This window comes from Salvelinus alpinus, chromosome 2, assembly GCF_045679555.1.
Source record: "Salvelinus alpinus chromosome 2, SLU_Salpinus.1, whole genome shotgun sequence".
In the NCBI taxonomy this organism is placed as follows: Eukaryota; Metazoa; Chordata; class Actinopteri; order Salmoniformes; family Salmonidae; genus Salvelinus; species Salvelinus alpinus.
The window spans coordinates 59,073,307-59,217,485 of NC_092087.1; the positions used below are offsets into that span (position 1 = coordinate 59,073,307).

The 144,179-nt window shown below is 42.1% G+C and overlaps 1 protein-coding gene and 1 long non-coding RNA gene across 4 annotated transcripts; one reads left to right on the forward strand and one right to left on the reverse strand.

Moving 5' to 3' along the window:
• Positions 1 to 15,094: 15,094 nt before the first annotated feature.
• pmepa1 (prostate transmembrane protein, androgen induced 1) lies at positions 15,095 to 115,152 on the reverse strand. Of its 3 annotated transcripts, none has more exons than XM_071386368.1 (4): positions 114,771 to 115,152; positions 47,800 to 47,954; positions 24,804 to 24,857; positions 15,095 to 24,352 (listed from the first exon to the last, which is right to left on the reverse strand). In XM_071386368.1, the coding sequence occupies exons 1-4, from the start codon at positions 114,874 to 114,876 to the stop codon at positions 23,765 to 23,767; spliced, it is 903 nt and encodes a 300-aa protein (XP_071242469.1). In that variant the 5' UTR covers positions 114,877 to 115,152; the 3' UTR covers positions 15,095 to 23,764. The 3 variants fall into 3 exon arrangements, with proteins under 3 accessions (XP_071242469.1, XP_071242460.1, XP_071242478.1); XM_071386359.1 differs by having other exon boundaries at positions 15,095 to 24,355; positions 114,771 to 115,150; XM_071386377.1 differs by lacking the exon at positions 114,771 to 115,152 and adding an exon at positions 54,838 to 54,993 and having other exon boundaries at positions 15,095 to 24,355.
• Positions 115,153 to 124,331: 9,179 nt separating this feature from the next.
• LOC139565739 (uncharacterized) lies at positions 124,332 to 130,332 on the forward strand. The gene is made up of 2 exons (XR_011672970.1): positions 124,332 to 129,088; positions 129,206 to 130,332. It is a non-coding gene; the product is annotated as an uncharacterized lncRNA (long non-coding RNA).
• The last annotated feature ends 13,847 nt before the right edge of the window (positions 130,333 to 144,179 follow it).

Genomic DNA, 144,179 nt, shown 5'->3' on the forward strand with positions numbered 1-144,179 from the left:
AGAGCCCAAACAAGCCAAAGAGATATCCGCAATGTTGTGGAGTCAACAAAGTCAGAAATAGCATTATAAATATTAATTTACCTTTGATGATCTTCATCGGAATGCACTCCCAGGAATCCTAGTTCCACAATAAATGCTTGATTTGTTCGATAAAGTCCATCATTTATGTCCAAACTCTTCCTTTTGTTCGCGCGTTTAGTACACAATCCAAACTGACGACGCGCTTGCAGGTCCAGGCGAAAGTTCAGACGAAAAGTCATGTTACAGTTTGTAGAAACATGTCAAACTAAGTATAGAATCAATCTTTAGGATGTTTTTATCATAAATCTTCAATAATGTTCCAACTGGAGAATTCCTTTGTCTTCAGAAATGCAATGGAACGCAAGCTACCTCTCATGTGAATGCGAGTGACCAGCTCGTGGCACTCTGCCAGACCTCTGACTCAATCCCCTCTCATTCCCCCCTCCTTTATAGTAGAAGCATCAAACAAGGTTCTAAAGACTGTTGACATCTAGTGGAAGCCTTAGGGAGTGCAATATGACCTCATTTCCACTGTATCTTGGATAGGCAAAGAGTTAAAACACTACAAACCTCAGATTTCCCACTTCTTGGTTGGATTTTTTCTCAGGTTTTACCTGCCATATGAGTTCTGTTATACTCACAGACATCATTCAAACAGTTTTAGAAACTTCAGAGTGTTTTCTATCCAAATCTACTAATTATATGCATATTCTAGCTTTTAGGACAGAGTAGCAGGCAGTTTACTCTGGACACCTTTTTATCCAAGCTACTCAATACTGCCCCCCTGTCACAAAGAAGTTTTAAGAAGAAATATCTTCTTAACTGCCAATTTTTCCTTAAAAGAAAGTTAAGCAAAGTTGCTATTCCTCAAACTTCTTATGGCTGCAGGGGCAGTATTGAGTAGCTTGGATGAAAAGGTGCCCAGAGGTGCCCAGAGTAAACTGCCTGCTCCTCAGTCCCAGTTGCTAATATATGCATATTATTAGTAGTATTGGATAGAAAACACTCTGAAGTTTCTAAAAAAAATCCAACCAGGAAGTGGGAAATCTGAGCTTTGTAGGTTTTCAACTCATCGCCTATCGAATACACAGTGGGATATGGGTCAATTTGCACTTCCTATGGCTTCCACTAGATGTCAACAGTCTTTAAAACCTTGTCTGATGCTTCTACTGGGAAGTGGGGCTGAAGGAGAGGGGAATGAGTAAGGTCTGCCATGACCTGAACATGCACTGACCATGCGCGTTCAGTTGAGAGCGAGGTCTGTTCCATCGCACTTCTGAAGACAATGGAATTCTCCGGTTGGAACATTATTGAAGATTTATGTTAAAAACATCCTAAAGATTGATTCAATACATCGTTTGACATGTTTCTACTGACTGTTACGGAACTTTTTGACATTTCGTCTGCTTTTAGTGAACTCGCTTCGTGACTTTGGATTTGTTTACCAAACGCGCTAACAAAAGTAGCTATTTGGACATAAATGATGGACATTACCGAACAAAACGAAAATGTATTGTGGAAGTGGGAGTCCTGGGAGTGCATTCCGACGAAGATCAGCAAAGGTAAGTGAAGATTTATAATGCTATTTATGACTTTTGTTAACTCCACAATTTGGCGGGTAACTGTATGGCTTGCTTTTGTGGCTGAACGCTGTTCTCAGCTGTAGCAATTCCGCGGATTCCCTACTAGGCAGAGGACCACACCAGTAATCCCCCAGACTCTCAGCAACCCCGCCACCAGCGGCGTTTCTTCCCATCCTACCCCAGTGTTCCAAGAACCCTGCTAACTTCCTCCGGAGCGCAACGCTGGAGATTCTGAAACCTGACGGGCCTTTTTCTCCCAGTGCTCTCTCATCTTCGAGCTGCAGCCTTCTTCGTTCCCCTCGGACTGCTCGAAGATAGCGTACCTCATAACGCTGACATCCAGGAGGGCACTCGCTGGTACTACGGCGGTCTGGGAGCAACAGTCCGCCGCCTGCCTCAGTCTGGAGGAGTTTGTGGCTAAAGGACAGAAGGTGTTTGATTCTCCGTTGTCCGGGAGAGAGGCTGCTCGTAAGCTGCTCCAGCTACGTCAAGACTCCTGTAGTGTGGCAGACTACGCAGTGGATTTTCGCACGTTGGTGACTGAGAGAGCCTGGAACCCGGAAGCATTTTTCGACATGTTCCTTCACGGATTATCAGAGGTGATCAAAGATGAGCTTGCAGCCCGGGAGCTGCCCATGGACCTTGACTCCGTCATAGCTTGAACATCCGGATCGATGGGCGGCTACGAGAACGTAGGAGGGAGAGGGAATCTGTGCCCTGTTGTCCTCGCTCGCCCTCGATTCCCACCTCGCCTCCGAGGAATCCCAGAGACCCCCGAAGTCTACATGTCCGAGTGAACCCGATGTCACCCGAGTTCTCACGGGAATCACCGAGGGCTGCCGACTCGCCTTATTCTCTCACCCATTAAACTGGGCAGGGCTAGATTGTCTCCGGCTGAGAGCTTGCACAGACTTAACACCCAGAGCTGTCTAAATTGTGGAGCTACAGGACATTTCTTAGCTACCTGCCCATTAAAAACTCCGGCTCATCAAGTAGGTATGAGTATGCTGGAGAGCCGTACGGGGAGTTTCCCATCCTCCATTGCTTGTACCCCTCTCTATGCTACTCTGTTGTGGGGTGACCGGTCCAAATCTCTCCAGGTGCTCATTGACTGGGGCCAACGAGAGCCCTGGTGTCGGAGCTGGGAATCCCCACACAACCCCTCTCCATTCCCATGGACATCAGAGCGTTGGCTGGGCGCTCTATTGGCAGAGTCACCCATACTACGTTTCCCATTAACCTGAGAGTGTCGGGTAATCACAGTGAGAGTGTGCAGTTCCTGCCCATTGAATCCCCTCATGTACCCGTGGTTTTGGGGTTCTCCTGGCTCCAGAGGCAATCCTCTGATCGACTGGGCTACTGGTTCTATCCTGGGTTGGAGCCCGTTTTGCCATGCGCATTGCCTGAAGTCGGTGCTGCCTTCCCCCGGGACATCTTCCTGCGGGCTTGGGAGAGGTTTCACCTGTCTTTGTGCTTGTTTCCACCCCCCTCCAGGTGTCGCCCATCTCCCCCATTATCCCCGGTGCATTTATACCTGCGTTCTCTGTTTGTCTGTTGCCAGTTCGTCTTGTCTTACCAGTGTGCTTTCCCATCTTCCTTTTTCTCAAGTTCTTTTTCCTAGTTTTCCCGGTTCTGACTATTCTGCCTGCCTGCCATCCTGTACCTGCCTGACTCTGACCTGATTACGAACCTCTGCCTGCCCTGACCCCAAACCTGCCTGCCTGTCCTGTACCTGCCTGACTCTGACCTGATCACAAACCCCTGCCTGTCCTCGACCTGCCCTTTGCCTGCCCTGTGTTTACAATAAATCATCTGAGAACTGTACTATCCGCCACCTGTGTCTGCATCTGGGTCATATCCTGAGTCATGATAGTACCAAAACAAGTGATCTAAGAATTCTGTCTATTCGCAGAAAATCTGCAGAGCTGGGATGGTTGTATCCTCATATATTTAACATTCTATTGGTTGCAAGAATTTTGTATAATAATTTAAATGGAAAAATTCTACATTTTGAATCCAACGTCGTTTTGTGTGTCAGTTCATACACCATGTGCCATGGAATCGGTACATTGAAAATCATTGAAAATCTCCTCCCAGCTATTTTGCGACCTATATGCGCATCTGTCATTTTTTTAAATCTTTAAGTGAAACTGGTATACTTTTTTATCACAAATGTATTTAGCCAATTATGGTATTTAATGCAACAGATAAGTTCCTTACCTTCTCACCTTTCCATTTGCCTCCTCCATTTTTGTGGTAATGCTGCAATCAGTTGGTAATTTTGGTTAGAGCAGACATTTCCATAATTTTTTTGTTAACTGCATGTGTGCTATAACTCTATCAGTCCTATTTATGATATCATTAACAAAGATTATACCAATATATTTTTTTTATCAATTAGTATATTTCAGTATTTGTTGCAATATTTGTTCTGTCTTTTCTGGTTTATTAAACTAAAATTGCAACCAGCTTTCTATGGCTTGTTTTAAAAATAGCAATATGTTGGAAAGGATTTCATTTTAAAATAATCAATCATCTGGAGTAGGCAATGCCATTAGTAAGTAAGTAAGTAAACTGTGATAGGACCAAAGAGTATGTACCTCTCCATGGTTCAAAATCGTATCTATTTTTGCTAACTTTCTATTGAAATTAATTGTGGTAAGTTAATTAATATTTTTTGAGATGTGAATACCAAATATGTCTACTTCACCATCCAGCCATTTTATTGGTAAACTACAAGGTAGTGTAAACAGTGTATTTTTTAACAATCCAATACATAATATGGTACACTTGTCATAATTAGGTTTTTATCTAGAGAGGCTAGAAAAGTGATCAAGATCTTCAATGAGACTTTGGAGGGATCCAGATTGCGGACTTAAGAAAAAACTAGAGTCACCAGCATACATTGATACTTTTGTTTTAGCCACTGGATTTCTAACCCCTTGGTGTTCTTGTTGGTGTGACAATGTTGTGTGAAGGAGTCAGGCGCAGGAGAGCAGAGATGTCTGAGATGCGTACTTTTAATAAGCAAGTCCACCAAATACAGGTATGGCACAATACAAAAGTCAAACGCTCTCGACAACAGAGACACCCGTTACTCACGCAAGGAGGAACAAACAAAGCTCCTAAATAACACACTCTTATTGTCACGATTCCTACAGAAGTTGGCTCCCCTGCCTGTTCGGGCGGTGCTCGGCGGTCGTCGTCACCGGCCTACTAGCTGCCACTGATCATTTTTTCCCCTTTTCTGTTTATTGGTTTCACCTGTTTTGTGTTTGGTTGATTAGTCGGGCTATATTTCCCAGTAGGCCCGCCTGCTATTTGTGCGGGATTGTTTGTGTAACTAGGGTGCACGTTTGAGGTATATGTGTTTCTTATTACGTCTATTTTTATTTACATTTGATTGAGTTGTCAACTAGCGTGTATTCAAAGTGAAATCTACAAAAAAATTCACCATGTCATTGGATTTAAGTTAAAAGTGGATTGAAAAACATACAAAATTCCCTTACATTGATGACTTTTTGCAAATCCAATCAGTTTTCTACGTTGTTTCAACATCATCACATAGATTTTTTTTGTTGAAATGACGTGGAAAAAACGCTGATTCAACCAGTTTTTGCTTAATTTAATCTCTTATCAGGTACCAAGGTAAGACCCAAGTGCAGACTGTGTGAAGTAACAAGGTTTATTGTAACAACAGGAAAGGGGGAAAAACGGGTCAAGGTAGGCAGGGGTCGATAATCCAGAGTAGTGGGGCCAAGGTACAGGACGGTAGGCAGGCCCAGGGTCAGATCAGGCAGAGGTCGGTAATCCAGAGTAGGGGCAAAGGCACAGGACGGCAGGCAGGCTCAGAGTCAGGACAGGCAAGGGTCAAAAACAGGAGCACGAGAAAAAGAGAGACTGTGGAAAAGCAGGCACTGAGACAAAACACTGGTTGACTTGAACAACAAGACGAACTGGCACAGACAGACAGAAAACACAGGTATAAATACACACGGGATAATGGGGGAGATGGGCGACACCTGGAGGGGGTGGAGACAATCACAAAGACAGGTGAAACAGATCAGGGCGTGACACCTCTTGAGATGAGAAAACATGTTTGTTATGCTCTTTATGACAGAATGATACAATTATGTGAAAAAAATTGTTATGATAGAAAAGATTACACTACTCAAAAGGCACTCTATTCATGGAATAAATGTAAATGAGTCTAGCCAGCCTATCTGAAACTTGTAGTAATCATGAACAAATTGCCGACCGGCACGCAGAGCACGTGCCCAGGGGCCCTAACCTCCACGGGGCCCCCATTCATTTTGTTAGTCACTTTCACTCATATGAACATGGCATAAGTCATGTCAAAATGTGTAGAATTGCAGGAATGAAGGGAATGAATTGTAAGGGTTACTTAACTTTACAATGTACGATTGACTGGAATGATTTGTCTGGATGCTACAATGCTTATTGACTGATTTAAAGTAACAGTGCAAAGTTTATTTTATGGACGGAATGAAAATAGGACATCCTTTTGTGTCAATCTTCTCAAAATTATATACAGTTGAAGTCGGAAGTTTACATACACCTTAGCCAAATACATTTAAACTCAGTTTTTCCCAATTCCTGACATTTAACTCTGTTTTAGGTCAGTTAGGATCACCACTTTATTTTAAGAATGTGAAATGACAGAATAATAGTAGAACATTATTTATTTCAGCTTTTATTTATTTCATCACATTCCAGGTGGGTCAGAAGTTTACATACACTCAATTACTATTCGATAGCATTTCCTTTAAATTGTTTAACTTGGGTCAAACGTTTCATCTAGCCTTCCACAAGCTTCCCACAATAAGTTGGGTGAATTTTGGCCCATTCCTCCTGACAGAGCTCGTGTAACTGAGGCAGGTTTGTAGGCCTCCTGGCTCACACATGCTTATTCAGTTCTTCCCACACATTTTCTATGGGATTGAGGTCAGGGCTTTGTGATGGCCACTCCAATACCGTGACTTTGTTGTCCTTAAGCCATTTTGCCACAACTTTGGAATTATGCTTGGGGTCATTGTCCAAGCATAATTCCAAAGTTGTGGCAAAATGGCTTAAGGACAACAAAGTCAAGGTATTGGAGTGGCCATCACAAAGCCTTGACCTCCATCCTATAGAAGACCCATTTGCAACCACTGGTCCGTCAATTTAAGTAACATATTAGAATGATTTGGCTGGATGCTTCAAACCTTATTGACAGATTTAAAGTAACAGTGCAAAGTTTATTTTCTGAAGGGAATGAAAATAGTACATCCTTTTGTGCAAATATCGTCAAAATTATAGAAGTAAATTTAGCACCTAAAAAAAAAAAACACGCTTATCAATTGTGTACAATTGACTTCTTCATTACAGGTATAAACTATTTTACACACAGCCCTATCATTCACTATCACCCAATATGTAAATATACTTTATAATATAACCTAAATGACCTTTGGGTCTAATCCAGGGCAATATTCAGCCTACTTTTTATTCATAGGAGAAGTTTATTACTTTGCAACCCTGTCAACACAATGTTTCTTATGCAAAGTGAGCAATTAAATGATGTAAGAGCCTGTGGGATCCCAAATAATATTTGCTCAGGGGAGATAGCGTGGCGATAGCGTCAGCCTGCGCACAGCTGAATTGCTCAATGCTAAAAACATACAATGTACGCACCAAAGTTGAGAGCTTATCTAAAAGGTTTGAATGGTTTGTATTGTAACTGATATGGCTTATCGATTGAATCATTCTTTAGCAGAGGTTTTGCAAGACACATTTCAGTTTATGACTCTTCGGTACCCTTTAACTTCTGCATAAGATATGGCTGAACTACGGAACATGAGGACAGGTTGCCATAAAAGGAAAACCATGGTTGTATTAATTAGGCACCAAACTGAAATGGATGGAAAATGGACTGAAAAAGGGAGGGAGCCTGGTTTTCCATTATAAAACATTTTCCTTTGCATGTCCTAATGTATATGATCCAAGTCTCATATTCTCTTTTCTTTTCTAGTCCCAATGTATTTCAAGTTTTGAAAGCATTTGTTAAAAGAAAAGAAAGACCTGCAAACTGATCTTGCCAATATAATTTTGTTTATTAAGCTTTGAAGGAGCACATTTTGGGACTTTTAAATGCACGTTTTAAAGGCAATGTACCGCGGAGACCATCATTCACGGTAAACGCTGCATAATATGGCTCAATTGGAATTAGTTTTAAGTGGCACATTGTCTAATTCAGCGATCGGATTGAAATCCCGGCCCATGTTTTGAGGCTACAGTGTTGTTTACAATTACATTGTTTATAAACAACGGAGTAAAACAATCTTATATTTGGGGTTCTGATGGGGTATGAAAGTTTAACTAAACTCATGAGGCATTTATAAGTTATATTTGTCAAGAATCAATCAGTATACACAGAATAGAGGTCGACCGATTAGGATTTTTCAGCGCCGATACCGACACCGATTATTGGAGGACCAAAAAAAGCCGATATCGATTAATCGGCCGATTTTTAAAATGTATTTGTAATAATGACAATTACAACAATACTGAATGAACACTTATTTTAACTTAATATAATACATCAATAAAATCAATTTAGCCTCAAATAAATAATGAAACATGTTCAATTTGGTTTAAATAATGCAAAAACAAAGTGTTGGAGAAGAAAGTAAAAGTGCAATATGTGCCATGTAAGAAAGCTAACGTTTAAGTTCCTTGCTCAGAACATGAGAACATATGAAAGCTGGTGGTTCCTTTTAACATGAGTCTTCAATATTCCCAGGTAAGAAGTTTTAGGTTGTAGTTATTATAGGAATTATATTATATATATTTCTCTCTATACGATTTGTATTTCATATACCTTTGACTATTGGATGTTCTTATAGGCACTTTAGTATTGCCAGTGTAACAGTATAGCTTCCATCCCTCTCCTCGCCGCTACCTGGGCTCGAACCAGGAACACATCGACAACAGCCACCCTCGAAGCAGCGTTACCCATGCAGAGCAAGGGGAACAACTACTCCAAGTCTCAGAGTGAGTGACGTTTGAAACGCTATTAGCGCGCACCCCGCTAACTAGCTAGCCCTTTCACATCGGTTACACCAGCCTAATCTCGGGAGTTGATAGGCTTGAAGTCATGAACAGCGCAATGCTTGAGGCATTGCGAAGAGCTGCTGGCAAAACGCACGAAAGTGCTGTTTGAATGAATGCTTACGAGCTTGCTGGTGCCTACCCTCGCTCAGTCAGACTGCTCTATCAAATCATAGACTTAATTATAACATAATAACACACAGAAATACGAGCCTTAGGTCATTAATATGGTCGAATCCGGAAACTATCATCTCGAAAACAAAACGTTTATTCTTTCAGTGAAATACGGAACGGTTCCGTATTTTATCTAATGGGTGGCATCCATAAATCTAAATATTCCTGTTACATTGCACAACCTTCAATGTTATGTCATAATTAGGTAAAATTCTGGCAAATTAGTTCGCAATGAGCCAGGCGGCCCAAACTGTTGCATATACTCGTGTGCAATGAACGCAAGAGAAGTGACACAATTTCACCTGGTTAATATTGCCTGCTAACCTGGATTTCTTTTAGCTAAATATGCAGGTTTAAAAATATATACTTCTGTGTATTGATTTTAAGAAAGGCATTGATGTTTATGGTTAGGTACACGTTGGGGCAACGACAGTCCTTTTTCGCGAATGCGCACTGCATCGATTATATGCAACGCAGGACACGCTAGATAAACTTACATTTACATTACATTTAAGTCATTTAGCAGACGCTCTTATCCAGAGCGACTTACAAATTGGTGCATTCACCTTATGATATCCAGTGGAACAACCACTTTACAATAGTGCATCTAACTCTTTTAAGGGGGGGGGGGGGGGTTAGAAGGATTACTTTATCCTATCCTAGGTATTCCTTAAAGAGGTGGGGTTTCAGGTGTCTCCGGAAGGTGGTGATTGACTCCGCTGACCTGGCGTCGTGAGGGAGTTTGTTCCACCATTGGGGTGCCAGAGCAGCGAACAGTTTTGACTGGGCTGAGCGGGAACTGTACTTCCTCAGAGGTAGGGAGGCGAGCAGGCCAGAGGTGGATGAACGCAGTGCCCTTGTTTGGGTGTAGGGCCTGATCAGAGCCTGAAGGTACGGAGGTGCCGTTCCCCTCACAGCTCCGTAGGCAAGCACCATGGTCTTGTAGCGGATGCGAGCTTCAACTGGAAGCCAGTGGAGAGAGCGGAGGAGCGGGGTGACGTGAGAGAACTTGGGAAAGTTGAACACCAGACGGGCTGCGGCGTTCTGGATGAGTTGTAGGGGTTTAATGGCACAGGCAGGGAGCCCAGCCAACAGCGAGTTGCAGTAATCCAGACGGGAGATGACAAGTGCCTGGATTAGGACCTGCGCCGCTTCCTGCGTGAGGCAGGGTCGTACTCTGCGAATGTTGTAGAGCATGAACCTACAGGAACAGGTCACCGCCTTGATGTTAGTTGAGAACGACAGGGTGTTGTCCAGGATCACGCCAAGGTTCTTAGCACTCTGTGAGGAGGACACAATGGAGTTATCAACCGTGATGGCGAGATCATGGAACGGGCAGTCCTTCCCCGGGAGGAAGAGCAGCTCCGTCTTACCGAGGTTCAGCTTGAGGTGGTGATCCGTCATCCACACTGATATGTCTGCCAGACATGCAGAGATGCGATTCACCACCTGGTTATCAGAGGGGGGAAAGGAGAAGATTAATTGTGTGTCGTCTGCATAGCAATGATAGGAGAGACCATGTGAGGATATGACAGAGCCAAGTGACTTGGTGTATAGCGAGAATAGGAGAGGGCCTAGAACAGAGCCCTGGGGGACACCAGTGGTGAGAGCACGTGGTGCGGAGACAGATTCTCGCCACGCCACCTGGTAGGAGCGACCTGTCAGGTAGGACGCAATCCAAGCGTGGACCTTGCCGGAGATGCCCAGCTCGGAGAGGGTGGAGAGGAGGATCTGATGGTTCACAGTATCAAAGGCAGCCGATAGGTCTAGAAGGATGAGAGCAGAGGAGAGAGAGTTAGCTTTAGCAGTGCGGAGCGCCTCCGTGACACAGAGAAGAGCAGTCTCAGTTGAATGACTAGTCTTGAAACCTGACTGATTTGGATCAAGAAGGTCATTCTGAGAGAGATAGCAGGAGAGCTGGCCAAGGACGGCACGTTCAAGAGTTTTGGAGAGAAAAGAAAGAAGGGATACTGGTCTGTAGTTATTGACATCGGAGGGATCGAGTGTAGGTTTTTTCAGAAGGGGTGCAACTCTCGCTCTCTTGAAGACGGAAGGGACGTAGCCAGCGGTCAAGGATGAGTTGATGAGCGAAGTGAGGTAAGGGAGAAGGTCTCCGGAAATGGTCTGGAGAAGAGAGGAGGGGATAGGGTCAAGCGGGCAGGTTGTTGGGCGGCCGGCCGTCACAAGACGCGAGATTTCATCTGGAGAGAGAGGGGAGAAAGAGGTCAAAGCACAGGGTAGGGCAGTGTGAGCAGAACCAGCGGTGTCGTTTGACTTAGCAAACGAGGATCGGATGTCGTCGACCTTCTTTTCAAAATGGTTGACGAAGTCATCCGCAGAGAGGGAGGAGGGGGGAGGAGGATTCAGGAGGGAGGAGAAGGTGGCAAAGAGCTTCCTAGGGTTAGAGGCAGATGCTTGGAATTTAGAGTGGTAGAAATTAAACTTGTAATATCATCAACCATGTGTAGTTATAACTAGTGATTATGATTGATTGATTGTTTTTTATAAGATAAGTTTAATGCTAGCTAGCAACTTACCTTGGCTTCTTACTGCATTCGCGTAACAGGCAGGCTCCTTGTGAGGCAGGTGGTTAGAGGGTGGTTGGACTAGTTAACCGTAAGGTTGCAAGATTGAATCCCTGAACTGACAAGGTAAAAATCATTCGTTCTGCCCCTGAACAAGGCAGTTAACTCACCGTTCCTAGGCCGTCATTGAAAATAAGAAGGCGTTCTTAACTGACTTACCTAGTTAAATAAAGGTGTAAAAAAAAAAAAACGATTTCCGATTGTTATGAAAACTTGAAATCGGCTCTAATTAATCGGCCATTCCGATTAATCGGTCGATCTCTAACACAGAGAGGTGCAAAAGTATTTGGACAGACACATTTTTGTTGTTGTTTTGGCTCTGTAGTATAGCACTTTAGATTTGAAATGATACAATGACTATGAGGTTAAAGTGCAGCTTTAATTGGAGGGTATTTTCATCTTTATCGGGTCAACCGTTTAGTAATTACAGCACTTTTTGTACATAGTCCCCCATTTTAGGGAACCAAAAGTGTACACTTATATGTGTATTAAAGTAGCCAAAAGTGTAGAATTTGGGTCCATGTTCTTAACTTCTCACGAGTCACCAACCCTGATCCGGTAGCACCCCCCCCCCCCCACTGAGTAGCATAGCTAGCATAGCGTCACAAGTAACTTGTAGCATCTAAATATCATTAAATCACAAGTCCAAGACACCAGATGAAAGATACAGGTCTTGTGAATAAAGCCACCATTTCAGATTTTTAAAATGTTTTACAGGGAAGACACAATATGTAAATCTATTAGCTAACCACGTTAGCAAAGGACACGATTTTTTTACTCCCAACAGTTTTTTCCTGCGTCAGTAGCTATCACTAATTCGACTAAATAAAAATATATATAGCCACTAACCAAGAAACAACTTCATAAGATGACAGTCTGATAACATATTTATGGTATAGCATAGTTTTTTTGTTGAAAAATTTGCATTTTTCAGGTATAAATCACAGTTCTACATTGCAGCTGCAATCTGAAATAGTGCTTACCCAGCCAGAACAATTACAGAGACCAACGTCATATAACGAATTACTCATCTTAAAACATTTCAGAAAAATACACAGCGTACAGATATTGAAAGCCCAACATCTGGTGAATCCAAACAATATTTCAGATTTATTAAATGTTTTATAACGAAAACAAAATGTAGCGCTAAATTAGCATAGCTATACCAGGCAGATTCGGCTGGGCGCCCACGGCCAGTTCACATGCACAACAGATATGATATAACATCGTAAATTGGGTCTTACTATGGCTGATCTTTCATCAGAATGTTGATCAAAGTGTCCTTTGTCAAGATGAGTCGTTGGTTCCGTTCAGAATTGTTCCTTTCCCACTCCATTTAGCACAGGTACTGGTCGAGTGGCACGGATCTCTCAAACGTAAATAAAATCAGACAACGGAACACCGCAAAACTCCCGAAAAAATTCAAATAATCTGATTAAACTATATTGAAAAAACATACATTACGATGATATGGTCACATGTATCAAACAAAATTCGACACGGAGATAGTTTTCATCCATAACGCCAGCAAAACAGTACACAATCGCAGCTCCAACTCGTGCGAATCAGAAAACCGGAAGTTGTCGGTCACGCCAAAGAAATAGGTCTTATTTCACGTCAGTACCAGATAAACAAAGAATTTCTCCTCTGACGTCCTCTTGACACCCAGAGGAAGGCGAATGAAGTGTGTTTCTGGTCATAGGGGTCATGACCATATATAGGCAGAGCGTTGAAGCGAGCATAGACTTCTTGCATTCTACTTCTTGGTCAGGGAAAGTGCTGTCAAATGACTTGTGTATCACTCAGAGACAAAATTGAAACGGTTTTAGAAACTAGGGGTTGTTTTCTATCCAATGGTATTAATTATATGCATATAGTAAGAGCAATAATTGAATAAGAGGCAGTTTAATCTGTAGAGCAAATTATGCTAATGCGAAAACAGCACCCCCTGTATTCTCAAGATTAACATGCATTGACTACATCAAGCTTGTGACTCTACAAACTTGTTGGATGCATTTGCAGTTTGTTTTTGTTGTGTTTCAGATTATGTTGTGCCCAATTGAAATTAATCTTAGATAATGTAGTGTCATTTTGCAGTCACTTTTATTGCAAATAAGAATATAATATGTTTCTGAACATTTCTACATTAGTATGGATGCTACCATGATTACGGATTATCCTGAATGAATCTTGAAAAATGATGAGGGTAAAATTTACAGAGGCACAAAGATCATACCGCCAACACATGCTAACCTTTCATCATTACCAATAACAGGGGAGGTATGTTTGGGGGAGGAATGCTATTTATACCTCTGTAACTGTACAACTAATGTAGAAATCACAGATTTTCCCTTTAAAATAGTTAAAAATAATTTATTTGAACCTTATTTTCACAGACTGAAATGTGAACTATTATTTGGATTCAGAGTTCTATGGTAAGCAAGGACTTGCTTCAAAAAACAAATTAATACCATTGCATTTGTTGGTACCACAACATAATTATTTTTGCCAATGTCATACAACATGACAAGAATACACCATCACCAGACAAAAAGGGAGAGCTGCTTCTAACAGACTATATTGTCGGAGGAATTGAATGCTTGATTCCTCCGATGAGTTATATTATTTAAGAATCAATGGTATATTGTCAATTGAAATGACCATTAACAACTGGAAATCTTGTGTAATGTGAATTTGAATATGCTGTAGGGCAGGGGTATTCAACTCTTACCCTACGAGGTCCGGAGCCTGCTGGTTTTCTGTTCTACCTGATACTTAATTGCACACACCTGGTGTCCCAGGTCTAAATCAGTCCCTAACTAGAGGGGAACAATGAAAAAAAGCAGTGGAACTGGCTGCAATGTCCAGAGTTGAGTTTGAGGGCTGTAGGGGGTCAGTTGGGGGAATTCAAAACTTAACCTGTACTGCGGCTTAGTAAAATAAATCATATGCTTCTGTGTAACTGTAACTGCAAGAGTTTCACATTAAAAGGTATAGTTCAGTGCAATTACATATTTAGATATTTGTTTGGTTGGCTAGGGAGTAGGGGCTAGGGGTCGATTTGGAATCTAGCATTAGTATAGAACTAGTACTCGTATACTGTGTGTGGTCTAGTAATAAGAATAAACTATAAAAGCCTACCTCCTGCTGGATACTGAGTGTCACTGCCTACAACTGGTGTACACTAGCATGGGGGAAAGCTGCAGCAAAGCTTTGCTCAAACAATTGTGTACAACTGCCATCTTGTGGTAGTAACCAATATCACTGTCAAATAAGCAAGACTGATTAAACTGGTAAAGTATCAGTGAATGACCATATACAATGTTAGGACTTTACTTATATTGTACATCCTCAGAGCAGTGAAACCTGTGAAATTGTCAGTTATACACTTACAATATGCATCATAAGAAATTGTGTAGTTTCAAGTTTTATTTGTCATTATGTACATGATACATGTGGTATACATCGTCCAACTAAATGCTTACTTGCAGGCTCTTGTCGTATTCGACAATGCAACAAGAAATAATAAACTAAATACGTTGTGTTTTAATGTCTATGTTTTATTCTTCAGGGTCAGTGACGTGAAAATGAGTGAGTAAAAAGACCAAAAAAAGCAGACAGTTTTTATAAAATGTTTTTACTTGTTTAATTGGGGGCTAATTGAAATGTATCAGATTCATAGCATGTTCTGTTATAGACATTGTCTCCTGTTCTTATCAAATAGAGATACAAACCCAGTAACACTTTAAGGATCCAATATAAATTTAAATAAACAATGTTGATACACGTAAGCAATTATTGTCGACAACAGTAGGCATCTATATATTTACTGCAATACATCTCGGCATAGAACATGTTATAGAATAGAACTGATTTTATATAGACAGTACAACATTACCTCTTCATCAGTACACAAAGCGTCATAACAAAATAAGCACCAGGATAGTCGGTTTTTCTGTACAGTTAATAAATTGCTTAAGAGTTTGATAAATATGCTTATACTGCAACCATATATATATTTTTTTATCATCGCTCATTTATTTATTTCAAAAAAGAAAAGACTCAAAGCAATGCTAATTTGAAGGGCAAAACAAGCAAAGCAACAGAACAGTCAAAAAAAACTGTCAAAACAAAGGAAAATAACAAAGTTCAAGTCATTTTGACTCTTGACAGTCTAAAAGAGTCTGGTTAGGATGATTCCTTCTTTGGAAATGCTTTTTTCCCCCCACACTGAAACCCTCAACAGCAACTTATTGAAGGAAATATCGGAATCTAAAGCAGATGATGATCACAATGGAGCAAAGTACGAACCCTTGTTTTATAATGCAGTAGTGGGACATGTACTGCATAATAGGACAGGTTATGTTTGCTATGTTCTATATTCATAGAGCTGGGCCCTTAGAAACCTCTCCATCCCATGCTTCACCCATTTGGTTTACTTTAGTGCTTCAAGGTTGATATTTACTCTTATCGGTATGCATGCAGCGAAGTTGGAAATGATCATCGTATGATAGAACATGGGAGTCAATTCTCTATTGTATTTTTGGGAATTGTAAATAACAAGGGCGATTTGTTTCATGTGAAAAAGGCAACAGAATCCAGAGGAAGAAAATTGCGCTATAACACATTACAAAAAAAGTCTCAACCACTAAATCCTCAAAGGCACACATCTAGAAACTGAGCATGTGGTGGTGAAGGGAATCTATAGTGATTTGGGTATATAGACCAATAGGTAATATGGCAGAATTTAACCCATCCAGGTCCACTCTATGGTGTCCATATTAGGATGGCTTTAATCTCAGCTGTCCTAATATGGACTCCGTAAGGTTCACACTGGTCAAGGAGGCTGTAGTTGGGAGGGTGGACGAAGGTAAAGAAGGTTCTTGCCCAGGGTGATGCCTTTGAGCCTGTCCCCATCTGGTTGTTCCTTGTACTTGTCTTCAAAATGGTGCCGCCAAAAGCTAGAGGCATATATTCCACACTAAGTACTATAGCGCATGTTGAAGACGACTAAAGGGTTCTCTAATAGCGAATAGGAGCAAAGGCATTGTTCTGGCACTTGGTCACCTAAAAGTACTTCCCATCAACTCTACCAGTTTAAATAAAGTGCAGAAACCTGTGGTACTGGCTGCATTGAAACAAAGTGATGCCCAACCTGGTTTGGGCTATTGTCTCCAAAGCCTGACTATGGTAGACAATATCGTTAGTGAAGACACCTGGTGGTCAAACCATGGAATAAATGTTATGTTATTCATACAGCAAAACCCTTACATGCGTGTACAATGAATTGGAGCAAAAATATATTTTTAAAAGAAAAAACTGAAGAAAAAAAACAACCATTACATTTCTCTAAGTTAAACAATTACTACATTATCAAAAGGCAAATAGTAGGTATATTGCAACACTCTCCGCGACACCTCTGTCAACATTATCATCCATACGTCTGTCATTTTGTGAGTCAGTCTAGGGCAAGTCTAGGCAGACTGACAGCACAGACGGAGCCTAATCTATCATCACAGGCAGGCGCACATCAACACTGAACATTTCCAAGGGGACCGACACCCAGCCAATGGCAGCACGCGGAAGGTCTATGTGGGACTCCATCATTGGACACAGGCATCTCTCTGGAACTGTAGGAGCTCATTTCAGATGGGGACAGGGGGTGATATAAGGATATAAGGGAACACCATTTGGAATATTCAGTATTATTTGTTTTGTCTGAGTGGTTCTGTTTGCTTTCATCTGAGCACCCAGTCTAGACGGTAAGAAGTCCTTAGATGGGTAAGGTAGTGTACAAAAACAATGCACCCAAATATGTTAGGGGTTATTGGAGCTTGCAATGCCTTCATTATGAATGAGAATTATTGGAGCTGGCAATGCCTTCAATTTATGTACGAAGTGCATTGTATTAACAGAAATGTTGAAAGGTTTAGAGTTCAGAGGAAAATATAGCTCTTTACTTCATGCAAATTGACAGGATACCCACATTATGTAGTTGTCATTAGCATGTCTGTCGTCATTATACGTGACATTTAATTTCAAGTACTGATATTGTTTTATTGTAATGAATAGTCATAGAATGTTACGACAGGCATAACGCCATGAAAGTGTTATGTCAAGGTTAAACAGCAGTATGGTTTAGTACGGTATGCCAATAGTGGTTCCTTTTTTTTGGTTTGTAATGTGTCACTTCCCCACCCTGCCTGCATTGTAATCAGTCAGCACTGGTTTCCCTGAAGCAAAGACTGAAATCGAACCAGGAAACCTGCCCAAGCTCCCCTCTGAGGTCATCAAACTGCATCATGAGATGTCACTAGGGGTCAGAGGTCAAATGGCCACACCCCTTAGATCAATCCTTTGGCTGCTTGCTCATGAAGGGTCAGACATTTTTATTTTAATTCAGGTATTTGTCCTAAAATGAAATTTAAACATAAGAAATAAATAAAGTGGGGCCAACGGGAAGAAAGCGCAAGGGGCGAGCAGACATCCTTGTCTGGTGTCTTAGACATACACTACATTGACCAAAAGTATGTGGACAACTGCTTTTCGAACATCTCATTCCAAAGTCATGTCCATTAATATGGAGTTGGTCCCCCTTTTGCTGCATTAACAGCCTCCACTCTTCTGGGAAGGCTTTCCACTAAATGTTGGAACATGGCTGCGGGGACTTGCTTCCATTCAGCCACAAGAGCATTAGTGAGGTCGGGCACTGATTTTGGACGATTAGGCCTGGCTCACAGTCAGCGTTACAATTCATCCCAAAGGTTTTCGATGGGGTTGAGGTGAGGGCTCTGTGCAGGCCAGTCAAGTTCTTCCACACCGATCTCAACAAACTATTTCTGTATGGAGCTCGCTTTTTGCATGGAGGCATTGGCATGCTGAAACAGGAAAATGCTTTCCCCAAACTGTTGCCACAAAGTTGGAAGCACAGAATTGTCTAGAATGTAATTGTATGCAGTAGCGTTATGATTTCCCTTCACTGGAACTAAGGGGCCTAGCCCGACTACGAAAAACAGCCCCAGACCATTATTCCTCCATCAAACTTTACAGTTGGCACTATGCATTAGAGCAGATAGCGTTGTCCTGGCATCCGCCAAACCCAGATTCACCAAATGGTTAAGCGTGATTCATCATGCCAGAGAACGTGTTTCAACTGCTCCAGAGTCCAATGAAGTCCAACACTTGGCATTGCGCATGGTGATCTTAGGCTTGTGTGCGGCTGCTCGGCCATGGAAACCCATTTAATGAAGCTCCCAAAGAACAGTTATTGTGCTGACGTTGCTTCCAGAGGCAGTTTGGAGCTCGGTAGTGAGTGTTGCAAATGAGGACAGACAATTTTTACGTACTATGCGCTTCAGCACTCGGCAGTCTCGTTCTGTGAGCTTGTGTGGCCTACCACTTCAGGGCTGAGCTGTTGTTGCTCCTAGACGTTTCCACTTCACAATAACAGCACATACAGTAAAACGGGGCAGGTCTAGCAGTGCAGAAATTTGATGAACTGACTTGTTGGAAAGGTGGCATCCTATGACAGTGCCACATTGAAAGTCACTGAGCTCTTCAGTAAGGCCATTCTACTTCCAATGTTTGCCTATAGAGATTGCATGGCTGTGTGCTCGATTTTATAGACTTGTCAGCAATAGGTGTGGCTGAAATAGCCTAATCCACTCATTTGAAAGGGTGTCCACACACGTTTGTACATATATACAGTAGCAGTCAAAAGTTTGGACACACCAACTCATTCCAGGGTTTTTCTTTATTTTTTACATTGTAGAATAATAGTGAAGACATCAAAACTATGAAATAACACATATGGAATCATGTAGGAACCAAAAAAGTGCTAAACAAATCAAAATACATTTTATATTTGAGATTCTTCAAAGTAGCCACCCCTTGCCTTGATGACAGCTTTGCACGCTCTTAGCATTCTCTCAACCAGGTTCATGTGGTATTCACCTGGAATGCATTTCAATTAACAGGTGTGCCTTGCTAAAAGTTAATTTGTGGAAATTCTTTCCTTCTTAATTCATTTGAGCCAATCAGTTGTGTTGTGACAAGGTATGGGTGGTATACAGAAAATCACCCTATTTGGTAAAAGACCAAGTCCATATTATGGCAGGAACAGCTCAAATAAGCAAAGAGAAATGACAGTCCATCATTACTTTAAGACATGACGGTCAGTCAATATAGAACATTTCAAGAACTTTGAAAGTTTCTTCAAGTGCAGTCGCAAAAACCATCAAGCGCTATGATGAAACTGGCTCTCATGAGGACCACCACAGGAAAGGAAGACCCAGATTTACCTCTGCTGCAGAAGATAGGTTCATTAGAGTTACCAGACTCAGAAATTGCAGCCCAAATAAATGCTTCACAGAGTTCAAGTAATAGACACATCTCAACATCAACTGTTCAGATGAGACTGCGTGAATCAGGCCTTCATGGTCAAATTGCTGAAAAGAAACCACTACCAAAGGACACCAATAAGAAGATACTTGCTTGGTCTGATGAGTCCAAATTTGAGATGTTTGGTTCCAATCTCTTTGTGAGACGCAGAGTGTGTGAACGGATGATCTCCGCATGTGTGGTTCCCACAGTGAAGCATGGAGGAGGTGGTGTGATGGTGCCATGCTGGTGAAACTATCAGTAATTTATTTAGAATTCAAGGCACACTTAACCAGCATGGCTACCACAGCATTCTGTAGCGATACGCCATCCTATCTGGTTTGTGCTTAGTGGGACTATCATTTGCTTTTCAATAGGTCAATGACCCAACACACCTCCAGGCTGTGTAAGGGCGATTTGACCAAGCAGGTGAGTGTTGGAGTGCTGCATCTGATGACCTGGCCTCCACAATCACCAGACCTTAACCCAATTGAGATGGTTTGGGATGAGTTGGACCGCAGAGTGAAGAAAAAACAGCCAACAAGTGCTCAGCATGTGGGAACTCCTTCAAGACTGTTGGAAAAGAATTCCAGGTGAAGCTGGTTAAGAGAATGCCAAGAGTGTGGAAAGCTATCAAGGCAAAGGGTGGCTTCTTTGAAGAATCTAAAATACACTTTTTTGGTTACTACATGATTCCATGTGTTTTGATGTCTTGACTATTATTTTACAATGTAGAAAATAGTAAACATAAAGAAAAACCCTTGACTGAGTAGATGTGTCCAGACTTTTTACTGGTCCTGTATATGTGAGCTCCAAAAGTATTGGAACTGTGACACATTTTTGTTGTTGTTTTAGCTCTGTACTCCAGCACTTTGGATTTGAAATTATACAATGACTATGAGGTTAAAGTGCAGACTGTCAGCTTTAAATATATATATATTTTTTATCCATATGGGGTGAACGCCAAAATGACACAATACATAATTTACTATTCATTTCTATTGGGCACAAAATAATCTGAAATACAACCAAAACAAAAGGAAAATGATAATTGGTAGAATCACAAGCTTGATGTAGTCATTGCGTGCTATGAATATGGTACCAAATACTTAACTTTTGACTACTTTAATACACATAAGTGAATTTGTCCCAATACTTTTGGTCCCCTAAATTGAAGGGACTACGTACAAAACATGCTGTAATTTATAAACAGTTCACTCGGTATGGATGAAATTACCCTCAAATTAAAGATGACAATCTGCACTTAAACCTCATAGTCATTATATAAATTCAAATCCAAATTGCTGGAGTACAGAGCCAAAACAACCAAAAATGTGTCACTGTACCAATTTTTGGAGCTCACTGTGTGTGTGTGCACACGTGTATGTATATAAATATATATATATATAAATATATATATATATATTATTTGTATTTTATTATTGTCACATACACATCTCTCTTCTTTGCTGTGATACCATCTTAAGTTGGGCGCCCTTGCAGTTTGAGTCTCACCTCAGAGGGAGCAGTTGCATAATATCAATATTGAAGTGAGACCAATGCTGACTGAGGGAGATTGCATCTCTCTCCTTCTTCATTAAAGTGCTAAGAGATGCCTGTTGGAGAAAAGCCCAGACGGTAGGAGGATGTGTGCAGCGTACAGTTGCCTGCTAAACGCTCAGTCATGCTCTCTATTGACAAAGCACTCGCTCTCACCTGGCCGCTTCAAAGGCCTGACATTCAGATACAAAGCTTAGAGGAAAGTGGTGAAGGTCACCACTCCAACTTCAGTTTCCTGATTAATCTTTTTCTGTTCCAAACCTACACATGGTGGAGGCTTGCATTAAAAACAAAAAATCCATGAGTTGAAATTCATTATGGGCACTAATCATGAAAATATCTGAAGGTATGTGAGACTGCGTGCTTCACGTGTTGCTTGTTGAGGTAGTTTGTCAAAATAAATGATTTGACAAATACATCTTGAGTGATAATAGGTAATTGAGGTTAATGGAGTTGTGTTGATTTTGAATTTCTAAAGGCCTAGAAAGGTGAAAGAGTTAAGCATATGGAATAGGGCCTACTAGCAGAATCCTGAATAAAAATCTGCAACTTTAACTCGTTAACGTTAACGTTTGCCTAAAATCAATAGGAGATCAATTTGAAAGTCACGCACGAAATGTTTTAAGTCAGATTTTGGCCTTACAGTACTGCTGTTTTGTGTAGTAGGCTACTGTACGCTGCAGTCCTATGAAATGGTGGTCAGATGCAGTTTCGCCTAGGTACAGATCTAGGATCAGCTTCTCTTCCCCTATCCTTACCTTAACCATTAGTAGGGAAAAAGCTAAACTGACCCAACATCAGCGTCTAGGAGCAACTTCACCCTACTTCTGGTCAGAAATCTGGGGGCTCTGCAGATAATAAACTTGAACTGGAGTTCAAAGTTGGGGGTTCAAAGGTTGAGGGCTCTGTCACTCATGATCACACATGCACGCAAAACTCCAGGTCTCTTTTTTCCTCATTCCATTTCGTTATATAAAAAAATAGTGCAATTATTTTCAACAATTATATAAATAACTCTAAAATCGTGCTTTTTAACTTTGTTTTTCCGTGTGTATATATGTTTACACACATACATTGATACATATACATACGGATGTATATGTATAGATAGCACAATGTTAAACACATTTGAGTTGGCACCCCAACAGATGACCGTTTTCACTTTTATTTCTAGAGCAGACAAAAAATAAAAAACAAAAATGTATTTTTCTCTTTAGAATCCATGTTTACAAAAATACCCCTGCCCACACTCTCCTCTCTTATGATACATATTGCAGACTTCTTTTCTTTTTCTCCAGATAAACAGTCTTGAATCTTGTGCAAACATCTCTTTAAAAAAGATCCAGAAAAAAATGAAGAGCATTTGCACACGGGAACTCCTGAACTTGTCTGTCCAAAGACCCAAAGACAGTACTAAAATCGACTGGACAAGACCCAAAGTACAGTACTAAACTCAGATGGGTCCAGATAGTACAGCAAGATAGCCATAAAGCACTACAGTGGGCAAAGTACTGTACTCAATTGACCTCAAAGGACTCTCTATTCCAGTGCTCATGTTGATACACAGACCCAGTCAACTGTCAATCATGTGTTTCCATGGATGCCAACGCTGACCACCACATAGACCCAGTCAGCTGTCAATCATGTGTTTCCATGGATGCCAACGCTGACCACCACATCGCTAAACTTACTCACCCTTTGATGTGGATTGATGAGCGACGGGGGTGTTGGCACTGTGGCTAACTGGGTCATGAGCTGAGGCTAACTAGGGCTAACATATGAGCTTCAATCTGGCAACCCGTGAGAGCCTGAATCTGGCAACCTGATACAAGGTTGCTATCAATGCACTGTACAAGCCTGTACACGGACAGTACACAAAGCCAGACGGGGTTAGGTGGCGGCTCACTAAGAGCCATCTGCATCTAAAAAAGGAAGACCTGGTCATTCTAAAAGACTCTCGGAGCAACTAAGGATAAACTACAAGGAGATAAGTGACTAGAAATGATGCAAAAGGCATACAAAAACAAAATAACCCTAAATACAAAATAAAATAAAAAATGTAACTCTTTTTTTGTTTTCGCATTTGTCAGTATAGAAAAAAAGCTGTAAGCACGGAGACAACAAAGAACAAGTAAATATTTATACAAAGTAAGTCAGGGGCGACGGTTGTCAGTTAAGACGGAGACCGGGGGGGTAAAGTTCAGAGGGGAGGCATTTCTTTTTTTTACGTCTGCCTCCCCCTGCCACCCCATGTCGACCTCCCCTCCCCTCCCCTCCCCAACCCTGCCTGACACCAACAGTTCAGCTGAAGTGCGCAGAGAAAGAAATAAACAGCCGACACCAACACTGCCGTCACACTTGCCGAGGCTTCTGCTTCTCCTTTTTGTTGCGTGCGTTCCTGCTCTCCAAGCTGCCCAGGTGGACCTGCTGGAGTATCCCGTGGAGCAGCGAGGGACCCGGGCTTCCTAACCCGCATCCGCCCCCCATGCCCCCACTGCCACTAGAAGTCTGGTGGTGGTGCCTGGGCAGGGAAGAGGGGTGGTAGTAGTGCCCTATAACCTCACTATAAGTCGGCGGCGCCCCTTCCACTCGGCTGGAGTAGGCCTGTGCGGATGTGGCTACAGTGGTAGCACTGACTCCTGCATTGAGGCTGGGCGGCGGGCACAGGGAGGTATCGAGGAGGTGGCTGTCGTAGACAGTGCGGTTGGGGGGCGCGCGCACCGACTCCCTGTTAAGCTCCAGCTGCTGCTCGGGGTCGCGAAGCTGCAGGGTGCAGGGGCCCTGGTAGGGCGGGGGCTCCTCGCCGTCCGACAGCGATATGGTGGGCGGCAGGTCAATGATGGCATGGGGCAGGTAGGGGTAGGTGGGCTGGAAGCGGGCCAGACGCTCCCTCTGCAGGTAGGAGGGGCCGCGGTCCGGGGGCCGGGGGGTGTACACCTGCTGCTGTAAGGGAGGAGTAGAAGTTAAGTTAGCACAAACATTCATTTTTGTGATTAATTTGATGAAGTTGACAACTTGTATTTGGATGCAACGCACTTAAAATAATTGAGGATAACACAAAAAAAGTTCAACAACTTATTTCCATTGTGGTCCTCTTGTTCAGAACACTCTTTTTATCCACAGTGACAAAACGAGCGTGTGAAAGTATATTGAGTGAGGGTATATTGACAGGAGGCCGAGCAACCATACAAAACAATACAGCACCATCGTTGTCATCTCTTTGCTATGAACATCCATAAACACCCAAAGCCCCTCTGCTCTTATATAGGAGGACAAATTCATAATACATTTCCGTCCATTTGGGATTAATTTTAGGTCCCTGGGTTAAGGGATGACCCCTATAGACGTAAAGTCTTAATGGCTAAACAAGATTACCCATAATCCCCCTTACCTCGCTCATTCCACTGGTGGACCCTGGGCCATCTGAGGACCACAGACTCCCATCCTGAGAGAGCGATGGCGGGGTGCAAGGAGAAAGAGAGAGAGAAGAATGTATCATGTCACTGCATACCATGTGCAAGTGGAGTACTTACCTTTCCAGCCAAAGAGCCAACCAACTTTGAGCATAGGGTGAAGGTGATGAGATCAACCCCAGAGCCAGACAGAGTAAGGTATACTTGTATAGCACCTCTTAATAGGCAGAACCCAAGGGCTAATACTGGAGTGCCTTTGTAAACTTCCTGTCCTTCTATCTGAGCCTTGTTCTCTACACCTAGATGGGCTGTGAATTGGACAAGAGCTACATGTACTGTTCAAGTGCTCTTCACACAAGCAATCCTAAACAAACACACAGCCAGACACTGACCGTGACACAGAAAGCTCTGTCATCTCTGACTCATACCCCCTCCTGCAGAGTACACAGACGTCTGCCTAGCCCAAAACACACACACACACGGCATCATTCCCCATATCTCCTAACGAATGAATCACAGGCTAGGTGATTCAGAAAGCAGCAGTGTGTGTGGGTGATTCAGAAAGCAGCAGTGCAGTCATATGGTTTTGGAATCTTCAGATCACTGCACTGGGCGATGTGTCAGACATGTGGCAGACAACCTGTCTCCTGTAAGCCTCTGACTGTCTCACAAAGAAAGAAACACCAGACATTAAAACGCTGAGTATACAAAACATTACATAGACTGACCAGGTGAAAGCTATGATCTCTTATTCACTTGTTAAATCCACTTCAATAAAGAAGGATTTTTAAGCCTTGAGACATGGATTGTGTATGTGTGCCATTCAGTGGATGAATGGGTAAGACAAAAGATTTAAGTGCCTTTGAACAGAGTATGGTAGCAGGTGCCAGGCGCACCAGTTTGTGTCAAGAACTGCAACGCTGCTGGGATTTTCACGCTCAACAGTTTCCTGAGTGTATCAACAAAGATCCAGCACACGAAGGACATCTAGCCAACTTGACACAACTGTGGGAAGTATTGGAGTCAACTAGGGCTGTCCCCGACTCAAACAAATCTTGTTCAATTGTTAAAAATGTTAAAACGTGTATTTTTCCATATACGGTGCATTCAGAAAGTATTTAGACCCCTTGACCTTTCCCACATTTTGTTATGTTACAGCCTTATTCTAAAATGGATTAAATGCCCCCCCCCCCACCTCATCAATCTACACACAATACCCCATAATGACGAAGAAAAAACAGTTTTTTTTATACACTGCTCAAAAAAATAAAGGGAACACTTAAACAACACAATGTAACTCCAAGTCAATCACACTTCTGTGAAATCAAACTGTCCACTTAGGAAGCAACACTGATTGACAATAAATTTCACATGCTGTTGTGCAAATGGAATAGACAACAGGTGGAAATTATAGGCAATTAGCAAGACACCCCCAATAAAGGAGTGGTTCTGCAGGTGGTGACCACAGACCACTTCTCAGTTCCTATGCTTCCTGGCTGATGTTTTGGTCACTTTTGAATGCTGGCGGTGCTTTCACTCTAGTGGTAGCATGAGAGTTGTCCAGTCTACAACCCACACAAGTGGCTCAGGTAGTGCAGCTCATCCAGGATGGCCATCAATGCGAGCTGTGGCAAGAAGGTTTGCTGTGTCTGTCAGCGTAGTGTCCAGAGCATGGAGGCGCTACCAGGAGACAGGCCAGTACACCAGGAGACGTGGAGGAGGCCGTAGGAGGGCAACAACCCAGCAGCAGGACCGCTACCTCCGCCTTTGTGCAAGGAGGAGCAGGAGGAGCACTGCCAAAGCCCTGCAAAATGACCTCCAGCAGGCCACAAATGTGCATGTGTCTGCTCAAACGGTCAGAAACCGACTCCATGAGGGTGGTATGAGGGCCTGACGTCCACAGGTGGGGGTTGTGCTTACAGTCCAACACCGTGCAGGACGTTTGGCATTTGCCAGAGAACACCAAGATTGGCAAATTCGCCACTGCTGTGCTCTTCACAGATGAAAGCAGGTTCACACTGAGCACATGTGACAGACGTGACAGGGTCTGGAGACGCCGTGAAGAATGTTCTGTTGCCTGCAACATCCTCCAGCATGACCGGTTTGGCGGTGGGTCAGTCATGGTGTGGGGTGGCATTTCTTTGGGGGGCCGCACAGCCCTCCATGTGCTCGCCAGAGGTAGCCTGACTGCCATTAGGTACCGCGATGAGATCCTCAGACCCCTTGTGAGACCATATGCTGGTGCGGTTGACCCTGGGTTCCTCCTAATGCACGACAATGCTAGACCTCATGTTCCCCAGACATGAATCCAATTGAGCACATCTGGGACATCATGTCTCGCTCCATCTTTAGTCCAGGTCTAGGAGGAGATCCCTCAGGAGACCATCCGCCACCTCATCAGGAGCATGCCCAGGCGTTGTAGGGATGTCATACAGGCACGTGGAGGCCACACACACTACTGAGCCTCATTTTGACTTGTTTTAAGGACATTACATCAAAGTTGGATCAGCCTGTAGTGTGGTTTTCCACTTTAATTTTGAGTGTGACTCCAAATCCAGACCTCCATGGGTTGATACATTTGATTTCCATTGATAATTTGTGTGTGATTTTGTTGTCAGCACATTCAACTATGTAAAGAAAAAAATATTTAATAAGAATATTTCATTCATTCAGATCTAGGATGTGTTATTTTAGTGTTCCCTTTATTTTTTTGAGCAGTGTACATTTTTGCAAATGTATGTGTATACATATATATATATAAATAAATAACGCTACAAACTATCATCACCGTGCCCTTAAGGAAATCACAAATATTATGGACACATGAGAAATAATGGATATTTGGAAACTAAAAAACCATGACCTAGTGAGATATACATGGAGGAGACTTAATCAAGCTAGTCGTCTTGACTACTATCTTTTCTCTTTCTCTCTTGCATTCAAATGTTTAAAAAGTATTGATAGGAGACAGAAAGCGATCGGATCATCATCTAATTGGCCTTCACAATAACTGTTACAGAATTTCCACGTGGACAGGAATATTGGAAATTTTATCAAAGTTTACTGAAGAACAATTTATAACTGAATTTTCCCAGTACAATATAGGTTCAATAAATCCCCTTATTGTTTGGGATATCTTTAAATGTATGTGCAGAGGTCATTCAATTCAAAACTGATCAATAATTTAAAAAAAAGCAGTTTCTGTCTAAAGAGCCAAGACCAACAAGGGAAATACATAAACTAATAGTACAGGTAGATCAAAATAAAAACGATACTAGAGATTCAAAATAAGTTGGAGGAAAAACAAACAGAACTGGAGGAACTTATTCAAGAACAGATGGAATATGGAGAATAATGCACCAAATTCTTCCTGAATCTCCAACACAGGAATCCTACCAAAAATAATTTGCAGAAACTCGTTATTATGATTCTCCAAATTATATTTTAAAAGAGGAAGCTAAATATTTAAAGCAGATGTTCTCTATTCTGTCTCATCCTCAACCTCTGAATGACGATTACTGTAAGGAATTATTTGCAAATACAAAAAAAAATGTAAATTAACAAAATGTACAAAAAGATCAGTGCGAAGACTAAATTACAGATGGAGAACTTTGAGGCTATAAAATCTTTTCAGTCTGGAAAAACCCCAGGGCTTGATGGCATACCGGTAGAGGTATATCAAGCCTTTTTTGATATTCTCAAAGCTTCATTGTTAGCTTGTTTTAACTACTCCTATAGAAATGGTAGTCTGTCAGGTACTCAGCAGAAAGGTCTGATTTCACTATTATTAAAACAAGACACAGATGGCAAATATAAAGATCCAGTCTATCTAAAAAACTGGAGGCCTGTTACCCTGCAATGTTGATGCAAATATACTAGTGAAATGCATAGCACTCAGAATTAAAAAAAGGTTTTTACCAGGTATTGTTCATCCTGATCAGACCGGTTTTCTACACGGACAATACATTGGAGATAATATACGACAACTACTAGAGATAAAAGAACAACATGAAACATCTAAGAAGTCAGGCCTGGTATTTATAGTGGATTTTGAAAAGGCCTTTGATAAAGAACGGAATTGATTTATTAATCACCAATGTTGGTGATTCTCTTATATAATGGGTAAAAGTAATGTATAACAACCCCAGATGTAAAATAGTAAATAACGGCTACTTCTCAGAGAGTTTTGAATTGTCAAGAGCAGTTAAACAAGGGTGTCCACTGTCACCATATCTATTCGTTTAGGCTATCGAAATGTTAGTTAACAAAATCAGATCAAATAACAACAACTCTCCTTCCATGGCCTCCAACTGCTCTTAAACGCAAGTAAAACTAAATGCATGCACTTCAACCGATCGCTGCCCACACCTGCCCACCCGTCCAGCATCACTACTCTGGACGGTTCTGACTTAGAATATGTGGACAACTACCTAGGTGTCTGGTTAGACTGTAAACTCTCCTTCCAGACTCACATTAAGCATTTCCAATCCAAAATTAAATCAAGAATCGGCTTCTATTTCGCAACAAAGCATCCTTCACTCATGCTGCCAAACATACCCTCGTAAAACTGACCATCCTACCGATCCTTGACTTCGGCGATGTCATTTAGAAAATATTATATATTATAATATTATATAGAAAAGCTTCATATTCGTCGCCAAACCCACTGGCTCCAGGTCATCTATAAGTCTTTGCTAGGTAAAGCCCCGCATTATCTCAGCTCACTGGTCACCATAGCAGCACCCACCCATAGCACGCGCTCCAGCAGGTACATTTCACTGGTCACCCCCAAAGCCAATTCCTCATTTGGCTGCCTTTCCTTCCAGTTCTCTGCTGCCAATGACTAGAACGAACTGCAAAAATCACTGAAGCTGGAGACTCATATCTCCCTCACTAGCTTTAAGCACCAGCAGTTAGAGCAGCTCACAGATCACTGCACCAGTACATAGCCCATCCAAATACCTCATCCCCATACTGTTATTTGTTTTGCTCCTTTGCACCCCAGTATCTCTACCTGCACACTTATCTTCTGCACATCTATCACTCCAGTCTTTAATTGCTATGTTGTAATTTTTTTGCCACTATGGCCTATTTATTGCCTTACCTCCCTTATCCTACCTTATTTGCACACACTGTATTTAGACTTTTTCTATTGTATTATTGACTGTATGTTTGTTTACTCCATGTGTAACTCCGTTGTTTGTGTCGCATTGCTTTGCTTTATCTTGGCCAGGTCGCAGTTGTACATGAGAACTTGTTCTCAACTAGCCTACCTGGTTAAATAAAGGTGAAATAAAAATAAATTAGACGATTAGAAATCCAAGGCTTAAAAACAAAAAGGGGTCCATGTATGCCAATGACTCAAGTGTTATATTAAGTCCGTAAGTTAGATCGCTGTAATGTCTCATTGAAGATCTAGATAACTTTTCTGGACTCTCTGGAAAAAAGAGAAAACCTAATTACGATAAGAGTACAATATTACGCATTGGATCTTTAAAAAATACAACTTTTACATTACCCTGCAGTTTACCTATAAAATGGGCTGACGGTGAAGCAGACACACTTGGTATTCATATAACAAAATATATAAATGAGCTCTTTACAATGAATTTCAATAGAAAACTTGTAAAAATAGACAAGATCCTGCAATTATGGAGAGGTAAATACCTCTATTTATGGGAAAATTGCCCTGATTAACTCCTTAGTCATATCTTAGTTTACTCACTTACCTATGGCGCTGCCTACTCCTGGTGATTCATTTTCAAATCATATGAGCAAAAAATATTACGCTTTATCTGGGATGCTAAACCAGGCAAAATAAAGTGTGCCTTATCTATATAATGAATATGAACTGAGTGGGTTGAGATTATTAAATATAAAAGCACTAAACCTCTAAAAGCTTCACTTATACAAAAGTTTTACTTGAACCCTAATTGGTATATTACTAAGAAAAGCTCATCTATTGTTTAAAAATTGCCTTTTTGTCTTTGTGCAGATTGCCACGTCTCATTTTCGATTAATTGAAAAAAAAATTTTTTTCAAAGTATCTCTCTTTTTCAAACAAGCATCGCAGAGCTGGCTACAATTCCAAATTAATTCCCTTGAAAAGATAGAACAAATATTACAACAAATATTATGGCTGACCTCAAATGTGCTGGTTGATAAAAGAACTGTGTTTATGAATGTTTGAAAAGGGTATTTTGTTTTTAAATTATATTGTAAATTGGAATGGTAGAGTTATGTCTTTCATGGAGTTATTAGAATTGTATGGGAAGGTCTGCTCAATCCAAGATTACAACCAATTGATTACATCATTACCCCAAAACTAGGCAGGTGCCAGCGGGAGGAGGTAGGGAATGCTCATCCAGAAGCGGCGCTCCTAGTGGCCGGGGACTTTAATGCAGGCAAACTTAACTCATTTCTAACAGCATGTCACATGAGCAACTAGATGAAAAAAAACTGTAGACAACCTTTACTCCACACACAGGGAAGCATACAAAGCTCTCCCTCGTCCTCCATTTGGCAAATCTGACCATAATTCTATCCTCTTGATTCCTGCTTACAAGCAAAAACTAAAGTAGGAAGTACCTGTGACTCGCTCAATTCGGAAGTGGTCAGATGACGCGGATGCTACGCTACAGGACTGTTTTGCTAGCACAGACTGGAATATGTTCCGGGATTCATCCAAAGGCATTGAGGAGTATACCACCTCAGTCATCGGCTTCATCAATAAGTGCATTGACAACGTCCCCCCCCCAGTGACCGTACCTACAAATCCCAACCAGAAGCCATGGATTACAGGCAACATCCGCATCGAGCAAAAGGCTAGAGCTGATGATTTCAAGGAGCGGGACACTAATCCGGACGCTTATAAAATATCCCGCTATGCCCTCAGACGAACCATCAAACAAGCAAAGTGTCAATATAGGATTAAGTTTGAATCCTACTACACCGGATCTGATGATAGCAAAAAGCTTGGAGCACCTTAAAATACATTTTGGGAAAAAAGGCAAACTCAGCTTCATCATTCGTTGAAACAGATGGCTAATTCATCACAAAACCAACTGATATTGCCAACTACTTCAATGATTTTTTTCACTGGCAAGATTAGCAAATTTAGGCATAACATGCCAGCAACAAATGCTGACACTACACATCCAAGTATAACTGACCAAATTATGAAAGACAAGCAGTGTAATTTTAAATTCCGTACAGTTAGTGTGGAAGAGGTGAAACATTTATTGTTGTCTATCAACAATGACAAGCTACTTGGATGGAAAATTTGGATGGAACTTGGATGGAAAATTACTAAGGATAATAGCGGATGATATTGCCACCCCTATTTGCCACATCTTCAATTTAAGCCTACTAGAAAGTGTGTGCCCTCAGGCTTAGAGGGAAGCAAAAGTCATTCCGCTACCTAAGAATAGTAAAGCCCCCTTTACTGTAAAAAAATGTGTTTGACCAGATAAAATGCTATTTTACAGTAAACAAATTGACAACAAACTTTCAGCATGCTTATAGAGAAGGACATTAACAAGCACAGCACTTACACAAATGACTAATGATTGGCTGAGAGAAATTGACGATAAAAATATTGTGGGGGCTGTTTTGTTTCAGTGCGGCCTTTGACATTATGGATCATAGTCTGCTGCTGGCAAACCTTGTGTTATGGCTTTCACCCCCTGCTATATTGTGGATAAAGAGTTACCTGTCTAACAGAACACAGAGGGTGTTCTTTAATAGAAGCCTCGCCAACATAATCCAGGTAGAATTAGTAATTCCCCAAGGCAGCTGTCTAGGCCCATTACTTTTTTCAATCTTTACTAATGAATTGCCACTGGCTTTGAGAAAAGCCAGAGTGTCTATGCGGATGACTCAACACTATACATGTCAGCTACTACAGCAACTGAAATGACTGAAACACTTAACAAAGAGTTGCAGTTAGTTTCTGAGTGGGAGGCAAGGAATAAGTTAGTCCTAAATAGTTCTAAAACTAAAAGCATTGTATTTGTGACAAATCATTCACTGAACCCTAAACCTCAACTAAATCTTGTAATACATTATGTAGAAATTGAGCAAGCTGAGGTGACTAAATTGCTTGGAGTTACCCTGGATTGTAAACTGTCATGGTCAAAACATATTGATACAACAGTAGCTAAGATGGGGAGAAGTATGTTCACAATAAGGCGCTGCTCTACCTTCTTGACAGCACTGTCAACAAGGCAGGTCCTACAGGCCCTAGTTTTGTCACACCTGGACTACTGTTCAGTCGTGTGGTCAGGTACCACAGAGGAACCCCGGATAACTACAATTGGTTTAGAACAGGGCAGCACTTAAAATGTACACAGAGATAACATTAATAATATGCATGTAAATCTCCCATGGCTTAAAGTGGAGGAGAGATTGACTTCATGACTACTTGTTTTTGTAAGAAGTGTTGACATGCTGAATGCACTGAGGTGTCTGTTTAAGCTACTAGCACACAGCTAGTACACCTATGCATACCCCCACAAGACATGCCATCAAAGGTCTCTTCACAATCCCCAAGTCAAGAACAGACTATGGGAGGCGCACAGTACTACATAGAGCCATGGCTACATGGAACTCTATTCCACATCAGGTAACTGATGCAAGCAGTACAATCTGATTTCAAAAACACCTTATGGAACAGTGGGGACTGTGAAGCAACACAAACATAGGCACAGACACATGCATACACACGTAGAGATGGATTTTGTATATATATATATATATATATATATATATACAGTGGGGAGAACAAGTATTTGATACACTGCCGATTTTGCAGGTTTTCCTACTTACAAAGCATGTAGAGGTCTGTAATTTTTATCATAGGTACACTTCAACTGTGAGAGACGGAATCTAAAACAAAAATCCAGAAAATCACATTGTATGATTTTTAAATAATTAATTTGCATTTTATTGCATGACATAAGTATTTGATCACCTACCAACCAGTAAGAATTCCGGCTCTCACAGACCTGTTAGTTTTTCTTTAAGAAGCCCTCCTGTTCTCCACTCATTACCTGTATTAACTGCACCTGTTTGAACTCGTTACCTGTATAAAAGACACCTGTCCACACACTCAATCAAACAGACTCCAACCTCTCCACAATGGCCAAGACCAGAGAGCTGTGTAAGGACATCAGGGATAAATTGTAGACCTGTACAAGGCTGGGATGGGCTACAGGACAATAGCCAAGCAGCTTGGTGAGAAGGCAACAACTGTTGGCGCAATTATTAGAAAATGGAAGAAGTTCAAGATGACGGTCAATCACCCTCGGTCTGGGGCTCCATGCAAGATCTCACCTCGTGGGGCATCAATGATCATGAGGAATGTGAGGGATCAGCCCAGAACTACACGGCAGGACCTGGTCAATGACCTGAAGAGAGCTGGGACCACAGTCTCAAAGAAAACCATTAGTAACACACTACGCCGTCATGGATTAAAATCCTGCAGCGCACGCAAGGTCCCCCTGCTCAAGCCAGCGCATGTCCAGGCCCGTCTGAAGTTTGCCAATGACCATCTGGATGATCCAGAGGAGGAATGGGAGAAGGTCATGTGGTCTGATGAGACAAAAATAGAGCTTTTTGCTCTAAACTCCACTCGCCGTGTTTGGAGGAATAGAAGGATGAGTACAACACCAAGAACACCATCCCAACCGTGAAGCATGGAGGTGGAAACATCATTCTTTGGGGATGCTTTTCTGCAAAGGGGACAGGACGACTGCACCGTATTGAGGGGAGGATGGATGGGGCCATGTATCGCGAGATCTTGACCAACAACCTCCTTCCCTCAGTAAGAGCATTGAAGATGGGTCGTGGCTGGGTCTTCCAGCATGACAACGACCCGAAACACACAGCCAGGGCAACTAAGGAGTGGCTCCGTAAGAAGCATCTCAAGGTCCTGGAGTGGCCTAGCCAGTCTCCAGACCTGAACCCAATAGAAAATCTTTGGAGGGAGCTGAAAGTCCGTATTGCCCAGCGACAGCCCCGAAACCTGAAGGATCTGGAGAAGGTCTGTATGGAGGAGTGGGCCAAAATCCCTGCTGCAGTGTGTGCAAACCTGGTCAAGAACTACAGGAAACGTATGATCTCTGTAATTGCAAACTAAGGTTTCTGTACCAAATATTCAGTTCTGCTTTTCTGATGTATCAAATACTTATGTCATGCAATAAAATGCAAATTAATTACTTAAAAATCATACAATGTGATTTTCTGGATTTTTGTTTTAGATTCCGTCTCTCACAGTTGAAGTGTACCTATGATAAAAATTACAGACCTCTACATGCTTTGTAAGTAGGAAAACCTGCAAAATTGTCAGTGTATCAAATACTTGTTCTCCCCACTGTATATATGAGGTAGGGGTGGAGTAGGGGCCTGAGGGCACACGGTCTGTGAAAGTATTGTATGTATAAACTGCCTTAATTTTGCTGGACCCAAGAAAGAGTAGCTGCTGCCTTAGAAGCAGCTAATGGGGATCCATAATAAATACAAATACCTTCGTTGGATGTGGCAGGGCTTGAACACTATTACAGACTACAAAAGGGAAACCCAGCAGCAAGCTGTCCAGTGACGTGAGCCTACCAGACGAGCTAAATGCCTTTTATGCTCGCTTAGAGGCAAGCAACACTGAAGCATGTATGAGAGCACCAGCTGTTCCGGATAACTGTGTGATCATGCTGTCCGTAGTAGATGTGAGCAAGACCTTAAACAGCTCAACATTCACAAAGACGCGGGGCCAGACGGATTACCAGAAAGTGTACTCAAAGTATGCCCGGGCCAACTAGCAAGTGTCTTCACTGACATTTACAACCTCTCCACAGCTGAGTCTGTAATACCTATGTGTTTCAAACAGATCACCATAGTCCCTGTGTCCAAGAAAGCAAAGGTAACCTGCCAAAATGATTACCGCCCTGTAGCATTCACATCGGTAGCCATGAAGCGCTTTGAAAGGCTGGTCATGGCTCACATCAACACCTTCATGGCAGAAACTCTAGACCCACTCCAATTTGCATACCGCCCCAACAGATCCATAGATGACGCAATCTCAATCGCACTTCACACTTCCCTTTCCCACCTGGACAAAAGGAACACCTATGTGAGAATGCTGTTCATTGACTTCAGCTCAGCGTTTAACACCATAGTGCCCACAAAGCTCATCATGAAGCTAAGGACCCTGGGACTAAACACCTCTCCTCAAATCCTGAACTTAGTGACGGGCTGGCCCCAGGTGGTAAGGGTAGGAAACAACACATCTTCCACGCAGATCCTCAAGGGTGCATGTGTAACAGGGTTGGTTATGTTTCCACTTGCCTCTAAAGAAATGTGTATTTGATGTTCAAGCATTCTTATTGGTTAGTTCAACTCTGATGACAATAAGGGGTGTTGTGATTGGCCCCGCTTGCAGATAGGGGGAGATCGCGAACGTCAGGTCTTCCCAGTATGAAAATGTGATGCGAGGGGTAGGTCACGTTTTGAATACTGTTTTCTATTTTCTATTTTACAATGTGTACAAATTTGCTGTACGTTACTGATTTTATACATGTGTGGTTATATGGTACCTGTTAGGGATTGAGGGGCTTTCTGGGATGTGCTTTGGCATATGATTGCTGTAAATAATTGTGTTAGCTAGCATACACCGATGTCATGGTCACATAAGCCACGGCTAACAGAGTTGTCTTCATGCTACAGATTTTGCCATCGACAGCCATCATCACTGTTAAGTCCTGCACAACTAACGTGCTGTTTCCCATTTAACCACAGGTATTTACACATGTTATATTTTGTATTGTATTTTTGTATTTTGTTCACCCAGTATGAAAATGTGATGCGAGGGATTTTGCCATCGACAGCCATCATCACTGTTAAGTCCTGCACAACTAACGTGCTGTTTCCCATTTAACCACAGCAGAAATAAATGATGCTCAACTGGGACCACTGGCCGAAGTGATTTATTATTTTAAAACACAACGCATGGAGAGTACACTATACATCTGTTACACATGCTTAGTCCCCTCCTGCACTCCCTGTTCACCCACGACTGCGTGGCCAAGCACGACTCCAACACCATCATTAAGTTCGCTGACGATACAACAGAGGTAGGCCTGATCACAGACAACGATGAGACAGCCTATAGGGAGGAGGTCAGAGACCTGGCAGTGTTGGGCCAGGACAACAACCTCTCGCTCAATGTGAGCAAGACAAAGGAGCTGATTTTGGATTAAAGGAATAGGAGCGCCGAACAGGCCCCCATTAACATCGTCAAGACTGAAGTGGAGCAGATCGAGACTTTCAAGTTCCTTGGTGTCCACATCACCAATAAACTATCATGGTCCAAACACACCAAGACAGTTGTGAAGAGGGCACGACAACATCTTTTCCCCCTCAGGAGACTGAAAATATTTGGCATGGGTCCCCAGATCCTCAAAAGGTTCTACAGCTGCACCATCGAGAGCATCCTGACCGGTTGCATCACCGCCTGGTATGGCAACTGCTCGGCATCTGACCGTAAGGCGCTACAGAGGGTAGTGTGTACGGCCCAGTATATCCCTGGGGCCAAGCTTCCTGACATCCAGGACCTATATACTAGGCGTGTCAGAGGAAGGCCCAAAAAATGGTCGAAGACTCCAGTCGCCCAAGTCATAGACTGTCCTCTCTGCTACCGCACGGCAAGCGGTACCGGAGTGCCAAGTCTAGGACCAAAAGGCTCATTAACAGCTTCTACCCCCAAGCCATAAGACTGTTGAACAACTAATCAAATGGTCAGCCGGACTATTTACATTGACCACCCCCTTTGTTTTCACACTGCTACTACTCACTGTTTATTATCTATGCATAGTCACTTTACAAATTACCTTGACTATCCTGTACCCCTGCAATGATTAGGTACCGGTACCCCCTGTATATAGCGTCGTTATTGTTTTGTACATTTGTGTTACTTTTGAATTGATTAGATTTTTTAAACTCTATTTCTTGAACTGCATTGTTGGTTAAGGGCTTGCAAGTTAGCATTTCATGGTAATACCTGTTGTATTCGGCTCATGTGACAAATAGAATTTGATTTGAACTGGTCTGTCTGCCCAATATAAAGGACCAAAACGGGCGGAGGAATAAAAAAAGCATAAATAGGAATACCAGTTTCATTTGAGGACCAGGATGTTGACAGCTGTGCCATAAGGATTGCTAAATAGTTGGGAAGAGATTTTTGATGTACCGATTCCATGGTACAGGGTGTATGAGTTGATATATGATGTTGCTATGGATGGTTACAATGTGTTTAGGGTTGATAAGAAAGGCAAAGGTGGTGGTGTTGCTATTTACACAAATAATCTTCTTTGTGTGTCTCTGTTAAAGGCTACTTCCAGTCCTAAACAATTTGAATTGTTGGCTTTAAATCTGCCGTTGTGTTCCAACTCAAGAATAACAGTTATAGGAATCTATCATCCACCTTCCGCCAAGAAGTGTGTCCTAAACAAACTCACTGATTTAATTGCCATTTTTATTACACCAGATGTGTTGATTGCTGGAGATTTTAATCTTGCATGGGGAACGCAGGATGCTGATTGTCTAAATGATTTTTGTACTAATCAAAATTTGACCCAGCTGATTACAAAGCCCACTCGTCCAAACTTAAAGGACCCTACAAAGTCAACTTTGATTGACCTCATATTTACAAATACTCCAGAGAAATATGCTGGGAGTGGGGTATTTGCTTTGGATATTAGTGACTGCTGTCCTATTGCATATGTCAGGGATATACGGATGCCTCGATCCAAACCTTGTTTGACCTTTATTTTGAAGACTTTGATTGTATTGCATCTATACCTGACCCAGAGTTGGCTCTTAAAACCACTTCTCAAATGTTTTCAATTGTATTGTAGATTAACATGCTCCCTTAAAAAAGAAATTGAATAAAAAATTGGTCTTGCCCTTGGTTCAGTCCAGAGCTATCTGAAGTCATACACAACAGAGATGCTACCTGGGCCAAAGCTAGATTCACAGACTCCCAGACCCAGACTGGCAGTCTTTTAGGCAGTTGAAACTAGAAAAAAAAGCAAAATCAGATTATTATGTTAATACACTATCTGAATGTACAGGGAACCCAGCTAAATTTTGGAAAGCTGTTAAAGGACTGAAGGGTTGTATCCCCTCTTCTCTCCTCCAATAAATTATTTTAGATTCTGGCCCTATTACTGACAAAATTGATATCATTAATGCATTTAATCGCCATTTAATCTCTGCAGGCTTTATATTTGAATGTATTTCAAAGCCAGCTCTTGAAAAGAGTAGTTTGGATGTAGATGGTGAAAATCTATTGAATGATACTGAAAATGCTAGTCAGGAGTTTTCTTTGTTAACATTATACAAACAAAATCCACAGGGGCTAATCATTTGGATCCTGGTCTGCTTAAGTGTGCAGCACTCCTAATTGCTGGCTCAGTAGCCCACATTTTCAATTTAACATCCAAAAGCTTGGAAATCCGCATATGTTCTGCCACTCCATAAGGGTGGGGATACAAATTAGAGGTCGATCGATTATGATTTTTCAACGCCGATACCGATTATTGGAGGACCAAAAAAAGCCGATACCGATTAATCGGCCGATTTTTTAAATGTATTTGTAATAATGACAATTACAACAATACTGAATGAACACTTATTTTAACTTAATACATCAACAAAATCAATTTAGCCTCAAATAAATAATGAAACATGTTCAATTTGGTTTAAATAATGCAAAAACAAAAAGTGTTGGAGAAGAAAGTAAAAGTGCTATATGTGCCATGTAAGAAAGCTAACGTTTAAGTTCCTTGCTCAGAACATGAGAACATATGAAAGCTGGTGGTTCCTTTTAACATGAGTCTTCAATATTCCCAGGTAAGAAGTTTTAGGTTGTAGTTATTATAGGAATTATAGGACTATTTCTCTCTATACGATTTGTATTTCATATACCTTTGACTATTGGATGTTCTATAGGCACTTTAGTATAGGCACTTTAGTATTTAGTATTGTTCCCCATGCAGAGCAAGGGGAACAACTACTCCAAGTCTCAGAGCTAGTGACGTTTGAAACGCTATTAGCGCGCACCCCGCTAACTAGCTAGCCATTTCACATCGGTTACACCAGCCTAATCTCGGGAGTTGATAGGCTTGAAGAGCTGCTGGCCAAACGCACAAAATTGCTGTTTGAATGAATGCTTACGAGCCTGCTGGTGCCTACCATCGCTCAGTCAGACTGCTCTATCAAATCATAGACTTAATTATAACATAATAACACACAGAAATACGAGCCTTAGGTCATTAATATGGTCGAATCCGGAAACTATCATCTCGAAAACAAAACATTTATTCTTTCAGTGAAATACGGAACCGTTCCATATTTTATCTAACGGGTGGTATCCATAAGTCTAAATATTCCTGTTACATTGCACAACCTTCAATGTTATGTCATAATTACGTAAAATTCTGGCAAATTAGTTCGCGATGAGCCAGGCGGCCCAAACTGTTGCATATACTCGTGTGCAATGAACGCAAGAGAAGTGAAACAATTTAATCTGGTTAATATTGCCTGCTAACCCGGATTTCTTTTAGCTAAATATGCAGGTTTAAAAATATATACTTCTGTGTATTGATTTTAAGAAAGGCATTGATGTTTATGGTTAGGTACAGTCATGCATCGATTGTGCTTTTTTCGCTTTTGTTAAATCATCCCCCGTTTGGCGAAGTTGTCTGTCTTTGTTAGGAAGAAATAATCTTCACACAGTTCGCAACGAGCCAGGCGGCCCAAACTGCTGCATATACCCTGACTCTGTTGCAAGAAGTGACACAAAGAAATTCATGTTAGCAGGCAATATTAACTAAATATGCAGGTTTAAAAATATATACTTGTGTATTGATTTTAAGAAAGGCATTGATGTTTATGGTTAGGTACACGTTGGAACAACGACAGTCCTTTTTCGCAAATGCGCACTGCATTGATTATATGCAACGCAGGACACGCTAGATAAACTAGTAATATCATCAACCATGTGTAGTTAACTAGTGATTATGATTGATTGGTTGTTTTTTACAAGATAAGTTTAATACTAGCTAGCAACTTACCTTGGCTTCTTACTGCATTTGCGTAACAGGCAGGCTCCTCGTGGAGTGCAATAAGATGCAGGTGGTTAGAGCGTTGGACTAGTTAACCGTAAGGTTGCAAGATTGAATCCCCGAGCTGACAAGATATAAATCTGTCGTTCTGCACCTGAAAAAGGCAGTCAACCCACCGTTCCTAGGCCGTCATTGAAAATAAGAATGTGTTCTTAACTGACTTGCCTAGTTAAAAAAAAATATATATATATATATTTTTTTTAAATCGGCCAAATCGGTGTCCAAAAATACCGATTTCCGATTGTTATGAAAACTTGAAATCGGCCCTAATTAAATCTGCCATTCCGATTAATCGGTCGACCTCTAATACAAATGATCTTGACAACTATCACCCCATTTCAAGACTACCTTGTTTAGCTAAAATTCTTGAATCCTTGGTTAATGTACAACTTCATCCTTTTTATATAATAATTGTATTCTTAATATAAACCAATCAGGGTTTAGGCCTGGGCATAGTACTACCACAGCAACCACGCTAGTTGCTAATGATCTTGTCAATGCCTTGGATGCTGAAAAGAGCTGTGCTGCCTTGTTTATTGACCTGTCAAAGGCGTTCGACACTGTTGATCATTCTGTTTTGCTGAAGAAATGATCAAGAGTAGGCCTGGGATATAGAGCCCGTTTATGGTTTCAGAATTATCCTAGCGACAGAACTCAGGCCATCTTGATAGATGGGGTTAAATCAGAATTTCTTGAGATTCAAAAGGTTTTCGTCAGGGTTCAATTTTGGGTCCATTATTGTTCACTTTGTATATTAATGACATAGGAAAAACTGTTAATTATTGTAGCATTCATCTCTATGCAGATAACACAGTTTTGTGCCATCTCAGTGCAGCAGGCCATTTGTGAACTTCAGCATGACTTTGATTCAATTCAGAAATCACTTACAGACCTTAAATTAGTGTTAAATACAAGTAAAACCAAGCTCATGCTGTTCTCTAGGTCACGAAATGTTGACCCTGAGAACCTGCATATTTGCGCTATAAATGGAGCCCAAATTGAGCTTGTTTCTCAATATAAGTACCTAGGTGTCTGGATTGATGACAAGTTATCCTTCCTAACGCATATAAAAAAATCTGACTAAGAAGCTAAGATCCAAGATTGTTTTTTTATATCGAAATAAATCATGCCTTAGTATTAAAAATAGGATAAATATTGTTAAAGCAACGCTTCTCCCTGTATTGGATTTTGGTGAAATTGTTTACATGCATACGGCAACCTCGGTTTTAAAACCCTGGGACGCAGTCTACCATTCTGCAATATGTTTTATCACAGGGACAATTTTAGGACTCATTGTAGGCTGTATAAAAATGTGGGATGGGCCTCACTGTCTGTAAGAAGAGAGCTGACTTCTCATAAATGTATTTACAAAGCAATCTTACAGAACCTCCCTCCATATGTAACTTCATTAAGTAAGATAAGAATAATAAGTTACCAAACCCGTTCACAGGAATGGATAACACTAGAGATCCCTTCAGTCTCCACAGACAGTCTCCACAGACTTCCCACAGAATCCTCATTTCGTTTTTTGCACCTAATTTGTGGAACAATATGCAGAGTTCACTGCAGCTAGATGTACTGGTGCCACTCAGGCAGTTTAAATTATTGATTGAGAACCTCTATGTAGTTGAATGTGATTGCTTTTATTAAATGTTTATTTTTGTTAATTGTGTGCTGAACTATATATTTTTTTTTAGTTTTTTTTGTTTACACGTGTATGTTTTAATATTCTGTTTTCATTGTAATGTGTACAGGGCTCTCTTGTAAGAGATGTTTAATCTCAATGTGACTCCCTGTTGAAATAGAGGTTAAAAAAATATAATTAAAAAATGACAAGATTCAAGACATTGTGCTTTTCAGCTAAAATTATTGTACAGAATTCTTGCCACCAACAAAATGTTGAATATTCGGGGCATGCAATCATCACAGCTCCGCAGATTTTGTTGTGAGGATACAGAATCAATAGACCATTGTAGCCTGAGGTAGCCTGTTTCTGGTCTCAGGTTCAGGAATGGCTGAAAATGCATAACATTGATCTAAAATTGACCCTAGAAATAGTATTGTAGGGAGATCTGGAGAGACCTGGTCAGTCAATCACTAATATACTAATACCCTTAGTAAAAATATTTATCTTCAACTCGTAATCTGTGGATTCTGTTCGATTAGATAGATTCAAATTGTATGTTAAACATTACAGCATAGTTGAAAGATATATGGTGCGTAGAAATCAGAAGAGGGTGGCCAGCAGAGATTGGTGGGATGGGCTGAAGGAAGCTGAGGGTTGGGATGTGGAATTGGAGACAAGTGAGAGTGGAGTTGCTGAGCGGGGGATAGAATGATGGTCAAAGAGAAAATTCGAAAAAGAAAGTAAAAATATAACGTCTAAAAAATTTTTTTATTTTAAGTATGTTTGAATGACACTGACATGCTGACCAGACCACTCGCGCACGCGACGTGTCAGCCGCAAAATATATTTAGAAATCCATGTTATTCAATTACTGCACCCACACTGCTCGCGAGCGTCTGCGTTGCCAAGGGCTAAAATAGAACTCCTTTCTATTTCTGATGAAGATCGCGCTGCAAGTCCTGCCTCTCCCATATCCTCATTGGTTTATAGAAGCAGGTACCCACGTGCCATCCCCTCATTGGTTATACCCACATGGGTAATTGAAAGACGAAATGTTTTGCCGGTTGTCGTGGTAAAACTAGGAAAGTGTAGATGCCAATCCCAATATAAGTTCAAAGATGAAAAAGCCTGGAAGGAGGAGAGATGACTAGAAACGATTCGGTTGGCCGTTTTATGTGTGAATTAATTGTCGGAGTAGAGGACCTTGTGCATTTCAGGTAAAATAACAACCTAATGTTTATATCCCAGGACAAATTAGCTAGCAACAGCAAGCTAGCTAAATTGGACAAATTAGCTAGCAAGTGCAAGCTAAATAGCTAAATTGCCATATATGTTTAATGCTTTTCGACCTGTCCCCAAATTAATGTCATTGGTTCAGAGTTTGTTTTGATATTTTAACCTGCGTGTCGTGATCGCGTTTGGTGTAGGGGGACAAAATAAATGTATGCACGATGGCGCACGCGCGCAGCCGGTTTGGGTTCCGTGTGAGGGGCAGTGTTGTTAAAGCTAATGCCTGTTTGCCTGAGGCTGATGCGGCGCAGATGTTTGTACACATGCATATACACGCTCTCATTCAAATGCACACACGGACACACACACATACACAGGTAAATAGTGCCGGATGGTTGAGGGGCAACTCTTAGGGAACTGTGGGGTGGATCTAAGAGGGCTGGTGGCCTGGCGGTTGGGAGCTTGGGCCAGAGGCTGATAGATCGCTGGTTCGGGTCCCCGTTTTTGACCTTGTGGAAGATCTGTCGACTTCCCTTGAGCAGGGCGCTGATCCTGGTTGTTTCTGTGGGTCGCTCTGGATGGGAGTATGTTAATTGATTGACTGATGTAGAAGATGATCGGCTTCACTGCAAGTAGATTGTATGTTTTAATATTTTAAAAAATCAGGAAAAACTATGTAGGCTACTGAGCTTGTCTGAAAAAATTAAGACACACAAATTACTAAAGAGGGAGCCAGAGATCAATATAGCCTAATCAGAAGAGAAAAAAAAAACGATTCCCGACCCAACCCTCATCCTCCCGCTGCTGCTGGCAGATATAAATACACCTTATGGAACAGCGGGGACTGTGAAAAGACACACACACACACATAATAAGACACGCACTCTACACACACGTACACATGTAATTTGTATTTTAGATATGTGGTAGTACAGTTTTGGCCTGAGGGAACACAATGTGTTGTGAAATGTGTTATCAATTTTAAATTATACATAACTGCCTTAATGTTGTTTGACCCCAGGAATAGTAGCTGTAATGGGGATCCTTAAATAAATACAAATGAAAATACTTCTATGCGTAATCAAGCGCATGTCCTTACTCAAGATTGACAGGAGCGCTCCAAACAGAAGACAATTAATGAAATGACAACTCACAAATGGAATGAAATAAAACAAAAACTTTTTTCTCACAAGTTTAGCCTAGGTTCTGCGCTCTGCAAACGTGTCCACTCCTACAATGACAACTGTAAGACTGTAATAATAATATATTGAATGCATTAAAAGAATTAACAGTAACCAAACAAACATTGTAGATTAGAAATTATGGTAATTTAGTGTAAATTCACTACCGGTGATACTGGTGGGTCATGCCAGTATGATGGATTAGTCCACTCAGAAAGGTATGAATAAGATGGGTGTCCTGTGCGTCATATATATTTTTTTAGACTGTATATTTGCCACTGCTCGACAAAAAATTAAATAATATTGGTCGACCAACAGCCTATCTACCAAACAATCGACCAGTTAACATTTACATTTAAGTTAACAAAATTGGGTCAGCCCTAGAGTCAACATGGACCAGCATCCCTGTGGAAGGGGGGGGTACAACTCAATATTAAGGTGTTCCTAATGTTTGGTATACTCGAAGTCGGAAGTTTACATACACCTTAGCCAAATACATTTAAACTCAGTTTTTCACAATTCCTGACATTTAACTCTGGTAAAAATTCCCTGTTTTAGGTCAGTTAGGATCACCACTTTAAGAATGTGAAATGTCAGAATAATAGCAGAGAGAATGATTTCAGCTTTTATTTCTTTCATCACATTCCCAGTGGGTCAGAAGTTTACATACACTCAATTAGTATTTGGTAGTATTGCCTTTAAATTGTTTAACTTGGGTCAAACGTATCGGGTAGCCTTCCACAAGCTTCCCACAATAATTCCTCCTGACAGAGCTTGTGTGACTGAGTCAGGTTTGTAGGCATCCTTGCTCGCACACGCTTTTTCAGTTCTGCCCACAAATTTTCTATAGGATTGAGGTCAGGGCTTTGTGATGGCCACTCCAATACAGTGACTTTGTTGTCCTTAAGCCATTTTGCCACAACTTTGGAAGTATGCTTGGGGTAATTGTCCATTTGGAAGACCCATTTGCAACCAAGCTTTAACTTTCTGACTGATGTCTTGAGATGTTGCTTCAATATATCCACATAATTTTCTTCCCTCACGATGCCATCTATTTTGTGAAGTGCACCAGTCCCTCCTGCAGCAAAGCACCCCCACAACATGATGCTGCCACCCCCGTGCTTCATGGTTGAAATGGTGTTCTTCGGCTTGCAAGCCGCCCCCTTTCTCTTACAAACATAATGATGGTAATTACGGCCAAACAGTTCTATTTTTGTTTCATCAGGCCAGAGGATATTTCTCCAAAAAGTACGATCTTTGTCCCCATGTGCAGTTGCAAACCGTAGTCTGGCTTTTTTATGGCGGTTTTTGAGCAGTGGCTTCTTCCTTGCTGAGCGGCCTTTCAGGTTATGTCGATATAAGACTCGTTTTACTGTGGATATAGATAGTTTTGTACCCGTTTCCTCCAGCATCTTCACAAGATCCTTTGCTGTTGTTCTGGGATTGATTTGCACTTTTCGCACCAAAGTACGTTCATCTTTAGGAGACAGAAAGCATCTCCTTCCTGAGCAGTATGACGGCTGTGTGGTCCAATGGTGTTTATACTTGCGTACTATTGTTTGTACAGATGAACGTGGTACCTTCAGGCGTTTGGATGAACCAGACTTGTGGAGGTCTACAAATTTTTTCTGAAGTCTTGGCTGATTTATTTAGATTTTCTCATGATGTCAAGCAAAGAGGCACTGATTTTGAAGGTAGGCCTTGAAATACATCCACAGGTACACCTCCAATTGACTCAAATTATGTCAATTAGCCTATCAGAAGCTTCTAAAGCATGACATAATTTTCTGGAATTTTCCAAGCTGTTTAAAAGGCACAGTTAAGTTAGTGTATGTAAACTTCTGACCCACTGAAATTGTGATACAGTGAATTATAAGTGAAATAATCTGTCTGTAAACAATTGTTGGAAAAATTTCTTTTGTCATGCACAAAGTAGATGTCCTAATCGACTTGCCAAAACTATAGTTGGTTTACAAGAAATTGTGGAGGAGTTGAAAAACTAGTTTTAATGACTCCAACCTAAGTGTATGTAAACTTCCGACTTCAAATGTATATCATCTTTTCTGCATATTTTATATCTGGTATAGTCATTTAAATATGCACTATGCAGAAATAGTACTGCTATTTCCTGGTTGCAAAAAATGTAATAGTTCGCCTAATTTTAGTTTATGTGACAAAACATGTAAGTATAGTGTAGAGAATCATTGTACCATCTAAACCGCTGTGAAATATATTTTCCACAACCAAAAATATTGTATTTTCAGCTGTTTGAAGCTGGTGTAGAAAACCGAAAGAATAGAAGTAGCGCACACAGAACAGATCTACAGCTTCTTAGACTGACTTTCAATGAGAATGACAGATCTATAATACACATTTCTATGTGAATTTGGCCAGGTCGCCCAAAAAGTTACATATTGCAGCTTTAAGTTAACACTGAAAGTGTTATGTCCATCCGGAAAATGTGCAATGCACCAAAATGTGTATCCCACGACCTTTATCTCTTTCCCTGCCTTGACCCACAAGTGGGTCCCAACCCACAGTTTAGGAAGCACTGGTCAAGGCTGCATACTGGTCTGTGTGGCGGCTGTCAAGTAAAGTATATTCCTTGGTCAGTGAGATGTAATTATGAAGTATTTATAGGGGCTGTAAAATAGTCTACACCCTTGTCTGTGTGGAGGCTGTAAAGTAGACTCCACGCCCTGGTCTGTGTGGAGGCTGTAAAGTAAAGTCTACATCCTGGTCAGTGTAGAGTACTTACTGAGGCCAGTGGTAGGTGGCGCCTGCGAGCCTGGCTGTGCCTGGAGATGAAGGAGCGTGCTGACAGGCGGTAGTGGTTGAGCAGGCAGGTGATCACCACCACCATCACCATCATCACCACCACGATCACCAGGATCTGCACAAACTCCAACTGGGCTGGAGAGAGAAGGGAGAGGTTAGAGCTAGTGGAAGAGTGGAATACTTGATGATTATACCACCTAAGCTTCATCAACATATCATGTTTGGGAGCAGCAGAAGTGAGAGGATACTATGTATTGGACCCTCTTTTAGTCTAGCTCCGGTTATTATATTGGATGTGCGTGAAACTCCCTTCATTCATAGAAAGAAGAACCCAAGAGGACAGATAGGAGGATATGTACATTGCACAGTTTATTGGGAAAGGGTGTTTGGGACATTTTGGGACCATGGTAATTGAAGACAACTTAGTCCGATGTTACGAAAAGCAACTTGCATAGGTCTACAGTGCATTCGGAAAGTATTCAGACCCCTTGACTTTTCCACATTGTTACGTTGACCCTTCATTTTACAGCCCGGTAATTACTAGACAATAACTACATAAATACCTATTAATAAAAAGTAAACACATGGTAACTATTTGGTCTCAAACGTACTTACTAGGTACCAAACAAGTACGTACTCCATACTTACTTAGTAAATACAAAGTAACAAAATGTAATTATATAGTAGTCCTCTTAACTTCTTTGGGACAGGGGGGCAGTATTGAGTAGCTTGGATAAAAAGGTGCCCAGGGTAAACTGCCTGCTACTCAGTCCTAAAAGCTAGAATTTGCATATAATAGTAGATTTGGATAGAAAACACTCTGAAGTTTCTAAAACTGTTTGAATGTCTGTGAGTATAACAGAACTCATGGCAGGCAAAAACCTGAGAAAAAAATCCAACCAGGAAGTGGGAAATCTGAGGTTTGTAGTTTTTCAACTCTTTGCCTATCCAAGATACAGTGGAAATGGGGTCATATTGCACTTCCTACAGCTTCCACTAGATGTCAACAGTCTTTAGAACCTTGTTTGATGCTTCTACTGTGAAGGAGGGGGGAATGGGAGCTGAATGAGTCAGAGGTCTGCCAGAGTGGCATGAGCTGGTCACGCGCGTTCACGTGAGAGTTAGCTGCGTTCCATTGCAATTCTACAGACAAAGGAATTCTCCGGTTGGAACATTATTGAAGATTTATGATAAAAACATCCTAAAGATTGATTCTATACTTAGTTTGACATGTTTCTACAAACTGTAATATGACTTTTCGTCTGAACTTTCGCCTGGACCTGCAAGCGCGTCGTGAGTTTGGAATGTGTACTAAAAGCGCGAACAAAAAGGAGGTATTTGGACATAAATGGACTTTATCGAACAAATCAAACATTTATTGTGGAACTGGGATTCCTGAGTGCGCATTCTGATGAAGATCAAAGGTAAGTGAATATTTATAATGCTATTTCTGACTTTGTTGACTCCACAACATGGCGGACATCTGTATGGCTTGTTTGGGCTCTGAGCGCTGTACTCAGATTATTGCATGGTGTTCTTTTTCGGTAAAGCTTTTTTGAAATCTGACACAGCGGTTGCATTAAGGAGAAGTTCATCTAAAGTTCCATGCATAACACTTGTATTTTCATCAACATTTATGATGAGTATTTCTGTAAATTGATGTGGCTCTCTGCAAAATCACCGGATGTTTTGGAAGCAAAACATTACTGAACGTAACGTGCCAATGTAAACTGAGATTTGTGGATATAAATATGAACTTTATCAAACAAAACATAAATGTATTGTGTAACAAGAAGTCCTATGAGTGTCATCTAATGAAGATCAAAGGTTAGTGATTCATTTTATCTCCATTTCTGCTTTTTGTGACTCCAGTCTTTGGCTGGAAAAATGGCTGTGTTTTTCTGTGACTATGTACTGACTTAACACAATCGTTTGGTGTGCTTTCGTCGTAAAGCTTTTTTGAAATGTGACACGTTGGCTGGATTCACAACAAGTGTAGCTTTAATTTCGTGTATTGCATGTGTGATTTCATGAACGTTTAATTTTTATAGTAATTTATTTGAATTTGGTACACTGCATTGCCACTGGATGTTGGCCATGTGGGATCCCAGAGAGGTTAAGTCCCAAAGGTTTGTATTGAGGACCTTATACTTATAAGGTCCTCTATATTTACCTTTGGCCAAAAGGGGACTGCTATATAATTCAATTTAGTTATTTTTCATTTACTAATGTAGTACTTCCTTGCTTGGTTCCTAGTAAGTATGTTTGGGTAGAGCTGGGATGATAAAGCAAAAATGATCGACACCGACATTGCCCTCCTCCTACTGAAGCATTTGGCTTAGGTCAGTAATATTTCGTGATTTTGCTAAACAATGTTCCAGATTTTTTTTTGTTCTAAAACCATTATTTTTGGTCAACAGTAATAGCCTATGCATTATGTTGATTGCTGCTATGAAAGTATCTGCCTGGCCCTGTTTCACTGTGGGCTGCATTCTGTGGGCTGCATTCTGATAAACACAAGCATATGACCGCTCAAAATGCAATAGCAAGAAAAATATCATTTTCTTGTTACATAGAGGAGAGTCACAGCTGTCTAAGTATATCATTTATTTCTCACCTCTCAATATTGAGTTCATGGCACCACTTTCCAACCGGAGTAGGGTACGTAGTATGATTTTGATGGGCCCGCAGAGCCGAGTGGAACATGCCATTTGCACTGAATAGGCCCACATCAAGTAGCATAGGCCTAGCACTGGAATGTTTTGTAGGACATTACATTTACTGATAGATTAATCAATTAGCGTACATGGCTATCTAGCAACAAGATCTTAGAGTTAGCAATCTACTAAGTGTTTTGAGTTCCCACTTTCTCAGGTGGTGAATAGGCAATAGGCCCATGCACAAGGATGTCTGCAAATTAATCTCTGAAGAGCCCAAACATAATTTGATCATTCTGGATCCTATTTTGACAGGTTGCACATCAAAATATCAATGATGCATTTCCCGGGATATGTTACATGAAATAGCTTACTTTTTATAACATTGCATACCATCTCAGTTGTCTTACTTGGCATAAAAATAAATCCTGCAGCTAATATTTTCTATTTTGATGTATTTATCGTTAGAGTAAAATAGTTACATTTATCTCTATATAACTTTTTGTCCATATTGCCAAGCTATATATTTGGGACCAATATTGTGAGAATTATTTTGAAACATACCCTTAGTATTTGTAACAACTCTTAAAGTAGGCACATATGATATCCTACTCAATAGAAAAGCCAAACAGGAACTATTTTAAGTACCACATCATCGATGATATGCAAGACATCAAGTATTATGACAGGTATGATGTCAGTGATATGACAACTTATACTGTCATCATGACTGGCTGCTTCCAGTCTTATGACATGTTTGAATATTATCACCATAGCGCACCACGTGTGCGCGTGTAGTAAAATGAGTAGAGTTATTGGTCAGCTCAGAGGCTCTATTGATTCCGAGACGACGGGAGCTCTTTTCCCAGAAGAGTTCACAACAGTATCGAGGTAGACAGAGCAATCTTTGTTTGGAGACAGGGCAGGACAGCCTGACCTTCCCCTCCCCCCACGTGACCCTGGCAGACGGAGCACACAAACAGACCCATAAGCAGACAGAGACATACAAATGCAGGACTCCGCACGCACGCACGCACGCACGCACGCACTTTCTAACTCAGACATACTTTGTGTTCTTCTCACACTTCAACAGTCAGAGAGAGAGAGAGAGAGAAAGTTCACGGACAGCCCCACATAAAAAATCCAGCAGGGACTTTTGCCCCAAGCAACAACTCAAACCAAACACAGACAGTCTAACTGAGCAGATAAGCAAAGCATAAGCTAACATAGTAGCTTCCTCTGTGAAACAGCCTAAGGTCGTTTCCATGTAAAAGCACCAACATATGAAATTCATAGGAGCATATCAAATTATGTGACAAAATAAAGCTGAGTCTATATTTTGGGGAAATGAAGGCATAGATACAAATTTCAACCATTATCCGTCTTAAAAATTAGGTAATAACTAATGGCTTTGATTTTTGTTCAAACAGATTGAAAAAGCTTCTTAGAAAACACCTACCAGAAAATAGGTATTACAATTCATCAAAACACAATAATGTTGAAGTAAAGACCCCTGCCAGCTAATATCACCACTTATATTTAGTTTGAGAAATTATTTGCCTTCTGTAAGTTTAAGCAACATTGCCTTGTACCTTGTAATTCTGTTACCAAAAACCCACATACAGTGCCTTCAGAAACTATTCATGACCCTCGACTTATTCCACATTGTGTTGTGTTACAGCTTGAATTCAACATGGATTAAATAGATTTTTTTCTCCATCACCCATCTACACACAATACCCCATAATTACAAGGTAAAAAATGTATAAAAATGAAAAACAGAAATATCTCTTTAACATAAGTATTCACACTCCTGAGTCAAAACGATAGAATCACCTTTGGCAATGATTACAGCTGTGAGTCTTTCTGGGTAAATCTAGAACAACTTTTCACATCTGGATTGTACAATATTTGCACATTATTATTCAGAAAATTCTTCAAGCTCTGTCAAAGTTGGTTGTTCATTGCTGGACCACCATTTTCAAGTCTTACCATAGATTTTCAAGCTGATTTAAGTAAAAACTGTAATTAGGCCACTCAGGAACATTCAACGTTGTCTTGGGTAAGAGCATCTCCAGTGTATATTTGGCCTTGTGTTTTAGGTTATTGTCCTGCTGAAAGGCGAATTTGTCTCCGAGTGTCTGTTGAAAGCAGACTGAACCAGGTTTCCTCTAGGATTGTGCCTGTGCTTAGCTCTATTCTGTTTCTTTTAATCCCACAAAAACTCCCTTGTCCTTGCCGATGGCAAGCATACCCATAAGATGATGCAGCCACCACCATGCTTAAAAATATGAAGAGTGGTACTCAGTGATGTGTTAATTTTGCCCCAAACATAACGCTTTTGTATTCAGGACATTAAGTTCATTTCATTGCCACATTATTTGCAGTTTTACTTTAGTGCCTTATTGCAAACAGGATGCTTGTTTTGGAATACTTTTTATTCTGTACAGGCCTCCTTTTCACTTGGTCATTTAGGTTAGTATTGTGGATAACTACAATGTTGGTGATCAATCCTCAGTTTTCTCCTATCACAGTCATTCATCTCTAACTGTTTTAAAGTCACCATTGGCCTCATAGTGAAATCCCTGAGCGGTTTCCTTCCTCTCTGGCATCTGAGTTAGGAAGGACGCCTGCATCCTTGTAGTGACTGGGTGTATTGATACATCATCCAAAGTGTAATTAATCACTTCACCACATATTCAATGCGTTTTGTTGTTGTTGAGGTAGTCATTCAAAAATAATGTTAAACACTATTATTGCACACAGAGTGAGTCCATGCAACTTATTATGTGACTTGTTAAAGCTGCAATGTAACTTTTTTGGCAACCCGACCAAATTCACGTAGAAAGGTGAGTTATAGATCTGTCATTCTCATTTAAAGCAAGTCTCAGAAGTAGTAGATCTGTTCTGTGTGTGTTATTTCTATGTTTCTTGTTCTTAAGTATCATTTTTGCATCTTATACTTTCGGTTTTGTACACCAGCTTGGTTATGGAAAATATATTTCACAATGGTTTAGATGGTACAATGATTCTCTACACTATACTTACTTGTTTTGTCACAAACTGAAATTAGGCAAACTATTTGAATTTTAGCAATTAGAAAAAGGCGTAGTGCATCATTAAGCACATTTTTACTCCTGAACGCATTTAGGCTCAGGGTTGAATACTAATTGACTCAAGACATTTCAACTTTTCAATTTTAATTAATTTGTCAAAATATAAGAAACATAATTCCACTGACATGGGGTATTGCGTGTAGGCCAGTGACATCTCAATTTAAACCCATTTTAAATTCAGGCTATAACACAACAAAATGTGGAAAAAGTCAAGGGGTGTGAATACTTTCTGAAGGCACTGTATGTTAAAGATATTTTCTAATGTCTATCCCCATGAGGAGAAAGGATAACAAAAGTTCACAGAAGTAACAAGGAATCAGTAAAACATTATTTAAGTGATTAAAACTCATAACTCTGTTACCAAATCCATAACAGAATGACCAACAAATCTAACAGAATTACTGCAATTGAATTGGCTACAATGGGAAATCAGAGTTGGGTCACCTGCTACTGTTCTTCCTTCCTTCCTTCCTTCCACTGGCATACTGTTATGTTCAGCTCATACCTCCTTCTTTCTACAGACATCTTTGAATCTTCATTTTGAGAAGATATTTAACAGTATTTAAGAGTTTTTGGAAAACATGGTCGCATAAACGGAGGGAGATTTTACCGTAATTCTATTACCAAACTTTGCATCTGCACTGTTCTTCCAGTAAATGTATTTTTGTGAAATGTACCGTGTCATTTCTTCAAAGTAGTTATTGTGCATAGAGTTGCATAGTTTGTTAAACTTTGACAACAATGTTTTTTGTTTTGTATACATTAAAGTGGAAAAGCTGAGTCTCAGTGCAATTCTGTTGTCATGGATTTGCCCCTAACCTATTCTAGTCAAAACAACAAAGAGACCAAGCTATGCAGTGTGCTCATAACCCAGATACTGAAATGCTCTCGCAGGCTAGAGAGACTTGATAATAGTTTGTTCCAACATTCCAGAAGTCTTACCAGTGACTATTACACAACCATGTCTGACCTGCATTAAAGGAGACTTTGCCATCCTCATACAACACAGGCTTTTATCACACTAGTTATACACAGACAACCACACAATTGGCAAAGAAACTCAAATTCAAGATAGTCTAGAAAACAAGCTCAATAACTCATCGCATTGGACTTTTAACTTGGGGGGGGGGGGGAAACTAATGCATGAAGAGAAAAAACGAACTCCTACAGATTTTACCCAATGATTAAAATCCAAGATAGACAAATATTAAAATCCAAGATAGTAACGATTAATGCACAACTCACCGCTACATTGAGTTTGTACGCAGTTATGGTGGTGGTGGGGACCCCCTGAGACCGGCTGCATCGTGTTACCCCTAATACCTCAACTTCGGTGAGAGCCCCAACCTGTGTGCTCACTGAGCAGAACGACACACACTGCGGCCCGCAAAGGTCTGCAGCCTTGTCCCCACTTTCTCACACACATTACTCGACACACACACACAACAAATGATTGTCCCCTACTGCTCCGAACAATGGGGTGCAAAAAAAAATGTTTTCCAAAGGAAGAGGAGAGGGAGAGGGGGAGTGGTGGCACAATCCAGAGAAAGACAGATGGGTCAGAGATGAAGAGAATAATGATGGAGCGAGACAGAAAGAGGGAGAGAAAGACAGAATTACCAGAATTACTATGGCAAAGCACATTCATAAATGTTTATACATTTAAGTCAAAAGTTTGGACATATCTACTCATTCAAGGATTTTTCTTTATTTTTACTATTTTCTACAATTCCACAAATTAACTTTGAACAAGCCACACCTGTTGATTGAAATGCATTCCGGGTGACTACCTCATGAAGCTGGTTGAGAGAATGCCAAGAGCGTGCAAAGCTGTCATCAAGGCAAAGGGTGGCTACTTTGAAGAATCTCAAATATAAAACATATTTCGTTTTTTTGGTTACTACATGACTCCATATGTGTTATTTCATAGTTTTGAAAATCGTCACTATTATTCTACAATGTAGAAAATAGTCAAAATAAAGAAAAACCCTTGAATGAGTAGGTGTGTCCAAACTTTTGACTGGTACTGTATATACACATGCAACATTTATTCACGGCCTAAAATACACAAACCGAAGGATAATTCGAATGTATGTTATGAGAAGTCCTCGTTCCTTGGCCTCATTCCTCAATATTGACTTAAGGTAAATTCACGCTCATAAAACCAAAACACACCCCAACCCTAACCCCGGCTCCCACAAACAAACAGTGTTGTTGCTAGGGTCTCTCTACTAAAGCATCAGGGTTAATATATGGCCAGTGGCCTGTGCCAGCGACTATGCAAACCCACTGTCTGGAATGGCCCTGTCAGCTGGCGCACAGCCTTATTCCTTGACATGGTGCCCGGGGGCATGGACACACCAGCATGCACACACAGGGATGAGGCTCCACACAGATGGCAGGGCTAGCAGCAGGGCGACGTAGTGGGGCCAGTGTGTGCCAGGCAGGCAGAGAGGGTGGTAGGACTGCGTAGCTGGGCACATCACTCTCTATTGTATTGCCATACAGGCCTCTTTTTCCGAACTTAACAACGATGACATAGTGGTAGAGAGTATACTACAAAATAATTGATTCCTCGACTCCCGGTGCTGACTCCCATTTCTGAGTGTCAAGAGCGGAATCGACTCCTAAGATTCAGTATTATTGCAAATAGATACGCCGAGTGCACGCTTCTGACTCTGTCTGCCTGGTGCCGACCTACTGTGCCCCCCCTCTCTCGCTGTCCCTCGCTAACAATGAAAGATGCAAGTTTGATTGTGTTTTCGGAAGGACAGTCTGCTCCGTTCCAATAATACTGAATCTTAGGAATCGACTCAAAAGCTGTCTCACAATTTCTTGTTTCTTCTTTCAATGTCTTGTAACTTCAGTAAAGCAGTGCCTATCATCAATGAATAGGCTAGGATATTGAGATGAGCGAGATGCAACGCTATCACACGGTCACACCCTGTATCTGCTCATGTGCACAGGTTCGCTTCACACTGTTGACAGCATGGTAGCCAGGTACCAAAACAGTAGAGAAGTTGAGCCTTGCGCTTCAACACTCTTAGTTGTTGCGGAAATTGACAAACTACGCTGTATACTTTCTGCATCTACTTTATATCGCTGAGAGTACCTTTTAAATTACAGAACTTTTCCCAGGCCTTTATAGCTAGTCGTGTAATGGAGGCTATATACGCAGGTATACTCTGTATACCCACTTTTATTTCAGTGGGCATTGCATCTACTCACTTCTTAATCCCCTCTGATGCGTATAAAAAAAAACTGAAACCTGTGATAGTTTTTTATTTTTACTCCTTTTTCTCCCCAATTTCGTGGTATCCAATTGGTAGTTACAGTCCTGTCTCAACGCTGCAACTCCCGTACGGACTCGGGAGAGGCGAAGGTCGAGAGCCATGCGTCCTCCGAAACATAACCCAACAAAGCCGCACTGCTTCTTGACACAATGCCCGCTTAACCCGGAAGCCAGCCACACCAATGTGTCGGAGGAAACACCGTACACCTGGCGACCGTGACAGCATGCATGCGCCCGGCCCGTCACAGGAGTCGCTAGAGCGCGATGGGACAAGGACATCCCTGCCGGCCAAGCCCTCCCCTAACCCGGACGACGCTGGGCCGATTGTGCGCCGCCCCATGGGTTTCCCGGTTTTCCACACAGGGCTGTTTGAAAAATTTGAGTATACCCACTTCTCCTGGCACCCCTGTTTCTAGCCTATCGTCTAGTTCAATTATTACATGGAAAATAATATGGGTGATTTTAATTCATGTTAAGGATCCCTATTTCTTTAATTGTTTTAACGGTTAAACATTCACACCACTACCAGGATCATGATGTTATTGAGTACCATATATCATAAGGTAGGCCTAACCTATATCATAGGCTATCATAGAAACAAATGAAAGCCGCTACATTGTCCACCACCAACATTGTGTCTTGTGAGAAGTATTTTTTTGTATTGCTATTAACAGCCTTTTTAATTATAGACATGAATGCACTTTATTCAAGTAGTCCATCTTCTATCTAGCTTCTCTGGGTATTTTTAATAGACAAAGCATTGCAAGAGAGGAGAGGAATGTTGTTCTGAGAAAAGCAAGCCTTCATGCTCCTGAAATGGCTTATCTTAAGGAATGCAAATGGAAACGTTCAAAAAGGGATAGTCGGGGTTGAGGAGAAAATGGCCTCTGAGCGGTTGCTGCCAGACCGAACAGAGAAGTTTACCAAAGCTTTTCCAACAAAGCTTCCAGAATAAATCCCTAGGAACAGATTGTGGAAAAAACTGCGCAATGAGGAGACTTTGCAGTGGTCCGGAAAAAGGGAAACAACAGCAGCAATAACTAAAGCCAGGGCTAAATTTAAACACATGCACACAAACAGATACACACACTGTTAACCGTTCAAGAGTTGCTCATAATGCCAGCAGCACACCACCCTGCATTCCACTGCTGGCTTGCTTCTGAAACTAAGCAGGGTTGGTCCTGGTCGGTCCCTGGATTGGAGACCAGATGCTGCTGGAAGTGGTGTTGGAGGGCCAGGATGAGGTACCCTTTCCCAATGGCCCAGGGCAATGATTGGGAACATTGCCCTGTGTTGGGTGCCGTCTTTCGGATGGGGCGTTAATCAAGCAATCAAATGTATTTATAAAGCCCTTTTTACATCAGCCGATGTCACAAAGTGCTATACAGAAACCCAGCCTAAAACCCCAAACAGCAAGCAATGCAGATGTAGAAGCACGGTGGCTAGGAAAAACTCCCTAGAAAGGCAGGAACTTAGGAAGAAACCGAGAGGAACCAGGCTCTGAGGGATGGCCAGTCCTCTTCTGGCTGTGTCGGGTGGAGATTATAACAGTACATGGCCAAGATGTTCAAACGTTCATAGATGACCAGCAGGGTCAAATAATAATCATCACAGTAGTTGTAGAGGGTGCAACAGGTCAGCACCTCAGGAGTAAATGTCAGTTGGCTTTTCATAGCCGATCATTCAGAGTTTGAGACAGCAGGTGCAATATAGAGAGTCGAAAACAGCAGGTACGGGACAAGGTAGCACGTCCGGTGAACAGGTCAGGGTTCCATAGCCGCAAGCAGAACAGTTGAAACTGGAGCAGCAGCAGGTGGACTGGGGACAGCAGGTGGACTGGAGACAGGTGTCCTGACTCTCTGTGGTCACTAAAGATCCCATGGCACTTATCGTAAGAGTAGGGGTATTAATCCTGGTGTCCTGGCTAAATCCCCAATCTGGCCCTCATACCATCATGGTTACCTAGTCATCCCCAGTTTACAATTGGCTCATTCATCCCATTTACATTTACATTTAAGTCATTTAGCAGACGCTCTTATCCAGAGCGACTTACAAATTGGTGCATTCACCTTATGATATCCAGTGGAACAACCACTTTACAATAGTGCATCTAACTCTTTTAACATCTAACTCATCCCCCCTCCTCTCCCCTGTAACTATTCTCCAGGTCGTTGCTGTAAATGAGAATGTGTTCTCAGTCAACTTACCTGGTAAAACAAGGGTTAAATAAATGATTTATCATTCCCCAAAACTAGGACTGTGTGCGCACACACATGCCAGCTGACATGGAGGATGTTCAGGGGAGGGCTCACTCAAAACTTGAGATCTGTGTCATTGTGTTGTGTGACAAAACAACACAAATGAGTGGCCTTTTATTGTCCCCAGCACAAGGTGCACCTGTGTAATGATCATGCTGTTTAATCAGCTTCTTGGTATGTCACACTTGTCAGGTGGACGGATTATCTTGGCAAAGGCGAAATGCTCACTAACAGGAATGTAAATAACATTTGAGAGCCGTTTGTGCGTATGGAACATTTCTGGGACTTTCTATTTCAGCTCATGAAACATGGGACCAACACTTTACATATTGCGTTTATATTTTTGTTCAGTGTAGATCACAACATTTTCTTTGTAGCTTTGGGTAGAAACCAATAGATTTGGCTCATGAACAAAATACATTTTGTGGTCATCCTCAGAATTCAAGCCAGTCCTCCATGAAAGTGAATCAGTTTGTCGCTCTTTTACGATAATATGTGTCCAGAAAACGGTCCCTTTGTGTGTGGTTTATTCCCTTAAAAAAAGGTCTGGATTTTAACTGTTAGACCATTCCTGGTGAACAATCAAACCATTAGGCTACAGCAGTTCTAATGTAGACACGTGCTGACTTACAGGCCCTTCCCAACAATGCAGAGAAAAATAATAGAAAAGTAATAATAAATACACGAGTAACAATAACTTGGCTAAATATACAGGGTACCAGGTAATTGAGGTAGATATGTACATGACTAGGAATAAAGTGACAGATAAACAGTAGCAGCAGCATATGTGATGAGTCAAAAAGGTTAGTGCAAAAAGGGTTGCTGATTTTGTTTGTGTGTGTATGTGTGTGTTCGAGCTCGAGAGCAACAGCACCCCAGCCGCTCTCTCTCTCTCTCTCTCTCTCTCTCTCTCTCTCTCTCTCTCTCTCTCTCTCTAGACAATACAGCCTGTGGAGATACCCACTCGCCCCCAAATGGGGAAGGTGAGGGGGGTCAAGGGAGTCCCCTGTCAAAGAAGGAAGACAACCCTGCACCCCCCCCCCCCCCAATCTCTTTTTCCCCTCCCTTGCTCAGTGTCCGGCCGGGGCATTCGCGGTCACTGCTGAGCCAGACAGCTCTAAGCACGCAGACAGACAGCGGGACGAGGGGGGGTGGGGGAAGGGTTAGCACTCCACACTCATCTGTCTCTCCCTCCCTGTTACTGACTCGACACACTGTTAGTCTAGGGAATTTGGGAGTGGCCAGATAGCAGGGTGTGGGGTGGATGTGTGTGTAAGGAAAGGGGGATATATCAGTCTGTAAAACTGTCTGCTCACATGGGCAGGCAGGATGGGTGTGTGCGCTTGTGTCTGTGTGTGTGTGTTTGTGTCTGTGCCGGCGGCAGGTTGTAGGTCAGAGGTGCACAACATTTGCTTGCCAATTTCCATTAAAAAGGCTGGGTTGGAGGGGGTGCAGTGCTCGGAGCAAACAGGGCAGGTCTGCATTGCGCAGAGTCACTGAGAAGGGCAGAGCAGGGAGAGACCGAGACAGTGGGGAGCAATAGTGAGACAGAAGGGGGGGGGGGGGGGGGAAACAAAGCAACCCCTTTTCATTGACTTTGGAGCCACGGTCATACAGCCACAACCAACAAGTGTGGGAACTTTAGATCGGGACACTCACACTATTGATACGGGTGGGGAAAAAAGAGGGAAGGGGGAGCTAAGTGAATTATTAGCTTTACCTTATATGTTAAAATGATAGCACTAGATGCTAATGCTAAGTGGACTAGGCTCAGCCTAAACGCAAGGAACTTTTAGTTAAACACAGTTTGATAGCAATGGGTGGTGAAAAGCAGGAGGTGAGTAAGCGAGTTATTCGCTTTTGCTAACATGGTGTAACCATTAGCACTGATGCTAACACTAAGTAAAGACTGTTCAGTGACAATTCTGAGACTGGTTTTATTGTATTTAGCAGAGCAAATTTAAACCACAAGCAAACCATGTACCACCCACCCAGTTTAGAACTGGAGCTTTGGTGAAATTCAAGGGTGTTTGTGAGTGTGTGTGTGTGTGTCTGTGTGTTCACACATGTCTGGTGGGTTAAGGGGTGGGAGTGAGAGAGGGTGAGGAGAAGGCCCAAAGTAATGGGAAACCTTCCTGGAGTCTTTGTTTGAACACGTCTTGGGGGAAGCAACTGTTCAATAAACAAAGCCGACTGTGCTTTAATCAAAATCAAGTTATAGTAATTATTTCAACCCAAACAACAGGGGCACACATGGAAGAGTCAAGGTAGATTTGATAGAATGAACGGCGAGTCCGGACAAGAGCTGTCGGAAAACAGGTCTAGTGGAAATATGGTTGTCATCTAGTCGGGAGGAAATTTAGACAAACAAAACCGGAATTGTTGCTCTTTAAAATCTCCGCCTCTCTATATTTTGAGCTCTCAGGCGTAGCTTAACATCTCGGAGCAAATTTCAATTGCTGCTCGGCGTGTCTCTAAAGCATTCCAGACACAACAGCAGATGCTCGGGATGCCCCCCCCCCCACCACACACACACACACACACACAGATACACACAGTTTTGTAGAGATGCTGAATATGAGACTCCTAGGCCAGGTTTGAGACATTACAAATATATGTGCACATATGGGAATGCACACACACACACACACTAAGTGGACATAACACACACAAACACTAAGAGAGATACACAGGCAGACTTGACAAAATTATATGTGCAGTGCTGTTTTAATTGCACCTTTATTTCACCAGTTTATCCCATGAAGGGATGTAAAATGTATTTCAGACCAAAACACTTTAACAAGAGCGGCATTGCAAGAGAGAGAAAAAACTAAAAGTAACTGTAGTAAAGCACCAGGAAGGGACTCAAGCCATCATGCCATTAGTGTGTGTGGAGGACACTTGGTTATTGAGATGCAGGGGTTGTACACTGAGCCTCATGCAACTCTGCCAAAGTACACCAGGCAACACACAGTCCCAGCCCAATGTAGGACAATGAATTACCTCGAGAAGCAAATGAATTGCAGAAAGCAACTGTGCAAGTAAGTCCACCGTAGAGACATACAACTCTGAACTGATCTTACATCAGGGATGAAGGAAATTAATCATCTCACTGGAATGATGAGACAGGTCAACTGGGCACACATTTGGTGACTAGATAGATTGTTGGCTGGGAGGTACACCTTGAAAAAAAAAAAAGAAGCAGAATAAGCACAGCCAATGTTTGTCCCAGTGCACAGCTTGTGCTAACCCACTTTCGATCTGCGACAGCGGCCGATGATGCTTGTCTAGCAGACTGGAGTGAATCTGACAGACTTAGAATAAGTGCAATTTTTTTTTGGGGGGGGGACTGGAGTCTCGTCGTAACCAGGTCAAGGTGCCAGGGGCCAACAAAACTAGAACCACTCCATCTTTACCAAGCCTGTGCCACATCGAACTCATGAAATATGTTGCATGTCTGTCTGGGATTGACCACTCCCTGAACGTGTGTGTTGAGTCGTTCAATGTCATTTCAGCAAGCCATGACACCCACCATCTCAGATTGTTCTGAAATTGTTTCTGCAGTTAGAAACTGCCATTCCTGAAAAATTATTTTGTTTAAATTAAGCTAATTGATTGCACCCAAATTGGCCATTTAAATTTATAGAATTCAGATAATATTCAATAAATATAGTAACCTACATCCGATTTGGAACAAACTTCTTTCTACAAATGAGTAACTCATGAGGAATCCCAAAAAATTCGCAAAAGTCAACCACGGACCCCTACACTAATTGACCCCAACAACCAGTATGCAGTATCAGTTCTCTATTTGAGTAGTATGAGGCTTGGAATATTGCTTCTCCATGCTATGTAATGTATTCCCTGTGAATCCCCCCCCCGCGCGTTCAGAGAAATGTGTAATATAAGTTGCTTGCATTATTTACAATGTGTAAAAGTACCGCGTTTTGAACACTAGATGCCGCTGTTCCTTCTATACCACCAGACTCTTATCCAGTTTGCTGGTCTCTTGTGTTCATTAAATATACTGATATACTGAACAAAAATATAAATGCGACATGCAACAATTTAATAGACGTTACTGGTTTACAGTTCATATAAGGAAATCAGTCAATTTAAATAAACTCATTAGGCCCTAATCTGGATTTCACATGACTAGGAATACAGATATGCATCTGTTAGTCACAGATACCTTAAAAAAAAGGTAGGGGTGTGGATCAGAAAACCAGTCAGTATCTGGTTTGACCACCATTTGCCTCATGCAGTGCAACATCTCCTTTGCATAATGTTAAATCAGGCTGTTGATTGTGGCCTGTGGAATGTTGTCCCACTCCTCTTCAATGGCTATGCCATGTTGCTGGATATTGGCGGGAACTGGAACACGCGGTCGTAGACGTCGATCCAGAGTATCCCACACATGCTCAATTGGTGATATGACTGGAGAGTATGCAGGCCATGAAAGAACTGGGACATTTTCAGAATTGTGTACAGATCCCCGTCACAGTGAAACATGGGACCAACACTTTACATATTGCGTTTATATTTTTGTTCAGTGTAGATCACAACATTTTCTTTGTAGCTTTGGGTAGAAACCAATAGATTTGGCTCATGAACAAAATACATTTTGTGGTCATCCTCAGAATTCAAGCCAGTCCTCCATGAAAGCAAATCAGTTTGTCGCGCTTTTACAATAATATGTGTCCAGAAAACGGACCCTTTGTGTGTGGTTTATTCCCTTCAAAAAAGGTCTGGATTAGTAACTGTTAGACCATTCCTGGTGAACAAGCAAACCATTAGGCTACAGCAGTTCTAATCAGGAATGTAACTACATATGAGGATCCCTAGCATTGATCAATGCTCAGAGAGCTTATATCCTGAATCTGACCGAGTTCTAATCACACCTGCCTCTTTTCGAAGGAGTGGAATCATGAACAGTGGTTTGTTTGTTATGTTCGCCTGCATCCCCCTGGATTTGCAGCACATTCACTGCTCTCTCAAACAGCTGAGGCCCTGAGACATGAAATAAACTACCCCAGCTCAGAGTCGGCTCAACTAGAGTTTATATTTGGTCCCATATTTCTAGCACGCAATGACTACATTACGTTTGTGACTCTACAAACTTGTTGGATGAATTTGTGTTTGTTTTGGTCGTGTTTCAGATTATTTTGTGCCCAATAGAAATGAATTAAAGGTCGACCGATTAATCGGGAATGGTCGATTAATTAGGGCCGATTTCAAGTTCTCATAACAATCGGAAATCGGTCATTTTGGGCGCCGATTTTGCAGATTATTTTTTAACACCTTTATTTAACTAGGCAAGTCAGTTAAGAACACATTCTTATTTTCAATGACGGCCTAGGAACGGTGAGTTAACTACCTTGTTCAGGGGCAGAACGACAGATTTTTACCTTGTCAGCTCAGGGATTCAATCTTGCAACCTTACGGTTAAACTAGTCCAACGCTCTAACCACCTGCCTCACAAGGAGCCTGCCTGTTACGCGAATGCAGTAAGAAGCCAAGGTAAGTTGCTAGCTAGCATTAAACTTATCTTATAAAAAACAATCAATCAATCATCACTAGTTATAACTACACATGGTTGATGATATTAATAGTTTATCTAGCGTGTCCTGCGTTGCATATAATCGATGCACTGTGCATTCGCGAAAAAGGACTGTCGTTGCTCCAACGTGTACCTAACCATAAACATCAATGCCTTTCTTAAAATCAATACACAGAAGTATATTTTTTAAACCTGCATATTTAACTAAAAGAAATCCAGGTTAGCAGGCAATATTAACCAGGTGAAATTGTGTCACTTCTCTTGCGTTCATTGCACGCAGAGTCAGGGTAAATGCAACAGTTTGGGCCGCCTGGCTCATTGCGAACTAATTTGCCAAAATTTTACGTAATTATGACATAACATTGAAGGTTGTGCAATGTAACAGGAATATTTAGACTTATGGATGCCACCCGTTAGATAAAATACGGAACCGTTCCGTATTTCACTGAAAGAATAAACGTTTTGTTTTCGAGATGATAGTTTCCGGATTCGACCATATTAATGACCAAAGGCTCGTATTTCTGTGTGTTATTACGCTATAATTAAGTCTATGATTTGATAGAGCAGTCTGACTGAGCGATGGTAGGCACCAGCAGGCTCGTAAGCATTCATTCAAACAGCACTTTTCGTGCGTTTTGCCAGAAGCTCTTCGCAATGCTTCAAGCATTGCACTGTTTATGACTTCAAGCCTATCAACTCCCGAGATTAGGCTGGTGTAACCGATGTGAAAAGGCTAGCTAGTTAGCAGGGTACGCGCTAATAGCGTTTCAAACGTCACTCGCTCTGAGACTTGGAGTAGTTGTTCCCCTTGCTCTGCATGGGTAACGCTGCTTCGAGGGTGGCTGTTGTCGATGTGTTCCTGGTTCGAGCCCAGGTAGCGGCGAGGAGAGGGATGGAAGCTATACTGTTACACTGGCAATACCTGGGAATATTGAAGACTCATGTTAAAAGGAACCACCAGCTTTCATATGTTCTCATGTTCTGAGCAAGGAACTTAAACGTTAGCTTTCTTACATGGCACATATTGCACTTTTACTTTCTTCTCCAACACTTTGTTTTTGCATTATTTAAACCAAATTGAACACGTTTCATTATTTATTTGAGGCTAAATTGACTTTATTGATGTATTATATTAAGTTAAAATAAGTGTTCATTCAGTATTGTTGTAATTGTCATTATTACAAATAAATAAATAAAATAAAAAAGTCCGATTAAATCGGTATCAGCTTTTTTTAGTTCTCCAATAATCGGTATCGGTATTGAAAAATCAGAATCGGTCGATCTCTAAAATGAATGGTACATAATGTATTGTCAGAATTGTTTATTGTTTTTTATAATAGAGTGTTTATAAACACATTAATGTGGATGCTACCATGATTAAGGATAACCACGATTCATTCAGGATTATCCGTAATCATGGTACCATCCACATTAATGTAGAAGTGTTTAGAAACATATTCTATTCTTATTTTCAATAAAATGATGACAATCATATGAGAACTGCATAAGGATAACCCTCTGATAGCGGCCACTTGTTGGACTATTCAAGGAGAGTTGGGTTGAAGCATTGGGTTGCTATTAGGACAAACTGAATTGCTTTCATGGAGGACTGGCTTGAATTGTTTTTATTATTTTCATAATGAGACAAATCTATTGGTTTTCTACCCAAAGTTGCCAAGGAAATGTGATCCATTTAATAAACACAAGAGACGAGCATAACAGATAAAAGAGTGTGGCAGTATAGCAGGAACAGCGGCATCTAGGTGTTCAAAACCTGGTACTTTTCCACTACTTTATGGTAAATAAGTGATGCAAGCGATTTCAGTGGCTTATTTCTCTGAACAGACGGGGGGAAAAAACATCACCAGATTCACAGGGACTACATTACAGAGTATGGAGAAGCAATACTCTAAGCCACAGAGTCATACTACTTGTCAAACATAGAAAACTGAAACTGTATACTGGTTGTTGGGGTGTGATTGGCATGAGGTCTGGGGTGGGGGGTCCGTGGGTGGCTTCTGACATTTTTTGGGGGGGGGGGGGGGATTCCTCATGTCTTACTCATTGGTAGGAAGAAGTTTGTTCCAAATTGGATGTTGGATACTATATTTATTGAGTATTATCTGAATTCTATAAATGAAAATGGCCAATTTGGGTGCAATCAAGTAGCTTATTTTCTCAGAGATCAAATTATATTTTCACAAAATAATTTTTCAGGGATGCTAATCGTATCTGTTACTAACTACAGAAATTATTTCAGAACGATTTAATATGATGGGCATCGAAAACCTCTTTCTTATGCTTTTTGAGGTGGAACGACCCTGTTAGAACATAAATAGAATAAACACACTCATTTTCTCGCTCATCTCGGATTCGTCCCAAGGGAGGGGGTGACAGACATCGCCCCCTCCTTCTCCTCTCCCTGACTAGACAGAGCTGGCAGCTTCAGGGAATCCTAGACTACATCCCCCCTCTACCGCCCCACCTACTCTCACCACTAAATCCCACCCCCACCTATTAGAACCCACAGGGGAGGCCTGGCTGGCGAATTACTGAAACAGACAAGTGAAGGGAAGAACAAAGGATGAGCAGGGCTACTGGATTAACTTGAGTACTTCCACATTGCTAGAAGAGTGTCCTAAAGCAAAGGAGTTGTATGGGTGAAGGAGCTCTGAAAATAGGAAGAATAGATCTGTTCGATTCTGTAGCTACAACACAGGAAAGGGAGTTTCGAAAGGTCCGGTTTTGGCTAGACAGATCATGGGATGGGAGTGTGGGAGGTTGCAGGTTAACACCTTTACAGTGTGTGTGGCCTAAGGTGTAGTCATACTGTACATACCCTCCTTGTGATTCACCACCCTTGAAACAATATGGAGGAAAAGTAAGCAACGTCACAATACGGAGCACAATAGTGGTGTTAAACACACAAAAAGAAACATCCCTTCTAAAGATTGAAAAGGAAAGCCGGCAGAACAGCTTGAGAGCCGTCTGCCGCGTCTGTGCCCAGTGTTTTAAAAGAATCATGGCAGAATCTCAAATTGAGTTTCCTCCTCCGTGCCATCATTCACAGCTCAGCGGACGATTAGTGCACTGCTCACTGCGGGACTGAGCCTGCCTCACCCACCGGCATGTACACCCGGACCTGACTGTCTGACTGTCTGTAGCTTATGAAAATCTAACCTTGTTATCAGCTGGCCTGTCTGCGGGCCGAGCGGGGTGACGCTCATTGTTATTCTAGCCAGCGGGAGCTAGCCTAGACCTCGTCTCGCACTCCCCCGGTCCCTGGCTTGCCACCTCATTTATCTGTTGTCACCAAGGGCACACAGCCACGCTCTCCTTCATTTGAATAAGAAAACATGAGGAGCCAGACTGGGGAGCAAAGAGCAAGTCATCCAGCGCTTGGCTAACTCCAATAAGGACGCACCTCTCGCTCTGTCTGACAGTCATTCCCGTTTTGAGCTGGAGTGGTGCTAGACATAATTATTATCCAGGCTACAGTCTGAATAGGGTGGGATGTGCTTTGTCTCCCCTAACAACATCCATTTACACAGACATACAAACCTAGAAGCTGTCCACTGTGAATTTCTCCCTACAGTTAATCTTGCCAACGGGTGTCCAGACATAAGACATGACAGGCCTATTGTAGGGAAAACATACTCCAACTATTAAATATAGCCTGGCCGTATATAGGAAGTGATTCTAATGAGAATAGAAAGTTGAAGAGTTCAAGCGAAAATGTTTCGCGTTCACCTTGATAATAAAAAAACAACAGTCTGCACCAGTGTTGACTTTAAGAGCTTGTGGGAACAGACGAAACGGCTAATGACTGCATGGGCCTTGGAGGCCGATAAAGAGAGGCCATTTCCAGGTGCTGGGTTTTATGTTCCAGGTCTGTGCTGTGTAAACTGTCTCTTGGAGGGAACACAGACGTTCCCCAACATGGCAGCCTCATCTATAAACAGATGGCTGCCAAGTTTTTCCAGAGCTGAAAACTTGCCATACCCGTCAGCCGCAGCTGCAGACAGACTCAACACTCGTCCAGACATAACAGTGTCTGTCTAGAGAGAGAACACCACTTCCACCACCACCACAGTCAAACTCGTCTAACTACAAGAGCCCTGGCAGGAATCCGGTTCGTTTTCATCTGGGGAGGGAACAAGACAAAACAAACCCCAGCTACACAAATCCCACTTAATGAATGTATGCTCGGATGAGTGAGGTTGAATGAAGGACGATGAAGATCTGAATTGGGGTTGGAATTATAGACACTGCCCAGACATTGAAAGGAACAATGTATTTTTTCCTTAAACATAGACAAGAGATTAGAGGAGAAAAGTCCAGTAACCTCAGCATTTACTTCACTGAAATATTCCCACAGCTCTGACGACTATGGGCTCGCCCAATGGAAAAAATTATTTGGCTCAGGATGAGGCACGTTAGTCGGCTGGTTTCTCAAATCCAAAAAAGTGGACTTTGGCTCAACATCCGACAGAATTTCCCCCTGGGCTCTGTATAGTCAGTGTTTACACCATGACTCATCGATATTGTTTCGAACGTTAATTTTACGAGCTAAAGCCCTCTAGGTACATAATGAAACGTGTCTCAAATCCAGTCATTTGTGGTGGTGTACTGCTGGGACTTGAATGGACTGCTGGGACTTGGATGGACTTCTCGTCTTTGCACATAATCAAGCTTGGAGATATACACAACAGCCCTCCATGCTAGCGCTAACTGGGAAGGCTGAATGGTGCAGATATGGAGGAAAAATAAAAGAAGAGTTGTTTGCTTTGGTCAGGAAACATAGCGAGCTGAACACATGTGGCAGGCAGCCACAAGGGCTGCTGAGACTCATAGGGCATTAGTCACAACATCAAAGAAACTAGCTTAACACCTAATGTGGAAACTAGTCATTATATGCCAAGGGCTTTACAACATTTATTCTACAGATTTATGGTAGCTTGAACAAGTCTAACATGTCTGAAATGTGTTTAGATTACAAGGTCAATGGTGTTAAACTACACAACCGGTGTGGTTAGGCTTTGTTCAATGTTATGAAGAAATTTGGGGTATTTAGTTGGTGTTGTGTTGGTTCTTGAACATAGCCCCATAAACCCCTTCTAATAACTGGTTGAACCTCAGCCGTGAAGCATGTTGCACTTCATTACGTGCTTTGCCCAGCGCTGCGGAGGTCCAAATGAGTCATTTTAGGAGATGAAGACATCTGCCAGGATTGAGAAATAACAATAACAACAGCAAGAGCTCCATGTGCCAGGTTATAATTATGGCTGTAGGCAGGAGTAGGAGGGAGGAGCAGAAATGGAATGAATGATGAAGGAAGCACAGCAGACCCCACTGCCAGCGTGAAGTGAACACAGGTGCACGGGAGCCAGTGTGTGGCCAACACTCGTTCATTCCCTCACTGCCTACGATCGCGTTCTCTCTAGGCCTCTGGTGGGAGAGCCAATACATGACCCCAGGAAAAAGGCAGCTCTCGAAAGGCACTTCCTAGAAGAGATTTGCTGTTCTGCAGAGGCCTGGATTGATGGTTTACAGCTGCTCTTAATTGCCCGTGCTGAATTCAGTCTAGGTGAGGCATTTCTTTGTCTGAGCCCTCATATTTGGGGATTATGGAATCACATCCTTTTTCAACCCAAAAAGACAAGAGGAAGCCGTTTGGCGGGTTTAAGCTCTCTGTTATGTCACAACATCCGTTCCAAGGTTTTAGGTTGATGAACCTGCAGAAGCATTACAATCATCAGCAAGTGGTTGTGATTTACCTCAGAAACAATTTGTCAAATATGTTCTGTGTGGCGACTAGCGATAACAGTACAGGAATCAATAATGAGGACTTATGAAGTTTCACTACGGGTGCTGCCTTTTCTGGCAAATAAGAGAGAAAGCTATGAAAAGAAAAGGGAAGGACAAATTAACAAATTGCATTAAACATCTGCAAAGGGCACCAGACACCCGCCCCCTGCACCCTATAGACAAACAATAGTGAACAATTCAGATGAGTGTGTATGGTATTTAGACAGTCCCAGCTGTTTCCTATTTTGAGGGTGGGAGGAGAGACAGACACACCCCTTTCTCTAAATCCGTGTCAGCACACACACACACACATATATATATATACGTATATGTGTGTGTGTGTGTGTGTGTGTGTGTGTGTGTGTGTGTAGTCAGTTGTCCCTGCCGCGCAGAGGGGGATTCCTTTATGGGGCACACACACACATTCAGCAGCTTGCCGCATTGTTTGCTGCCTGCATCAGCAAGTAAGCCCGGTCGGCAGCCAGTCTAGACAAGGCCACAAACAATGGCCACTTCAGACCAGACGGGAGCACACACCATCACCAGCATAAAAATGTGACATGTGGTACTATGCTTAGCAGGCAAATTGACTGCAGCCAAACTCTTATAAAAAATATTTAAAGATGCACTGTAGAAATCGCTCTGTCTTTTCCTGGTTGTTCAAATTCTAATAGTTCGCCTAATTTCCGTTTATGTGACAAAACAAGCAAGTATAGTGTAGAGAATCATTGTACAATCTAAACAAGTGTGAAAAGTTACATATTGCAGCTTTAAAATCAACAATGTTTGATCAAAGCATGAAGTGACATTTTTAACTTCACAGAGAGAATAGGAGTGACAGGTGTTGACTTGATTCAGTTCACTTCAAATTCAAAATCCTCCTCAACCACAATCATCAGGAAAGCTTAAAAGAACCCCCATCTAAATTTCTCTTCCATTGTCACTGTCTGGAAAGTCTACGGGCATTTCCACGTAAAAAGCCCCATGAGCACTAACATGTGAAGTTCATACGAGCAAATCAGATTTGTTGTCAAATGAAAGCTAAGAGGATTTGACTTCTGTTCAAACAGATGGAATTTTAAGAAATATTGCCTAGTTTATTGTCATGCTATTAGCAAAAACCAACACATCTAAGATATTTTCTAACTTCTCCCCCTCATAAGGGAGGATAATGAAAGTGCACAGAAGTAAATTGGTAACAGAATGAACACATGGGAATTCATACTAGTCACAAACTTCAGTTGGGTCACCTGCTACTGTCCTCCCTTCCACTGGCATACTAGTTATGTTCAGCTCATAACTACTATCTTTCTCTTTGTCGCGTGGGGGTCAAAGCAAGAGTGTGAAAACAGGTTCTTACAGACACCTACCCATGAGCCCTCTCTTTTCCATTTACTGTAACCAACCCTCTCACCCACTGATCACCGGACGTCCATGGACCTTGAAAAGTAGTTATGGTCCGTCCAAATCTGAACCTATCATAGACGTCTGTTTCACAAGTTTGGACAGCACAGTAGAGTAAAGAAGAGCAGAGTATAGGTCAGCACAAAACAGTACAGTTTAGTATAATACAAGAGCACACTAGAGGTACAATTTACTGTATTGCACTGTACTTTACTGTACTGAAATATGCTCAACTGTTTGTTTTACCTTACACCACATCAATCACTGGCTTCATCAATAAGTACATCGAGGACGTCGTCCCCACAGTGACTGTACGTACATACCCCAACCAGAAGCCATTGATTTACAGGCAACATTCGCACTGAGCTAAAGGGTAGAGCTGCCGCTTTCAAGGTGCAGGACTCTAACCCGGAAGCTTACAAGAAATCCTGCTATGCCCTGCGACGAATCATGAAACAGGCAAAGCGTCAATACAGGGCTAAGATTGAATCGTACTACACCGGCTCCGACGTTCGTCTTATGTGGGTGGGCTTGCAAACTATTACAGATTACAAAGGGAAGCGCAGCCGTGATCTGCCCAGTGACACGAGCCTACCAGAAGAGCTAAATCACTTCTATGCTCGCTTCGAGGCAAGCAACACTGAGGCATACATGAGAGCATCAGCTGTTCCGGACGACTGTGTGATCACGCTCTCTGTAGCCGACGTGAGTAAGACCTTTAAACAGGTCAACATACACAAGGCTGCGGGGCCAGATGGATTACCAGGACGTGTGCTCCGGGCATGTGCTGACCAACTGGCAGGTGTCTTCAATGACATTTTCAACATGTCCCTGATTGAGTCTGTAATACCAACATGTTTCAAGCAGACCACCATAGTCCCTGTGCCCAAGAACACAAAGACAACCTGCCCAAATGACTACAGACCCGTAGCACTCACGTCCGTAGCCATGAAATGCTTTGAAATGTTAGAAAATGGCTCACATCAACACCATTATCCCAGAAACCCTAGACCCACTCCAATTTGCATACCGCCCAAACAGATCCACAGATCTGATGCAACCTCCATTGCACTCCAGACAGCCCTTTCACACCTGGATTAAAGGAACACCTATGTGAGAATGCTATTCATTGACTACAGCTCAGCATTCAACACCATAGTACCCTCAAAGCTCATCACTAAGCTAAGGATCCTAGGACTAAACACCTCCCTCTGAAACTGGATCCTGGACTTCCTGACGGGCCGCCCCCAGGTGGTGAAGGTAGGTAGCAACACATCTGCCACGCTGATCATCAACACTGGAGCTCCACAGCGGTGCGTGCTCAGTCCCCTCCTGTACTCCCTGTTCACCCACGACTGAATGGCCAGACACGACTCCAACACCATCATTAAGTTTGCAAACGACAACACCGACAACGATGAGACAGCCTATAGGGAGGAGGTCAGAGACCTGGCCAGATGGTACCAGAATAACAACCTATCTCTCAACGTAACCAAGACTAAGGAGATGATTGTGGACTACAGGAAAAGGAGGACCGAGCACACCCCCATTCTCATCGACGGGGCTGTAAGTGGAGCAGGTTGAGAGCTTCAAGTTCCTTGGTGTCCACATCAACAACAAACTAGATTGGTCCAAACACACCAAGACAGTCGTGAAGAGGGCACGACAAAGCCTATTCCCCCTCAGGAGACTAAAAAGATTTGGCATGGGTCCTGAGATCCTCAAAAGGTTCTACAGCTGCAACATCGAGAGCATCCTGACTGGTTGCATCACTGCCTAGTACGGCAATTGCTCGGCCTCTAACCGCAAGGCACTACAGAGGGTAGTGTGTACGGCCATGTACATCACTGGGGCTAAGCTGCCTGCCATCCAGGACCTCTACACCAGGCGGTGTCAGAGGAAGGCCCTAAAAATTGTCAAAGACCCCAGCCACCCCAGTCATAGACTGTTCTCTCTACTACCGCATGGCAAGCGGTACCGAAGTGCCAAATCTAGGACAAAAAGGCGTCTCAACAGTTTTTACCCCCCAAGCCATCAGACTCCTGAACAGGTAATCAAATGGTTATCCGGACTATTTGCATTGTGTGCCCCCCCCCCCAACCCCTCTTTTTAAGCTGCTGCTACTGTCTGTTTATCATATATGCATAGTCACTTTAACTATACATTCATGTACATACTACCTCAATTGGGCCGACCAACCAGTGCTCCCACACATTGGCTAACCGGACTATCTGCATTTATGTCCCGCCACCCACCACCCGCCAACCCCTCTTTTACGCTACTGCTACTCTCTGTTCATCATATATGCATAGTCACTTTAACCATATCTACATGTACATACCACCTCAAATCAGCCTGACTAACCGGTGTCTGTATGTAGCCTCGCTACTGTATATAGCCTGTTTTTTTTTTACTGTTGTTTTATTTCTTTACTTACCTATTGTTCACCTAACACCATTTTTGCACTATTGGTTAGAGCCTGTAAGTAAGCATTTCACTGTAAGGTTGTACTTTACCTCGCTGATGCTAACTGCAGACAGCCTAATGGTAATTAAAAAGGAAATTAATTTAGACAATTGCAAAGCCGGCTGTGCTAAAAAGCAATGCATAATACATGTCCAGTCGTCAAGCTAGGACCTTGGGGAGCCAGGGTTGTGCAAATATTATTACACTTGCCATTTAAGATTTCAGAGGACATTATCTTTGGGCGGTTGAACTAAACTTCATTAGGTTTGAACAGCCATGTTGCCCTTAATGAATAATGCAGGGATAAAGGTTTACGCATCCCTCCGCTTTGCTATTCTCCCATAGTTTTGGGCTATAATAAACAAGGCGATTTGATTGCAATATAAAGGGTGATGGTTTGGTCGCATCACTGGAAATAGTCAAAATCTCTGCAAATGGTCCATGTAAGCTACCCAAGTTAGTCACATAGGGCAGAGAATGCAGGAAGCGGATGTGTATGACTATGGTTAATGAGATTGATCCGTCACACTGGACACAGACAGCTAAGCGTTCTGTACTGTGCAGGATGGTCTGGGTGAGTCTGTTCAGCTGCACTCTGCACAATGCCCCAGCTGGCAGGTTAGGAGCTGGGACATACACACTCCCACACACACTGACATGGACACACACACATGAACGCACACACACAAACCTCAGCCAGCAGCCCCTCTCTGAGGCAAATCAAGCAGCCATGAGTCAGTTTCAGGAAGAGCACATCGGGCCCAGAGGGCTGCTTCCTGGGTTTAAACTTTTATAGCTCCGTTCGAGGGGAGGAGAGAAAGGGCTTTACTTTCAACTCTGTCAGCGCTTACTCATGCCTGAGCCTCAAGTTCAGATGACTTCCGTCTGGATGGTTCTGGGCGAGATGTTGGGGCAGGACAAAACTTGAGCAACTGAAACCATCTCTCGCAGACTAGTATCGAGGAACATTTGTCATGTCATGTATTCCTGGCAGCAACTGGGAGGACCAAATCAAAAGGAAATATAGTGGGTATTAAAACGATTGTGGGGATGTGGGAAAATACTTTAAATTAGAGTATTTCTGAAATGATGGCTACAATTGTGAGTGTAATATTAAAGAACAGGGGTAGAGAACGGAGGGGGTGGTAGGGCTGATAAGGCTAGCTCTGTGGTCTTAGGGCAACAAAAACTACCCCCACCACATAAGCACTGCTCACCCCCAACCCCCAAGTAATTCTGACAATGAACCCTTTGCTTTGATTGCAGGGGTGCCACCCCATAATAACCAATGACCTTCCCCCCGAGACACAGCCAGGTTGCCAGGAGACACCCTGTCCCCACCCTTTTTCAATTTCCCCCAGACCTTCCCATTTCCCCTCTGATGTACAGCAAGCCTGGTTTCATATGCAAAACTTTAATTTACATACATCAGAATTCCTAAGCCAATCATCATAGAGGGAAAGGTGGATGGGACTGGGAGCTGGGACCTAGGGCCTCTTGCTCTGGTCTGTGTGACCAGTTGGGTTTTATTAGGTGACAGCCCTCACAGCCACACATAGGAGAAGAATGTTCACAGACAACACAACCTATTACACAATATAAGAGGACTGGAAAACTGGATAGGCCTTATAACTCTCATCTTTGTTATACGTGTTATTACTACCAATGAGTTACATGGAAAGAGGAATGTGACTTGTTCAGGCACACCACTGTCCTATAGTGTATACAGTGCATTTGGAAAGTATTCAGACCCCTAGACTTTTTCCACATTGTAACATTACAGCCTTGTTCTAAAATTGATGAAATAGTTTCCCCCCCCTCAATCTACACACAATACCCCATAATGACAAAGCAAAAACGTTTTTTAATGTTTGCAAATGCATAAAAAATTAAAAGTGAAATATCACATCTACATAAGTATTCAGACCTGTTACTCAATACTTTGTTGAAGTACCTTTAGCAGCGATTACAGTCTCGAGTCTTCTTGGGTATGACGCTACAAGCTTAGCACACCTGTATTTGGGGAGTTTCTCCCATTCCTCTCTGCAGATGCTCTCAAGCTCGGTCAGGTTGGATGGGGAGCGTTGCTGCACAGCTATTTTCAGGTATCTCCAGAAATGTTCGATTGGATTCAAGTCCAGGCTCTGGTTGGGCCCCTCAAGGACATTCAGAGACTTGTCCGGAAGCCACTCCTGCGTTGACTTGGCTGTGTGCTTTGGTTCGTTGTCCTGTTGGAAGGTGAACCTTTGCCCCAGTCTGAGGTCCTGAGCGCTCTGGAGCAGGTTTTCCTCAAGGATCTGTCTGTACTTTGCTCCGTTCATCTTTCCCTTGATACCGACTAGTCTCCCAGTCCCTGTTACTGAAAATCCTCCACACAGCATGATGCTGCAACCACCATGCTTCAATGCAGGGATAGTGATAGGTTTCCAGAGATGTGACGCTTGGCATTCAGGCCAAAGAGTTAAATCTTGGTTTCATCAGCCCAGAGAATCTTGTTTCTCATGGTCTGAGAGTCTTCAGATGCCTTTGGAAAACTCCAAGCAGGCTGTTATGTGACTTTTACTGAGGAGTGGCTTCCGTCTGGCCAGTCTACCATAAAGGCCTGATTGGTGGAGTGCTGCAGAGATGGTTGTCCTTCTGGAAGGTTCTCCCATCTCCACAGAGGAACTCTAGAGCTCTGTCAAATCAAATCAAATTTTATTGGCCACATACACATGGTTAGCAGATGTTATTGCGAGTGTAACGAAATGCTTGTCAGAGTGACCATCGGGTTCTTGTTCACCTCCCTGACCAAGGCCCTTCTACCCCGATTGCTCAGTTCGGCCGGGTGGCCAACTCTAGGAAGGATCTTGGTGGTTCCAAACTTATTCCATTTAAGAATGATGGAAGCGACTGTGTTCTTGGGGACCTTCAATACTGCAGAAATGTTTTGATACCCTTCCCCAGATCTGTGCCGACACAATCCTCCAATCAAGTTGTAGAAACATCTCAAGGATGATCAATGGAAACAGGATGCACCTGAGCTCAATTTCGAGTCTCATAGCAAAGGGCCTGAATACTTAAGTAAATAAGGTATCTGTTCATTTTTTATACATTTGCAAAGAAAATCTAAAAAACTTTTTTGCTTTGTCATTATGGAGTATTGTGTGCAGAACGTAACAAAATGTAAAAAGTCAAGGGGTCTAAATACTTTCCGAAGGCACTGTACCTTCTATTCATTCCTACAAAATTATATTAGTCACAAAACAGAATTGTAGTTCTGTGTGTGTAGCCATTGTAAAGTTAGATTGAGAGTCATGACACATACGTTTTTTACCTCAGTCGTTGCACTAGCCATTTAACCATTGCAAAGGCTAAAATATCACACGGGCAGTAACAACAAACAAAACCTGAATGGCTGAACTCAATTTGTGGGAAAAACTTGGCTACACCACCAGTCCAATGATTGGAGCCCCTCTATAACCTCATCTAGAATGCAGATTATGCATAGCACATATACGGCCCAATTTCCCATGTCCCTGCCCCCTACACACATACATGCATATATTAGGCCCGGCCGACTTTTGGGAGTGACAGGCAATGGGTTAGGAGGTCTCGGTGTCTGAGTTGCGGCACTGCTCTATTCCCCTTTGCATCATGTCTAGACTGCTAAACAAAGGCCAGTTGAGAGCAGCTAGGGAAGGAGGAGACTCATTCACCGGTCGGACACCATTAACAGCTCAGGTAACGGAAAATCTGTTTCACGTTCACCTGCAGTGAAGGTGCACTAGCTAGTGAGAAAGCCAAATATGGCACTGGCTGAGCACTAAGCTACCATAGGGCTCAACATAAAATTGTAATAGACTAGAAATAGAGCTAATTACTGCACAAAGCTTCAAGACTACTAAAAAAGCTAGGCCAAAATGGTGAAGGATCAACTTGAGCTAGCAATGACTGAAGCTAAATAATACACTAATGCTAGGTTAGTCATGTTGCCTGGTGCTAATAGCTCGAGTCACTAATAAAACACTAATTATAATACACTAACGTTCAAAAGTTTGGGGTCACTTAGAGATGTCCTTGTTTTTAAAAGAAAAGCACATTTTTTGTCCATGAAAATAACATCAAATTGATCAGAAATACAGTGTAGACATTGTTAATGTTGTAAATGGCTATTGTAGCTGGAAACAGCTGATTTGTAATGGATTATCTACATAGGCGTACAGAGGCCCATTATCAGCAACCATCACTCCTGTGTTCCAATGGCACGTTGTGTTAGCTAATAATTAGAAAACCCTTTTGCAATTAAGTTAGCACAGCTGAAAACTGTTATTTTGATTAAAGCAATAAAACTGTCCTTCTTTAGACTAGTTGAGTATGTGGAGCATCAGCATTTGTGGGTTCAATTACAGGCTCAAAAATTGCCAGAAACAAAGACCTTTCTTCTGAAACTCGTCAGTCTATTCTTGTTCTGAGAAATTAAGGCTATTCCATGTCAGAAACTGCCAAGAAACTGAAGATCTCGTACAACGCTGTGTACTACTCCCTTCACAGAACAGCGCAAACTATCTCTAACCAGATTAGAAAGGAGTGGGAGGCCCCGGTGCACAAGTGAGCAAGAGGACAAGTACATTAGAGTGTCTAGTTTGAGAAACGGATGCCTCCCATGTCCTCAACTGGCAGCTTCAATAAATTGTACCTGCAAAATACCAGTCTCAACGTCAACAGTGAACAGGCGACTCAAAGATGCTGGCTTTCTAGGCAGAGTTGCAAAGAAAAAGTCACATCTCGGACTGGCCAATAAAAAGAAAAGATTAAGATGGGTGATATAACACAGACACTGGACAGAGGAACTCTGCCTAGAAGGCCAGCTTTTTGACACTTCCTGAATGTGATGTCATTCTGGGAAGGGGCTATTTTTGAAAAAGTGGAATAAAAAATAAAACATGGTGGAAAGTCAAACCAGGGACACAGAAAATCTTAAATACAATAATCATGAACAAATATTTCCTGGGGACAGAAAATTGTAGAAATGACCCACCTGCTGCAAAAATATATATATATATAAATAATTGGGCAAATAACTCAAACTAGTAATGAATATCAACAAAGGTGCACACGAGGCTACACACAGCTCTGTGATTTGATCTCAAAAGGTAATTGAAAAAGACTGCTCATGCCCGTCAATGCAATCTGCAGAAAAGGTAGATCACGGTGCAAAACATTGCATCTGGAGGACATTGATCCAATTCCGATCAGAGTAATTGTTTTATATTGTATGATTTGTATTTACTTGCCCATTCGGACCACTTAAATCTAAATTCTGCTTGCCCAACATTTGTTTGTTTTTATACTTGTCCCGGACAAGCGTTAAAGTCTTTCCCTGCCGTACATTCAAATCAAATCAAATTTTATTGGTCACATACATATGGTTAGCAGATGTTAATGAGTGTAGCAAAATGCTTGTGCTTCTAGTTGACAGTGCAGTAATATCTAACAAGTAATCTAACAATTCTACAACAACTACCTAATACACACAAATCTAAAGGGATGGAAGAATATGTACATATAAATATATAGATGAGTGATAGCTGAGCGGCATAGGCATGATGCAATAGATACATATGACATGAGTAATGTAAGATATGTAAATATTATTGAGGTGGCATTGTTTAAAGTGACTAGTGAGTCTATGTAGGCAGCAGCCTCTCTGAGTTAGTGATTGCTGTTTAACAGTCTGATGGCCTTGAGATAGAAGCTGTTTTTCAGTCTCTCGGTCCCAGCTTTGATGCACCTGTACTGACCTCGCCTTCTGGATGGTAGCGGGGTGAATAGGCAGTGGTTCGGGTGCTTGTTGTCCTTGATTATATTTTTGGCCTTCCTGTGACATCGGGTGCTGTAGGTATCCTGGGGGCAGGTAGTTTGCCCCCGGTGATGCGTTGTGCAGACCGCACCATCCGCCGGAGAGCCTTGCGGTTGAGGGCGGTGAAGTTGCCGTACCAGGCGGTGATACAGCCCGACAGGATGCTCTTAGTTGTGCATCTGTAAAAGTTTGTCAGGGTTTTAGGTGACAAGCCCAATTTATTCAGCCTCCGGAGGTTGAAGAGGTGCTGTTGCGCCTTCTTCACCAAACTGTCTGTGTGTGTGGACCATTTCAGATTGTCTGTGATATTTTTGCAGAGGAACTTTAAAAAACCTTACCACCTTCTCCAATACTGTCCCTTCGAAGAGGATAGGGGGGTGCTCCCTCTGCGGTTTCCTGAAGTCCACGATCATCTCTTTTGTTTTGTTGACGTTGAGTGAGAGGTTGTTTTCCTGACACCACACCCAGAGTGCCCTCACCTCCTCCCTGTAGGTTGTCTCGTAGTTTTTGGTAATCAGGGCCACTAATGTTGTGTCGTCTGCAAACTTGATGATTGAGTTGGAGGCGTGCATGGCCACGGAGTCATGGGTGAACAGGGAGTACAGGAGGGAGCTGAGCACGCACCCTTGTGGGGCCCCAGTGTTGACGGTCAGCGAAGTGGAGATGTTGTTTCCTACCTTCAACACCTGGGGGCGGCCCATCAGAAAGTCCAGGACCCAGTTGCACAGGGCAGGGTTTATACCCAGGGCCTCCAGCTTAATGATGACCTTGGAGGGTACGATGGTGTTGAATGCTGAGCTGTAGTCAATGACCAGCATTCTTACATAGGTATTCCTCTTGTCCAGATCGGATAGGATAGTGTGCAGTGTAATGGCGATTGCATCGTCTGTGGACCTGTTGGGGCAGTATTCAAACTGAAGTGGGTCTAGGGTGGCAGGTAAGGTGGAGGTGATATGATCCTTGACTAGCCTCTCAAAGCACTTCATGATGAGTGCTACGTGGCGATAGTCATTTAGTTCAGTTATCTTTGCCTTCTTAGGTACAGGAACAATGGTGGCCATCTTGATGGGACAGCAGACTAGGATAGGGAGCGATTGAATATGTCCGTAAACACACCAGCCAGCTGGTCTGCGCATGCTCTGAGGACACAGCTAGGGATGCCGTTTGGGCCAGCTGCCTTGCGAGGGTTAACACGTTTAAATGTCTGCAGTCCTTGTTATCGGGCCGCGTCGGTGGCACTGTATTATCCTCAAAGCGTGCAAAGGTGTTTAGTTTGTCTGGAAAAAATACGTCAGTGTCCGTGACGTGGTTGGTTTTCTTTTTGTAGTCCGTAATTGCATGTAGACCCTACCACATACGTCTTGTGTCTGAGCCGTTGAATTGAGACTCCACTTTGTCCCTATACCGACAATTCGCTTGTTTGATTAAATTAATTGCTATCCATGTCAGATACATTGAGCTCCAGTGTAAGTTGTGCTACATATTTTCATGGGAAGAAAAATCTCCCTCATCAACTATAATTCCATTCTCAGTACATTTTCAATTGCAAACCTGGGCAGCATTACATACAAAGACACACACACAAAACCAATGCAGATGCCAGATGCCAAGAGTTTACATAACACACAGTCGAAGAGTATTGCCAGGACTTAGCTAAGATACATAATCATTTAATTTCCATGACTCCGCTGTGTTCTGCCAGGGCCCGGGACGTGAAAGAGAAATCTTCTGCCGGAGTGCTGGACATTGTTCTCTGGGCTTTCCCAGAAGTGAACATATGCACTATTCAGGGCCAATATGGCTCAATATGACACAGAGTGTGAGAGAGGGAGACAGAGAATGAGGGACAGATACCTACCCCACCCCACCCCACAGCCCAACCCCAACCTTTCTGCCACAGTGGGGGCAACCAGACATGGGTAGTGATTAGCAGAATGACTAAGGAAGGCCTGTTAGGGGCTTTGGGTTGGTTTGTTCTGATGGGGAGTTGCCCTATTCTGTGCCAACATACCTTCCTCCCATCTCCACTTATTCCCATGCCCCACTCCACTGTCCAGGCACTGCAGTGAATAACCCCTTTGTGAGGATAAACTACTACGGTTTAAGATAATATTTATTTAGATATGAGACTCGTTAATATCATGTTTTCAATCAATAGAGTGACTGACCAGGATCAATTATGTCCTACAGCAAAAATTGTACATCGTCGCCAAAAGCCTTGCTAACAAACAGAACTTCAAGCTCTGTTTACATGAACGCTATAACTTACAAAAGACACTATACAAAAATGAGAACATCTGAGTTTAGTGTCCTATCAAAGATGAATATCAAATAATATGTTGTCTTCTTTTTTAAAAACCAGAGCCAAAAAAAGACCCCCCAACACCAGCCTGTAAAAACATACTGGGTTTGCCATCAAATTGACTTTGACTGTAAATCCATAGGCAGATGCCAACAGCCAGCTCAAAGTGCTGAATAGCTCAGAAACAAAGCTGATCTCCTTGGAGCTTTCACATTGGATGCCAAGATCCAAAGTCACTGGGAGAACAGCAAGGAGGATCTGCTACAGGGAGGGTAGAGGGGGACAGGACGGACACTGACAGAGAGAACAAGAGAGAGAATAAGAGGGGTGGTGTAATGAATGAGTGTTCAATGGTGATAGCACCACTGGGCTCTATTTGCAACACATGGTGTTCTGTTTATAGCAAGGCTAGCTTGACTCTGGGACCTGCAAACCACTGATTGAGAGTCATTGTGGCCGGCTAACATTCAAAAGAGGCAAGCTGGAGAGTGTAGCTACACTTAGCCTAGCCATGCTAACTCTATGGAACCTACTACTGTAAGGACATAGGTTGTGAACTTTGGAAAGTATTCTGACCCCTTGACTTTTTCCACATTTTGTTACATTACAGCCTTATTAGATAATGGATGCAATTGTTTTTTCCCGTCATCAATCTACACATTATACCCTATAATAGTTGTCTGACATTTTTGCAAATGTATAAAAAAATATATATATATCACATTTACATGAGTATTCAGACTTTGGTTCTTGGCATCCAGTGTGAAAGCTCCAATGAGATCAGCTTTGTTTCTGAGCTATTCAGCACTGAGCTGGCTGCTGGCATCCGCCTATGGATTTACAGTCAAAGTCAATTTGAAGGTAAACCCAGTGGGTTTTTAGAGGCTGGAGTTGGGGTCTTTTTTGACACAGGTTTTTGTTACTCAGTACCTTGTTGAAGCACCGTTGGCAGCGATTACAGCCTTGAGTCTTCTTGGATATGATGCTACAAGCTTGGCACACCTGTATTTGGGGAGTTTCTCCCATTCTTCTCTCTGCAGATCCTCTCAAGCTTTGTCAGGTTGGATGCGGAGCGTTGCTGCACAGCTATTTTCAGGTATCTCCAGATATGTTCAATTGGGTTCAAGTCCGGGCTCTGGCTGGGCCACTCAAGGACATTGAGACTTGTCCCAAAGCCCCTCCTGTGTTGTCTTGGCTGTGTGCTTAAGTTCGTTGTCTTGTTGGAAGGTGAACCTTTGCCCCAGTCTGAGGTCCTGAGAGCTCTGGAGCAGAGTTTCTTCAAAGGAACTCTCTGTACTTTGCTCCGTTCATCTTTGCCTCAATCCTGACTAGTCTCCCAGTTCCTGTCACTGAAAAACATCCCCAAAGCATGATGCTATCACCACTATGCTTCACTGTTGGGATGGTGCTAGGTTTCCTCCAGACTTAAAGCTTGGCATTCAGACCAAAGAGTTCAATCTTGGTTTCATCAGACCAGAGAATCTTGTTTCTCATCGTCTGAGAGTCCTTTAAGTGCCAACTCCAAACCGGCTGTCATATGCCTTTTACTGAGGAGTGGCTTCCGTCTGGCCACTCTACCATAAAGGCCTGATTGGTGGAGTGCTGGAGAGATGGTTGTCCTTCTGGAAGGTTCTTCTGATGTTCACTCTGTCAGAGTCAGGTTCTTGGTCACCTCCCTGACCAAGGCCCTTCTCCCCCAATTGCTCAGTTTGGCTGGGCAGCCAGCTCTAGGAGGAGTCTTGGTGGTATGAAACTTCTTCACTGTGTTCTTGGGAACCTTCAATGCTGCAGAATTTTTTTTGGTACCCTTCTCCAAATCTGTGCCTCGACACAATCCTGTCTCGGCGCTCTACGTATAATTCCTCCAACCTCATGGCTTGGTTTTTCTCTGACATGCACTGTCAACTGTGGGACATTACATAGACAGGTGTGTGCCGTTCCAAATGATGTCCAATAAAATGTATTTACCACAGATGGACTCCAATAAAGTTGTAGAAACATCTCAAGGACGATCAATGGAAACAGGATGCACCTGAGCTCAATTTCGAGTCTCATAACAAAGGGTCTGAATACTTACGTAAATAAGGTATGTTTTTAATTTTTTATACACTACCGGTCAAATGTTAAAGAACACCTACTCATTCAGGTTTTTCTTTATTTTGACTATTTTCTTCATTGTAAAAGAAGAGTGAAGACATTAAAACTATGAATAACACATACGGAATCATGTAAACCAGAAAAAGTGTTCAACAAATCAAAAATATTTTATATTTGAGATTCTTCAAATAGCCACCGTTTGCTTTGATGACAGGTGTGCCTTGTTAAAAGTTAATTTGTGGAATTGATATCCTTCTTAATGCGTTTGAGCCAATCAGTTGTGTTGTGACAAGTTAGGGGGGTATACAGAAGAAAGCCCTATTTGGTAAAATACCAAGTCCATATTATGGCAAGAACAGCTCAAATAAGCAAAGAGAAACAACAGTCCATCATTACTGAAAGACATGAAGGCCAGTCAATACAGAAAACTTCAAGAACTTCATTAGAGTTACCAGCCTCAGAAATTGCAACTCAAATAAATGCTTCACAGAATTACAGACACATCTCAACATCAACTGTTCAGAGGAGACTGTGTGAGTCAGGCCTTCATGGTCAAATTTCTGAAAAGAAACCTATACTAAAGGACACCAATAAGAAGTAGAGACTTGCTTGGGCCAAGAAACACAAGCAATGGACATTAGACCGGTGGAAATTTGTACGCCGTGTCTTTGTGAGACGCAGTGTGGGTAAACGGATGATCTCTGCATGTGTATTTCCCACCGTAAAGCATGGAGGAGGTGGTGTTATGGTGCTTTGCTGGTGACACTGTGTGATTTATTTAGAATTCAAGGCTGTTTAAGTCTTAACCAGCATGGCTACCACAGCATTCTGCAGTGATACGCCAACCCATCTGGTTTGGGATTAGTGGGACAATCATTTGTTTTTCAACAGGACAATGACCCAACACACCTCCAGGCTGTGTAAGGGCTATTTTGCCAAGAAGGAGAGTGATGGGAGTGCTGCATTATATTAATCTCAAATATAAAATATATTTTGATTTGTTTAACACTTTTTTTGTTTACTACATGATATCAAATGTGTTATTTCATAGTTTCAAATTGTCACATACACATGGTTAGCAGATGTTAAAGCGAGTGTAGCGAAATGCTTGTGCTTCTCGTTCCGACAATGCAGTAATAACCAACGAGTAATCTAACCTAACAATTTCACAACAACTACCTTATACACACAAGTGTAAAGGGATGAAGAATATGTACATAAAAATATATGAATAAGTGCTGGTACAGAACGGCATAGGCAAGATGCAGTAGATGGTATAGAGTACAGTATATACATATGAGATGAGTAATGTAGGGTATGTAAACATTATATTAAGTGGCATTGTTTAAAGTGGCTAGTGATACATTTTTTACATACATTTTTCCATTATTAAAGTGGCTGGAGTTGAGTCAGTATGTTGGCAGCAGCCTCTCTGAGTTAGTGATTGCTGTTTAACAGTCTGATGGCCTTGAGATTCTTTCAGTCTCTCGGTCCCTGCTTTGATGCACCTGTACTGACCTCGCCTTCTATATGATAGCGGGGTGAACAGGCAGTGGCTCAGGTGGTTGTTGTCCTTGATGATCTTTATGGCATTCCTGTGACATCGGGTGGTGTAGGTGTCCTGGAGGGCAGGTAGTTTGACCACGGTGATGCGTTGTGCAGACCTCACTACCCTCTGGAGAGCCTTGCGGTTGTGGGCGGAGCAGTTGCCGTACCAGGCGGTGATACAGCCCGACAGGATGCTCTCGATTGTGCATCTGTAGAAGTTTGTGAGGGTTTTAGGTGACAAGCTGAATTTCTTCAGCCTCCTGAGGTTCACCACGCTGTCTGTGTGGGTGGACCAATTCAGTTTGTCCGTGATGTGTACGCCGAGGAACTTAACTTACTACCCTCTCCACTACTGTCCTGTCGATGTGGATAGGGGGGTGATCCCTCTGCTGTTTTCTGAAGTCCAAGATCATCTCCTTTGTTTTGTTGACGTTGAGTGTGAGGTTATTTTCCTGACACCACACTCCGAGGGCCCTCACCTCCTCCCTGTAGGCCGTCTCGTCGTTGTTGGTAATCAAGCCTACCACTGTAGTGTCGTCTGCAAACTTGATGATTGAGTTGGAGGCGTGCATGGCCACGCAGTCGTGGGTGAACAGGGAGTACAGGAGAGGGCTCAGAACGCACCCTTGTGGGGCCCCAGTGTTGAGGAGATGTTGTTACCTACCCTCACCAACTGGGGGCGGCCGTCAGGAAGTCCAGTACCCAGTTGCACAGGGCGGGGTCGAGACCCAGGGTCTCGAGCTTGATGACGAGTTTGGAGGTTACTATGGTATTAAATGCTTAGCTGTAGTCGATGAACAGCATTCTCACATAGGTATTCCTCTTGTCCAGATGGGTTAGGGCAGTGTGCAGTGTGGTTGCGATTGTGTCGTCTGTGGACCTATTGGGGCGGTAAGCAAATTGGAGTGGGTCTAGAGTGTCAGGTAGGGTGGAGGTGATATGGTCCTTGACTAGTCTCTCAAAGCACTTCATGATGACAGAAGTGAATACTACGGGGCGGTAGTCATTTAGCTCAGTTACCTTAGCTTTCTTGGGAACAGGAACAATGGTGGCCCTCTTGAAGCATGTGGGAACAGCAGACTGGGATAAGGATTGATTGAATATGTCCGTAAACACACCAGCCAGCTGGTCTGCACATGCCTGCAGCCTTGCGAGGGTTAACACGTTTAAATGTTTTACTCACTTCGGCTGCAGTGAAGGAGAGTCCACAGGTTTTGGTAGCGGGCCGTGTCAGTGGCACTGTATTGTCCTCAAAGCGAGCAAAGAAGTTGTTTAGTCTGTCTGAGAGAAAGACATCCTGGTCCGCGACGGGGCTGGTTCTCTTTTTGTAATCCGTGATTGACTGTAGACCCTGCCACATACCTCTTGTGTCCCTGCCTAGTTTTGATGTCTTCACTATTATTCTACAATGTAGAAAATAGTAAATTTAACTTTTAGTTGGTACTCATCCCGGATCCGGGAGCACCCCCCACAGTAAAAAAGCTGACTAGCATAACCTAGCATAGCGTCACAAGTAAATACAAGCATCTAAATATCATTAAATCACAAGTCCAAGACACCAGATGAAAGATACAGATCTTGTGAATCCAGCCATCATTTCTGATTTTTAAAATGTTTTACAGGGAAGACACAATATGTAAATCTATTAGCTAACCACGATAGCAAAAGACACAACTTTTTTTTCTCCACCATTTTTTTCCTGCATGGGCAGCTATCACAATTTCGACTAAATAAAGATATATATAGCCACTAACCAAGAAACAACTTCATAAGATGACAGTCTGATAACATATTCATGGTATAGGATAGTTTTTTTTTAGAAAAATGTGCATATTTCAGGTATAAATCACATTTCTACATTGCAGCTGCAATCTGAAATAGCGTTGGAAGCAGCCGGAATAATTACAGAGACCGACGTCAATTACCAAAATACTCATCCTAAAACATTTCTGAAAAATACACAGCATACAGCAATCGAAAGACACAGATCTTGTGAATCCAGACAATGTTTCAGATTTTCTAAGTGTTTTACAGCGAAAACACAATATATCGTTATATTAGCATAACACATGAGCTAACATCACCCAGCATTGAATCAAGCCAAAAGGGTCGATAACGTTATCGCCACCAAAATATATTAATTTTTTCACTAACCTTCTCAGAATTCTTCAGATGACAGTCCTGTAACATCATATTACACAATGCATATAGAGTTTGTTCGAAAATGTGCATATTTAGCATCAAAAATCTTGGTTATGCAATGTAATCTGTCAAAACATGGCATGCATTCGGGCCGGCGCCATCTTGGAAAGGCACCTATGATTACGATTATTTATCGATTAGATTGACAAAAAAAATACAGGTTGGACAGCTAATGAAAGATGCATTGGTTATTAATGCAACCGCTGATTTCGATTTTTAAAATTAACGTTACAAGACATACATTGTGAGTTACAGCCAGACTAGTGCCGCAAAAAATGGCCGACAACTGCGTTTAAAATTTTCCACATAAATACGGAATAAAATCATAAATAACTCTTACTTTTGGACGAGCTTCCATCAGTATCTTGGAAAACTTTTGAATGAGTTAGGTGTTAGGTGTTCTAAAACGTTTGACCGGTAGTGTACATTTGCAAAAATGTCAAAAAACCTGTTTTCGCTTTGTCATTATGGGGTATTGTTTGTAGACTGATGAGGAAAAACATTTAATACATTTTAGTATAAGGCTGTAACTTAACAAAATGTGGAAAAAGTGAAGGGGTCTGAATACTTTCCGAAGGCACGGTACATGTAGAAAGGACCCTTAAAACAGAGATCTACAGTAGCCTACACTCAGTTTAGATTCAATCCTAACCCTCACCACTAGGCCATAAAACTCTAACCTGAACTTAGATCAGCTCTTACGGGTCAGCTTTAGCCTTCATTGCTAAAGTAGTAGCCATTTGTCTGAGACAGTCTGGCTCAGTGTCAGACAAGAGCCCGGGGCTACTAGCCAGCCAGCCACTGTAGTTAATAATTAAATTACAAAGAGACACCACCTGTAAATGGGTATAAAAATAGCGAGGGCCTTCATGTGATCCAAGTTACTTTTACAATGGAACGCTCCGTTTGCCTTGCAGCATTGTGTTGCAGAGGCAGTTGCAGTGCGTTCTGTGTGGTGCATACTTTGGATTTATTGAACATATGCATCAAATTGTATGTGCAGACGGCTTGACAGAAAGGGGTAGCAGAAGGTGAATGTTGAACTTTTGTTGCACACACATCCAGATGATGCTGCATACCACTTTGAGCAATGACGCTGTAGGTGTGTTTGAGGCCTTATGCTAACGAATACAAAGCAGAAAGACGGCCATTTCCAAATACTCTGGGGGACAACAAAAATATTTTCATCGCAAAGCTCTGTCTGAACGCCCACAGCATGAAAAATGCAGACCGTGTCTCAATGATCTCTATCAGGACCCGCAGGTCCTGTGGGCATCCCACGGGAATGCAGCCCTCTACCCCAATGTGATCTGTGACTTTTATACTGGGCGGAGGGAGAAGGTTAGTGTGACTGCAAGTGTATGCTGTAGAGGAGGTAGGGGTGGCAGGGAGGGGGCTTGGAGTGACAGAGGGAGTTTGTATTTATAGAGAGGGAGAACCTCTGCTTAACAAGTGTGAGAACTTGTGCCAGATGGGCAGTGAAGGATCCTTTGGTTTTAAATGGGGAAGAGAAAGGGGTGGTCAGTCGCTTAACAAAGGGGTACCATATTGAATACTCACTGGGGTCCGAATGGCCGATTAATTAGGGCCGATTTTTTAACACCTTTATTTAACTAGGCAAGTCAGTTAAGAACACATTCTTATTTTCAATGACGGCCTAGGAACGGTGAGTTAACTACCTTGTTCAGGGGCAGAACGACAGATTTTTACCTTGTCAGCTCAGGGATTCAATCTTGCAACCTTACGGTTAAACTAGTCCAACGCTCTAACCACCTGCCTCACGAGGAGCCCGCCTGTTACGCGAATGCAGTAAGAAGCCAAGGTAAGTTGCTAGCTAGCATTAAACTTATCTTATAAAAAACAATCAATCAATCATCACTAGTTATAACTACACATGGTTGATGATATTAATAGTTTATCTAGCGTGTCCTGCATTGCATATAATCGATGCAGTGTGCATTCGCAAAAAAGGACTGTCGTTGCTCCAACGTGTACCTAACCATAAACATCAATGCCTTTCTTAAAATCAATACACAGAAGTATATCTTTTTAAACCTGCATATTTAGCTAAAAGAAATCCAGGTTAGCAGGCAATATTAACAACTTCTTGTCACTACAGGGGGTGCTGTTTCAACTTCGACATTTTGCGTCTCCAAATTAAACTGCCTCGTACTCAATTCTTGCTCGTACAATATGCATATTATTATTACTATTGGATAGAAAACAATCTCTAGTTTCTAAAACCGTTTGAATTATGTCTGTGGGTGAACCAGAACTCTTTCTACAGCGAAAATCATGACAGGACATGCGAAGGTCTGAAAACTAGGCTCTGATCTCGGATCAGTTTTAAGCTCTGTGTGTGCCCTATGGATCGAAATGAACTGCACCCGCCTTCCCCTGGATGTCAGTAACCAATGAGAAGTGGAATGGTGTTTCTACGTATTTCTCAGAGCTTATAAAAGGGCAAGGAACGAGGTGCGCTCCCTTTTCGACTTCCGCCATTACGCAACGCAAGACCCCAGGATAGCATTTTGAAACGCTCAGTTATCGGCCTTAGATATGTCCGTCTGTAATTTAATTCGGTATAGGTGTTAGAAACATCATAACGAAGTTATTTGAAACCGATTTATATCAGTTTATGCGAGTATATTGCTATTTTCTGAATTTTCGTAGTATTGCGTTTGAGGATTTGGACATGTGTGTGCCACGTAGCTACTGTTAGCTGCTAGTTCCGAAGTTGAAGTGGACGTTTTACAACAAAGCAACGATTCCTTTGGACAAAAGGACACCTTGCCCAAGATTCTGATGGAAGCTCGTCCAAAAGTAAGAACTATTTATGATTTTATTCCGTATTTATGTGGAAAAATGTAAACGCATTTTTCGGCCAATATTGCGGCACTAGTCTGGCTGTAACGTTATGTCTAGTAACGTTAATTTTAAAAATCTAAATCAGCGGTTGCATTAATAACCAATGCATCTTTCATTAGCTGTCCAACCTGTATTTTTTTAGTCAATCTAATCGATAAATAATCGTAAACTTAGGTGCCCTTCCAAGATGGCGCCGGCCAGAATGCATGCCATGTTTTGACTGATTACATAGCATAACCACGATTTGTGATGCTAAATATGCAAATTTTCGAACAAACTCTATATGCATTGTGTAATATGATGTTACAGGACTGTCATCTGAAGAATTCTGAGAAGGTTAGTGAAAAAATTAATATATTTTGGTGGTGATAACGTTATCGCGCTTTTTGCCTCGAATCAATGCTGGGGTGATGTTAGCTCATGTGGTATGCTAATATAACGATATATTGTGTTTTCGCTGTAAAACACTTAGAAAATCTGAAATATTGTCTGGATTCACAAGATGTTGGGCTTTCATTTGCTGTACGCTGTGTATTTTTCAGAAATGTTTTAAGATGAGTAATTAGGTAATACACGTTGCTCTCTGTAGTTATTCTAGTCGCTTTGGGTGAGTTTTGTGATAGTGGCTGCAATGGTAAACTGTGATTTATACCTGAAAAATGCACATTTTTCAAAAAAAACATATGCTATACCATAAATATGTTATCAGACTGTCATCTTATGAAGTTGTTTCTTGGTTAGTGGCTATATATATCTTTATTTAGTCGAATTAGTGATAGCTACTGATTGAGTAAAAAACTGGTGGAGTAAAACAAGTGGTGTCTTTTGCTAACGTGGTTAGCTAATAGATTTACATATTGTGTCTTCCCTGTAAAACATTTTAAAAATCAGAAATGATGGCTGGATTCACAAGATGTTGGGCTTTCATTTGCTGTATGCTGTGTCTTTTTCAGAAATGTTTTAGGATGAGTATTTTGGTAATTGACGTCGGTCTCTGTAATTATTCCGGCTGCTTCCAACGCTATTTCAGATTGCAGCTGCAATGTAGAACTGTGATTTATACCTGAAATATGCACATTTTTCTAAAAAAACATATGCTATACCATAAATATGTTATCAGACTGTCATCTTATGAAGTTGTTTCTTGGTTAGTGGCTATATATATCTTTATTTAGTCGAAATTGTGATAGCTGCCCATGCAGGAAAATAATGGTGGAGAAAAAAAAGTTGTGTCTTTTGCTATCGTGGTTAGCTAATAGATTTACATATTGTGTCTTCCCTGTAAAACATTTAAAAAATCGGAAATGATGGCTGGATTCACAAGATCTGTATCTTTCATTTGGTGTCTTGGACTTGTGATTTCATGAACATTTGATTATATGATATCCCTGTGGCTTTAGGCTAGGCTAGTCAGCTTTTTTGATGGGGGGGATCCCGGATCCGGGGTTGTGACTCGTTAGAGGTTAACCAGGTGAAATTGTGTCACTTTTCTTGCATTCATTGCACGCAGTCATTGGGCCGCCTAACTCATTGCAAACTAATTTGCCAGAATTTTACGTAATTATGACATAACATTGAAGGTTGTGCAAAGTAACAGGAATATTTAGACTTATGGATGCCACCCGTTAGATAAAATACGGAACAGTTCCGTATTTCACTGAAAAAATAAACGTTTTGTTTTCGAGATGATAGTTTCCGGATTCGACCATATTAATGACCAAAGGCTCGTATTTCTGTGTGTTATTGTTATAATTAAGTCTATGATTTGATAGAGCAGTCTGACTGAGCGATGGTAGGCACCAGCAAGCTCGTAAGCATTTATTCAAACAGCACTTTTCGTGTGCGTTTTGCCAGAGCTCTTCGCAATGCTTCAAGCATTGCGCTGTTTATTACTTCAAGCCTATCAACTCCCGAGATTAGGCTGGTGTAACCAATGTGAAAGGGCTAGCTAGTTAGCGGGGTGCGCGCTAATAGCGTTTCAAACGTCACTCGCTCTGAGACTTGGAGTAGTTGTTCTCCTTGATCTGCATGGGTAACGCTGCTTCGAGGGTGGCTGTTGTCGATGTGTTCCTGGTTCGAGCCCAGGTAGCGGCGAGGAGAGGGATGGAAGCTATACTGTTACACTGACAATACTAAAGTGCCTATAAGAACATCCAATAGTCAAAGGTATATGAAATACAAATCGTATAGAGAAGAATAGTCCTATAATTCCTATAATGACTACAGCCTAAAACTTCTTACCTGGGAATATTGAAGACTCATGTTAAAAGGAACCACAGACTTTCATAGGTTCTCATGTTCTGAGCAAGGAACTTAAAACGTTGGCTTTTTTTACATGGCACATATTACACTTTTACTTTCTTCTCCAACACTGTGTTTTTGCATTATTTAAACCAAATTGAACATGTTCAATTATTTATTTGAGACTAAATAGATTTTATTGATGTATTAAGTTAAAATAAGTGTTCATTCAGTATTGTTGTAATTGTCATTATTACAAATAAATAAATAAATTATCGGCCGATTTAAAATCGGTATCGGCTTTTTTGGTCCTCCAATAATCAGTATCGGCGTTGAAAAATCATAGTCGGTCGACCTCTAGTTTGGAGTCTGGAGACTGAAATGGCCATGGCAAAGTATTGATTTTGTGGCCAATTAACCATTTCTTTGAAGATTTTGATGTGTGGTTGGGGTTATTGTCTTGCTGGAAGCTCCACTGGTAGCCAAGTTTTAGCCTAAAATATCCTGGTAATGAGGAAAGTTGATGCCGTTGCCGTTGACCCTAACAAGGGTCCCAGGAATTCATTTTCCGCTCATGCATTCTCATTTCGATGCCAAACCCACCACTGGTGTGCGTGGCCAAAGATATCTATTTTCATGTCATCCAACAAAAGTAAACACCTGGAGTTTGCTAAAAGTCATTCTCTCCCGCAGATTATGTTTTCAGTTGAAAATAGTGTTTCCATCTGGCATCTTTAAAAATATTGTTTGGGAATATTTGCAACCGAATGATCGAAGAAACCCTTCCTTTAAATGTTGATATTTTCCAAATTGGCCAGATGTGCTGGTGGACCAATCTAACTTTCACAGAAGACTCAGGGGGAAAGAGACAAACAAAACTCAAGCGGTTGATTCAATAACAGACAACTGCATTCGCTAATGCAAGCAGACATTTAGCCTCTACTCACCCAGGTTGCTCACATGCACATGCTCCTACACAAGCACACACGCACCAATGTTATTAGTGGCAGACAGTGTCTGAGTCGCCTCCCACTGTCTGCAGGCTCCATTCATGCACCACAGTCGTCAAACAGGGACGACCCAGTCACACTTGACACATCGACTTCTCTCCTACATTATTTTAGGGGATCCGCCATGTTAATCCGCTTCTCTCACTGGGGTCTGGGTCACAAAGAGAGGAGCAACAGTCTCTTAATATTACGGATCTCTTCCAAACGGGTTGGCGAGCTTCTTCGTAGTGTGTGTGTGTGTGTGTGTGTAGGCAGGCTAAATAAAGCCAGGGTTGCAGAGCAGAGAAGCTGTGTGCAGCAAGCAGAGGGCCTAGATACCGTCGCTGGGGTGAGTCTGCAAAAGCCTGTGATGTGGTTTGCGCACGCATATTGCTATAAAGATATATGAATCCAAAAATGAACATGGTAAAATGGATGCCCTCGTATAGCAGAACAATAAGGTGCCGTCTCCGTTAGGCTCCAGGCAGGTTGATATCTTTCATTCTGTTCCATCCTCCCTTTCACTCTTCTTCTGTTTGGATGTTTGGGTGGGAGATAACTATTACATAGAGAGAAGAGAGCTGTTAAGGTGTCGAGTGGGCTATGTAAAATGGAGAGAGAGGGAGGGGCAGCTGAGTGCTTCTCATTGTTGTGGTTACAGTCTTGATGGTACAGTCCTGTATCCCGCAGACCCCCCCAAAAATTACAAAATGTTCAGAGTGGATAGGAATAAGCGAAACACAAAACAAAGGAGGGCGAGTGAGTGAGTGGTTTTAGGGAAAGAGGAAATTGTGTTTTTGTTTGGGATCATTTGCTGAGCGGCAGAACACCCGTGTTCGCGGCAGGCACGTGCACAGACAAGGCTCTACCTTTTCAGAGCACACGCCCCTTTGCCCTTCCTGTCTTCAAAGTGCCCTTTACGATGGTGGTATAATTTTCACCCAATTTTCTTTTAGGAGTATGCATTTTTTGTTGTTGTTCTGAACCCACTGCCTGCAATCATTGTTAAATTCTCATCTATGCTTCAGAACCAAAACGTTGCACATCTTGATTGTTGACCATTGACCATTCATCAGCATTGGCACACAAAGGCAGGCGTGCATATCCAGATTAGTGACCAGAAAGAACGAAGTTTTGGCTGGTAACATTTATCATCCATATAAAATAGTTTAGCAATCTACTACTAGCCGATTTGATTGATCATTTTCAGATACGCCTAATTAGGGTGGCTACTGGCTATATGACTAAAGAAAAGCATCTGTAAAATTGCACTGCCTTCAATATTATGGGAGGAAGATGTAACATATTCTGGCAAAGAACAGGGCTACCCGGCTGGCAACAAGCATTCTGCTGGCAGGGTGCCCTCCTGCAACCTCCACTTAGTTTGCTACAGGTAGGCCATACGATTTTGCTTGCTCTGGACTCCAAAGTGACATTTATATATATATATATATATATATATATATATATATATATATATATATATATATAAATAAAAAATACACACACACGTATGTGGACACCCCTTCAAATTAGTGGATTCGGCTATTTCAGCCACACCCGTTGCTGACAGGTGTATAAATAAAAGAAATCGAGCACACAGCCTTGCAATCTCCATAGACAAACATTGGCAGTAGAATGGTCTTGCTGAAGAGCTCAGTGACTTTCAAAGTAGCACCGTCATAGGATGCCACCTTTTCAACAAGTCAGTTTGTCAAATGTCTGCCCTGCTAGAGCTGCCCCGGTCAACTGTAACTGCAGTTATTGTGAAGTGGAAACGTCTAGGAGCAACAACGGCTCAGCCGCGAAGTGGTAGGCCACACAAGGTCACAAAATGGGACCGCTTAGTGCTGATGCGTGTAAACATTGTCTGTCATCGGTTGCAACACTCCCTACCGAGTTCCAAACTGCCTCTGGATACAATGTCAGCACAATAACTGTTAGTTGGGAGCTTCATGAAATGGGTGTCCATGGCCGAGCAGACACACACAAGCCAAAGATCACAGTGCGCAATGCCTTTCCTGTTTCAGCAAAACAATACCCCCATGCACAAAGCGAGGTCCATAAAGAAATGGTTTGTCGAGATCGGTGTGGAAGAACTTGACTGGTCTGCACAGAGCCCTGACCTGGGATGAAAGCCTAATTGCCCAACATGAGTGCCTGACCTCACTAATGCTCGTGGCTGAATGGAAGCAAGTCCCCGCAGCAATGTTCCAACATCTAGTGGAAAGGCTTCCCAGAAGAGTGGAGTCTCTTATAGCAGCAAAGGGGACACCAACTCCATATTAATGCACATGATTTTGGAAGGAGATGTTTGAAAAGAGCAGGTGTCCACATACTGTATATTACACACACTACATGACGAAAAGTATGTATATGACAGTAGGTATAAACAGTATATGAACAGCAAAGTTGTACAGCAGTAGTTATACAGGATGAGCCTTGACTAGAATACAGAATCAACATATGAAGTAAGTAAAACAGTATGTAAAAATTGTCAAAGTGACAATCTTGCCATAGATTTTCCAGCTGATTTAAGTCAAAACTGTAACTACGCCACCCAGGAAGATTCACTGTCGTCTTGGTAAGCAACTCCAGATTTGGCCTTGTGTTTTAGGTTATTGTCCTACTGTCACATGCGCCAAATACAACAAGTGTTGACTTTACCGTGAAATGCTTACTTACAAGCCATTAACCAACAGTGCAGTTCAAGATGAGTTAAGTAGACTAAAATAAAAACTAATAATAAAAAGTAACACAATGAGAATAACAATAACGAGGCTATGTACAGGGGGTACCGGTACAGAGTAAGTGTGCGGGGGTACAGGTTAGTTGAGGTAATTTGTACATGTAGGTGGGGGTGAAGTGACTATGCACAGATAATAAACAGCAAGTAGCAGCAGTGTACAAAAGGGAGGCGGGGTGTCAATATAAATTGTCCGTCAGATGGCTTGGGTGGGGGGGGTAGAAGCTGTTGAGGAGCCTTTTGGTCGTAGACTTGGTGCTCCGGTACCACTTGCCGTACGGTAGCAGAAAAAAACAGTCTATAACTTGGGTGACTGGAGTCTGACAATTTTATGGGCTTTCCACTGACACCGCCTATTATGTAAGTCATGGATGGCAGGAATCTTGGCCCCAGTGATGTACTGGGCCATTCACACTACCCTCTGTAGCGCCTTACGGTCAGATGCCGAGCAGTTGCCATACCAGGCGGTGATGCAACCGGTCAGGATGCTCTCGATGGTGCAGCTGTAGAACCTTTTGAGGATCTGGGGACCCATGCCAAATCTTTTTAGTCTCCTGAGGGAGAATAGGTATTGTCGTGCCATCTTCACGACTGTCTTGGTATGTTTGGACCATGATAGTTCATTAGTTAATAGAGAATACAGGAGGGGACTAAGTACACACCCCTGAGGGCCCAAGTCTTAAGGATCAGCGTGGCAGACGAGTTGTTGCCTACTCTTGTGAATTCCTCTAAGTGTTTGTTGGAAACCAGGTCTTCCTCTAGGATTTTGCCTGTGCGTATAGCTATATTCCGTTTATTTTTATCCCCCAAAAACTCCCTGGTCCTTGTGTTGGAACATTTTTATTCTGTACAGTAACTTCACTGTTGTTGATCCATCCTCAGTTCTCTCCTTTCACAGCCATTAAACTATGCAACTATTTAAACCATTGGCCTCTTGGTGAAATCTCTGAGCATTTTCCTTCCTCTCCGGCAACGGCGTAAGGAAGGACGCATGTATCTTTGTAGTGACTGGGTATATTGATACACCATCCAAAGCCTTATTAATAACCACCATGCTCAAAGGTATATTCAATGTCTATTTATTTTACTTTAAAAAAATGTACCTACTGTATACCAAATCAGTGCACTTCTTTGCCAGGCATTGAAAAACCTCCCTGGTTTTGTGGTTGAATCTGTGCTTGAAATTCACTTCTCGATTGAGGGACCTTCCAGATAATTGTATGTGTGGGGTACAGAGATAGGGTAGTCATTCAAAATTCATGTTAACCATTATTATTGAACACAGAATGAGTCCATGCATCTTATTGAATACTTACTGACTCAAGACATTTCAGCTTTTCATTTGTTATTAATTTCAAAACATTTCTACAAACAAAACTCCACTTTGACATTATGGGGAATGGAGTGTAGATCAGTGACACAAAATCAGGCACTGTACATAGATAGAGACTGCTGCCCTAAGGTGTAGGTTTGAGTACCATATGTTGGCCGGCTAGTAACGGTGACTAAAGTTCAGGGCAGGGTACTGGGCGGAGGCCGGCTAGTGGTGACTATTTAAACAGTCTGATGGCTTGGAGATAGAAGCTGTTTCAGTCTCTGTCCGAGCTTTGATGCACCTCTACTGTCTCTATCTTGAAGATGGTAGCGAGGTGAACAGGCTGTGGCTCGGGTGGCTGAGGTCCTTGATGATCTTCTTGGCCTTCTCGTGACACCGGGTGCAGTAGATGTCTCGGAAGGCAGGCAGTGTGCCCCCGGTGAAGCGTTGGGCACACTGCCTCTGGAGAGCCCTGCAGTTGCGGACCGTGCAGTTGCCGTACTAGGCGGTGATACAGCCCGATAGGATGCTCTCACTGGTGCATCTGTAAAAGTGCCTGAGGGTCTTAGGAGGCTGAAGAAATTCAGCTTAGCCCCTGAGGTTGAAGAGACGCTGCTGCGCCTTCACCACACTGTCTGTGTGAATGAATCATTTCAGGTTGTCAGTGATGAGCACGCCGAGGAACTTGGAACTTTTCACCCTCTCCACTGTGGCCCCGTTGATGTGGATTGGGTGTGTTCTCTCGGCTATCTACTGATGTCCATGAGCAGCTCCTTTGTTTTGTTGAGGGAGAGGTTATTTTCCTGGCACCACTCCGTGAGGGCCCTCACCTCCTCCTTGAAGGATGTCTCATCGTTGTTGGAAATCAGGCCTACTCCTGTTGTGTCGTCTGCAAACTTGAGGATTGAGTTGGAGACGTGTGAGGTCACGCAGTCATGGGTGAAAAGGGTGTACAGAAGGGGGCTGAGCAAACGCACTTGGGGTAGGCCTGTCAGGAAGTCCAGGACCTAGTTGCACAGAGCGGGGTTCAGACCCAGTGCCTCGAGTTTAGTGATGAGCTTGGAGGGCACTATGGTGTTGAAGGCTGAGCTATAGTCGATGAACAGCATTCTTACATAGGTATTACTCTTATCCAGAAGGGATAGGGCAATGTGCAGTGCGATGGCGTCATCCGTGGATCTGTTGTGGCGGATGCAAATTGTAGTGGGTCTAGGGTTTCAAGTAAGGTGGAGATGTTATGATCCTTAACTAGCCTCTCAAAGCACTTCATGATGATAGAAGTGTGCTACAGGGCGATAGTCATTTAGTTCAGTTACTTTCGCTTTCTTCGGTACAGGAACAACGGTGGACATCTTGATGCAAGTGGGGACAACAGAATGGGATAGGGAGAGATTGAATATGTTCATAAACCCTCCAGGCACATGCTCTGAGAACACGGCTCGGGATGCCATCTGGGCCGGCAGCCTTGCGAGGGTTAACACGCTTAAATGTCTTACTCACGTCAGCCACAGAGAACGAGAGCTCACAGTCTTCGTGAGCAGCGGTGGACCATGGCAGCTCTGTTTTTTCCCCCCAAAGCTGGGAAAGAATCTGTTTAGGTTGTCTGGGAGCAAGGTGTCGGTGTCCGCGATGTGGCTGGCTTTCCCTTTATAATCCGTGAGTCCCTGCCACATACTTCTCGTGTCTGAGCCAATTAATTGCGACTCCACTTTGTCTCTCTACTGTCGTTTTGCCTTTGATTGCCTTACGGAGGGCATAGCTGGTCTGTTTGTACCAACATTGAATAGTTCTTACCACGGGTACTTCCTAAGATTTGCATTCCTGCAACATTATTTTGTTGAAATATATTTTGATTACTGAGGAATTAAGCTAATTGATTGCACCCAAATTGGCAATTTTAAATTGATAGGATTCATATATGCAATAAATATAGTACCCAATATTCAGTTAGGGCTAAACTTATTTTCTTTTTTACAACAAGTAAGACATGACGAATCCACAGATTTTTTTTTTACCACCCACGGACCCCCCACACCAATAACATATATATAGTATCAGTTTTCTATGTCTGGCAAGTAGTATGGAGCTGTGGCTTGGAGTATTGTTTCTTTATCCTATGTAATGTATTCTCAAAGAATTTGGTGAGGGTTTTGTTCCCCCTGTTCAGAGAAATTTGTCATTGAAGTTGTCCTCACCACTAGATAGTTAATTGGCCACAGCTGAAGTTGGGTACTGCCCAGATTATGCATTACGTTTGACTTGGTCCTTAGGAAACCTATAGATGAGAATACAATGGTGAATGCGCGAGCCTCTAATTTTCTACTTTGCTTCTATGATGAGTACTGGATTGTATTTGTGGAGGATGTGAATGATGAAAACATTGAAGTAAAGCTGAAAAGCATGCATCTAAGTAATCCAGCAAAGTCACTTTCTTGACCAAACAAAGAGGACACACGTTTTCTACCAAAAACAAGTACCATTGGAGTACCAACCACTGCAACTGGTTGCCAAAATAATTTGGGATTTGGCAACATCACTGCAACAGGAGATGCACTGAAGACAGAAAAGAAAGAGAAAGAATGAAATAAAAAATAAATAAATAGTCCTGTTTTTTGTTTTCATATGGATCTCAAAGAAAAATCATTTGGACAAATACATTCTCCCAACGTTAGCTCTTCATTGTACATGTATAAATCATTATAATTAAAATATTACGTTTTGAGTTAACATTGAGGGGAGGGGATTCTTCACACTTTTTTCGCCTAACAGCAGGATCAGCACCATCTAGTGGTTAGAACCTGATATTATCAGGTTGTGTGATGGGACATAGACGACTTCAATTACTAATTTCTCTGAAAAGGGAAAAATAAACAGCACCAAATTCACTGAGAATACATTACATAGGATGAATAAATATTTATCCAAGCCGCAGCGGCATACTACTTGTCAAACCATAGAGAACAGATACTGTATATTTGCTGTTGGGTGGGCTTGGTATGGGGTCTTGGCGGTCCGTGGCTGGCTTTTGAACATTTATTTTCTTAAATCACTGTTAAGAGGTTTGGTCAAAATCAGACGTTAGGTACTATATTTGCTGAATATTATATGAATCCTATAAATGAAATTGCCAATTTGGGTGCAATCAATTAATTTCAGAGGTCAAATTGTCTTAGAATAAAATAATGTTGCAGGTATGCTTATCTTTATCTGTTTCTAACTACAGAAACAATTTCAGAACAATTTGAGATGGTGGGTGTCATAGCTTGCTGAAATCACATGGAATGACCCAAAATGCTATTGAAATGTCCTTTGCCATCGCGCGCATGTGGATTTTGTCCAGTCACACCAGACGTGGTCAGGACAAGCAGGTTGAAATATCAAAACGAACTCTGAACCAACAATATTAATTTGGGGACAGGTCGAAACATTATGAAGTATTCATGGACATTTAGCTAGCTAGCTTACTGTTGATAGCTATTTTGTCCTGGGATAAAAACATTGGGTTGTTATTTTACCTGAACAGAATTTTGAGCCATTTTCAGTCACACAAAATCGTGTGTTCTCTACTCCGACAATTCATCGACAGATAAAAGGGGAAACATAGTTTCTAGTAATCTCTCCTTGTTCAGTCTCCTTCTTCTTCTGTGGATTTTATATGGCGGTTGGCAACCAACTGGACTGGAATGTGGACCTTGTTCAACTTTCAATCACCCACATGGGTATATGCCTAGCTACGCAGACGATCGTTGACGCGCAAGCAGTTTGAATGAAATTATTGAATAACATGTATATGTAAATGTATTTTGCAACACTCACGCATGCAAGGAGACCGGTGTGGTCAGCATGTAAGAGTTTCCTGCACCAGTGAGCTCGGGACAAACACAGCTGTAGGCTATCTGCGCAAGGGATAAGAGGTAATCAGGTAGGCTTATTTTATGACATTACCATTGGATCAGAGCATGACATTTTTCCCTTTCACACAAAGTGAAAAGAACTGAAAAGATTTTACAAATATATTGAGGATCTATTGTCAATTTCAATGGATGTAAAAACAGACTTGTTTGCTTGCTGTTTGAGGTGAAGAAAACATTGCTTTGAGAAGCTCCACAGCTCATTAGTGGTGGTATTGTAATTATTCGATTTATTGCCTACCTCATGCCTTTTGCACACATTGTATATAGTTTCTCTTTTTTTTCTACCATGTTATTGACTTGTTTATTGTTTACTCCATGTGTAACTCTGTGTTGTCTGTTCACACTGCTATGCTTTATCTTGGCCAGGTCGCAGTTGCAAATGAGAACTTGTTCTCAACTAGCCTACCTGGTTAAATAAAGGTGAAATAAAATAAAAAAATAAAAAAAAATAAAAAAAATTAGTGGTGGTGTATTAAACCAATCAGAAACACTATCAGATCCACAAGTGGAAACATTTATATGCAAGCCAGGTAGCCTATAAGCCTACTTCTATGCCTGGGATGCAAACTGGTGTGGGCCCAAAAAGGTGACTGCTAGGAGGAAATCCAGGTTTTAACTACGTAAACCACAAAGAATATGATCTATCTCTGTGTGTAAAAGAAAGTGGTTAAGGTGAACATAACACAGCTAAAAAAAAAATAAGAAAGCAATCCAATGTTACTTGTTGCCTAGACTTTACTGCAAATGACACTAAAGTCTTGATTAAAAAAAAACAATACACTAATATTGCAGTTAGCCATGACAGCCTCTATAATATAATGCTTGTAACCACACACAAACAATATGGGGAAAAAACATCTTAAAGTAGAAATAGAATGAAACAAACAGGCATTCTATTTTTGCTCTATTATAGTGCCCACTCTAGTAGACATTGATCAAGTGCACAAGGCTACATGTGTGCAACAATAACAATCACTGACTAACATTTTTTTTATAATCCCCCTTCACTCTCTCACACACACACACACACACACACACACACACACACGTGTGTTACTGTCAAGTTCTACACAACAAAAACAATATCTTTGGGCTACACTTCACATTATTACATTGCACACTTTCTGCCTGTGGACATCTGTTCTACAATGTGCCAGCAGAGCATGATACCCTTTGTTGGCAAAATTGATCTCTTTCAGGCAGAGTACACCTGGCATACCCCTTTATATCTACTGTACTGAAAAAATTTGAATGAGGGAAAGTGTGTGGTGTTCCTTTCACCTCTATAGTGGCATCCAGCTTAAGCCAGGCCCAGCTCCAGCTACACTTGATCCCTGAATCCACTTGTTTAACAAGCAATGCCTCATTTTCATCTAATTCTCTCATTCTGAAAATTAACCACATACTGTAAAGAGAAAACATTAGTTAAGATAGTGGTTAGTTCGTTAGCTAGTTAACATTTCACACGGATTGCCAGGGTCCAGTAAGCAACTAACGAGTTAACTTGAGGAACAGCAAGGAGTCGTATACCAGTTAATACTATAGCGAATTGGTTAGGTTACTAATGTTAGCTCATCTGCGGTTGCAACGTAAGCTAGCTAACATTAGCTGTCTGGCTTTATTAGCAAGCAAATTTTCAGACTATAAACTCAATTATTTGATCAGATGAGTTGGATAATGTTGCTCTACATTTCTCTGGCTAGATACTTAACTATGCTAATACTTGTTCCACCACACTTTCTTCCTCACCTCAAACTTTCCAAATGCCAGTTGTTTTTCGGTTACAGCTCATGAAGTACGCTTCATCACCTTCTCACCCCCGTCTCCGTGGTCAGGCTTCTCACCTCATGTTACCTCTTCATTGTTGTTCAGGGGATGCACTACTGTAACTGGCAAGCTGCCTTTCCAGAGCGAGCGCTGATGCTGTAACTAGCAAGTTGGTTGTCTCTTCTTTCTTTAGTCATGTTGCATTCTGCATTCTGTTGTTATGTGAACGATTGGCTGAGCCTTGGATACAGCCAGTATTGCTCCAAAACGTACTCATTCGCTTACAGCCAGTAGTGCTCCCCCCAAATGTTTCTCATTGGATCTACACAAATCACGTAGGCCACCTATTTTGGATTCAAAACGGCGAATGTCGCCAAAAGGTGACTAGTTTGCATCCCTGCTATGCGTAAATCAGATGCGCGCCCTTACTCAATATTGACAGGAACGCTCCAAACAAAAGACAATGACTAAATGGCCAAAACTCGTAAACGGAATTTGTAGCATTGGTTTTGCGTTCTGCAACCAACGTGTCAACTCCGAACAATGAAAACAGTAAAATACTGGAGTAATATATTGAAACCATTCACATAAATTACCGTAACCAAACAAACATTGTAGATGAGAAATTATAGGAATTAACGGTAAATGTACTACTGGTAAAATATATGATGGGGAATTGATAGACCCAAACAATCAAACGCAAACAATTCACACAATGAAGTTATGAAACAATGATAGTGCACAAATTGGCAGGAGAGAGCGGATTTTGGAGAGAGACATGCATCTTAGCAATACACCTCTTCTTCTTGGACTGTGCCATCCCCGTGGCCTCCGCAATGGATTAGTTCACTGAGCGTGCCATAAAAATATATATATATTTGCTACTGCTGGATAAAAAAGTATATATATATATATCTCAGTGGACCAATAGCCTATCAACCAAACAATCGACTAGTTGAACATGCACGTACACACACATGACTTGTGTACATGCACATACATGGCTTGTGTGTGTGCACTCAAACAAATAAACAAACAAGTAAAATGACATGAACAAACATTATACACACACTAATATCCTCTCTTTCTCTCGGTCACTCTTTCCCAGAACTAAATAACCCAAATAAATTCTAACTTCCAAAAAAAGTCTCCCCAGTCTGGCATTCTGGCCAGCTTCAGACAACAAAGGACATGCATGTTAGTGCCTATCCCCCTAGGGCTGGGGGCGAGGGAGCAGGGGTAGAGGGAGGCAAGGGAGGGGGGGGTGACTGGATGGGAATGGAGCCCAGGACTACACTGATAACAACTGAAGGGGGTGGGGAGATAAAGCATTATACAGCTCAGAGCTCGATCTGCTTGCTTGTGGACCCTTATTCCCTGTACTGTACACAAGCAAGTCCTCACAGGGGCCCAATGGTACCCACAGATAGAGCCGTAGGGGGAGAACTGAAGGGAGTTAAAGAATCTGATAGTCTTGATAAGTAGGGTGAGTGAGTAAGGTCTGTGGTCAGGACTCACTTTGTGATTTTTCCCGTGTTGCTGGCAGGTTTTGCCAGGTCTTGTGTCTTCCACCTAATTTCCAATGCAAATGGATGCCGGTTGGCTAGCTAGCTCACGCACAGCCGGTGTGTCAGAGCAGATGAGCAAGGACTTCAAAGGGAAGAGGCCTGTGTTTTTTCAATGACTGGGCAGTGAGTGGTACTGATGAGATCATTGGTTTTGGCTGCGGCCTAGTTCGGTAACCCATGGAGATGGGGTTAGGTGGGTGGGGATGGTGGGGATGGGGTACACACAGGGTTATGGAGTGACTAAAATAATCTTACCCTGCAATTACTGTACATGCAGGATCCGGGGAGGGAGGTATGAGGGGAGGGAGGTAAATTTGAAGGTATGAGCAAATAGACTCCCAAAGTTACATTCCTTCAACCTGAGTCAGAGATCTTGCCTCCTGGTAACGGTTATGATATAATATAGAAATGAGGGTTTGATTAAAAATGGTTTCACATGAGCAGTCACACAAGCTCTGGAATGAAATGGTGCAACACTTACTTTCACCCTGGCCTAAGTTCAGAAAGTATTGTACCTCCCCATTTCACATCTCCGTTTCAAAGTGTTTTCGTCCATTCCATGACCACTGAACATGACCCTGATGTTGCTTCATTAGGGTAAATTATAATTAAACTCTCTATTAGGCCTCTGTAACCAGAATAGGTCACTTTTGACTTGCTCCTAATGAGAAAAAAATATATATTCCTCCATTTACAAAAGAACAACATGTGTAGAAGGGATAAGAACTAATGGTAGCCTAACCATTAACAGGTTACTGGCCACCTCAAAAAAATCCAATCTAACCACTTTGTCATTTCATTTAAGTAATTGTGTAGGATTAACGGTTCATTTTATCCAATTCTAAAATAATCTTAAAGGAAACACTAAATGGCATAATTAACCAACCATTGTAATGTTTGCACCTGACTGAAAAAGAATGGAAAAGGGAGAATAGCACTGTGTGGGAACAAGTGATAGAGAAAGAAGAGTGAAGGAGGGAGGGAGTTACTGAACAAAACCTGTATCCTGTCCAAAGGAATATTCCTCATGTTCTCTTGAATTAGTAGCAGATTTGATTCTCTGTTTTCTTGGGTATGAGGAGAGGGGGAGTTGGGGTGGGGCGATGTGAGCTAGACTTTCCTGGGTGGTCCGTCTTGTCACTGCCTGGGCCTGTTCTATGCCGGCCAGACGGTTACAAATCATAAATCGTTTGTTCTTCAAAACAAGTAAATAGGAAGTGCTATTCCAATAAACATAAAATGGTGGGGATTGTGTTAGTGGCACTGAAAAGAAGGTGCCTGATAGTTGATATAACGCTTAGGATGACAATAGATTCAGTATTCTATTTCTCACAGGACTGTATCCAATTGCTCATACTACATCGTATTTAGTACATTTTTAGTGTACCCTATGTAAGAATAAAAGATATAGTATACAGCAGTATACAAGAATGTGTCATAATTGGGGTATGCCTTGAATGACAGGATGTCATACTTATTTAGCCTTTTCATGTAATAGGAATTCACTGTACACTTTTCAGAAAGAGAATCACCCTTTTCAGACCAACAATTCAATGCAAACAGAAAAGGGGACGGCTGTAAGAGCAAAAGTGAACAAATGGTGGTCGATAACATGATGGAGCAATAGAACATTTCCTTAATATGGATGAACAGTAGCATGTTGGCCTAGTGTGTAACTGTAGTATGTAGGAGCTTACTGCATACATTATACAAACAGTATGTTCTAAGTAGTAGGCTATATGTAGTACAAGGTAAATACTTTTAGTATGAGAATTCCGACACAGCCATTGGGGTGACGTTCCCCACGAGACACTGAAATGTATTTAGCCAGCATTTAAGAGATTTACAGCATGACAAGAAACACACCAAAATAGACCTAGTGGTTTCCAAAAACAGAGAGCGATGAAGGACAGTCTTTGTTGCTCACCCAAGTCCAATTTGATCACAATCAAGACTGTACTTCACAATAAGAAAGAGCAGAATAGATTTTAATTTAAAATCACCTCAACCTCTAAGCTGCCGCGCTCTGATTCCAACAAATCTGCCAACCTGCAGATGTGCCCTGTTCTCTAAAGAATGACAGTCACTTGAAATTCAGACCTACGAGAGCTAGTCAGACAGACCCTCTCCTTACCAACGAAAAGAGAAACAAGAGAATGCATGAACAAACACCTCTTTGGGGGAATATGGGCTCCTGTGCAGATTGCTCAACTGAAGACCTGCTAAGACATGGAGAGAGAGAGAGAGAAAATGGTGTCAGAGAGAGAGAGAAAATGGTGTCGAACACAGAACATTCCACGGTCTGTGGTTGGTTATGTTCCCCGATGCCTGTTTTCCCAAACTGTCTTCAGAGTAAAGATGCAGGGAAATTAAGTTGCGTGCCAGACTCCCAGCCTGGCTCACAGGTGTATGTGTGTGTAGGTGTACTGTGTGAATTCCCCTTTCAAAATAAAAGCCCTTGCTCTTAAAAACAGTATACAACCCTAACTGCAAATGGAATTAGAGTGGGCACAATACTAGGCCTATTTAAAAATGACATTCTTTAGCGACAAATGATTAGGCCCATCGACTGCACTGGATCCCCCCCTTTCTTCAAAACTTTGTGTGAATAGCAAGAATATGGACAGAACCCACACCGTATCATATTATTCGTTATCAAATGTTACAATTGATTGAGAAATGAATTCCCCATGGAAATCAGTGAGACAACCATCCCTTGCCCAAGGCCCTTCCTTGTTTCCAATCCTTCTGAGAATTTAAGGTTGAATTAATGTTTGTAAGCCTCATTAGCTTTGGCGAGACTGACTGCTCTGTTGGTTTCACACCTCCAAGGCATTATTTTGACGTATACACCAAACTGCTATTAGTTAGTTGGTTGTAGAGCAGTGTTTACTGTGGCTTATACCCCGGAGAGCATTGACATGCCTATTAGATTGCTATTGTCAATGTGAAAACAAAGGGACATTTGAGAGGTTGTCAAGACGTATCAATTCTCGAGTTACAATACTGTTGTATAAAGTTGCAAAATTATAACGTCTCCAGAGCTACCTCCGGAGGTTGTGCACGACACTCTCCCAACAGTTGCCCCCCTTCCGATCAGGGTAGTAGTGTATTGTCTTCGTTGAGCTCAACACTCCTACAGTATAAATGATAATAGCTGAATAGAAACAGCTGAAATGTATCGACATTTTGGTTATATTTGAGACTTGTTTTATTGAGTTTTTACCTGAAATTGCAGTAACAGCCTGTTACATTCTGAAATTGTCACAGTAGCTGCTGCCTGCCGGCTGCATTGAGCTTACGTAAATCTATGGAAGCCCATTTCTCTCAAGTTTTATTTAATGTCAATACTATAAAAAAAATATATAGTAGATCATACAAATCTGGGACCAGATTTTTTCTAATCAGGACATTTTTTATATATTTTTTTACTCCTGGAAAAACTCCTGGCCATAGGGAGGATGAAAACAAAAACCCTGTTAAAACAAATCATGAGGTGAATCAGTCAACATAACAGTACTTTGTCCATCTTTTCAACGCTTGTGTAAATATTTTTTTATTAAATCAAATGAAAAGTGCTGGGGCAAATAGAGAGCAATAGTAATGGAGTCTTTTTGTAGACACTTGCAGAAGCTAACTCCGCCATGTCTTGTTGGACAAATTCTATGGAGAAATTGTTTGTTTTGGATAAACACCAAAAATAAGGTCTGCAGTAAACCAAGGCTTTGATCTTTTACATTTTGTTTTATGAGAATCTCATCAGCTAATATTACTATTTGTGAATTTTGATGCATTTATGTAATAAAAACAAGTAAAAAGGTTTCAGCCTGAAACAAACAATATAACATCCTTGCATTTTCCTTCGAGCTGGGAAGCAGAAAGCTCACTAAGCTAACTAGCTTTTTGGTGGACTGTAGCGTAGACTAATTTGCGTGGTCGACATAGTTACGTGAAAAAAATGTATGACTAATGTTGTAGTTCCATTTCTCTGACAGTTAGCGACTCGTTAGCAACTGACATTTTGAGCACGTAAAGGCTTCATAATTCATAAAAGTCACGTCAACTGACTAATATTATCTCATAGAACAAAATGAAACATAAGATCTCCTAAGCCCGTGTTAACCTCAGACCTTATTTTGGCATATATCCCAAAACTCCATTCCCCATTAATTTCGCCCATAGGAATGCTCAATGAACTAGAGGTAGAAAATGCTAACTCATTTCCGGTTTTTTAGAACTACAAGCTGGCAAGTTCATTACACGTTTGTCGGTGGCCCTGATGTGCCGATTTCTACAACGTTGACAAATGGAAATTGCCACACAATGCTACAAATTAAGAAACATAACCTATATGGATGATCTATATGTATTTTATTTTCGGGTGGTGGGAAAGGGCTTCCATATAAAACAGCTCAAGTCCCCAGTGAATTATACCAAAGTTCATTCACAATTTGATTTTACCACATATAGCCTAATGATTTGCATGATATTGATAAAAATTATTGGTTGGTTGTAATGTTAAAAGGTAGGTCTACTGTACTTGTATATTTGTATTAGAGGGGTAATCGTTCATTTTGATATGCTAACATTACTTGATGACATGTTGTTAGCTTTAGCTAGCAGTAACTCTGCTTTTGTCTTGAAGTAAAAATGTGTACAGACAAAGAAAGAAAATGTCTTGACATGGTTGTGAATTGTTGCATTATTCATGAGATAAATATGGTGTTGTTGCAACTATTAAGTGTAATATGGTAGACGCATGAAGAGTTGCTTGCATAACTTTAGCTAGTAATGTGTATAGTTTGCTTGGCCTCCTGCCTAGTGGCTACTGTGACATTTACAGTACTTTTGAACTGCGACGCAAGAACGTATACCGAACCCTCTCTCAGCTCGTGACATTCCCATCGCTAATGTGAATAGAAAAGTGTATAGTTGAAGTCGGAAGTTTACATACACCTTAGCCAAATACATTTAAACTCAGTTTTTCACAATTCCTGGTATTTAATCCAAGTAAAAATGCCCCGTTTTAGGTCAGTTAGGATCACCACTTTATTTTAAGGATGTGAAATGTCAGAATAAGAGAGAATGATTGATTTCAGCTTTTATTACTTTCATCACATTCCCAGTGGGTCAGAAGTTTACATACCAAATACTAATTGAGTGTAGCATTGTCTTTAAATTGTTTAACTTGGGACAAACGTTTCAAGTAGCCTTCCACAAGCTTCCCACAATAGGTTGGGTGAATTTTGGCCCATTCCTCCTGACAGAGCTGGTGTAAGTGAGGCAGGTTTGTAGGCCTACTTGCTCACATACGCTTTTTCAGTTCTGCCCACAAATTTTCTATGGAATTGCGGTCAGGGCTTTGTGATGGCCACTCCAATACCTTGACTTTGTTGTCCTTAAGCCAAATTGCCACAAATTCTGAAGTATGCTTGGGGTCACTGTCCATTTGGAAGACTCATTTGCGACCAAGCTTTAACTTCCTGACTGATGTCTTGAGATGTTGCTTCAATATATCAAAATAATTTTCCTTTCAAGTGATGCCATCTATTTTGTGAAGCAGCAAAGCATCCCAACCGTGAAGCACGGGGGTGGCAGCAAAGCACCCCCACAACATGATGCTGCCACCCCCGTGCTTCACGGTTGGGATGCTGTTCTTCGGCTTGCAAGACTCCCCCTTTTTCCTCCAAACATAATGATGGTCATTATGGCCAAACATTTCTATTTTTGTTTCATCAGACCAGAGGACATTTCTCCAAAAAGTACAATCTTTGTCCCAATGTTCAGCTGCAAACCGTCTGGCTTTTTTATGCCGGTTTTGGAGCAGTGGTTTCTTCATTGCTGAGCGGCCTTTCAGGTTATGTCGATATAGGACTTGTTTTACTGTGGATATAGATAATTTTGTACCCGTTTCCTCCAGCATCTTCACAAGGTCCTTTGCTGTTGTTCTGGGATTGATTTGCACTTTCCGCACCAAAGTACGTTCATCTCTAGGAGACTGATTGCGTCTCCTTCCTGAGCGGTATGACGGCTGCGTGGTCCCATGGTGTTTATACTTGCGTACTACTGTTTGTACAGATGAACGTGGTACCTTCAGGCATTTGGAAATTGCTCCCAAGGATGAACCAGACATGTGGAGGTCTACACTTTTTTCCCCCTGAAGTCTTCGCTGATTTATTTTGGTTTTTCCATGATGTCAAGCAAAAAGGCACTGAGTTTGAAGGTAGGCCTTGAAATACATCCTTAGGTTCACCTCCAATTGACTCAAATGATGTAAATTAGCCTATCAGATGCTTCTAAAGCCATGACATAATTTTATGGAATTTTCTAAGCTGTTTAAAGGCACAGTCAACTTAGTGTATGTAAACTTCTGACCCACTGGAATTGTGATACAATGAATTATAAGTGAAATAATCTGTCTGTAAACAATTGCTGGAAAAATGACTTAGTAGATGTCCTAACCGACTTACAAAAACTATAGTTTGTTGACAAGAAATTTGTGGAGTGGTTGAAAAACTAGTTTTAATGACTCCAACCTAAGTGTATGTAAACTTCTGACTTCAACTGTATGCACATATGTAAATAGAAATTCCACCCCCATAACTCTACTCAGTGAAAATAAGCCCTTAAAAGGCAAACTCATATTTCAGTTAACTTTTTGGGGGATAGAGAGAATTAAAAGAAAACCTAAACCTCTACCCTTCGTGTTTGTATAATGGGAGAGTATCGTATTACAATTAATTAAAGTATCACACTCGCTATCTCGAGCAGAGTGAAGTATTTTCTGATTCCTCTTGGAGTCTGTCTTCAAAGCACTTGCTGGGAAGGAACCAGAGCCTCGACAGAATCAAACGTTCAACAGGAATTCATCACAAACCAAGAAACAATTCAGCCCTCCAGTCTGGGCAGAGAAAAATAGCCATAGAAGGTCACAGTTTTTATCAACGACTTTATTTAGGCTAGATAACTTGGTATCGTGCATCAAACGCTCTTTTCCACCAGTGTTTATTATCATTGCATCGAACAAATAGGGTAAATTTTTGTCATTTAGCAGACACTCTTATCCAGAGCTACTCACAGGAGCAATTATGGTTAAACACCTTGCTCAAGGGCACAGCGGCAGTTTTTCATCTAGCCGTCTGGCCTGCTCTGGGATTCAAACCAGCGACCTTTCGGTTAGTGCCAAACGCTCTTAACCGTTTAAAGGCTACCTGCCATGAAATTGTTAAGCAGTATTTGGAAGCTTAGAAATATACAGCTTCACTGAAGAAATAGGGGGAAAAGAGGAGTGTGTGTACTGAATAAGTGCGTTGTATAATGTTGTGACAAATATCATCTGAGATTGAGAGGAAGTGTGGGTTGCCGAATATCTTTCATCCCATGTAGAACTATACATTCTATTGGCTTTCTGTTCTTTAGAACGCCAGACAGCACCAAATCAAAGCTTGAGATGAGCTCCCCACCACCACCACCACCCACACAGTCAGATAAGCGTTGAAATTGATTTCAACATATTCTTTTAAATGCTCAGAGAGATAGAGCATTCCCAAATAGGCTGAGTTGAGTAACAGAGGAAACCAAAGTGAATAACCTAATTCTGGCCATGGTATTTACATTTTCCATTTATCTGATTTTGAAGCTTTGTCATCCACCACATCTCATTCTTTCGGGGGGCTGTCTAGACAAAACGCAGTGGCTTCCCATTGTATTTGTTTCTGATAATGGAAACACTTTCAGACATGCACCTTTTACACTTCATCTTCAGTCAAGACTGCCATACCACAGAGAAACAAAACACTTCAGACAGGATACAAGGCGCATTTATCATGGGGAAACCAAGATCAGATCACGTTCAAAATTCCATAATTGCACCGGGGGGGAAAATTGAATTTAGTCTCTTTCCTGGCTAAAAATATTTTTGTGTGGAAAAGAGGAGACTGTATGCAGGAGACATGAGCTCACAGTCCATTACTTTGAGGAATTCAATATGTCCAGATCAGTCCCTAAGATATCCAGACCGGTTGTCTCTTTGGGGAAACTCTTATCAAACCAGGGAGCATCTCTCGCTCTTTTTTATCCTCTCCATCTCTAGACAAAACATCATGCAGTTCTTGCAGGCAGAGCTTAGCACAATAGGAAATTCCGCTTTACTCCTAAATTAGTTTGTGACTATATCGAATCTCTATTGTAACTGAATGACATTTCCGAGTGGATTTAAAAGAGATGATAATTGTATTATTGTTCATGTCTAATAATCACCCCTCTACTCTAAACTATTTCATAAATAACTATAAATAAACATATTTCTAATGCTATTTATTGTGTTTTATTAATTCATGAATCCCTGGTAGAATAATCAATCTACTGATTTAAATATGCAAAATGTTACTATGATAAAGAAAGCCTCTCATGCCACCATTAAATATTTGGTCCACTATCTGCATGGTATGATCAAGATTTAGGTTTACAAGATCACTCCAATAACCAAATAATTTGCTTTCATTGTCCATATACATACACAATACATGTACACGGTTTGTATTATAAAATGTCTTCACTGAGCCACCTTTTATGGAAGTATAATTGACCTTATTTAGAGCCAATTACTGGAAATCAGAGATAGCCAGACGTCTGGCCTGCACAAGAGTCAACTTTGTTATGACGACCAGATAAGCTTTCATTTCATCATGTCAAACCACGGCAGACAGTCTAGACCTTTTTTAGTTGACAAAAATCCCCTAGACGAAAAGTAGCTGTGACATGTTATGGCTGAGAAACGTTGCACATAAAAACCAGGCAGTCAGCCAGACATTTTGCTGAATTGAAAGCAGAAAGAGCTTGGATAGATAGCTAAGCTAGCTAGCCTACCAGCCACGCAATGGAAGTCTGCGAGACCTAACAGACAGCTTAGCTTGGTTGACAAGCTTGGTCATTCGAAGTGGGAAAGAAAAGTACAAAAAGTAGCAGCTTGAACATAACAAAAGTACTTACTGATCTCCATGCTTTGGAATGAAGTCGAGCGTTTGCAGTTACATGTACAGGATACATTGGTCTGGATGGCCGCTGTACCGTTTATTAGACCCATGAAGTTGAACATTTAAATCTGGAAATGTAGGAGAAAAACGTATCGAAGAGCTCTCTCCAGTTCACTTCTCTAAAGCGCGCGGCGGTGCAGAAATCACATAAAAACGATATTTTCTTTCTTGGTAAATTCTTTGCGGGTGGAAGTTAAGGTTCTAGGGTCACAGTTGCCTTCGTCCTCCCCCCCTCCCCGGGCCGCAGCCTGCCGTCGGTACTCCAGTATCCCCGATGTTTGTGAACAGCTTGTGCTACTTTGTATCCGTCTGTCTGACGTGCTTCTGAGCTCACCTCATTCAAGTCCAAGTCGGCTGAGCTCCTCTTGGGGCGGGGCTTAGAGGCAGACAAGATTACGTCAACACCAGACGAACTGGCAAGAGTGACAGGATGTCTGGCCAATCGAATCGCAGTCTGAATGTCAACACAGTTTATTGTAGCCAATCTGCATTGGAAGCTGCATATTAGATTGACAGTAATTTTCATTCGTTTTGGAAAAGAAAATCAAACTGAAACACCAGTCATACACTGATTAATTTCATATATTTTAATTTTAGTGTTCAAAAAGAGTAGTAACATGCTCTGTTTCAAGGATATGTACCGCACATGGGTGGGCTTACTGGGCTATAATTAAAATCTTCTTTCATTTAATATTATCTAACGCAGTACATTTGTTCTAACTTTACCACAGCCTCATTTGCTTGTCTACTCTGATGCCAATAGATTAATGCCACCTTCCTGTGGTTTTAACGATGACATAACAATGTCTTAAAAGCCGCATGACTGTTCTGTGACCCAGAGAAAGAATAGCTTCTTCTATGTCTGAAGATATATAGCCTATATGATTTTCTACAATGTACACACATTTCAGACTATCATTGCAGATCATGATATTTTTGTAAAAACATGTCTGTAATAGGTTGCAGGCCTACTTGCTCAAGTTAAATATGTGTTACTTTAGACTAGAGCAGGTATTCACAAACTGGGGTACGTATTCCCAGGGGTACGCACAATGCCGTCGGGGGTACGCCAAATAAAAATGTGATTCACATTTTTTTTGCACATTTTCCAACAGAGCTATACATTTGAGTGAGTTTTTTTTCCTTGCCTGAGTAGCCTCGTTTCGCTGTCAAAAATCAAATTTAACCATCTAGTGTTCAGCGAAATAACACAATGTCAAATACAGGTAGCCTAGTGAAATAATGAACATCCAATCACATTAACCGTTACACTCTCGCGGGAATTCCACTAACAGGCCTTATGTAGCCAAACGTAGCTGCTGCTCATATTGGTATCTGTACTGATGGCGCAAAAGCCATGACAGGGAGACATAGTGGAGTGGTAAACGCGTATGCAAGCAGTTGCTCCCGACGCAACTTGTGTACACTGCAGCATCAACCCGAGAGGCTCTTGCTGCCAAGGGAATGCCTGACAGCTTGAAAGATGTTTTGGACACTACAGTGAAAATGGTTAACTTTGTTAAAGCAAGGCCCCTGAACTCTTGTATTTTCTGCACTATGCAATGATATGGGCAGCAACCATGTAACGCTTTTACAACATAGAGAAGTGCGCTGGCTATCAAGGGGCAAAGTATTGACAAGTTTTTTTTACTGACCATAATTTTCACTTGTCTGACCGCTTGCATGATGACGAGTTTCTCACACGGCTGGCCTATCTGGGTGATGTTTTTTCCTCGCCTGAATGAACCCGAATTTACGATTACAGGGACTCTCCGCAACTATATTCAATGTGCGGGACAAAATTTAGGCTATGATTAAGAAGTTGGAGCTCTTCTCTGTCTGCATTAACAAGGACAACACACAGGTCTTTCCATAATTGTATGATTTTTTTATGTGCAAATGAACAAGTTTACGGACAATGTCAAATGTGTTATAACAACGCACTTGAGTCAATTGGGTGCGCAATTACGCAGGTACTTTCCCGAAACGAATGACAAACAACTGGATTTGTTATCCCTTACATTTTATTTAAATCAGCAGCCACTGCCAGATTTCTGGATTGGGCTGCGCTCAGAGTATCCTTCCTTGGCAAATCGTGCTGTTAAGACACTGATACCCTTTTGCAACCACGTACCTATATGAGAGTGGATTCTCGATCCTCACTAGCATGAAAACTAAATACAGGCACAGACTGTGTGGAAAATGATTTAAGACCGAGACTCTCCCCAATACAACCCAACATTGCAGAGTTATGTGCATCCTTTCAAGCACACCCTTCTCATTAAACTGTGGTTAGTTTTATATGTAAGATGGTTAAATAAAGAGCAAAATTATTGATTATTATTATATTATTATTTGTGCTCTGGTCCTATAAGAGCTCTTTGTCACTTCCTACGAGCTGGGTTGTGACAAACTCACTCATTCTTATGTTTAATAAATGTATCATATAGTGTGTGTTTGGCAGGCTTACAATGATGGCAAAAAAACATTTGAGAGTGCGCTGAACCTGGTGCTAGCTTGAGGTTGTCACGCCCTGGCCTTAGTTATCTTTGTTTTCTTTATTATTTTAGTTAGATCAGGGTGTGACATGGGGGATGTATGTGTTTTGTATTGTCTAGGGGTTTTGTATGTTTATGGGGCAGTGTCTAGTCTAGGTGTTTGTATGTCTATGGCTGCCTAGATTGGTTCTCAATTAGAGGCAGCTGTTGATCATTGTCTCTGATTGGGAACCATATTTAGGCAGCCATATTCATTGGGTATTTCGTGGGTTATTGTCTATGTTAGTTGCCTGTGTCTGCACTATTTGTTTATAGCGTCACGTTCGTTGTTTTGTAGTTTGTTTAAGTGTTCTTCATTTTCAATAAATAGAAGATGTATTGTTATCACCCTACGCCTTGGTCCTCCTCTCTTCCACCATATAACGATCGTGACAGAGGTTGAATGTTTGAAGGGGTACAGGACTATAAAAAGTTTGGGAACCACTGGACTAGAGGAATAGCTGCCCTCCAACAAATATGGCAATACAAGGCAAGTTTGCATTGATGAGCTCTTGGGACACCAAAAAAATGTAGTATGATGCACTTGATTATTTTATGGATTTAAATGAAATATGTAACATTTTGACTGCTGACAAAATACACTTGGGGCGTATTCACTAGGAACCAAATGTAAGAAAACAGGCAGAAACGGGGAGGGACTAACCTGAATTTGTCAAATAAGAAGAAAAAAAAATCCTTTGCAAAACATTTTGCTATGGTTTACAATGGTGTGCCCTAATGAATACACCCCAGCCCAGGGTCTGACAGAATGGAACGGCCGTGTCTTGGTTGTATAGTATTTCCTAATTGATGTATCTGTATTGCAATGGATGTCAAACCATCTCTGTCATGCCATATTTATACACACAACATATTTGCACATGTAGTATAAACAACCATCATCTTTTCTCTTTAAGGCCAGTAAAGACCACAAGTGACGTCAACGTTGCTTCAACCGAACATCAAAACTATATATTTTTAAGCTATTTAGTGTGCCATTTGGGATGCAGATTTTGTTTATATATGATATATACACACAATGTCTAGACCATTTCAATTTTTACGTTACAGCCTTATTCTAAAATAGTTTTTTTTTTATCCTCAATCTACACACAATACCCCATAATGACAAAGCGAATAGGTTTTTGCAAATGTATTAAAAATAAAAAAACAGAAATACCTTATTTACATAAGGTGCATCCTCTTTCCATTGATCATCTTTGAGATTTTTCTACAACTTGATTGGGCATGATTGAAAAGGCACACACCTGTCTATATAAGGTCCCAAAATTGACAGAAAATGTAAGAGCAAAACAAATCCAAAAGGTCTAAGGAATTGTCCGTAGAGCTCCGAGACAGGATTATGTCGAGGCACAAATATGGGGAAGGGTACCAAAACATTTCTGCAGCATTGAAAGTCCCCAAGAACACAGTGGCCTCCATCATTCTTCATTGGAAAAAGGTGGTTCCTAACAAGACTCTTCCTAGAGCTGCCGTCCAGCCAAACTGAACAATCGGGGGAGAAGGGCCTTGGTCAGGGAGGTGACCAAGAACCCGATGGTCACTGACAGAGCTCCAGAGTTCCTCTGTTGCGATACGAGAACCTTCCAGAAGGACAACCATCTCTGCAGCACTCGACCAATCATGCCTTTATGGTAGAGTGGCCAGACGGCAGCCACTCCCTCAATAAAAGGCACAGCAGCCCGCTTTGAGTTTGCCAAAAGGCACCTGAAGGACTCTCAGACCATGAGAAACAAGATTCTCTGGTCTGATGAAGCCAAGACTGAACTCTTTGGTCTGTATGCCAAGCGTCGTGTCTGGAGGAAACCTGGCACCATCCCCTCTGAAGAATGGTGGTAGCAGCATCATGCTGTGGGAATGTTTTTCAGCAGCAGGGACTGAGACTAGTCAGGATTGAGGGAATGATGAACAGAGCAAAGTACAGAGAAATCCTTGATGGAAACCTGCTCCGGAGCGCTCAGGACCTCCGATTGGGGCGAAGGTTCAACTTCCAACAGGACAACAACCCTAAGCACACGACAACGCAGGTGTGTCTTCGGGACAAGTCTCTGAATGTCCTTGAGTGGCCCAGCCAGAGACCGGTCTTGAACCTGATCTAACATCTCTGGAGAGACCTGAAAATAGCTGTGCAGCGACGCTCCCCATCCAACCTGACAGAGCTTGAGAGGATCTGCAGAGAAGAATGGGAGAAACTCCCCAAATACAGGTGTGCCAAGCTTGTAGAATCATACCCAAGAAGTCTTGAGGCTGTAATCGCTGCCAAAGGTGTTTCAACAAAGTGCATTTCCAAAAATGTCTAAAAAAACTGTTTTTGCTTTGTCATTATGGGGTATTGCGTGTAGATTGGTGAGGGGAAATCCTTTTCCGAATAAGGCTGTAACGTGGAAAATGTGGAAGAAGTGAAGCGGTCTGAATACTTTCAGAATGCAATGTATATAGCAATTGAGCCTGGAGACGAGGTCGTTTCCCCACTGTTTTCTGACCAGGTAATAGTAGTTCCTACCGGTGATGTCAAACTCAACAAAAAGACGGCATACATCAACATATTTTGATACGGTTTTAATCTGCGACCGGATTCAATTTCCCGGCCATCCTCACACTGTTGTTCCTACCGTAAGGTTTTCACCTATGGAGCTCCGCCCAAGCAGGGCATTTGATTGGTTTGACGTATTGTGATGTGTCACTAATTTACAATGGTTTTCCACACCTTTTTAGCTATTTCCAGCCAAAGGATGTGTCCCTTTGCTCAGTTGGTGGATTGTGCAGCCATAGTGTGTGTGTCCCCCGCATGCGTGTCTCTGCTGGGACAGCTTTAGAGATTCCTGCTTTTCTACAACCAAGACAGCCATGACTGCAATTATTTCACATAGAAGTTTACTTCCAATGAAGAAGACTTTGTTAATAACATGTATTAAATCATATGAAACGATGTCATTCAAATAAGTTGACTTACCCACATAAGTATACCTGGATGCACATGTATCAACTTGGAAACATGGTTTGCTTTGTTTGGGCTAATGGCTAATGGCTTCTATCTGAGCGTGTGGTAATTGTCTGCAATTCACACCTCCCAGTATAGATGGTGATGATTATCATAACGCTCGGTGCTCTGCCCCTCTTTTCCGCCAAACATTCCTTTGTTCTTTGAGCAGCTTTGCTGCGTGAGCCAGGCGGGGGAGAGCAAATATAGCGCTGCTCAATTCATGGCCATGTCGCCGACGCAGGCAGTATCTCCATTTCAGTCTGCGGCATCATTATTTTTGACAGCTTGGGAAAAAATGTGGCTATGAAACCTGCGTTAACAGACAAGAATTCGCCATTGGCTGATGAGTTGCCTTGCCTGAGTTCCGAATGGGCAGCAGAATGCGCCCATAGACCTCGACGACGTATAACATCCTGGGCTCTATTTTAAACAAATCTAATGCAATGGTAAATCTTAGCACTAGCGGTAGCGTTATAGGTTCAGGGGTGTGTCAGAAATATTTGTGCTATTTTCACAACCGGAATTATGGGCGCAGTATTTAAGAAATATGGATTTTTTATTTAACCAGGAAGTCTAGTTGAGAACAAGTTCTTATTTACAACTGCGACCTGGCCAAGAAAGCAAAGCAGTGCGACAAAACAAAAACAGAGTTACACATGGAATAAACAAACATACAGTCAATAATACAATAGAAAAAGTCTATATACAGTGTGTGCAAATGAGGTAGGAAAAAGGGAGGTAAGGCAATAAATGGGCCATGGTGGCGAAATAATTACAATTAAAACACTGGAGTGATAGATGTGCAGAAGATGAGTGTGCAAGTAGAGATACTGGGGTGCAAAGTAATAAAATAACAGTATGGGGATGAGGTAGTTGGATGGGCTATTTACAGATGGGCTATGTACAGGTGTAGTGATCTGTGAGCTGCTCTGACAGCTGGTGCTTAAAGCTAGTGAGGGAGATATAAGTCTCCAACTTTAGTGATTTTTGCAGTTCGTTCCAGTCATTGGCAGCAGAGAACTGGAAGGAAAGGCAGCCGAAAGAGGAACTGGCTTTGGGGGTGACCAGTGAAATATACCTGCTGGAGAACGTGCTACGGATGGGTTCTGCTATGGTGACCAGTGAGCTGAGATAAGGCGGGGCTTTACCTAGCAGAGACTTAGAGATGACCTGGAGCCAGTGGATTTGGGGTCCAGTGAGTGGCTCGGTGGGCTGGAGACACGGCGATTCAGGCAGCTAGCAGGCTGGGGCTAGCAAATTAGCAGAAGGGCCTTAGAGGGACGTCACGACGGATTAAGTCTGTTGTAGCCCCCTCGTGCTGTTACGTTGGCAGACCAGTCGTCGTGGATCAGCAGGGCTCCGTGTGGTAAAAGGGTCCAAGCCAATTGGCAAAATAGGTATAGTGGCCAAAGAATTTGTCCAATGGGCCTCATAAGCTAACGATATGCTCTAGACATCTAGCAGGCCGTGGCTAGCAGATGGGCATTCAGGAGACGTGGCAACAGAGGAGCCAGATTGAAAAAACCCCTCGGGCGAATTACGTCGGTAGTCCAGTCGTGATGGGTTGGCGGGGGTTCAGGCCAATTAGCAAAATAGGTATTGTAGCCCAAGGAGTGGCTGATGGACCTCTACGGCTAGCCGGGAGATGGGCCTAGTAAAGGCTAATTAGTTACTGTGTCGGGACAGAGACGTTAGCCAGGAGTGGCCACTCAGATAGCAGCTAGCTAGCTGCGATGATCCAGGTGAAAAGGTTCAGAGCTTGCGGTAGGAATGGAGAAAAATAAGTCAGATTTGCTCTGGTTTGAGTCGCACTGTGCAGACTGGCGAGAGTTGTCCGGGCTAAAGGTAGCTGATGACCGCTAGCAGTGGCTAGCTGACTACTAGCTAGTTAGCTGGCTAGCTTCTGTTGGGGTTCTGGTTCAAAAGTAAAGAAAATAGCAGATCCATACCACATTGGGTGAGGCGGATTGCAGGAGAGTATGTTGAAGTTGAGGTTAAGAAAAATATGCAAAGAAAAAAGATATATACACGGGACACGACAAGAACAAAAGTAATCTGACTGTCACGCCATCTTGGATTACAATGTTGAGCCAGTAGCTGGCGGTGTCACGAAAGGGCTGGGTTTTGATAAAAAAAACAAGTTGTGGGTCTGTTGATACTTGGCCACTCACTGGACAATCAGAATGTGCTCCATGGCTAAATATGTTGTTGCTTTAAGTTGTGTACTTAAGGTCTTTTATGTATTGCGTTGTTGTCAACTCCAATTCCAATGTTAGTTGGTTACCACCTATTTCATTAAATAAGCTGCCCCATATTCGGAAAAACACTGTTAAACATAGCCTACAGAATTCACAGTGATATAAAGGTTAGGCCTACTGGAACTTGCGGTCTGGACATGACAAACAGTCAATAAGCAAGATTACATTTACTAGGCTGATAAGGCCTAAAAGGCCTTTTTTTGATCAAATGCTAATAAAAACATAACTTGTTTAAATAGGCTGTCTAAATACAGTTACAGGCACCATAATTTCTCCCCTGGGTGTATAATATAGACAAGGCAACTTAGACAACTATGGAGGGTTTTACGCACATCCAAACTTTTCATAGGAGCTGGATAAAGATTAAATATAAAGAGAATGGGGGAAATGTCCACTCACCGTTATTCTCCTCGCAAATGTAATATTTTATATACATAATGGCACCATCTTACAGATCATATTTGTACTTTTCCAGAAATAGCAGACGAAATTGCATTGCAATCGAGCTATGTACCTTCTCACCATGAGGGAGGACAGCTCATAATAATCTCTGGAATGGAGTAAATGGAATGGTATCAAACACATGGAAGCCATGTTATTAATTACACTTTAGATGTTGTATCAATACACCCAGTCACTACAAAGATACAGATGTCCTTCCTAACTCAGTTGCCGGAGAGGAAGGAAACCGTTCAGGGATTTCACCATGAGAACAATGGTAACTTTAAAACAGTTACAGAGTTTAATGGCTGTGATGGGAGAAAATTGAGGATGGATCAACAACATTGTAGTGACTCCACAATACTAACCTAAATTACAGAGTGAAAAGAAGGAAGCCAGTACATAATAAAAAATATTCCAAAACATGCATCATGTTTGCAATAAGAAACTAAAGTAAAACTGCAATAAATGTGGCAACGAAATTAACTTTATGTCCTGAATACAAAGCATTATGGTTAGGGCAAATCCAACACAACACATCACTGAGTACCACTCTTCATATTTTCATGCATGTTGGGGGCTGCATCATTTTATGGGTATGCTTGTCATCCGCAAGTACTAAGGAGTTTTTTTTAGGATAAAAATAAAATGAATAGAGCTAAGCACAGGCAAAATCCTAGAGGAAAACCTGGTTCAGTCTGCTTTTCAACAGACACTGGGACACAAATTGAGCTTTCAGCAGGACAATAACCGAAAACACAAGGCCAAATATACATTGGAGTTGCTTACTAAAACGACATTGAATGTTCCTGAGTGCCCTAGTTACAGTTTTGACTTAAATCGGCATGATAATCTATGGCCAGACTTGAAAATGGCTGTCTAGCAATGATCAACAACCAACTTGGAAGAGCTTGAAGAATAAAAAAAAGTATAATGTGCAAATATTGTACAATTCTGGTGTGCAAAGCTCTTAGAGACCAGAAAGACTCACGGCTGTAATCACTGTCAAATGTGATGCTAACATGTATTGACTCAGGGGTGTGAATGCTTAAGTAAATGAGATATTTCTGTATTTCATTTTTCACTTTGTCATTATGGGTATTGTGTGTTAAATCAATTGTTTAATGTTTAATTTAGGCTGTAACACATTTCATTTTTAAAGAAGTAAAGGGGTATGAATAATTTCTGAAGGCACTAAGCATTCTCACGTAGGTGTTCCTCTTTTCCAGGTGGGAGAGGGCAGTGTGGAGTGAAATAGAGATTTTGTCATCTGTGGATTGTAAGAAAAACTTTTATGCTCATATATGCTTGAAGCCAAGATAGGCCTTTATATCTATGCATTAGCTTTTAGTAACAAAAGGCAGAGCAAATGAACTTATATTACAAGTGTGTTTGCAAGTATGTTGCACAACCTGCTTCTGGCATGCCAGACTAATGTTTCCACTTACAGCCAAGAAAACAGGAACTGGGTCAACCGCAGAGGTCTAAGGGACTTCATCTTGTGATGACATATCTGCTGATGCCTGGAAGACACACAGACACACACACCCCACCCACGCACATTCACACTCAAACACAGAGAACCACACACACTGCATTAATACCTAATAGAGCTTCTAGGGATCCTAAGCTTATCAACATTGTGCACACACGGCAGTTGGGAAATTCAAAACAGACATTAAGCAAGGGACATTCTTCAACAACAATGGTGGACCAATAAGCATGGACTACGCCCGGACCAGAGCCAACCAGAGGACCAGGACTTCAAAGAATCAACCTACTTTCTGTACTGTATATAATCTGTAATCAACCTGTTTTAGGGGCTCTCCTCTTTTAGCTCACTCGGAGTTCTTAGACGGAGCCCGCATGCGCAGTACCAAATATATTTACTCTGAATAAACTGCTGATTGTTAAACTTTAACTCCTCGTCTGAGTCGATCCTTGACCGACTCGCTCACCTGTGCACCTCACCTTTTATCAACAGAATCTTGGTAGCAGAGGATGGTTGACTAAAGACCCATAAAACGTGAGAGTGCGGGAGCGATTTGGTGAAAGGACGGCTCAAGGAGACAGACGAGCCAATTCGGGGGAGGACAACAATTCTGCTCAACTCGGGAAACTGATCTCTGGTCGACCACTAAAAAGGTAAGCAAAACCTGTTAAAACAAACTTTGCACATTGTCGTATAGTCCAACACCAAATTTAAGATCAGTAATACCGAGTGTGAGTATGAATTTTGTGTAAATTTATTACTAAATTCCACCAAGCAGTGAAGTAAACATATGTGGTAAAATACAATGTTAGATGCAACAGGCTAATTTTGTATGTACAATTAAGATGAAACAGGCTTAATTTGTATTGTTTGTAAAATTAAGATGAAACAGGCTTAATTTGTATTGTTTGTAAAATTAAGATGAAACAGGCTTAATTTGTATTGTTTGTAAAATTAAGATGAAACAGGCTTAATTTGTATTGTTTGTAAAATTAAGATGAAACAGGCTTAATTTGTATTGTTTGTAAAATTAAGATGAAACAGGCTTAATTGTGATACGGATATGTACAAATAGGATGAAACAGGCTTATATTGTACACCTAGGGTGAAACAGACCTAGAAGAGATACTATTCAGACAGTTCGGCAGCGTTCCGATGAGGAATAGATCTGTGATATGTACAACTAGGATGAAACAGGCTTATGTTGTGCACCTAGGGTGAAACAGACCTAGAAGAGATACTATTCAGACAGTTCGGCAGCGTTCCGATGAGGGATAGATCTGTGTTTTGAATATGACCAACAGTTTCGGTAATACAAGGACAAGGTGATTTACATACCATAACTTAGCTCATGACTGGTTAAATGTGTTGTAGAGTTGCTACCTGAGTTCACGAGGTATACGAATGAGGCATATTGTTAATTGGTAAACCAACAGACTGGCTGTGACCGGTGAGGTTTTAACTGTACACAGCGTCTCACAAGGGTTTAATTGGGTTGCATGTCTCGTTAAACTCTGGGTATACGACGGAGGAGCTCTGAGATAAGACAGAGTACGAGTAATTGTTTCTCCAAGAATACATCGCTGTCTCCAAGCAGTGACGGGCTAAGTATATTCAGATAGTCGTAATCATCTACCACTATGGCAACTTCGCAACCTCTAAAGCTTAAATTTAACGAGTATCTAGACCAGCGTATGCAGGAAAGGTCAGGGGGAAAAGTACAGTGGAAAGAGTGTAAGAAAGTGTGGGAAGGGTTAAAATTGAAGTGGACACAAGCAGGTTATCTGGTAGGGGGAACGCCAACCAGGGTTCAGCTGAACACAATGGAAGGAGAGCTAAGAGAGGGGAAGCAGAGTGCAAGGGACAGCGAAGTAGACCTAAATAGACAGCACGTATTTAGGAAGGAAGGGACTAAGCAGAGAGAGACAGCAGAGGCTGAGTTGAAAATAGGCACTTGGGCTATCGAGGAGATCCGAAGATACCAAATGACAAAAAAAGCGGAAGTAATGGCAGTAGTCACTGACATAAAAGAGGGAGGAGACCCCACAACCCCACCAGCCAACCCAGACGAAGGACAACCACCCAACCAGCGCCTCTATCCAAACCTGCCAGAAGAATACAGACCCCCACCCTACTCGCCTCCCTCAGGCTCACCACCAGCTACTATACAGGCCCCTGTACTAACCCTGAGAGGGGGTGTGGTGAAGGGGGAAGTGGCAGTGCGCCTGACGGAGGGAACAATCGATGTTGTGGATCTGGAGCCCCCTGGCGTTCTCTACTCCATGGACACTGGGAATTTGGGTTCCCCTGGAGGACGATCAACAAGCAACCCATTTATTTTTTCTGAGGAGCCAAGACTGCTGTCACGGCTCACTCCGAACCCCAGGACACAGGAAGAACCACTGGGGAACAATGACTTTCAGATATCGGGATCTTTTTCACATCAAAGAACTACAGCTCTCAGCAGGATCATATGAACACTCAGTTTGGGGACAGAGGGGAGCCACAAAAGGGATGGATGACCTCTGGCGTTCCCATGATGGAAGATTAGTAGCACCAGCTAATCTCTGCCCAGAACTGATTCGAGAAGCGCACGGCCTGACACATGAGGAAAACTGAAGACCCTACAAAAAATTTCCTATGTATGGTGGCATCCATACATGAAGGAAATGACTGATTTGTTTTGCGACAGTTGCACTATCTGTGGAAATTACAACCCAAAGAAACCATACCAAACACCAATGGGTCATTACCCGGTACCCAATGCCTGTTTTCAAGACATCAGCATAGATTACACAGACATGGGAGCAGAGCAAGTGAAAGGGGGAAAGAGGTATTTGCTAGTAATGGTAGACAGATTCTCCAAATGGGTAGAAGCAATCCCAACAGCCAAAGAGGATGCGAAGTCTGTCATTAAGTGGCTACAAACGGAACTCATACCTAGGTATGGGGTCCCGCGACAAATCAGATCCGACAATGGGTCCCACTTCTCCAATCAACACCTGAGACAGGTTGAGGAGAGGTTTGGCATTACACACAAATTCGGTTCGGTGTATAAGCCGCAATCGCAGGGACTTGTGGAACGCTGTAACCAAACTTTGAAAGCTAAGATAGCTAAGGTTTGTGCAGGGACAAAATTGACGTGGGTGGAAGCCCTGCCCCTGGCACTGATGGCCATGAGGTCCTCACCAGGTGCAGGGACACATCTTTCACCCCATGAGATAATGACAGGCCGAGTGATGCCTGGGCCGCCAAGAGAGGGAGGTCATATGCCCCCTCTTGATGTCCACCAGATAGGAATGTCTGACTATGTAAAGAAACTGACCGAATTATCTGCAGCTCTCTCCATACAGATACACCGTGTCGCAGAGGGGGAGCTGACGGATGACCAGGGACAACCAAGGGTAAAGGTTGGAGACTGGGTAAGGATCAAGGTCCACAAAAGAAAGTGGGCAGATCCCAGGTGGACTGGACCGTACGAAGTGAAGGAAGTTACTTCACACTCAGTCCAGGTCAAAGGTAAATCGGGCGCACCTTGGCACCACCTGACTCACTGTACACCAGCACCAGCACCTGACAGAACACTGACTGAAGTCAGAAGCGACTTGATCGCATCTAATTCGGCTACAAATTCGGTACGCCCTGACAACTGAAGAATGTGGAGACGACTCCACTCCTCAGGTGCCAGGGAGGGCCACCCATGGTCTAGACAACAGAGAACGCCATGGAGTAGATTAGGATGTTCTCTTCCAATGTTTGTACTGTTTATGATAACCTCGGGTTGCATAGTAGGAATAATGCTTTGGGCTTTTGAACACATGGCTAATAATGCAGCCAAGACATCTGAAGGTGCCAACTCTACATCCAACGATACTAAGCCGAGTTTTAACTTTAGTATGCCCAGGCACATAGTACGCAAAAGACACACTGAACCTAGTCAACCCACATGTGCCCCAGCACAGGTTAGGAGCACTACTTTATGCGTGCCAGCCAATATTACAATTTCCACTGATTTAATTTGGGAAACATTGGGAAGTTCACACGTGATTAAAAAAAAGGGGGTACCTGGCCAGCGCTTACAGCCATAACGATTGGTATATGACGGTAGGCGATTCCCACAGAGAATGGTCGTGGAAAAAACCTCGTGTCCGAGACAGGGACTGACTGGTCTGACTATACCACCTCTAAGCTAGGAACATCGTGGAGAAGGTCGTTGAAACTGGTTAGGATTGAAAAAGGTCTCAGGTTGGTCATCCGTAATAGTTCACATACCGGGTGCCAGGGTTTTATGCTTGCCCTTATGTAGCGTGCACTTCTACCCCGGTGTTCTGGAAAATCCAAATATGTCTGATTAATGGAACAAGGGCAAGGGCCATCACTGTGAGAACTGATATTAATCAACCTCTTACCATACCCAGCATGACACTTAGCCCAACCACTCCAGACGATGCCATCCTGACTGCAACTGGTGTCTCCGGCCTTACCAACAACTGGCTCCTGTTGACAGAGGAAGCAGGAAGGATGGCTCATCAAAGTTGTATGGTATGTATGGGCGCCAGGCCTCTCCTTCGAATTGTGCCAGTAGCCATTTCTTTACGATGTATATTCCCTGTCATGAAATTTACCAATCCATCCCCAAATTGCACCCAATGGGATAAGGTTTACCCCGTGGTCCAGAGCAGACAGACACCTATCTTCTCCTCAGATGTGGCTGAGGGAAACTTTACATGTGTCAACATGTCGCTGGGACCCCCTTATCTGGGAAAGATACCCGAACAATGGTGTAAGAACACTCACCGTCCTGGAGCACCCTTTAAGGTAGTGGCTAGAGCAGATGTGTGGTGGTGGTGTGGAGGTAATAGGCTGTTGTCACGATTCCCTCCTAACTCATCTGGTTTATGTGCCCTAGTGTCTTTGCTCCTTCCCATTACAGTCCATCCCATGAGTGTGTCTGAACTCATGTCCCAAGTGGAAGAGGCAAAGTTGAGCCGACCCAAGCGAGAGGTGCACCCCACTGCTGAGAACCCGACCTACATTGATGCTATTGGGGTACCCAGAGGGGTGCCGGATAAGTACAAGTTAGTGAATCAAGTCAATGCAGGACTTGAATCGTCCATATGCTGGTGGTGCACCGTTAATAAAAATGTTGATCGGATAAATTATATCCATTTTAATGTACAACGTTTAGGCAACTGGACTCAGCAAGGGTTTGAGGCAGTCCATGGTCAACTATCAGCTACCAGCCTTATGGCTTTCCAGAATCGTATCGCTGTAGACATGTTGTTGGCAGAAAAGGGAGGTGTTTGCTCCATGTTTGGGGAACACTGTTGCACGTTCATTCCTAACAATACGGCCTCTGATGGTAGTCTGACAGTAGCACTAGAGGGACTGAGGACTTTGAATGGTAAAATGAAGTCCCACTCCGGCATCGACTCCTCTATGTGGGATTCTTGGATGAATGTGTTTGGCAAATATAAAACCTTGATTTCCTCAATCCTAGTTTCTATCTCCGTCTTTGCAGCAGTTCTTGTTCTGTGTGGTTGCTGCTGCATACCATGCATACGATCCTTAATAGATAGGCTCATTACCAAAGCCATTGACCCCCATAGCACGGCGCAGATGTTCCCATTATCAGAGGATGTTTATGACGACCTAGGGACGGAAGCAGAGTTCATAAGTATGGACTGTGCTGTTGACTGATTGGTCACGTCTCTGAAGAGACGTGAAGAGAGGGAATAATCAAAACTTTTCTCTGAAAAGTTTCTTTCCAGACAGTTAGTCACGTCTAGGAAGACGTGAAGAGAGGGATTTGTAAGAAAAACTTTTATGCTCATATATGCTTGAAGCCAAGATAGGCCTTTATATCTATGCATTAGCTTTTAGTAACAAAAGGCAAAGCAAATGAACTTATATTACAAGTGTGTTTGCAAGTATGTTGCACAACCTGCTTCTGGCATGCCAGACTAATGTTTCCACTTACAGCCAAGAAAACAGGAACTGGGTCAACCGCAGAGGTCTAAGGGACTTCATCTTGTGATGACATATCTGCTGATGCCTGGAAGACACACAGACACACACACCCCACCCACGCACATTCACACTCAAACACAGAGAACCACACACACTGCATTAATACCTAATAGAGCTTCTAGGGATCCTAAGCTTATCAACATTGTGCACACACGGCAGTTGGGAAATTCAAAACAGACATTAAGCAAGGGACATTCTTCAACAACAATGGTGGACCAATAAGCATGGACTACGCCCGGACCAGAGCCAACCAGAGGACCAGGACTTCAAAGAATCAACCTACTTTCTGTACTGTATATAATCTGTAATCAACCTGTTTTAGGGGCTCTCCTCTTTTAGCTCACTCGGAGTTCTTAGACGGAGCCCGCATGCGCAGTACCAAATATATTTACTCTGAATAAACTGCTGATTGTTAAACTTTAACTCCTCGTCTGAGTCGATCCTTGACCGACTCGCTCACCTGTGCACCTCACCTTTTATCAACAGGATCCATGACCAGCCTTTCAAAGCATTTCATGTCTACAGATGTGAGTACTTTGGGGCGATAGTCATTTAGACAGGTTTCCTTGATGTTCTTGGGCACAGGGACTATGGTGGTCTGCTTGAAACATGTAGGCATTACAGAATAGGTCAGGGAGAGATTGAAAATGTCAGTGAAGACACTTGTCAGCTGGTCAGCACATTCTCTGAGTACGCGGTCTGGTTATCCGTATGTGAATGTTAACCTGTTTAAAGGAATTACATCGGCTACGGAGAGCGAGATCACACAGTTGTACGGAACAGCTGGTGCTCTCATGCATGGTTCAGTGTTGCTTGCCTTGAAGCGAGCATAGAAGGAATTTAGCTTGTCTGGTAGGCTTGTGTCAGTTGGCAGCTCATGGCTGGGTTTTCCTTTGTAATCTGTGATAGTTTGCAAGCCCTGCCACATCTGACGAGCGTCAGAGCTGGCGTATTAGGATTCGATCTTTGTCCTGTATTGACGTTTTGTCTGTTTGATGGCTTGTCGGAGGTTGTAGCAGATTTTCTTATAAGGGTCCAGATCAGTGTCCTCTCCTTGAAAGTGGCAGCTCTAGCCTTTAGCTCAGTGAAGATGTTGCCTGTAACCCATGGCTTCTGGTTTGGATATGTACGTATGGTCATTGATGCAGTTATTAATGAAGCCGGTGACTCGTGTGGTAAACGCCTCAATGTTATCTGAACATATTCCAGTCTGTGTTAGTGAAACAGTCCTGTAGTTTAGCATCCACATCCTCAGACCACTTCACTGGTACTTCTTGTTTGAGTTTTTGCTTGTAAGTAGGAATCAGGAGGATAGAGTTAGGAGGGCGAGGGTGAGATTTCTATGTGTATGTGTGTGTGAATTAAAGGTGTTTTACAATTTTTTACCTCTAGTTGCACAGGTGACATGCTGGTAAAAATTAAGTTTGACAGATTTCAGTTTCCCTGCATTATAATCAATGACCACTAGGAGCGCTGCCTCTGGATGTGCATTTTCTAGATTGCTTATGGACCTATACAGCTCGTTCTTAGTGGTAGTATCAGTTTGTGGTGGTAAATAGACAGCTACGAAAAATATAGATGAAAACTCTCTCGGTAAATAGTATGGTCTGCAGCTTATCATAAGGTATTCTATCTCAGGCGAGCAAAACCTTGAGACTTCCTTAAAATTAGAGATTGCTCACCAGCTATTGTTAACCAAGAGACACACACCTCCACCCTTAACCTTATCCGAAGCTGCCTTTCGGTCTTAACGATACAAAAAAAAACAGCTAGATGTATAATATCCATATCTTTGTTCAGCCACGACTCCGGAACTCGTCCAGTTTGTTCTATAAAGATTGTACGTTTGCCAATAGAACAGAGGGTAGAGGCAGATTACTTACTCGCCAAAGGGTAGAGGCGGATTACTTACTCTCGTCAGGGAGCCCATTCATTTTCCTCTTTTGCACCATCTCTTCCTCTTTCGAGGCCCTGGTCCAGAATGAGCAGTACATCCAAAACTGCCTACTCGTTGAAGTAGAAATCTTCATCCAAATCGAGGTTAGTGATCGCTGATGTCCAGAAGCTGTTTTCGGTCATAGGAAATTATGGTGGAAATATTATGTACAGAAAAAGTTAAGATCAGTGTGAAAAAACACACCAAATAGCAGAATTGGTCAGGAGCCCGTAAAACGGCAGCTATCCATTGCAGCGCCATAATCTACTCTTACTTCTAGTAGCACGGGAACTAGGGACGGGATTCTTCAAGGAAGTGTTTGTTGTCATTGAACGAGATGACTAGTTTTCATGCAAATATTTTCACTTGAGATAAACTGCACCAAACATCTTAGTTTGATGTAAAAAGACCTCCTCTGCAAAAACGTCAACATTAATGAGTGATTTCTTGAGTTATCGTAGATTAATTTGGACTATTTTGAGGAAGTGTATACTGGCTATGTTGTTTCCACAGTGTCTCAAGAGGAACATTAATATTGCCACTTTTGGATAGATAGCCAACTTGAAAAAGCGAAATGCAGGTATGTGAATTGCGAATAATGAATAAGCATGAGGGCAAAAACCGACAAAGATATTTCAACGCACACTCAGTAGACTATTTAAAACCCCTTCATTTATAGGGTACTTTTGGCTAGTGGCCAGGATAAAAAGACGCCCCTATGTGATGCTGCTAAACCAGCCCTAATGAAGGTGAGGGTAGGCTATGCTTGGTTTTTAAATGGGGGAAAACCAATGGTTTTGTTTGTTTCTATAATAAATACGAGATTCATCAGGACAAAAGGAAAATCTCTCTTTCCATGGGCACTGTGCATCATGGCTGGATAGACTGCTTATGCCATTATCAACTGCATTACTGTTAAGACCTGTATTTGTGGGTCCTAAAACTTTCCACTAGCTCTGCATGAAATTTTCACTTTTGCGCTTGTTTTTAAGGAACCTCAAATATTGCCACCCCTCCCACCTCAGCACCAGCGAGCTGATGTTAGACAGGTAAATAGAACCTTGCGTTAGAGCTGGAAAATGCCAGTGCACCAGTTTAGCGTGCGTTTGACAATTGCACCTCCTTAGCACCAGACGTAAATAGAGTCCCCTGTGTTGTTCCTGCTGTTTCTCACTTAATTTCCGTTATGACAAGGTCATAGGAGTAATGGTGTTGGGCTATTAACAGGCTGTTAAATGGCTCAGCTAAGGTATAATCTAAACAAGTAAAACATTCTCCTCATGCATTCTTAATCATGTTCGCAGTGCTCAGCGTGACAGAGAGGGAGTAGAGAGAACCGAGAGAGATAGCAGAGATTAAACAGTGATCTAAAAGCCAGAACATGGCGGTTGGTGGCATCTAAGGTGTGTTCTCTTCTAGTCTCCCTGTTACACACATAACGACTTGCAGTCTTAAGATTGGCACAATATAATTTTCAAAGAGGATTTGCAGAGATTTACCATGTTCCTCATGAAGGTAGACGGATTAACTGTAATCTGTCTTCAACTTTAACAAAATGTCAGTTGTGCAATTCCTATGTACTGTCACCTAAAATGTTGGTTCAGTAGAAGAGGAAATTCACTTGTTTCCTCCCTGGTTTGCAGTCACACAATAGACCTAGTGTCATCATCTTATCTCTTAATTGGCTTCATAGACAGCATGTTTGGTTTTAGAAGAATTAGTACCCACTGTGCATAAACTGGTTGCATCAACTTTGTTCCATGTCATCGGCCTCCCCCAAAATATCTGATGACGTTGAATCAATGTGGATTTTCAAAAAGTAATCAAAGTAAGGAAATGTCCTTCTTTTTTTCATTAAATGTTTAACCAATGACATGCTGACATTTGTTGTTGATTTGACATTGAATTCACGTTAGTTGATATCTCAAACAAATATACATCAAAACTAGACGTTGAAATTACATCTGTGCCCAGTGGGTAGTATGATACAGGGCCCAGTTTCCGAAAAGCATCTTAAAGCTAAATTCATTGTTAGAACCATATGAGCATTGTTAAATCTCTGAGCTGTTCCCCAAAAGCATCTTTACTTAAATTGCACTTCAAAACATTCGTTATTTACGACTGCCTCAGACCACTAGAACAGCTAAGTGCGTCGTTAGATGCTTTTTTGCCCTTCAGCATCACTTTATACACAGGAGATTTCCTATAAATATAGAATCGAGGTGTTAATCTGTTTCTCTGTGACCACCCATAACTTCAGAACAAAGTTGACTATAAATACAAAGTTGCCCGTGTATTTGCAATTGTTAGAAACAAGCGAAGGATAAAAATATGCTTCAAATGAAAGCCAAGATGACAGCATGAAAAGACAAATACAGTAGGCTATAGGCTACATATTTTAGCCTATAGGCCTATATATTTTAATCATATTAACGTCAACGTAATCTTCAATCAGTTGAGTTCTACAGGTAACTGCCAAAATAATGTAAATACTTGAGTAAATGAGGGATACAAAGTATATTGAAAGCAGGTGCTTCCACACAGGTGTGGTTCCTGAGTTAATTAAGCAATGTATAAAAATGTTGTGATGTTTTTTGCTACCATGGTTATGCCCCCACAGGATGACAATACCCCCATCCACAGGATACGAGTGGTCACTGAATGGTTTGATGAGCATGAAAACAATGTAAACGTCAATGACACATGTCATGGCCGTCTCAGTCACCAGATTTCAACCCAGTTGAACACTTATGGGAGATTCTGGATCGGCGCCTGAGATAGCGTTTTCCACCACCACCGACAAAACACAAAATTATGGAATTTGTCATTGAAGAATGGTGTCACATCCCTCCAATAGAGTTCCATACACTTGTAGAGTCTATGCCAAGGTGTATTGAAGCTGTTCTGGCTCGTGGTAAACCAAAGCCCTATTAAGACACCTTATGTTGGTGTTTTCTTTATTTAGGCAGTTACCTGTAATTTGCGAATTGTAGGCTTCTGTCTGTCATTTTTGCCTCAATATTTTCTTATGATGTGTAACAACATGTGTGCAATGAGGTGCCAAATCTGTGATTTAGTGCATCATTATAGGGTAAGCATTAGAATAAGCCGCCTCAATTGCAGCTATATAGTGATAATACACTACAGGACTAAAAGTATGTGGACACCTGCTTGTCAAATATCTAATTCCAAAATCATGGGCATTAATATGGAGTTGGTCCCCCCTTTGCTGCTATAACAGCCTCCACTCTTCTGGGAAGGCTTTCCACTAGATGTTAGAACATGGCAAACAGTTCTTGTGCTGACGTTGCTTCCAGAGGCAGTTTCGAACTCAGTATTAAGTGTTGCAACCAAGAACATGCGCTTCAGCTTGTGTGGCCTACCACTTCATGGCTGAGCCGTTGTTGCTCCGAGACGTTTCCACTTCACAATAACAGCACTTAAAGTTGACCGGGGCAGCTCTAGCATGGCAGAAATTTGACGAACTGTGACGGTGCCACGTTGAAAGTCACTGAGCTCTCCAGTAAGGCCATTCTACTGCCAATGTCTGTCTATGGAGATAATCTGTTTATGGAGATAATCTGTTTAGTTTTTCCATGTTTCAGATTTCCCCTATTTTCCCCCAAAAAATTGATTCTCTGTGTTCAGAGCAATGCATAAACTGCATCAGAGGACAATTTTTGAGGTCTGGGAAAAATCGAAGAAACTTAGATTTTTGAGTGATGTTACCCTTTAATTACCTTTTAACACATGCACTGCTGTTTGGTTAGCGGTGTATCAGTAGCGCAGTAAGCACACGTGATGGAATTTGCAAATCAAATGTCCACTTGTGGTGCCACTGGACAGCGATAAATTAGTAAGTTAACCTTTATTTATTGTCATTTAAATGGGTTTGTAGTAGTTAAGCATCGAGTTAGATTACATAGCTACCTCAATCGTTATTTCAAATAATTTTGGTGACTTCACAGCAATTGCTAGCCAGCTAACATTAGATAGCTAGCTCAACTAAAATAAATCCCCCTAGATATAGCCACGTCTCATAGTCATGTCATGAGATTTGTAAATGAAAGGGGAATATAATAATATGAATCGGAAGGAGTTTCCCATCTCCTCATTTAGAGTATTTCTGGTGCAGCACAGACATTTCCTTATCCAGATGGTGTGACAAAAGCCTTTCCTAACATTGCTAACTTGCTTTGTTATTACTTTTAAGGTTGGAACCAATATGCAGTACCTTTAGCAGGCAGAGGGGCAAGAACCATTAATTCAGCAGCTCAGGGACAAGCTACACTATTCACAGGCCTGTGCAGTGTATTACATGTAATTGCTGAACTTTTTGAAACTTTTAAACATGGGTATTGTTTAAAAATATAAAAATAAAAGGAAATGTATGGTTTAAACTTGTATTGAATTTGTTTTAGCTGTTCCCTAAGTGTTAATACATTTGTGTTTACATTAAGCCTGTGTTTACATTAAGCCTTTATGTATCTGTTATGAATAACCGAAGGTGTCTGACTTCATAGTAAGTAGAGCATTTTCAGTTACATTATTGTCTTTTAGAGTGACTTTTAGAGCGACATTGACAGACAGGGACAGGGATTTGAACCGCACTCTTAACCCCTAGGCTACCTGCCGACCCTGCATTTATGTATGTGTTATAAATTACCAAAGCGGTCTGACTTTAAAGTAAGTACAGCATCATGCGATATAGAGTCTTTATGGACGCGTTATGATTGACTGAAGGTGTCTCACTTCAAAACTAAATATTACTGGACAATACATCAAGTGTCAATAAATAGGTTATCAACATTCTGCTGATTTATGAAGGGTGTGAGAAGGGTGTGAGCCATTTTTATGGCTGATCTTTCAGCGTGGGAGTGGGTGAATGTGTCAAAGATCTGACTGGGCACAGCAGTGCACGGTATGGCTTGTTATATTGTTGTGTGGGTGTTTGTGTACTGTAACTTGGTTCCAGAAAAAAGCCACTTTCAATTGACTTATGTTCAGTTTCCTTAAGAACAGTTGAAGTCGGAAGTTTACATACTCCTTAGCCAAATACATTTAAACTAAGTTTTTCACAATTCCTGGCATTTAATTCCAGTAAAAAAATCCCTGTTTTAGGTCAGTTAGGATCACCACTTTATTTTAAGAATGTGAAATGTCAGAATAATAGTAGAGAGAATGATTTATTTCAGCTTTTATTTATTTCATTACATTCCCAGTGGGTCAGAAGTTTACATACACTCAATTAGTATTTGGTAGCATTGTCTTTTAAATTGTTTAACTTGGGTCAAACGTTTCAGGTAGCCTTCCACAAGCTTCCCATAATAAGTTGTGTGAATTTTGGCCCATTCCTCCTGACAGAGCTGGTGTAACTGAGTCAGGTTTGTAGGCCTCCTTGCTCGCATACGCTTTTTCAGTTCTGCCCACAAATTTTCTATGATATTGAGGTCAGGGCTTTGTGATGACCACTCCAATACCTTGACTTTGTTGTCATTAAGCCATTTTGCCACAACTTTAGAAGTATGCTTGGGGTCATTGTCCATTTGGAAGAACCATTTGCGACCAAGCTTTAACTTCCTGACTGATGTCTTGAGATGTTGCTTCAATATATCCACATCATTTTCCTTCTCATGAAGCCATCTATTTTGTGAAGTGCACCAGTCCCTCCTGCAGCAAAGCACCCCCACGACATGATGCTGCCACCCCAGTGCTTCACGGTTGGGATGGTGTTCTTCGGCTTGCAAGCCTCCCCCTTTTTCTTCCAAACATAACGATGGTAATTATGGCCAAACAGTTCTATTTTTCTTTCATCAGACCAGAGAACATTTCTCCAAAAAGTACAATCTTTGTTCTGGGATTGATTTGCACTTTTTGCACCAAAGTACGTTCATCTCTAGGAGACAGAATGTGTCTCCTTCCTGAGCGGTACGATGGCTGCCTGGTCCCATGGTGTTTATACTTGCATACTATTGTTTGTACAGATGAACGTGGTACCTTCAGGCATTTGGAAATTGCTCCTCCCAAGGATGAACCAGACTTGTGGAGGTCTACAATTTTTTTTCTGAGGTCTTGGCTGATTTCTTTTGATTTTCCCATGATGTCAAACAAAGAGTCGCTGAGTTTGAAGGTAGGCCTTGAAATACATCTACAGGTACACCTCCAATTGACTCAAATGAGGTCAATTAGCCTATCAGAAGCTTCTAAAGCCATGACATCATTTTCAGAAAATGTCCAAGCTGTTTAAAGGCACAGTCAACTTAGTGTATGTAAACTTCTGACCCACCAGAATTGTGATACAGTGAATTATAAGTGAAATAATCTGTCTGTAAACAATTGTTGGAAAAATGACTTGTGTCATGCAGACAGTAGATGTGCTAACCAACTTGCCAAAACTATAGTTTGTTAACAAGAAATTTGTGGAGTGGTTGAAAAACCAGTTTTAATGACTCCAACCTAAGTGTATGTAAACTTCCGACTTCAACTGTACCAGTCTAATGTACCCTTTTTTGTTTACAGATGAACATGGTTTATTGTATGGTTATACATCTTTATGTTCAGTCTTCTTGTTTTACACATCCTCATGATCAGTCTTCATGTCTTTCCAGGAGACTTACAGTACAAACAAATCTTCTGCAAAAGGTCGAAGCAGTGGGTGTTGAAGAAAGTGCTGTCCACCTTGCTGTGGAGTCTAGAAAGGACCAGACGTTTGTCTACATAGAGCCAGAGTCACAGCCCCCTAAAAAACCCAACATCCCTGTCAACATCGCCACAGCGGCAAAGCTTGCTAAACCAGCTGCCATTACCCAACACAAGAAGAGGTTCACCAGCTGAAGAACATTCTGGATCCTGCCTGGAAAATTCAACCAACAAAACATCCATATTCAGTTAGAGTGATGTTGTAGAATATATATGGAATGCCTAGTATGCTCAAAACTGCAATTTGGTATAGGTATTGCTACTGTAGCTCTATGTAAATAATGGTGTTTTATATCATATTTTGGTAACACTTGACAACCAGCAGGTTAAACGCGTTACGACATGGTCATAACCATGTCATAATGTCATAACAGTTGACATAACTTGTCACAACCTTTTGTAATATGGTAATAACACTGTCATGACACATATGACACCTGTTGTTACATATATTGCATTATTGTATGGCTAGTTATGGCACCTTAATAAGAGTGTTAAAACCCACAAAACCTACCACACAAGGCAAAACATTCCATTACACCATAGTGTATGTGTCAATAGTATGTTTATGGTGTATATATATATTAAATTGACCATATAAAATGATAATTGTCTTGCGCACACATTGATGTCAGACATGCACCTACCCCAGTGCTCTGTTGCTGATGACTGGGATGAATGCAGGAGTAGATTTCAGGAGCAGGACAAGACACCCTCTTTTTGAATGATGACTCATATAAGGGCATGTACGTGATAGGGCTATCTGGCTTATATGGTTTAACAGTGGCATAAAGTGTATTTTCTCAGTCCAAGTAAGGATGAGTTTGTAAATTCACTCTGGCTATCTACTCTGATTTCAGAGCACTCTCGTCTGAGTGTGCCAGAGTGCAGAATAACTGATGAATTTACTAACACTCAGCACCCGTTGAATATGGTCAGAGTCAGTAAACATTTGCAAAAAAGCGTAATTAAATTGTTGCCAGCAGCACAGTTACAGTCACCAAATCTCTGGATAACATGAAAACAGCCTAACCAACTCTGCTAGGGTGAGTAAATTGGTCAAAGTGAGGTTCTCTCATTTGTGTCTATTGTTATATATTGTAAAGTGGTTGTTCCACTGGATATCATAAGGTGAATGCACCAATTTGTAAGTCGCTCTGGATAAGAGCGTCTGCTAAATGACTTAAATGTAAATGTAAATGTGTCTGGAAGTAGCTAGTAAGCTAGCCAGTTAGCTTGGGTGCTTGACTGCTGTTGTGAGGTCAGAACTCTCAGATCAACCCTACTCTTCTGCCAGAACGTCCAGTGTGCGCTCTGAACGCTCAGAGAGTGAATGCTCTGAATTTAGGAATGGACAATCTGACAACCTCTGAATTTACGAACACCCAGAGCGCGCTTTGTGAGCACTCTGGCACTCCAGATTGAATTTACAAACACAACCTAATGTGGTACAGGATGGTCATAATGCTTCATGATTGTGTCATGAAGTGCATTTTCTACAAGTTATTTAAAATATAATGAAAAAAAGATGACTGTAAAGAATTCATTAAAACAACAAAGGATTTAAGAAACAAGCTTTCAAATGAAAGGGAACTTCTTGGCAGGGAATACATTTTTTTTTAATGTGGGTTTTGACACTTATGTAGGTGTCATAACTAGCCATAACATAATGCAATATATTGTTGTGTTGGAAGAACAAGACTTTGTTCTTTATCAACGACACAATTTATTCACTATCACTCTAACATGCCCACTGCCCTGAGCTCGCAAAACAACCCCATTTTGCCAAAGTACGGTGGCCCTTCAGGATAACAATACAGTGAGTCGAAAGACCCATAACAAACTCACAGGAGCTAAATAACAAACACAACCCCCCCCCCCCCCCCCATGAAAGGTAGTATCAAAGTCCTGAAAACGCCCAGGGTGTGCACGAGCCCTGACATGGCTCAAGGGGCAGACAGAGTTGGCTGTTGTTCAGGAGGCTGGGCAGGTTGCATGGCAACAGGTTTTTCCTGCCTGACCACTGGAGCAGTGGCCAAGTTTGGTGTGTTCACGGGAGCAGGAACCCTGCGTAGACAGCTGGCGTGCCAATGAGATTTATCTGCCAGATGAAATGTCACTGGGCCCAGTTGACGACTGACCTGACTTGGAGAGGACCAGAACGTGCTCATTTTGTTGGCCTGATAAGGTCGACGGGCTCTAACTCAGAGCCCTGTGCTTCTTGTCGAACTTCTGCTTCATGTCATGCTGATGCTTCCGCACTAAAGACCCAACTGGTGGGCGAGGTGGCAGTGCCCTTGGTAGCCGAAGTCTGGTGAGGGGCAGCAATAGCTCACGCTCCAACATGAGAGAGGCGGGGAAGACTCACGTCGTGGAGTGAGAAGCAACGCAGTAGTGAAGAAGGGTCTGGGAGAGTGCAGTCCCCAGAGAGTAACCTTCGGCAATGTGTGTGCGCAGTCCTTTTTTTGACTATTTTCTACATTGTATAATAATAGTGAAGACGTCAAAACTATGAAATAACACATATGGAATCATGTAGTAACCAAAATATGGTTACTTCCGGCGCCTCGCTTCGCGTTCCTTGGAAAATATGCAGTATTTAGTTTTTTTATGTGTTATTCCTTACATTGGTACCCTAGGTAATCTTAGGTTTCATTACATACAGTCGGGAGGAACTACTGAATATAAGATTAACGTCAACTCACCATCGTTCCAACCAGGAATATGACTTTCCCGAAACGGATCCAGTGTTTTGCCTTCCACCCAATACAATGGATCTGATCCCAGCCGGCGACCCTATGCGACGCCGTAAAAGGGGCAAACGTAGCGGTCTCCTGGTCAGGCTTCGGAGACGGGCACATCACGCTCCACTCCCTAGCATACTACTCGCCAATGTCCAGTCTCTTGACAATAAGGTTGATGAAATCCGAGCACGGGTAACATTCCAGAGAGACATCAGAGATTGTAACGTTCTCTGATTCACGGAAACATGGCTAACTCAAGAGACGCTAACGGAGTCGGGGCAGCCAGCTGGTTTCTTCACGCATCGCGCCGACAGAAACATACATCTTTCTGGTAAGAAGAGGGGCGGGGGTGTATGCCTTATGATTAACGAGACGTGGTGTGATCATAACAACATACAGGAACTCAAGTCATTCTGTTCACCTGATCTAGAACTCCTCACAATCAAATGTCGACCGCATTATCTACCAAGGGAATTCTCTTCGATTATAATCACAGCCGTATATATTCCCCCCCAAGCAGACACATCGATGGCCCTGAACGAACTTTATCTGACTCTTTGTAAACTGGAAACCACACACCCTGAGGCTGCATTCATCGTAGCTGGGGATTTTAACAAGGCTAATCTAAAAACAAAACTCCCTAAATTCTATCAGCATATCGATTGTGCTACCAGGGCTGGTAAAACCTTGGATCATTGTTATACTAACTTCCGCGACGCATATAAGGCCCTCCCCCGCCCTCCTTTCGGAAAAGCTGACCAAGACTCCATTTTGTTGCTTCCAGCCTACAAACAGACACTAAAACAACAAGCTCCCGCGCTCAGGTCTGTTCAAAGCTGGTCCGACCAATCTGATTCCACGCTTCAAGACTGCTTCGATCACGCGGATTGGAATATGTTCCGCATTGCGTCCAACAACAACATTGACGAATATGCTGATTCGGTGAGCAAGTTCATTAGAAAGTGCATTGACGATGTCGTACCCACAGCAACGATTAAAACATTCCCAAACCAGAAACCGTGGATTGACGGCAGCATTCGCGTGAAACTGAAAGCGCGAACCACTGCTTTTAACCAGGGCAAGGTGACCGGAAACATGACCGAATACAAACAGTGTAGCTATTCTCTCCGCAAGGCAATCAAACAAGCTAAGTCCCAGTACAGAGACAAAATAGAGTCGCAATTCAACAGCTCAGACACAAGAGGTATGTGGCAGGGTCTACAGTCAATCACGGATTACAAAAAGAAAACCAGCCCCGTCGCAGACCAGGATGTCTTGCTCCCAGACAGGCTAAATAACTTTTTTGCTCGCTTTGAGGACAATACAGTGCCACTGACACGGCCCGCTACCAAAACCTGCGGGCTCTCCTTCACTGCAGCCGAGGTGAGTAAAACATTTAAACGTGTTAACCCTCGCAAGACTGCAGGCCCAGACGGCATTCCCAGCCGCGTCCTCAGAGCATGCGCAGACCAGCTGGCTGGTGTGTTTACGGACATATTCAATCAATCCTTATCCCAGTCTGCTGTTCCCACATGCTTCAAGAGGGCCACCATTGTTCCTGTTCCCAAGAAAGCTAAGGTAACTGAGCTAAACGACTACCGCCCCGTAGCACTCACTTCCGTCATCATGAAGTGCTTTGAGAGACTAGTCAAGGACCATATCACCTCCACCCTACCGGACACCCTAGACCCACTCCAATTTGCTTACCGACCCAATAGGTCCACAGACGACGCAATCGCAACCACACTGCACACTGCCCTAACCCATCTGGACAAGAGGAATACCTATGTGAGAATGCTGTTCATCGACTACAGCTCAGCATTTAACACCATAGTACCCTCCAAACTCGTCATCAAGCTCGAGACCCTGGGTCTCGACCCCGCCCTGTGCAACTGGGTCCTGGACTTCCTGACGGGCCGCCCCCAGGTGGTGAGGGTAGGTAACAACATCTCCACCCCGCTGATCCTCAACACTGGGGCCCCACAAGGGTGCGTTCTGAGCCATCTCCTGTACTCCCTGTTCACCCACGACTGCGTGGCCATGCACTCCTCCAACTCAATCATCAAGTTTACGGATGACACTACAGTGGTAGGCTTGATTACCAACAACGACGAGACGGCCTACAGGGAGGAGGTGAGGGCCCTCGGAGTGTGGTGTCAGGAAAATAACCTCACACTCAACGTCAACAAAACAAAGGAGATGATTGTGGACTTCAGGAAACAGC

What these genes read in the sequence shown, in the direction of transcription:
- pmepa1 (XM_071386359.1), bottom strand. Translation starts at nt 114,876, where the DNA reads ATGTTCAACTTCATGGGTCTAATAAACGGTACAGCGGCCATCCAGACC. An exon ending in GCCACCTACCACTGGCCTCA is followed by an intron (nt 24,858 to 47,799) that starts GTAAGTACTCTA and finishes TCGCTCTCTCAG; the next exon opens with GATGGGAGTCTGTGGTCCTC. An exon ending in CCACCAGTGGAATGAGCGAG is followed by an intron (nt 24,356 to 24,803) that starts GTAAGGGGGATT and finishes CCTCCCTTACAG; the next exon opens with CAGCAGGTGTACACCCCCCG.